Here is a 122,669-nt window from a genome sequence, read left to right on the forward strand (position 1 = left end):
GAATGCTGGCGTGGTCGTCCCAGAAAAAATTCTGGGATGCTACCGATCGTCGAGGAAAAAGAATTTTTCCCTTTTTTTGCCATTTTTCGTTATTTCGACAAATAAACGTGTGCTATGAAGAAAAAAGTGTGCCTAGCTTATCTGAGTATTGAACACTAGACCTTCGGCTTCTTAAGCCGATGCTCTACCATTGAGCTATTTCACATGTTTATATTCTACTAATACTAATAGTGAATTTAGGAATACGGTTTGAACTTGGAAAAAAAAAACAAGCCTCCTTTTTGTTTCATGACCATTCACTGGCTCAAAATATCGAAGCCAAGACCTAGGCCACTTACCTTTCCGAATTCCAATACCTAAGATACCCGATTACCCATTTTTTCTCTGATGGAGGTTTTTCTGTCACACCATCAGTTGTACCCAGGTGTTCGTTTGACAGAACCGACTTCGTTTTTTTTTCCTTTTCGTTTTTTTCTGCCTGCCAATTGTCTGTGGTGGCAATGACGGATTTAGCGTTCAAATAAACAATTGCCGCACCACAAAACAGAGTTCAAACAACGTTGTGTATTTGTTTTTACGTAAAGAACAAAACAAACATGGAAAAATCCACCATTTTTATCTAAATCGAAAAGCGTGCATCACAACATACACAGCCACTTTGCACGACAACAGAACTATAAAACTTGTTTTTTTTTCTTTGTTTTGTTTTTGATTTTGTTTTTTGTTTTTGTTTTTGCTTTTTTCTTTCCCCATAGAAAATAAAAGAAAAATGAGAAATTCTCCTTACCGCTGCTGATGTTGCTGGAAGGGAATCAATGGCTGACTGTCATCATAGGATGGAGAAGATTCGTAGCTGATGTCACTGTTCTTCCGACGACGATCTTCGCGTTGATCAAGCTGAAGAACGTGAAATTAATTGATAAGGAAAACGTGAAATTGGAATACGGATTAGAGTGAATTTAGCAATACGTGTTGGACTAAGAAAAAAACATACAACGATACCATGAAAAACAGGCGATGACGTGGCAACCACGAGGCGACGGGCGAGGCGATGATGGCGCGATGGGCGAAGAGAAGACGGGGCGACGGGCGAGACGAAGACGGGGCGACAGGCCCGTGCCAGGGTGCTGCAAAAATATTGTTTGTTAACCATTGACATCACTATATAGAGGAACAGACTTCTTCTACCAGATTGAGACTGATGAGATGATGAGTTTGCAAAGAGTCAAAGAATGACGTGAGGTATCCAATCCATTGATTTTGCATTGTTGGTTATCTTTTTTTTTGCAAACAGCATCCTTTTGAGTTTTAGATCCTCGAGCTAGAAATAAAAGCATAACCATGACAATGGGATACAGATTGACAAAATCTAAGTCAAATACCATACTCCACAACACAAAATCCTGCCCTTTAATGGGCTATGTAGAAATGATTTGAAACACTACATATAGTGCACTTTTCACACATAACTGAATGACATGATGAACGAAGAGTAGCAGAATGATGTAATTGGCATGGTGGTATCCCAACTCATATGGCTTGTGCCATTTCTAATTTTTCTTCGTGGTCAGTATCCTTAGTTATTAACGTTTCACCAACTACATCTGAAAACCAGAATCACAGCTATTGGATTCTGAATGGTAATTCATTTTTAATACCTCTCAATGCAGTGCAACTGAATAGCATGATCCATTGTAAATATAGTAGGTTGCAAATAGCTTTTGGATTTCATAGCTGGCCTAGCTAATTGCAAGTTTACGCGTTGCACAAAAATACTCCACTTTATGTTTCTCACTTCAGTAACACAGAAAATAATAAAAAACTTGCAATACCTAATGTCCACACCATTCAATTTGACCAAACTTATCAATGGGAAATTTGCATCACGAATTTTCGGATATGGGTTTCACCTGTAACACGTTGTTTTCCCACATAACAGAAGCAACAGTAGCGCCATCTGTTATCCTAATTTACAAGCAACAAGAGACACATGCCACCAGAAATTTTTTTGCGAACCATATAAAACACTGTTAAAAAACGATGGAAACAGTACATGCACACATATAACAATAAAGCACAATCGTTGCTGTTTGTTAACGCCGTTTACTGCAATGGTCTCACCAGTTTCTGCCAGTGTTGATTTGCCCGGTCCATTCTCTACTTCCGCAACTGTCTCACCCTTTCTTCTGTTAAGAGATTTAGTTCAACAAAAACGTGATAAGACTTAAATTAATACAAAACATACCTTGCGTACAAAAGTGAAGCAGCCTCGTTACTGGCACTGATGGCGTGCTTTACTTTGACACATCACATTTGCTGCGGTTACCCGTTAGCTAACAAGAAATTCAGTTACAAAAATGTGGGGTATTTTGAGGAAGACTCATTTAACTTTTGCTTTCTTACTTTTCCGTGTCTGTCTCGTTTTTTTTGCTTTCATTCCTACGTTTTCCAGTTTTTCTGTTAGTATTTGGAAGTGGAGCTAGTAACCATTTGCCTGCATTTATGTTGAACAGTTTTGTTATGAGAACATCAAAGCAATATAGATATACACTTAATGGACACATAAAATTTTAGATGAAGCGGCATTCATCTTCGGTAGTTTCTGTACATTACGTTACCATATGCTACGGTGATGTAAAAGACAGCCGACAAGAAATCACAAACGCTGTGTACCATCTTTCCACGAGCGTCGTAAAAAGCGTGCTGAAAGAACACCGGTAAGCCTTGAGCAATTCGTTCAACTCGTATCCGTCAACGGTGCGATGCTCGTAAGCAAATTCGAAGAAGGCTGCCTCGTATTAGACAACATTTTGCTGCAACTGAACATTGTATAAGTTAATGATGGAAGCCACTTGAATCACGTCGATTTCATTTGAGACGGCAACATATCCACCTTCCTAATGTCGTTATAAAAAAGCAGAAAATGGTTATTATGTCAATACTATATGAATGCGCCGACTTGTCTACCACGAAAACAGACCCAAAATACGATTGTTTGTTGAGTTTTTAATTAAAACAATGGACACCCATGCACCTTCTAGTCACTAACACGGACGTGTCCGAGCTTTTCGCATTACCCCGGGACCAGTTGACCGTGTTCTGGCCTGACGGACGGTAGGGCAACGTAAACGACGAGGCGCGGCACGCTCTCTTCTGACAAAGTGTCCATCTTATTATCGATCCTACGATAACGATAACGGGGTTCCTCATACTGATAGAACTAGATATGGTGGACGGGTATCCGATTTCCTCCTTGCATCGCGGAACACGCAAAACAATGCGAAAACGCATGATGAAAGAACCAAATAAAGAAATGTTATACTGTAAATTACCAAACATGCAAGTTCAAGTAGCCGACGAGATGGTACATAATTTCCGTACACACTAGCAACAACTATGTCAGACGTTGCACCCATATTGTCAATGCCTGATATCGTTTTCTTCAGCAGCAAGTTTACAAGTCTTGGACGTAAAATTAACCATTAAGGGTTTTAAAGCTCCATACCGAAGATGGTTGCAAAAACAAATAAAACCCTTTCCTGAAAAAAAACAAAACAAACGCTTATTCGAATTTGATTCATGAACAAATCAAAATGAAGGATAATTCACGAGGGAGTGCGACAATTACAACTTCTGTCTTTTGAACCATGATATGTGACGCACCAACAACACCTTGTTCTAACAATATGTTCATAACCAGTACCAAGTACGCCGCCTACATGAAAAATGTAAAATTTTAGATGACTTAATCAACGAATAACGAAGGGTTTGTTGAGTATCTTAGACGCAATTGGACGTAATTGTAGTCGTAATCACCGGCGTGCCCACGCAAAATTACTTTTACTTCAACTTACCCAGTTCCTATCGGCCCCTTCAAATCAAGCCAGTACGAGGGCTTCAAGGTTTCAAAATTATACAGCGTTAATTAATTGGATTACCGTTTTGCCGGAGCCCGTAACGGCACAAGCAATTAAATCTCTTTTGGCAAGAATACCTGCAACTGAAGCTTTCTGAACAGGTGTTGGTTTTATGTAGCCAGAATTCTTAATGTTTTTAAGTAGTAGTTGGCGCAGGCCAAGGCTTCTTCAAATAATGTTATGTATTGAGGTACATCTTTTCCTGTAACCTAAAGCAAACCCAATAGATATTTTTAAATCGTAAAATACATTTTTGACAAATGGCTTACCTGAAGAACAACTATATCAAAATTGTTAAAGTGTTTCCCACAGACAATGCTCTTAAAGAGTTCCTTTTCATCGCATGTCACAGCTTGCGGAATGCATTGCTCATGTGGCTTTACATCTCCCATCAATTCACTGAATAGATTCGGACAGCCTTTCGAGGTGTAACCAGCTTCATGACATTAGTGGGAAAACACTGAACACTGGAACATAAAATATTTTTGTGAAGACACAATTCCTGTTTACATTGTAACACTTGCTGCCACCATTGCATCCTCCTTAAGGAAAATCCCTTGCTACATGGCCCTCTTCTTCGTTAGAAATGAACACTAAAAATGTTTTTTTTTTTTTTTTTTTTGCCTCATGGCAGGTACGACTTCCACCACCGCCACGGCCCCTTTGTGGACAATCCTTCGAGAAACGTCTCCTTCCCCACACTATAAAAAGCACCAAAAGTTAAGTTCGCACATCTTTTTCGATATTTTACCTTACTTTGTGACTCCAGGGAAAGAGGCTTTTTCTCGGTAGATGGCTGCCCGAAAACGAATACAAGCAGATGATTTGGCTTAGAACAAATGGACAGACATTGTTAGTCATATAATAGGAGGGTTTTTAAAAAACATAAAAATTCTTCTATTATTAAATGGCTATGCTGTTCGTGTGAACTACTCACGTTGCCAATTTGCTGAATCTGTTTCGATATACAGCCTTTTTCAGTCTATTGTAGGTGTTTTTAATTTTTTTTTTCTGTTTTGGTTTTTTTTTGTGGTTTGCTAAATTGCAACGCAGCTGGCAAGAAGAAATTTGATTGTCCGCGAGATTGCCCAGTTTGCCGTTCATACTGTTTTCACGTGCAATTTTCTTTCATTTGACTAGTGGAATTGGTTAACGCTCGCAGTTAGCTCTATCAAGAAAAGCGGTTACTTATTTGCCTTTTAGATGACGTCGAAAACAAAGCTTTTTATTCATTGTTCGAGATATTTTTTTTTTACTCGGTCTTTTTACTGCCATGATTGTTTTCCTGTATCACTTTCATTCGAGTTCTGCTAAACGCGTAAAATGAAATAAAATACTTTTCCAAAGAGAAGCTTGTTGAACCGATATTGAATCACTTGACGGGTTTTTTATGCTTCGATATTTAATTTACTTTTAAAGTCGTTTGCCCACATAGAATTTTTAAATCGTCGAATGAGTTGCAATCAATTTGTCTAAAGGAATAAGAAATTGATCAACACTCAAAGGCGATGCAGGAATTTTTATTTCTGAAAGTGAAATCAGTGCATCCTAAGCAAAACAGGCAAGAAAGGGGGTAATTCTAGTTTTCAAGGGGTTAACGGCAAAAGAATCCAAAGTATGCAACAGGCGCCATATTCAAATTTTCCGTCGTCACAGGGCATTGCATCGCCTAGAAACGAGTTACGGTTCAAACAGGAACTGCTTCGTCGAGTAGTTTTAGGATTTCGTCCTTGTTCGTAACCCCCTCATTAGCGAGTAAAAAGGTTCGAGCATTGTATTCACCTTTGACCTTTGCATTCACATCAATTCCTTGTTGGATTAAGAGTTGTATGGCGCCAATTAAATTTGGGTTTGAATTACATGCACAAAAAGCGTGGAGCGCATTTTGTTCATAATTGTCCTTTGCATTCACATCAATTCCCGATTGGATTAAGAGTTGAATGGCGTCAATTAAATTTGGGATTGAATTCCTTTCACGCAAATAGAGGAGCGCATTCTCTCCACGATAGTCCTTTGCATTCACATCAATTCCCAGTTGGATTAAGAGTTGAATGGCGTCAATTAAATTTCGGCTAGAATTTGATTGACACAAAAAATGGAGCGCAGTCCTATCTGGTATGTCTCTTGCATTCACATCAATTCCCGATTGAATTAAAAGTTGAATGGCGTCAATTAACTTTGGGCTTGAATTTGATCCACACAAATAATGGAGCGCATTCAGTCCAGACCTCTCCTTACGATTCACATCAATTCCATGTTTGATTAAGAGATGAATGGCGTCTACTAAATTTGGGCTTGAATTCCGTGCACACAAAAGGTGGAGCGCATTCTGTCCATGATTGTCCTGTGCGTTCACATCAATTCCCGATTGGATTAAGGGTTGAATGGTGTCAATTAAATCTGGGCCTGATTCTAATTGACACAAATAATGGAGCCCATTCTTTCCATCTTTGTCCTTTGCATTGACATCAATTCCCAATTGGATTACGAGTTGAATGTCGTCAATTAAATCTGGGTATGATTTTAATTGACATAAATAATGGAGCACACTCTCTCCATTTTTGTCCTTTGCATTGACATCAATTCCCAATTGGATTAAGAGTTGAATGGCGTCATTTAAATTGGGGTTTGAATTCCGTACAAACAAATAATGGAGCGCATTCCTTCCACCAAAGTCCTTTGCATTCACATTGATTCCTAGGCGAATGAAGTCGTTGATTTTTCCAACTAGATCGGGCGAAGAGTCACGGGCACAATGTTCAAGAAAGTCTTTTTCTTTTTCATTTTCCTTCAGCTATATTGGAGAAATTTGAAAAGGCGATGTTGATACTTGTTAACTTAAAAAAAACCCCATAATATTACTTTATTCTTAATGGATTCCAGTTGTTCGACGACTTCTGCCGAACTCATTCTTTTTTCCGGATCGTGTTCCAACATTTTCTTTAGTAAATCATCCTCATAAAATTCGCGCAATTCGCCACGAATTTCTAGAATTAAGCAACCAAGTGTTCATAAATAGAAGACAAAAATAGTATGGAATAAAATTGGAATTACTCGTCATATTCACCGGTTTTTTTCTAATTATGTTAGCGTCAATTTCATTTTCATATGAACCGAATAGATGTTCTCCCTCCAGGAAAATATAACCGAAGACGAGGCCGAGGACAAACACATCGTTCTTGTTGCTGCCCAAAATCTCTTCGTTTTGCGCTATTTCTTCGTTGATGAGCCTTTTCAGCACTTCGGGTGCGAACCAATGACTGGTTCTATTCACTCGAGACCGCGAGTGATTTCCCTTTAAGTTTACGGATTTGGCCAAGTCAAAACCAGACCATTTCATTGTTATCTCTTCATCTTCTCCAGCCCTCCGCATAATGAGGATGTTGTCCGGTTTGATGTCGCGATGAATTAATTTCATCGAGTGGATGTATGCCAGGCCTGTAGCTAATTGATGGAAGATTTCAATTTGACGTGGCATACGTCCGCTGTATTTTTCGGTCAGATCCACATACATGAAAAGTTGATTTAAGGAAGCGACACATAATTCCAACGCGTAGTACCTTTAACACGAAAACAAAAAACAAATCAATTTTGAAATCATATTGCTATTTTAAACCGGAAAAAATGTCTTACTTAAAGTCTATGTCCTTTTCACAATAAAGAAGTTGGACGATATTTGGATGATCTAACTTCAGCAAAGCTTCTTCTTCTATTTTCTTGACATGACGTATTTCAACTCTTTTTACTGCCACTTCACGACGTTCGTAATTCCCTTTAAATACCGTACCAAAGCGACCTTCCCCTATTATAGCATCGCGCTCGATCCAAATTTTCAATCCCTTCTTCTCTTTATTACACAAATAATCGGATACATTCATTCCATATTTGTCCTTTGCCTGCGCATCAACTCCTGATGCTACCAAAATCTTAACTGCTTCGGCTAAATTTGGGCTTGAATTGTCTCGACATAAATAATGGAGCGCATTTGTTCCATCGTTGGTTGTTGCCTTTGCGTCGATTCCGGATTGATTCAAAATTTGAATTGCGTCGATTAATTTTTGGCTTGAATGGTATTGACATAAATAATGCATGGCATTCATTCCATTGTTGTCCCTTGCATTCACGTCCATTCCGCTTTTAGTTAAAAGTTGAATTGCGTCGGGTAATTTTGGGTTTGAATAGTTCCGACACAAAAGGTGGAGCGCATTCCTTCCGTCTTTGTCCTTTGCGTTAAGGTTAATTCCCAACTGAATCAAGTCTTGGATTTTTTCCGTTAGATCCAATCGCGAATCACGCTCACACAATTCAAGTAATTCTTTTTCTTTTCCAGTGAGCTAAATTGAAATAATTGGCATGTGCATATGAATGATCGACTTGCTTTAAATTCATTATACCTTATCCTTGATCGAGTGCAATTGTATGAGAACTTCTTTCAATGTTATTCTTTCATTGGGATCGTTTCTCAACATTTTTTCGAACAGGTCATTCTCGTAACAGTCGCGTAATTTGCCATCCATTTCTAGGTAAAGCAATCAATTATTTTAATCAGAAAATAATATCGTTATAGTATATCAGGTATTACTTTGCATGTTGATGGGATTTCCTTTAATTATGTTATCGGCAATTTCATTTTCGGTGGAACCGTAGAGATGTTCACCGTTCAAGAGTAGACTACCAAAAACAAGTCCCAGTGCAAAAAAGTCGCTCTTGACGCCATCTTGATAACTGGTTTCATCTACTTTTTCCAAACCCATATTATATAAAAGCAACTCGGGGTCTAACCTTTCTATCCATGACCCATTTTTTCTGACAGGACTGTTTTGCCTTGCTTCACTGACACTTCTCATCAGTCGAAAATTTGTCCATTTGAGGGTAACCTCATGTTGGCCAGCCTCCACAATTAGGATATTTTCTGGTATGATGTCTCCATGAACTAAATTTTTTGAATGCATGTGTTCCAGACCAGAAGCTAATTGCAGCAAGCCATCAATATGATGTGGCATACATCCCTTGTATTTTCTGGCATCATCCGACTTCAAAAACAGCTGATCTAAAGTGGCCAAACAAGGTTTCAATTTATAGTACCTGGAACACGATAACCAAAGAAAATAAAATCATTGTTGATATTGTAATATTATTTAACATAATAAGAAATATCCTACGAATAGTCATCGTCATATCCGCAGGGAAAAAGTTGGACGATATTTGGATGATCTAACTTTAGCAAAACTGCTTCTTCTTTATTTTTGAAGATACGATTCATTCGAATTGTTTTCGCTTCAACATCACGAACTCTTAACTTTCCTCCAAAATCTAGACTAAACCAAAACTGCATATTTTCGATACTAACCGAATACAAAAAATAACAATTTGGCGAAGTTGCCAATTTGCTATATAATGAACACAACAGCGCATCCAAACTGGGGGGAGGGGGATCAAAAATCCATGATGGCCTCTGCTTAGTCAGAGTCATAGAAACCTGGTTGCTCTACGCTGTGTGTAGATGCTACAAGGGTTTGTGGTGACTTGTGGTCCCGATTTCACCGATTTTGTGGGCGGAGCTGGCAGCGACAAAGAACCATCTGTTGACTAGAATTAGAGATATCCTAACATCTTAAGGGAAAACCATAAGAAAACGACATACAAATCACCAGTTGAAAGGCCTAGTGGATAGCACCTCCGATTGCAGTGCGGGAGACCCAAGTTCAAATCTAGCCGTTGCATTTTCTTTTTTCCATTTCCTAACGTATGCTGGCCACGCGCTGCGCTAGGTTCCACTTTCTACTGTTTTTCCACTCATTGCAATTCTGTATTAAAATTTTATATTACGTAATTTTATATTAGTATTATATCTATTAAGCCTCTAACAATTAACTTATTTGCGCAAGAAGTATTGCGCGCTGACAGGCCGTTATTACAGTAGGCCATGCTTGAATGACACGCTTGACTTAGCCATCCGACTACTCTAAGTACAAACCGCTGGAGTAAAGTACTAAGTACTTCCCCCTCGTTTGGCGGGTCTGCTATGATTGGCTGTCAAAATTTTGGCAGGACATAGCTCATTGGTTGGGTACCTTGTAGTACTCCACCAAAACCGCTAGGTTCGCTATTTAACTGCCAGAAAAGGACCACAAGTCACCACAAACCCTTGTAGCATTTACACACAGCGTAGAGCAACCAGGTTTCTATGACTCTGGCTTAGTGTTTAGTATGCCTTTCTTTCTATCCCTTTTTTTATTTTTCTCATCGCCGTTGCGAAGGAAAATGAAAATCGTAAGAGTTACATTAGCTAATGAGTCGAAACATTTCCGTTTTTGTACATATATCATTATACTTATATTATTATACTAATTACGACTTAGATAAACCACAATGTCTTTTCATGAAATGCTACAAAGGCAGTAGACGACCTCAAATCTCGACAATCGATCATGTTTTTATGTTCAACCTGGTTCAACTGACAATTGACAAGTGACAATTGGTAGTCTTCTATTCGATTCCAGGTATTATTGTGAACGGCAACGTTGCACACAAACTTTCAATTTCCAATGCTAGGCATTTTTGTGTAAACTATTTTCCTTCCTACGTATAATCAAGTTTGCTTTGCTTTTTGAGTTGAAACTATTTTTAAGGTAATTCTTTCCTTCTCTTATTATTAAAATTATTATTATATATATATATATATATATATATTACTATTATTATTATTAAAAAATCATCAGCTTCAAAACCTGAATTCTTAATCACTCGAAATTCTTAAATTCAAATTCAATTCCCAATAGGAAATTCAGTCCAACATTCCATAATTCCATCGCCATCTTTTCCCGATTAATTGTTTTATTTGGTTCATAGCGTGTGGTGGCAATGCTGTCGAGAAACTGGGGTTGGGGTAAAAAAAGCGCCAAATTGCGCTGACCAACTGATCAGTTTCATCAATGCCATTTTAACTGACATCCACAAAGCATTTGCTACGTGACGCTCTCTATTCGTCTCACTCTCTGTTTCTGTATTGTAAGGGTTTCAGTGTTGAAGACAAAAGTTATGAGGCACAATTTCGGCTGACAAACAATCTAGTGTTGAAATCAGATGATGTATCAAGTGTAAAGAAGAACGGCGATGGCAAGTCGGTCAGCTGATTGTGAATTATTTGGCGCCCTCGACGGGAATGCAGCAACCACGACCCAATCGCCCTGTGAAAACCAGATAGTTCATCGATAGCTGTGCTGCGGTTGAATGCAATTCGTAATGGAGGAAGTTCGCTGCTCCATTTCCAGGTTAGTTATTTGATATTTGTTGTTCTTTCGTTTTGCATGTATCATCACACAATGAGATCTCAGAAGGGCCTAAAATCACTATCCCCCCTCCTCTCCCAGTTATTTGGCTGGGATTTTTTTTTCAAATTGCATCCGTTTATTTTTTTTTCTTTTATTGATTTGCGAGAGCTCCTTGAAAACGGTGCAGTGTAAGAATGCACTGATTCCGTCTTTTTTCGCCCTTGGTCGGCCTTGCCTTCCTGTCCTTTTTTTCTGGCCACATTTCGCCATTTTGGCGCCATTTCTGCTTCGATGGCGCCATAGAGTGAGGGGTATGGTTGACATTGTATTGCTCAAACTGACTAACAATGCAAGTGGCCTGTATTTTTGTTACAAGTGGCGAAACATAATCTGTTTTCTCAATCAGCTTGCTTGGCAGAATCGCTTGTAAATCTTTCGCTTTCTTGACGACATCATTTGGTTGATTTTTCGCTTTTTGTTTCCCCAAATTTTTGAAGCTAGGAATAGTTGCAATATTTCTCGGTAGATGTCTGCTCATTAAAAAAATCATGAAATCAACTGTATACAAACAGATGATTTGGCTGAAATCAAATGGTCAGACATTGCCAGTGATAAAATAGAAGGGTTTTTAAAAATTATTTAATTACTAGTATTATTCAATTGCTGTGCTGCTCATGTGACGACACACTTTGTCAATTTGCTAAATCTGTATCGGTAAACAACCTTTTTCCTTTCATTTCACCAGTGGAATTGTTAAACGCTCACCGTTAGCTCTATCAAGAAAAACGGTTTCTTTTTTGTCCCTTAAGATGGCGAAGAAAAATGGGGGTTTTTATTCATTATTCGAAATATTTTTTTTATTCATGAGAAAAGCGGCTTATTGAACCGGTATATTGAATACCGGTATACCAATACCATTACTCAACGGCCATTCAGACATTTTGTATTTTTGAGAGTGAAGTTAGTCAGCCTGTGCAATACAGCCAAGAAAGCGGGAAATTTGAATTTTACTGAGGTAAAAGATGAAGGAATTCAGGGTATGCGACAGGTGCCTCATTTTAATTCTCCGTCGTCAGAGCGCATTGCATCGGCTAGAAACGAGTTATGATTCAAACAAAAAGTGGTTGACTTGAGTTTGAGTTTAACAATGGTAACTTTAAATTTTTGAAGTTACTCGGGGATGAAGATTTGAGGTGTTCTATGCTATTTTTTTATTTTCAAGTTGCCGTTCTTTCGTGTGAAGCTGCATTGTGCTACCTGGTGGTTGCTGCTTGGGATGTTGGCATGGAGGTAGTTATACATCTTCACTACATCATTTTGCCATTCTTTTTAGGATGATAGCTTATTATGATGCATCCGTTATACGCGACGGCTCTGCAGCAAAAGCATGAAATCTCTTGCCCTCACTGAACTTACTTTTAGGAATTTTATTAACCAGTGTTTAGTGCATGTTTCATGCATGTGCACCAGTGTCATTGTTTTCTTTTTTGCAGGCTTAGCTGAGTTCTGTTTGGCTGTTTGTCCATTTTCGTTGATTCCGTTTCGAACAGTGTGTGCATGGCGCCATATTATTCAGGTAAATATGTTTGTTTTATTTGCTTTTTTCCCAATCGCCACGCCTTTCTCCATATTCAATGGGAAAAATGGTGCCATAGTCTTGAAAGGGATAAATTACATTGCCACGTAGGAAGCAACCGGGGTTATTTCTGCCTTAAGGTTGTGCCGTAAACGGGGGCGACAATTTTCCACTGTCTTTCTAATTATCCAGTTAATGTTCTGGTGCTTTCTTTTACAGGGTGGGATTTCTAGTGCACTCGGATTGCATTCCGCGTTCCGTTGCAGGGTTTGGTGTTCGCGTATCGTTGTTGTAGCCATCCTGGTAATTATTCTCCCTGGCTTCTTGTTTTGTTGTTCGAATGATTATTTCTATTACCGCCCCAGGCTGAAGGACAATGTTGATTGGTTGTATTCAATGACGTCGATTGCCTTTTTTCGCTAAATTATATTTTTTCTCAACTAATGATTCCCTGTATTGTTTATGTTCAGAATTTCCTGTGGCAATTTCATATCGGTTTTTCGTTTTCAACCTCGGTCTGATGCTTCCGTCGCACTGTTTGGTTTCACACCTCAGGTATTATTTTTTTTTCTTTTTGGTGCTGATCTGTTCCAAATGATGGTACATTTTTCGGGTATGACATTTTTATGATTATCCCTTATTTCACTGATGGAACAGTTAGGCGTCGTTTCTCTTTATTATTCTATAATTTAATGTCTTTACTCAGATCCTTGTTTTGGTGCATCAGTCCTGCATCATGTTGTAGGATGGCGCTTATTCCGTTGTGTTGGGCTGTTGATGCTTAGCAGCTCTTCCTGGAACCATTCTTTTCTGGTAATTACGGTTTTCCACTTTTTATTGATATTCTACTGATAGTTACACTGCTTCCCCTGTGGGGTGGCATGTGCCACCATGTAGCAGTCTTTAACCTGTTTGGGTTTTGACGACATTTGTTACTACCGTGATGAGTTGCTTATTGGTCCGTGTTTATGATTGAATGATTTTAATTAATCAGTAAGCTCTGATGAAGTTTGTTGTTTGTATCGAAGACTTGTGCAGAGCGTAGAACTAAAATTTCTTTTCTATTGGCAGGATCTTTGTTTCGTGGCTGCAATATCCGTTCAGCGTGCGGCACTCTTCAGGTATGTCGTTTCCACTACACTACATTTACTTAATATGCGAAGGATGAAAAATATAAACATCAGAGCATTGGGATATGAATTACAGTGATTATTGTTATTTCTGACTTTGTTACAATTGCTGCTTCTGTTTGTTTCTTAAGGCAATTACTAATTGTTCATAAAATTTAGGTTTTTGGTGTAGGCTTCCTGCCAGATTGTGGTCCAGACCCTTGGCGACATTAACCTTAGGGTACCGACATCGGCCGGCATCCTCTGGATGAATTATCGAAAGCAGCAATTACCTGGTCATGTTAACTGCGCATTTTTGAATCTGATTCGCTTAATGGCTGTCGATGTCAATACAAAGCTAAAGTGAATTCTCAAATTCTATTCCTAAAGTGAAATTAAGATACATTTCATATTGCCATCACCGTGTTTTCCAGGGTAATTTTTGTACATTATTCATAGTGAGTTGGTAATGTTGTCGAGGGCCTGGGGTGCGGGGGAAAGCGGTAAATTGCGGTCATTAGTTTCATCATTATCAATTTAACTGACATCCATGAGGGATGTGTTACGTTTCGCTTCCTACTCGTTTCAATTTCTGTCTGCATTTTGTTATCAGCCACATTTGGCTGCAACTATTAAGTGTTTATATCAAATGTGTAAGTACGTTTGTTATCTTCAAAAGTCATCAGCCGCATAATCTGATCTCAAATTTTAAAATTCAATTCAAATTCCATTCACAATATGAAATTCAATCTAACATTTCATATTTCGATTGCCATTTTTTAAGAATAACTTTTATTTTGTTTATAGTATGAGTTGGCAATGCTGTCCAGTAGCTAGGGTGGGGGTAAAAAAAAAGCGCTAAATTGTGCTCACCAACACAATTTTTAACAGACGTCCACAGAGTTACACGTCGGCTCCACTCACGTTTGTGTGGCGAGTAAGGCGGTTCAGCCCCATTCGGCTGGAACAATGAAGTGTTCAAATCAGATGTTGTATCAAGTGTAAATTGAGGCAGCGGACCACCTGGATACATTGCTGTTAAACAATCTGTAGACTGGAACTTATTCATGTAGTGCTTCATTTAGTGCATGACCGACTAGAGTGCAAAATGAAAAACGGTGATGGCAAGACGGTCAGCTGATGGAGAATCATTTGGCGCCCTCGACGAGAAGACTGCAACCACGACATTAGTCAGGGGAAACAAGACAGTTTTTCGATGGATGTGCTGCGTTTGAATCCAATTCATAGCGGAAGAACTTCTCTGTTCCATTTTCAGGTTAGTTTTTAGTTATTTTTTTGCTTTCATTTTGCATGTATCATCGCACAATGACATCTCAGAAGGGCCTAGAATCTCGACCCTTCCCTCTCCCAATTATTTGGCTGTGATTTTTTTTTTTTAATTACAACTGTTTATTTTTTTGTTTTTCTTTTATTGATTTACGAGAGATCCTCGAAAATGATGCAGTGTACGGATGCACTGATTGCGTCTGTTATAGCCCATTCATGGTCGGCCATGCCTTCCAGTCCTTTTTTTTTCTGGCCACATTTCGCCATTTTGGCGCCATTTCTGCTTCGATGGCGCCATAGAGTGAGGCTTGACATTGTATTACTCGAATTGACCCTGCGTTTCAGTTAGAAATGGGCTAGACATGATGGCTTGGCAGAATCGTTTGAAGGATTGTTTCTCTTTTTCGCCAACTTCACTTGATTGATTTTTCGTTTCCGCAAATTTATGAAGGTGAAAAGTGGCGTTTGCTCGGTATACGTCTGCTCGTCTGACAATCATGAAATCAACTTTATGTAAGCAAATGATTTGAGCATATAATCTGAAGGTTTTCAAAAATCAATAAAATATTGAATTACTAAATGGCTGTGATTTAAAATTTTATAAAATTAAATTTTAAATTGGCTAAATCCGTATAGTTATACAGCCTTTTTCAATCTTTTGTTGTTGTAAATTTTATTATTTGTTTTTTGAGGTTTGCAAATTTCAACATAGCTGGCAAAAACAGATTGGATTGTCCGCGAAATTGCCAAGTGTGATGGTCGTACTGTTTTCATGTGTAATTTTTTTTAAATTTTAGTAGTGTAATTGTTAAACGCTCGCAATTAGCTCTACCAAAAAAAGCGGTTTCTTATTTGGCCTTTAGATGACGAAAAAAATGGGGGTTTTTATTCATCATTCGACATATTGTTTTTTGCTTTATTATTATTTTTCTGCGTTTACTCAAGTTTTTTACAGTGCTGATTGTTCTCCTGTATCAGTTCCATTACAGTTTTGCTAAACGCTTGAAGTGAAATGAAATACTTTTCTTTAGAGAAAAGAAGCTTGTCAATCCGATATTGAATCACCAGTTGGTTTTTAGGCTTTTTGTTAAATGATTCGCAACCAACTTGGCTAAAGGAATAATAAATTGGCAAGACTCTACAGCCATGCAGACATTTTTGTATTTCCGAAAGTGAAATTAGGTATCCTTAGTAAAACAGCCAAGAATGCGGGAAATTTGAGTTTTCTAGGGGTAAAAGATGAAAGAATTCAAAATATGCGACAGTTGCCATATTTTAATTTTTCATCGTCAAAGTGCATTGCATCGCCTAGAGACGATTTAAACAACAGGTGCTGAGTCGAGTAGTTTTAGGATTTCGTCCTTGTTCCTAATCCATTGGTTATTGCGTAAAAAAGTTCGAGCATTCCTTCCAAAATTGTCCTTTGCATTCACGTCGATTCCCAGTCGGATTAAAAGTCGAATGGCGTCAATTAAATTTGGGCTTGAACTCCATGCACACAAATGATGGAGCGCATTCTTTCCATCATCGTCCGTTGCATTCACATCAATTCCCAGTTGGTTAAAGAGTTGAATGGCGTCAATTAAATTTGGGCTTGAATTGAATTGGCACAAATAATGGAGCGCATTCTCTCCCCAAATGTCCTTTGCATTCACATCAATTCCCAGTTGGATTAAGAGCTGAATGGCGTCAATTAAATTTGGGCTTGAATTGAATTGGCACAAAAAATGGAGCGCATTCCATCCATCATCGTCCTTTGCATTCACATCAATTCCCAGTTGGATTAAGAGTTGAATAGCGTCAATTAAATGTGGGCTTGACTTTAATAAACACAAATAATGAAGCGCATTCTGTCCATTATCGTCCTTTGCATTCACATCAATTCCCAGTTGGATTAAGAGTTGAATGGCGTCAATTAAATTTGGGCTTGAATCTGACCAACACAAATGATGGAGCGCATTCCATCCATCATTGTCCTTTGCGTTCACATCAATTCCCAGTTGGATTAAGAGTTGAATAGCGTCAATTAAATTTGGGCTTGAATTTGATTTACACAAATAATGGAGCGCATTCTGTCCCCTTTCGCCCTTTGCATTGACGTCAATTCCAAGGCGAATAAAGTCGTTGATTCTTCCAACTAGATCTGGTGAAGAGTCAGTAGCACAAAGCTGGTGAAATTCTTTTTCTTTTCCAGTCAGCTGAATTGGAAAAATTTATGATTATCTAGATTGCTTCTTCCTAACATGCAAGAAAATAATATTACTTTATTCTTAATATATTCCAGTCGTAGGGCGATTTCTGTCGAATTTATTCTTATCTCCGGATCGTATTCCAACATTGGCGTTAGTAAGTTATTCTCATAATATTTGCGCAATTCGCCATCAATATCTAGTATTAAGCAACCAAATGTTTATCAATAGAAGAGTAAAATAGTATGGAAGTGAATTGGCATTACTCGTCATATTCACCGGATCGTTTCGAATTATGTTCTTGTGAATTTCTTTTTCATTTGAACCGAATAGATGTTCTCCCTCCAACAAAATATAACCGAAAACGAGGCCGAGGACAAATACGTCGCTATTGACGGTGCCCCAAAACTCTTTGTTTTTCGCCTTTTCTTCCTTGATGAGTTTTTTCAGCACTTCGGGTGCGTACCAAGTTCGCGTTCCTCTCACTCCAGTCCACGAATGTTTTCCTTTTTCGTTTACGGATTTGGCCAGTCCAAAATCAGACCATTTAAATATTATCTCTTTATCTTCTCCAGGCTTTCGCATAATGAGGATGTTGTGGGGTTTAATGTCTCGATGAATTAATTTCTCTGAATGGATGTATGCCAGGCCTGTAGCTAATTGACGAAATATTTTGATTGGAGGTGGCATAGGTCCGTTGTATTTTTTGGCATCATCCTTTTTCAGGAAAACTTGATCTAAAGAAGCGTCGCATAATTCCAGTGCGTAGTACCTTTAACACGGTAACAAAAACGAACCAATTTGAAATCATATTGTTATTTAAAACCAGAAAAAAATGACATACATGAAGTCTTTGTCCTTTTCACAGTGAAAAAGTTTGACGATGTTTGGATGATCTAACTTTAGCATTGCTTCTTCTTCTATATTTTTGGCAAATCGTTTTTCAACTCGTTTTACTGCCACTTCACGGCCTCTGAATATCCCTCTAAATATCCTACCATAACTATTCCATAACTTCCCTTTGCATACCATACCAAAGCCACCTTCCCCTAATAGTTTTTCGCGGTCGATCCAAATTTTCATTCTTTGTTATCGTTTGAAACAATTAATGTAACGCATTCAATTCCAGCATTCAATTCTTGGGTCAATTCCATTCAATTCCACGTCCAGTTTCTTCTTCTCTATTTTTGTGATGACGATGGACTCAAACTATTTTCGTTTCAACATCACCAACTCCGAACTTTCCTTCAAACACTTGACTTAAGCCATTCACCATATTTTCGATACTCCCCAACTACAGGATAACTGAATAATTCCGCAATGTACAATTTTCGAATGAAATTGTTGTTTTACACTACGCAAATGACCAACGCCTTGAGTTGATAACGTTTTATCTTGAACAGCATAATAATGTAATCTACTGTGTCATCTGTGTATAATCTACTGGCCAGGTTTATCAGTTGTGAAATGCGTCACTTGCACAACTATTCGAGAACAACAGAAAATAATGCTGAACTTTTTTATCCTGAAAATAGGCATGGCTTTGCGTTTACCACCATCGAATCTATATTATAAATTTAAAAGTCTCAATCATCCTTTCCTTGTCTTTATTATTTTATGCATTTCTAATTTTGGGTGATTTTTGGATATGAAATGTTTCCATTTTTGGTTATAGATGTATTCATTAACTTTGTATAACCATGGTAAAAAAATGCGCTTATCTTTATGCAGTTATCACCGAAACAGCGCTACTATCCGTATCCGTATCGGTGACCAAGTGCCTCCCCCAACCTCCTTTACGCCTTTATTTGTTTGGCTCTTTTGTTTTGTTTTTGCTTCTCCCCTTAGCAGAAGACGTTTCCCTATTTTAATTCACGATATAACCCAACTGACTTCGTTAATTGCGTTTTCACAAATGCATTGCATTAACCGGTTAATTATATTTTATCACATTGTTTTTTATATTATGGTTCTTTTCTAAACATTTTAACTATTCTTCAAAGAATTCTACAACCAGTCAATCGATTTTCAACCTGTTAAGGTCAGTGCTATATCTGTGGCAGCTGACTGAGTGCAATTAAAAAAATTTCAACTTATCATCCGGAATTTTCATGTTAGCCAAAAGAAATTCATTTGCATATTGACTAGTTTCTTCAATTAATTTATTGTTTTTGCACTCCTTGTAAAGCTTGTTTGGCACATACCAACAAAATTTCTCAATTAAAATCTCTGTGTTCTTTCCATTTTTCATTCTATTGTGCAGATGAGACCTCTTGCCCAGTACACACATACATTTGAACAGTGGAAGGAAGATGAATCTTGTGTGGAATCAGCTTAAAAACAAATTGAGTAAATATGGTTGCTTTCTTTCCAGCAAATTCCATGTGATTGACAAAGTTTGTAGCTCATTCATTTCTATTGCCAGCATTTACAGTTGTCTGTGACGTTGATTGGGAATAAGCCATTTGATGTACAAGATCGACCATTGTGTTGAAGAAAGCCAAACCAACAGAATTATGCATGGGTAAATACCTAAAGAAATAGTATGTATCTATTTTCTATTTTTTTTTTCAAAAATAAGAGGAAATCAAAGAGCTTTATAAATTCTTTAAAAGAAGTATTTTTAAGTTAACTTTCCGTTTTTTTGGTAAGGTTTGAAGCAATTAGGCAACGTGTTATTTGTACGAAAAAAAGAAGGGGTAACAAAAGAAAAGTATATGAAGCCGTCTGACCACTAGTTTTAAACATGGTGAATGTCGATGGTGTCTGTCTGAAAGACGTGTATCGTTTGGTGCTGGCTCTGATTACAGGTTCAAACAGTTTTATAATGGTTTCGTTTTCAAGTTAGAAATAACAATTTCTAAATTCTGTGTAAAGTGTTAATATATGTAATCAATTGTAGATGTAATGGAGTTTCAGATTGTGGACGAGCTCGTGAACCAAACTTCATGAGTGGTAAAGCCAATCTTTTCTATTTCAAATATGTGGCCGTTAGCTTAATTTCATACTTGGTTTTTATTAGGCTTATGTATGCTTACATATGGTTTTGTGTGGAATCCTTGGGTGTTCCGTAGTTGCTGAATCAGGAAATTTAGGTGTGGCAGTTATGTTAGCTGCTTCCATGCTACATCTTTGGGTGATTTATTTCTATGATGCACCCATTCTACGGTTGTGCTGTGGAACTGGTATAAATTGCCCTCATTGGTGTTTGTTTCTTAACTGTGCGAGCTGTTTCTTCTAGTTTGTGTAATTGTTTTATTTTTTTTATAGGACAGGCATTGGTTGATGGTGCTTTCTGTTTACCTGCTTCCATTCTTAAGGCTCCATTCAGGGCATGGCTCAGGTAATCGGTGGCATAAATATATTTGAGCTGTGATGTTTTAAGCATATGACTGGCAGCCCATGAGGCTATGATGTCAATCAGGATACTGAGCTCTATTTAATGCCATGTTTTTTTTTTTTGCTATTTTAATGAATAGTCGTTGTATATTCCCCGTGTCGTTTCAGGTTTTTTTAACGGGTGGTTGCGTGGACATTTCATGGCACTGTTCATACCAAATTGGCCGCGGTGTTGCATCGAACAGCCTTGATGGATTTGTCCGAATAACTTTGTATGTCGAAGCTTCTCGAATTTCTGCCTGGTAAAAATGGTGATGTAACACAATAGTAATTCAGTTTTATTTATGTAAGAAATCAATTGATATGTTTACGTTTTAAACCTTTAACTCCAGAGCCTCTAATCGTTTGTCTCTTGTTTTCCAGTTGCAATATTTTACTCTCCAAAAGTGAAAGCATTTCAGTCTTGGCAGAATAATGAAGAAAATGTTTTGTGTTTTTGTATTCTAGGTGAAATGGAAAGAACAGACTTTCTTACATAATTGCCAGTTAATTGTTGCAGCTGTTTGTTCGAGGAAAATCCATTTGTTGAAGAAATTTTAGAAACGCACAATAAGATAACGGACGTCAAGTGCAAGTAACCAGCCAATTGCATCACCCAAGATGTATACTGATATAACCCCAGCGACTGCATCACCGATTTATGGCACAACTTGAAAGTGCTGGTAAACTTTTCATTTCTAGGTTAGGTGAGAGAAGAAAGTGGATCCTACGTGTTTGGTGTAGGTGTGTGCTGTAGGTGTGTGGCTGAACTGAAGTTAAAGGCAGGAACTGAAGTAGAAGAAGGGCCACCCATTAGAATCTGCCCGTCGACGATATCGATGATCCCAGGCCACAACAGCCCATAATTTTCACGATCTTGAGAGTTTCCAAAAAGCTCAGCTGCTCAATAAGGTAATGGTGGTCTTCAGTTCTCATCGACTAGATTTTAATTAAATATGTTAGCTACGACAGACATGGATAGCTGAAAAGAATTCAGCAACTAATGGTGAAGAACGCGAGCCACCAGCTCAGACGAGACGAAGATGTGAGTTTGTTTTGAACAACAAATTCCCGTTGTGGAACGAACACAGTCAAGTTTATCAGTTGGACTTTGGAGGGAGAGTGACCCAAGACTCTGCGAAAAATTTTCAGATTGAATTCAAAGGAAAACAGGTTGTTTATTATCAGCTGAAGATTTATACTAAGGTGTATTGATGATGTTCTAATTGAGATGGTTGACAGGTTATGCAGTTTAGCAGAATCGATGGGAATGCCTACACGTTAGATTTTCAGTATCCTTTCTCAGCTGTCCAGGCTTTTGCTGTGGCATTGGTGATTCAACGATTGAAATAAAAATGGAATTTGGATAAATCTGTCCAGAGATGGTCAATGTGACATTAAACATTCGTAACTGTGAGAATTTATTCCACGTGTCATTCCTTTGTTTAATATGAAAGTTTCCAATACACGTTAATGAGGGAAATTCGCCGGACATTACATTTCCTGCAAGATGAAACAGACAGGTATCGAACACATTGCCGTTGAATTGTGAGTACAAATCATGTAAATTGTGTGGCACCAGGTTTTATGAAATAAAAATAGGAAAGTTGTAGTTTTAAATAACGAGACTGTTTTTTAGAGATAGTCTTATTTTTTATGATTATGGGGTACGTTACCCGTGGCGTTCGTAGCGGGAATTTTTGGAACTATGCGAAAAACAGATAAACGGGCTTGTTTTTCACAGTTATGGGCCACGTTACCCGTGGCGTTCGTAGCGGGAGTTTTGGGACTACAGAAAACGCATTATATAAACGTTAGGCAGTAGTCATAACGTAGGTTACGTTAGAAAGGTGTATTTGAGTGTCCACCATCTCAACAGTGTTTTTTTTGGTTTTTTAATTGTGGCTTTTACCTCTACGCAAAGCATTGTGTTATGACAACCACTTCGAATTTGGATAACTCCAAAACTATAACTTCCAGGTAAACCCAAATTGAATTTTCGGCACCACCGTTGAATTGCGAGTTTGAATCATGTATTTGTGTGGCAAACATGATCTGCCATGTCGAACATAAATCACTGATTATGAGAAAAATATTGTTACAAGATGTGCTATTCGCTATCAATATTCTGCAAGAATTGGACCTCCAATTTACTTTCTTCTGGTGATAACCATATCTGTTCCACTATCACCTTAGTTCGGATGGCTGCCAAATTAAGGTGATGGTTGTGAAACATTAGCTTCAATTGTTATATGTGCGGTAGTCCTTTGAAGTGGTATGTAGGCCGCACCTGAAAACTGAACTTCAAGAACTTTGAAAGCTCCTATTATTTTAATTCTCTATAGCTTACGCTTGAAACTATGCAGATCTTGTGTACCTTGTAATGGAGAACATAGTTCATTTTTTAAATTTCCGAAATTTCAACTTTCGGTTTAAGATCCGGTTTTTAAATGCTTAATAACTCACTATCTGTTTGTCTGAACAAAAAAAGACCGATATTTTCGTGATCCTCGTGAAATTTGGGATCGAATCCATGTGTCAGTAGAAAATACCCGAAAATCGTCAAAAATCGCATAGTTCAGGGAAAATCACGATTTTGGCCAAAATGGACTTTTCGCCAAACACGGATCAAAATAGGTCAGACACACCTTAAATTTCATGAGGATCCCGAAAATCATATTCGTTTTAATGTGGGCCCAGTATTTCTGGAGATATAGGCTACTTCTGGTCACTTCCGGTAAATATTTTTTTTCAACTTTGCAAAAAGTAAAAAATGAACATTAATATTCCAAACATTTTAAGCATTTTGATCATAAGTGTAGCTTCCATTATCTAAACAGCGTTTTGTTTTTTATTCTTAATTGTGGTTTTTACCTCTACTTAAAGGGGTTTTATAACAACCACGTCGACTTTGAATAACTCTTAAACTATAACTTTCAGGTAAAAACAAACTGAAGTTTCGACATCAGCGTTGAATTGCGAGTTCAAATCATGTATTGTTATGGCAATATCTAGGTTTCAAACATTAAATTAAAAATACGAAAAGTCGGGCTTAATTTTTTTGTCGGGCTTATTTTTAAATCTGACGAAATTGAATTTCCGCTAGATGGCAATGCAAGTTCATCAGCCGTAGTGTCAGAAATCAAACTAATTTGTGCTCGTAGAAGTTCAATCAAATCAAATGGTGTGTCAAAAAGTGTTTTCCTTTTTTGTGTTGATCAAGTGAAGCTTATCAATGGATTATTCTTTGTGTAACAGGGTAATAGGTGTGGTGAACTATCATCATACTTATTACTTAATTTTATCAGCAACTATCCATCATAGTTTTCTCATGCTCGTGAAGAGGTACTAGACATATATTTTCCAATAGAATCCTATTGCAATTATTCTGCTGTTGAGAAGTAGCTCGTCAAACCAATATTGCAAAGGATGCTGGCATGCAGTCTTCTTGTCATTTCGACTGAGCATTTCACGTAGTGTGATTTTGAGTTGAAGAGCGAGGTATTAGACTCATATTTTGGCATTCAGTGTTACAATTGCCATAATTCTGCTTTTATTGTTAGCCCGCAACTAAAATTGCAAAGAATGCTGGCCAAAGAGATCATTCTTCGCAAGCTCATCATTGTACGTAAGTTTGAATGTGATGGGAAGTGCAGCATATGCCTCAAAACTGTGTTGAAAACAATTGGAAACCTCAAATTCAGCAGTCTTCTCAGTATCTCTACTTTGCCAGTCACCACACTTTGACGTGAACCTCAACACCACTACACCTCAGTATTTTAAGTTTCTTTTTTCTTTAGTATTACTTTTTTTAAGATTAATATCTTATTATAGGACTACCAAGCCTGCCTCATCATCTGGAAAATTGCTGGCCCTGCAAACTCCCCAGTCTACGGACAGCAAGCCTAAGTAAAAAAAGGCCCTTCTTCACCTCGCCCGTCATCGTTTCGCCGTCGCCCTGTCATCGCTTCGCCCATCGTCCCGTCATCGCTTCGCCCGTCATCGCTTCGCCCGTCATCGCTTTGCCCGTCATCGCTTCGCCCGTCATCACTTCGCCCGTCGTCCCGTCATCGCTTCGCCCGTCATCACTTCGCCCGTCATCACTTCGCCCGTCATCCCGTCATCGCTTCGCCCGTCATCCCGTCATCGCTTCGCCCGTCGCCGCCTAGTGGTCGCCTCGTGGTCTTCGTGGTATCGTTGTTATTTTATGTAATGTATAGTGTGCTAATTAACAGGTTGGCTGCCACGCCCCTTTTTGTTCCCCTTTTTTTTTTAGCTTGATAGGGACGGGCCGCGCTGCTCTACTCCATGGTCTATGTGCCGTGGGGTGGAGCTGTCGCCACTGCCCAAGATTCGCCGTAAGGCGCCAGGCAATGCACCATAGGGCCTCTCTTTGCACGATGCGATGCTTGGTTGCCAGGGGTGTGCATTCCCGTAATGGCTTCCAACATCGTGTCAACCCGGACCATAGTGTCCCCCTCTGTCGCCATCATTCAGATGGCGATGTAGCTACTGTAGGAGTAGGGGCGTGGCAGCCAACCTGTTAGTTGTATTGTGTATTGTATTTATATTGTATTGTGATATGTAATGTAAAGTGGTGGAATAGTGGGTGGAAGGAGGGACAATAAAAGAATTTAAAATTAATATCACGTTGTATTTATTTATGTAGCTGATAGCTGAGTTGGGGTTCGAACCCAAGACTACTGTCATGCTACTCCGGTACTTTACCATTAAGCTACAAATTACGTTCTTTTAAAAGTAGATAGTACTAAATAACCTTGTCTGCTGTGCATACGTATATAGGCATTCAAATTCCAATTTTTGTTAGTAAGGATCGTCATGGGTGAACGGAACGCCGCTGGTCTAGCGTACCAATTGTATGAGGTTCGATTCCTCAAGAAGCCTGAAATACACTAGTATGTAAATGGATACACACTTATTAGATGTTACTGTCGACTATGTGAATATAAGTACAACTTGAAAAAGTGTGAATAGGCAAACACCCGGTCAATAATAAATACAACTTTTCCAAAAAATGTTGTTTAAAAACTTCTTATTGACAATTCTGTGCACTTTAGAATTATTTTTGCAACTTAAAAAGGGCACAATAGCCCTTTCATAGTTGCCGTCAACCCAGGCAGGGGGAGACACTGCCTTGTTGACCCACCGGGGAGATTACCCGGTGATTGGCTAAGAGAAGCCGGAAGAAGAGCCGAAGATTTGGAACATTTTTACAGGAGCGATTAACCTTTAGTTCGGATTTGTGGGCAGCCACGTCGCCCTCCGTGAACACATCATCGGACTACGCGGCACCCCACGTCCCCTTTCCGGCCAGAGCCCTCCAAACCGTGGTATAAGTTGTTTTTAAATATACCTACAGTAGGGGCATGACCCCCTACGGGCTTATTATGAGTCAAGGGGAAACGGGGCTACGGAAAGGAAGGGAGCCCAGATATGCACTTCAATTTTTTAAATATTAAATACCGTTTTTAAATGAGAATGTGAATAAAGTATGGAAATTCCATGTATGGTATCCAATCATAATACTTCATTCAGTACCTTGCCCCAAACAAGGAACCTTTTCAGATCAAAATTTATGATTAATCTATAATAAGACAATAAAACTCCATTAAGCATAAAAACTCTTGTTTCATATATATCTTTCATACCTTATATGATTCGTGAATTGATTGCTTAGCATATTCTTCTGGGAGAAGCTTCGGAAGAGACAACTGGAAATGATAACATACTTGATATATACACGTACAACGAACGACAAGTCCCATTGGAGCTTGCATTGTTGATAGACATGTTCCCAGAATGAACAAAATCCTTTCCTATTGAACAGGAAAGAGTTACGTAGATAATGCACAATTATATAAAAGCTTCATTTTTACTTACAAGTAAATTTTAAGAAGAAGAAATTGGTCCTTGAAATGTTAGTGAATAAGAATATAATCCGTTAATGTAACACCTGCAACATCAGACCTGAATCTCATTCAAAAACTAAAATTCCAATTAGACAACCAAATAGCAAACTCAGAACAAATAAGGATAATATAGGCTGTGTCATGTACGTGAAAATGTTACGTTTAAAGTAAACTTGCAGACAAGTTGTCATTTGTAATTAGGCAATCATTTCACTCATCCTCAAGTCAAGATAAATTTAATAAGAAACACACCCTACCTGAAGTTGGAATGTGATTGACGAATCATGAAAATTTACACCTTTGCTGCCAACATTTCTTACATCTGGGATGGCTGGCCGCAATGAGAATCCTTTTCAAATTCACTACAACTGTTCAGCTATGAAAAGACAGAAAATGTGTCACACTGGGCAAGTTTGTTGAGCCCACTGTAAAACAATTGATCAGGAGTTTGATTCGTTCACGCTCGAAGCCGATAACAATCCCAGTGGATTGAATGACTAAAGAACAAATAATTGTTTGTTAAAATTATACACTTGTTTTGAATTCTTACTTACAAAGTTTAAGTACCTGACCAGAACAGCTGACAGAACAGTTGTGAAGGCCATGAAAATGAATTGTTATTCCTCCGCTAGATATCTCGAAAATAATCAGAACATTTATTACCGTGCAGAACACTTTTGGACAGATGTAAAAAAATTACCTTGAATTTACTTGCAAACGCATTACGTAAAAAATGTGACTCATGCTTTCCCTTCTTGAGGTTTGAACATAAGACGTTCGAAAAACTAAACGGAACCTGTACCACATAACCTGTTTCTTGTGATTGTAGTGGAATCGATTTTAGTATCACGTTATGACTAATGCGTAAGGCTGCGTTTAGGATGGTTCCAAAAAATCCCGCTACGAACGCCACGGGTAACGTAGCTCATAATCATGAAAAAAAAAATAAGCCCGCATCTCAAAAATATGTCTATTATATTTTCAACTTATAATTGTATTTCATGCTTGAGTTCATATTTTCCGTCCACGACAAATTTGATATGGAGTAATATAATTTTTTTTTCAAAGAAGAAGAAATGTACAATGTAGAAACAAGCACAACACCTGTAATAAAAAATGGCTGATGAAGCCTGCCAGCAAGCCTGTAAATAATAATAAAATCAAAAGACATGCAATTTATATCAACTATAATGCTTAGATCAAAAATTTATTAATTTGTTTTTTTCCAATCTATTAGCTGTCAATACCAAGTTATTGTTGAACTTGCATTGCGAGCTTGTTGCAATCAATCAAAAGCTTTCATAAAACAATATAGTGTTAAATTATTTTAAAATCCTTTCACTTTCTACTTTTAAAAATTTCTGTTTCAACTCTTGTTTAACAAATAATTAAGTAAATGGCAAGCTATGTGGAAATATGTCGTAAACTGTTAGAAAAAACAAACAACAAATTTCCAGAATAATCATTCAATTCACCTACGGGCAATTTATGCAACAAAACATTTACAAAATGAGCAGCTCAGTACCTATCAAATCAAAGAACACCAGCATAGTTAGTAACAAGTACGCTAATTAGAAGCTCAACTGCTGACAGGCATCCGACAAAGATGAATTTCACGACGTTAAGCTTCAACAGACCTGCTAGGACGGCTGTTGAAAGAAAATAGACGTATGTGCAGGGTCCAAATACAAGACCTGGTATAAGCTCGTTGTCTCCTCGTAGCACGGTACAACCCCGGGAGAGCATTCTCACTACAATCCAACAACCAAACAACTCATGTATTTTGCGTCTGCCACTTGAACAATACTAGTCTTCATATCTCAATATTTTACATCAAATTTAATACACTTCCTGCACACAGACAATTATACTTAAAAATTTAGAACGGATACTGTGGAACGGAAATTCTAGTGTAAAAAGCTACTGTGTTATCTTTCCCACATCACTTTTATATACTTTTGTTTTAGAAAGATGATATGAAAATGGAACACGAAATGTTACCTTTTCATCCATTTGTTAAACACCACCCGTTTGGTCATAGCAACAACAACACTTGCACATTTCTTCCATGTTAAACCTTCAAAATGGGACATAATGTTAACATAAGCATAATCTGAATTAGAAGTATAAGGTTAACCTGTGTGAGTATTCAATCATCATAATTAGATCCTGATTTTCGCCAGGAAATCAGGAAAGTTAGGTAGGGGAGACTGGGGTGTGTTGGGACACCTTTTGTTTTTGTTCCATAACTCCTTCACAAATTGCTTGATTTGATTTTTGACTGGATTTATATTTTACCTTTACCTTTCTGTACCTCCATGTTTTTTTTCTGATTTTTATAATAAATAATTTACGTTTTACAGATTTTTAAAGTTTTGAAAAATTTGAGGGAGGGGCCTGTGGTGTTGGGTGAATTGGGACACCAGGGTGGGTGATGTGGGACAGCCTCAGTTTATAAATATAATATTAAAAAAAAAATTTTTTTTTTTATTACTGAGATCGCACTACATAATTTCTGTATTTTAGAAAAGTTTTTTTTTAGATTCAAGTGTAAATGAAGAAATTTTCTTATAACATAAAAAATTCCTTATCGACAGATAATGAAACAATAAAAGGGGGCGGGTTTAGTGAATCGATTACTGAAATCGATTAGTTGCTGGTAAGGAACTGTGACAACAACACATCATTAACGTGAATAAAGCTTGAAGAAGGTGAAGAAATTTTCTTTTCTGCAATAAAGACAATAACAGGTAACTAGTTTTTATTATTTAGGTACTAGTAACTTTGGGCCCGCCCAGGGCCGGGGGATAGGTGGCGCTAGCATATTTTTAAGCTATGTTTAAGAAAATCGATCAACGCTATTTTTTTGCTCTTAACTTTTAATACCTTTTCAAATCAAGAGTTCCCTTTCTTGCCTGACGATCCACTCAACGTTTCTGCCCGTCCATCTTCTCACTTTCTCTGCCCGCCAAGAAATCTGCTAAGGTTTCCCGTTGACCCAATCTCTGCCCGTTAAACTGCTTCAAACGCCCGTCAACCCATTCTCTGCTCATTAGCTCAATCTCTGCCCGCCAAAATGCCTGCTAGAGGCCCATCTACATTTTTTTCCATTTGCCCGTCCTTTTGTCCAGTCGCGCTCGTCAAATGCCCGCTATAACTGCCCGTCCACCCACGTTTTGCCGCTGCCCGTCAACCCACTTTGCCCACCAAGAAACTCGCTGTTGTTGCCCGTCGACCCTCTCTCTGCCCGCCGGCCCCCTCTCTGCCCGTCGGCTCCCTCTCCAGCCAACTCTCGGTCCGTCGGCCCTCTCTCGACCCGTCGGCCCACTCGCTGCCAGTCGGCCCATTCGCTGCCCGTCGTACCACTCTCTGCCCGCCAAAACGCCTGCCGTAGTGGCCAATAAAAATAATAAATAAAACTAATAAAATAAAATAAAATAAATTAGAATTTAAATAGAAAAATAATAATAAAACGCCCTACCTGTCAGCTTACGCTTTTTAAAATTAATTAAAATATAATAATAATAAAACGCCCTGCACGTCAGCTTACGTGCCGTTTACGCAACGCCCGTAGACTGGCCTAAATCTGCAATTCCACCCGCAGTTTAGTTTTCCAAATCCCCATCCCACCAATTAGCAGACGACGGTTGTGGCGCCAGCCAATCACAGCATCCCAAAAATTCACTACAGCCGGCGGCGGTTTCCAGCCAATCACAACAAATGCACAGCGTGACAGGCTCCTCCCCCAATTCCCTTGTTTTTTTATAGAGTATAGATTAGTGCATATATTTATTTATACTATTAAGTTAGATTACAACACATTACCCTACATGTAGTTGCTTTTGTTACCAAAATGTGCAAAGCTCTTTAGATTTGGTTACATGATTTAACATTCGTAATTGTGTATAGGAGAAATTATCTTTAGGTTATTTGAAGAATCTGCTAGGATATTTGCTGACAGTTACACTGCAGAAATTTGTATGCTATCATGAAAAGTGACTGCGCTAGCCTATTAACATCCAACTTTACTCGTCAACCTTAAGGTAAACATATTGTGATTCATTTCAAATACCTCAAACAAAGTAACGAATGATTTTAAAATAGATGGCCCGTACTTATATTAGAAAGAGGAATTACCAACCCCCACGTGAAGAAATATTAAAAATGGCATTGAGTGATGTTCTTCGTGGTACTCTTTCAATAAGACAGGCTGCAAACAAATATGGATTAAGCAAATCTACTGTTGGAAGATATGCAAAAAAACATCATGGTTGTGGTAGGGGAGACTGGGGTGAGCCGGGACAGTGGGTGAAGTGGGACAGCTAGAAGAAAAATAGAAGTAATTGATTTAAAATTTCAAAAAAAATATATGTTATTAGTATTTGTGTTTCCTATTTAGGGTAAAAGTTTTAAACGAATATGTGAAAAAATACAAAAGTTATGTAGAAAATTTAAAAAACGGTATTTTTTTCCTTAAATTTTTCGCCGCCATTTAGTGTTTTTCTTCACAATACTACAAGTAGTTAATATTTTATACATACGAACAGGTAGTCTATTCATTTCTCTATCGTTTGCAAAAAAAAATTTAATTTTAGGACCATTATTTTGGGGAGAAATTATATTTTTACCAAAAGACTTTTTTTGGGGCTAGTTGGGACAGCAAATGTGCCTGAAATTGAACAGTAGTGGGTGGAGTTAAAGGCGGAGCTACAAAAACAGCGTTGCATTAATTAGTAAAAAAGTTACATTTCTAACTAACTTACTTTTCTAAAAAAAAGAGTATATTTAGTAGTATCCTACTGATTTATTACAATTTTTTAAATGTATTTTATGAGTATAAACTTAGGGTGTCCCACATCACCCACCCTGGTGTCCCAATTCACCCAACACCACAGGCTCCTCCCTCAAATTTTTCAAAACTTTAAAAATCTGTAAAACGTAAATTATTTATTATAAAAATCGAAAAAAAAACACGGAGGTAAAGAAAGGTACAGCAAAAATATAAATCCAGTCAAAAATAAAATCAAGCAATTTGTGAAGGAGTTATGGAACAAAAACAAAAGGTGTCCCAAATCACCCCAGTCTCCCCTATGTTACCACCACTAAAAGTGAAATCAGATGATTTTTTAAGAACCATATTACCAGCCAATATGGAAATAGAATTGGAGTCATATCTCAAAAGCTGCGCGTTACTAAATCACGGCCTCACAACCACAAACACTCGACAGCTTGCCTTTTCGTTTGCGACTGCCAACTCCATATCAGTTCCTTTTAATTGGAAGCAGAAGGAAAAGGCTTCAAACGATTGGTTGTATTCCTTCATGAAACGTCACAACACTCTTTCAATTCGAAAACCTGAGCCAACTAGCCAGGCAAGAGCAGCTGCATTCAACAAGCCAGTAGTTATGGCGTTTTACGACAAACTGTTGCACGTTAAATCAAGATACAACTTCAAACCAAATCAAATCTATAATTTAGACGAAACAAGTATCTCTACAGTTCAACCACCGCCCAAAATAATTGCCCAAAAAGGGACGAAGCAGGTAAAATATTTTTTTTATATATATATTAAACATAATTAACTTTTCTAAACCTTATTATTTGAGGTACAGCAAACGGTTTCAGGGGAAAGGGGGGATAATGTTACCATGTTGGCCTTCATCTGTGCTGACGGATCATCGATTCCACCTACATTCATCTTTCCTCGGAAAAGGATGAGCCCCGAATTTTACGAGAAGGGACCAGTTGGGTGCTTAGGCTTCGGAAGTGACACAGGTAGGCCCTACAACTTTTTATTTTAGGAACTGTATTGTTATTGAACAGAATTTTATTTTAGGATGGATGACTGGGGAAAATTTTCTTAAGTCGCTGCAACACTTTTATTGTTTTGTGAAACCTACAGTTGATTCTCCTGTTCTTATTACCATGGATAATCACATAACGCACCTAGAATACCCAGCCGTTAAATTTGCAAAGGATAATGGCATAATCCTACTAACATTTCCGCCGCATTGTTCTCACGCAATACAGCCACTTGATGTAAGCGTTTATGCGCCATTCAAGAGAGCTCTTGCTGTAAGCCACAACGAGTGGCTGCAACTACATCCAGGGAAGAGGATTAGTGTAAAAGAAGTTGCTGAGCTCACAAAACAACCTTATATTTCCGCTTTTACTCCCTCAAATATATTATCGGGTTTTCAAGTCACAGGAATTGAGCCCTTCAATCGATTTGCCATATCACATGATAGGTTTGCCCCATCATTTGTGACGGATCGCGAACACATAGGTAATTGAAATTATATTAATGTTACAAAAATTTTAATATGTGTATTATTTTTTATTTTCCTGATCAGGTGCGGATGAAGAGCACATATCGGTTTCTGCAAATGAACCTAATAGTATACCATTGCCTGATTTTCCAGCCGTAGATTTCAGTATTACTCCATTAGCAAACCATGAGAGGCGTATGACAAATCAAGAAAAAGAAGGAAATCGTTCAATTGGTACGGTATTTTTAGCATTTCATATTGTAACTAATATGCGTATTGCATCTATTCTATGTATCCTTTAGGTACGGATGTGTTGCAAGGCATCTCTGACTCTAATGATCTTAATACTTCAACTTCTGTGACAATTGTCGACGTAAGACCATTTCCAAAAGCGCATATGCCAGCTCCAGTTCGTCGTTGTAAAACCAGGGTTGCAAAGTCACGTATCCTCACAGATACGCCAGAAAAGAATGATATCGAAGACTCATTCAATCGGCGTAAGGAAAAAGAAATACTGAAGAACTCTACAAAAGCCAAGCGTGTTTTGTTACCCCACAAGGAGAAGGCGGGCAAAGTACGGAAGAATAGTAACCTGGATTGCCAAGAAAATAGGACGGTTGAGCATAAAAAGAAGACACCGAAATCAAAAACAAGGAATTACTCATCAAATAAAGAGAACGAGCCATCAGAGGCTACCTTAAACATCAGTCGAAACATTGTTAATACTAGTCCCAACAAAAAATTATGTACTCGATCTGGTAGAGTGATTACTCGAAATGTAACATTTGATTTCTCGTACGATTAGGGTGTTTTCATTACCAACGAACGTAGAATTTTCACATGTGATGGAATATAACACGGATTTTTTTTTCACCAGTTTTTGGCTGTAAAATTGCGGTAGGTCCAAAAAATGAGTCAAGGCTATGATTGTTTATGTTTCATTAAAAAATTGTTTTACAAAGAAATGAAATAAATTTTGATCTCAATTTCCGCTTTTTCAATTTCTAATTTCTTCTTTAACATACCTGATGACATATCAATCTATGAAGACTAGAGTAACTAACACTTCAAAAAAACTTATAAATTTAAAGTGTTACATTTGTAAATCTACGTTTTCCCGCTTTTATAAGCTCCGCCCTAAGCACCACCCACTGCTGTCCCATTTTACCCACATCTGCTGTCCCAACCAACCCCAAAAAAAGGCTTTTTGGAAAAATACCATTTTCTCCTAAAGTATAGGTAGTAAAAAAATTTTTTTTTGGGAAAATGATAGAGGAATGAATATACAAAAGGTTTCTATGTGTAACTTGTTAATTACTTGCATGATTGAGAAGAAAAATCCTAAATAGCGGCGAAAAATTTAACAAAAAAAAGTCCGGTTTTTTTATTTTTTAAATATCTTCTGTATTTCTTAATATATTCGTTCACAATTTTTACATTACTTAGGAAACATGCATACAAATGTTCTGTAATTTATTTAAAATTTTTAAGCAACGTTTACTATTTTTACTAAAGCTGTCCCACTTCACCCACTGTCCCGGCTCACCCCAGTCTCCCCTATTTCCCTATAGAAATTGACAACTTGACCAATTTCACCCCACAGCAAATAACATCCATATTCGAACTGTAGTTAGATATGTCCTTTCTTCTTCTAAGGAATTGCCATACCTAAAATTAAAACAAAGCTTGAAAAAAGTGAAGACAACCAGAAACACATGCAGTACAAGACACTCGCTGATCATTACATCAATTCAATACCTTTCTCATTTCCCCTTGTTTCTGCTTAATTAAGATAGCTTTAGGATAACAGTTATCAAATCCAACTAGAATTCTTACTTTCTTTTAACTTATAGAAGTATGTTCTCTTTCTTGTACAGATGGGTACCACAATAAAAATCACTTTTTCTAGTCATCTGAAGCAAAGTGTGTTTGGATTTGTTACCTTGCAGTTCAGAATGACTCCATCTTCTCCACAAAGTAGTCGAATAACTTATTACTTTAGATCAGTAATCAATTTCCAGGATTCCGATAAAAGGTATGTCAGTTCTGTGCAGAGCACGCAAGTTGCTACCGCACCTTTTCAAACAAAATGGCCACTGAAATTAGCGACCTTAATCCCCCCCTCTTTACCCAGCCTGTTCCGTTCTGTTGTAGCACCCATAGAAAATCTTCTACAACTGTCCAAGTGTTAATTTCCAGACCAAAGAACGTCAAAGAACTGTTACCAACATGGATTTCCGTTTAACCTCGTAAACCTACACAGGAAAAGGCAAATTAAAATAATTATTTACAGCAGACAAGCCACAAAAATTCATTTTTTTACCATCCAGTTGATCCAAGTTTTTACATTTACTGTAAAATGTTTAAAAGAAAAATAAACTCAATATAGGTGGTCTGCTTACCTTCCAGTTACTGCAACACTTCAAAACTATGTTGACTTTACGAAGGTAACAGGCAGTCTTTTCGTTAACGACCTATCCACCCGTTGAATGATTGAATTAAGATACCCCCTTCAGTGAACAATACTAATTACTAAAATATATAATTGTGGTTATAATTATACATATTCTAATATATATAATTGCAAATGAACCAATCCATCCAAAGATAAATTAGACCTTACTATGAATAAATAAGAAAAAATTGAAATTAATAACATCAAAACACGATTGCTTATGTTGGGCATCTTCAATAATCTGCTGGGCCGGCCTTGCCCAGTTGACAAGCCTAGGAACGAACACATGCCTTCATATCTGAACACTAAAAACAATATTGGAAATTAATATCTTTGAAAAGAGAAACACAGCAACAGTTCAAATGAAATATAACATTACTGAAACACAAGGGTGGTAGAAGATCTCAATCCACCATTCCAGCCAACGACAATGATGATTCATAGGGAGATGGACCTGAACCTACAGAAATAATAACACTTGCATGAAGAACTTTGCAACCATTCACTTACGACCTTTATTGAACGTTGACCATGCTTTGCAGAGAAACCATTTTACGTTCAGGCAGTTATAGGCGGGAAATTCACAGATAAGAAGTGCTTTTCGCCCAACACATTTAGAAAGTTAACAAAATTAACTATTGGCTTTAAATTTATAAATGATATTGCACTTAACGGAAAGCTAAAACCGTTAATATAACAAATTACCGAATAATTTTCCTAATTCCAAAGTGGGGAAGCCGAAAGTCGCTCTTGCAGGACCAGGACAATGTCCAGAACGCGTGTCAACCATTGGAGAGTGATGGTTCTTCACTGAAAGATGAATGCCCTCCCTAGCTAAGGAACTAACCTTGCCGGATGTCGCCATTTTTGGACTATTTAGAAGGAACGGGAAAATGTTGCCAGATGTCAGCGAATATTTGTTTCATTTTTATTCACATTTACAAAATATCTTCAATACGTATACATTGATATATATCTAGATTATAGAAGTTTTGTAAATCCAACGCCATAAAAATAATTGTAATTGAAGTTCGCTGCTCCATTTCCAGGTTAGTTATTAGATATTTGTTGTTCTTTCGTTTTGCATGTATCATCGCAGATCGCACAGTGAGATCTCAGAAGGGCCTAAGATCTCTACACCTCCCCTCTCCCAGTTATTTGGCTGTGTTTATTTTTCAAATTGCAACCGTTTATTTTTTTGTTTTCCTTTATTGATTTGCGAGAGATCCTTGAAAATGATGCAGTGTAAGAATGCACTGATTCCGTCTTTTTTCGTCCATTCATGGTCAGCCTTGCCCTCCAGTCCTTTTTTTTCTGGCCACATTTCGCCATTTTGGCGCCATTTCTGGTTCGATGGCGCCATAGAGTGAGGGTATCGTTGACATTGTATTGCTCGAACTGACGAACAATTCAAGTGGCCTGTGTTTTGGTTAGAAATGGGGAAACAGATGGCTTGGCAGTATCGTTTGAAGAACAATCACTCTTTCTTGCCAACTTCATTTGATTTTTCGCATTTTGTTTTCCCAAACTTTAGAAAGTCACACCAGAAAAAGTGGCATTTGCTCGGTATATGTCTGCTCGTTTAAAAAAAATCGTAAAATCAACTGTATACAAGCAGATGATTTGGTTGAAAGAAATGGATAGGATAGTATAATAAATAATAATAAAGAAAATAATTGTATTATTAAATGGCTGTGTTGTTGATGTGAAAGACACACTTTTTCAATTTGTTAAATCTGTATCGGTGTTTACAGCCTTTGTCAATGTTTTTTTTTTGTTTTTACTTGCTTTTACTTTTTTTTGTTTGTTTTTTTTTCTTTTTTGAATGGTTTGCTAAATTGCAACACAGCTGGCAAGAACAGATTTGATTGTCCGCGAGATTGTCAAGTTTGACGGTCGTACTGTTTTCACGTGAAAATTTCTTTCATTTGACTAGCGGAATTGTTAAACGGTCGCAGTTAGTTCTACCGGCAAAAGCGGTTTCTCATTTGCCTTTTAGATGACGAAGAAAATTGGGTTTTCTCAACATTCGAGGTATTATTTTTTTCTTTCTTATTATTTTTTCAGCGTTTACTCAGGCTGTTTACTGCTCCGTTTGTTTTCCTGTATGAGCTCCATTACAGTTTGCTAGAAGCTTGAAATGAAATGAGATACTTATCCAAAGAGAGACGAGGCTTGTTAATGAGAAATTGAATTACCTGCCGGTTTTTATGCTTTGATACTTTCTGTCATTTTAAAGGCGTTTGCACACATAGAATTTTTAAATTGTCGAATGAGTAGGAATCAACATGGCTAAAGGGATAATCAATTGACAAGACGCTTTGGCGATGCAGTCATTTTTTTTATTTTTGAAAGTCCGTCGGCCTGAGCAATACAGCCAAGAAAGCGGAAAATTTGAGTTTTCAAGGGGTAAATGGCAAAATAATTCCGAGTATGCGACAGGCGCTTTATATTCATTCTTCGTCGTCGAAGTGCATTCCATCGCCTAGAAAGGAGTGATTCAAACAACAAGTGCTGCGTCGAGTAGTTTTTGGATTTCATCCTTGTTGCTAATCTTATAGTTATAGCGTAAAAGAGTTCGAGCATTCCGTCCATATATGTCCTTTGCATTGACATCAATTCCCAGTTGGATTAAGAGTTGAATGGCCTCAATTAAATTTGTGATTGAATTTGATCTGCACAAATAATGGAGCGCATTCCTTCCATCATTGTCCTTTGCATTCACATCAATTCCCAGTTGGATTAAGAGTTGAATGGCGTCAATTAAATTTGGGCTTGGATTTGATTCACACAAATAATGGAGCGCATTCTTTTTATCATTGTCCTTTGCATTCACATCAATTCCTAGTTGGATTAAAAGTTGCATTGCGTCAAATAAATTTGGGCTTGAATTTGATTCCCACAAATAATGGAGCGCATTCCTTCCAGTTAAGTCCTTTGCATTCACATCAATTCCCAGTGGGATTAAGAGTTGAATGGCGTCAATTAAAGTTGGACTTGAATTTGATTCACACAAATAATGGAGCGCATTCTTTCCATTAAGTCCTTTGCATTCACATCAATTCCCAGTGGGATTAAGAGTTGAATGGCGTCAATTAAATTTGGGCTTGAATTCCATCCACACAAATAATGGAGCGCATTCCTTCTTTTTTCGTCCTTTGCATTCACATCAATTCCCAGTGGGATTAAGAGTTGAATGGCGTCAATTAAATTGGGGCTTAAATTTGATTCACACAAATAATGGAGCGCATTCTTTCCATCTTTGTCCTTTGCATTCACATAAATTCCCAGTTGGATTAAGAGTTGAATGGCGTCAATTAAATTCGGGCTTGAATTTGATTCACACAAATAATGGAGCGCATTCTTATTATCATTGTCCTTTGCATTCACGTCAATTCCCAGTTGGATTAAAAGTTGCATTGCGTCAAATAAATTTGGGCTTGAATTTGATTTACACAAATAATGGAGCGCATTCCTTCCAGTTAAGTCCTTTTCATTCACATCAATTCCCAGTGGGATTAAGAGTTGAATGGCGTCAATTAAAGTTGGACTTGAATTTGATTTACACAAATAATGGAGCGCATTCTTTCCCCATTCGTTCTTTGCATTCACATCAATTCCCAGTGGGATTAAGAGTTGAATGGCGTCAATTAAAGTTGGACTTGAATTTGATTTACACAAATGATGAAGCGCATTCCTTCCCCAATTGCCCTTTGCATTGACATCAATTCCCAGTCGGATTAAGAGTTGAATGGCGTCAATTAAATTCGGGTTTGAATTTGATCCACACAAATAATGGAGCGCATTCTTTTTATCATTGTCCTTTGCATTCACGTCAATTCCCAGTTGGATTAAAAGTTGAATGGCATTAATTAAATTTGGGCTTGAATTTGATATACACAAATGATGTAGCGCATTCTTTCCCGATTTGTCCTTTGCGTTCACATCAATTCCCTTTTGGATTAAGAGTTGAATGGCGACAATTAACTTTGGGCTTGAATTTGATTGACACAAATAATGGAGCGCATTCCGTCCATCATCGTCCTTTGCACTCAAATTGATTCCAAGGCGAATGAAGTCGTTCATTCTTTCTAATGAATCAGGCGAAGAGTCAGCAGCACAAAGTTGAAGAAATTCTTCTTCTTTCTTTTTCAGCTAAATAGGAGAAATTCACGATTGTTTACGTTGCTACTTCCTAACTTACAGAAAATTATAATAATATTACTTTTTTCTTGATGGATTCCAGTTGTTCCACGACTTCCGCCGAATTCATTCTTTTCCGCGGGACGCCTTCCAACATTTTTCTAAGCAAATCACCCGCATAAAATTTGCGCAATTCGCCATCAATATCTAGAATTTTGCCACCACAAGTTTTTATAAGTAGAAGAGTCAAATAGCATGACATTAAATTGGTATTACTTTTCATATTCACCGGATCTTTTCTAATTATGTTATCGTGGATTTGTCTTTCACGTGAACCGAATAGATGTCCTCCCTCCAAGAAAATAAAACCGAAAACGAGGCCAAGAACGAACACATCGCTCTTGACGGTGCCCCAAAACTCTTCGGTTTTCGCCTTTTCTTCGTCGATGAGTTTTTCCAGCACTTCGGGTGCGTACCAAGTTCTGGTTCCTCTCGCTCCAGTCCACGAGTGATATCCCTTTTCATTTACGGATTTGGCCAGTCCAAAATCAGACCATTTCATTATTATCTCTTCACATTCTCCAGGGTTTCGCATAATTAGAACGTTTTTCGGTTTAATATCGCGATGAGTTAAGTTCTCTGAATGGATGTATTGCAGGCCTGAAGCTAATTGATGGAAAATTTCGATAGGAGGTGGCATACGTCCTTTGTATTTTTTGGGATCATCCGACTGCAGGTAAAGTTGATCTAATGAAGCGACACATAATTCCAATGCGTAGTACCTTTTACACGGAAACAAAAGAGAAATCAATTTTGAAATTATATTGGTATTTTAACCACAAAAAAAATGTCATACATAAAGTCGCTGTCCTTTTCACAGTGCAGTAACTTGACAACGTTCGGATGATTTAACTTAAGCATTGCTTCTTCTTCTCTCTTGTCTACATGACGCATTTCAACTCTTTTTACTGCCACTTCACGACCTCCGAACTTCCCTTTGAATACCATACCAAAGTAACCTTCCCCTAGTGGAGTATTGCGGTCGAACGAAATTTCCATCTTTCTTTTCTTTTTAGCTATTAATCTAATGGATTCGAGACCAGCATTCCAAGTCCACGCCCAGCTTCTTCTTCTTCTCTATTTTTGTGATCACGATGTACTCAAACTTCTTTCGTTTAAACGTCACGAACTCTGAGCTTTCGTTCAAACACTTGACCTACACCATCCGCTATATTTTCGATACTCACGAAATACAGGGTAACTGAATAGCTCCGTAGTGTACAGTTTTCGAATGAAATTATTGTTTTAAACTACACAAATGACTAACGCCTTTAGATGATAACGTTTTATCTTGAACCGTGCAGCACATTGTAATCTACTGGCCAATCAGTTGTGAAATGCGTCACTTGCACAACGATCCTAGAACAACATAAAATAATGATGAACTTTATGATCCTGAATAAGTATAGCATTCCGTTTTACACCATTGACTCCATATTAGAAATTTAAAATCTCGATCATCCTTACCTTTCTTTTCATCGTTTTTCTCATTACAATTTCCCTTGAGGATTTTTGAATGTGAAATGTTTCCAGTTTTGGTTATAGATGTATTCATTATCTTTGTATTACCATGGTAACAATTCGCTTATCTTCATGTAGTCATCACCGAAAATGCGCCACTACCCATATCAATGACCAAGTGCCTGTCCCATCCTGCTTTTTCGCCTTTATTTGCTTGGTTTTTAAACTTTGTCCTTTGCTTGTCCTCTTAGCAGAGAACGTTTCCCGTTTTGAATACGCGATTCAACTAATTCCGATAATCGGGTTCCGGAAATCTGAACTGCATTAACCGGTTAATTATTTCATAACATTTTTTTTTTATATTATTGGAGTTATTTTCTACACGTTTTGACTATTCTGCAAAAAAAAACGATTAAACTGTTTATTTATCATCCTGTTAATGCCAGCCCGATATCTGTGACAGCTGACTGGGAACGATAACAAAGTTTTCTATTTATCAGCCGGGATTTTTCTGTTAGCCAATCCACTTACCTTGACGTGTGTTGACGCATTTTGGCCCCCAACCTTTTAAACAACGGTTTTCAATTATCTGTCAAATAGGGGCTGTTTTTTAAGGCTTCAATGTGGATAGGCTATTTTATTGATAGAAAACTAAAATGGGCAATAATTTTTACCCTATTTTTCCTAGTAATCGATTCTTTTGAATTGTGTCATTGGTTTGGCCAATGCAACGCTGTTTGTTGTTGATATTTTCAAAAGTCATCAGCTGTAAAACGTGATCCACAATTTTTTGATTCAATTCAAATTCAATTCACAACATGAAATTCAATCCAACATTTCATATTTCGATTGCCATTTCTTCAGAATAACTGTTTTATTTTGTTCGTAGGGTGAGTTGGCAATGCTGTCTAGTAGCTGGGGTGGGGGTAAAAAAGCGCGAAATTGTGCTCACCAACACATCAGTTTCATCCATTGTCTTTTTCGCTGACATCCACGTAGGATGTGTGACGTGTCGGTTTCTACTCGTCTCAATTTCTGTTTGCATTTTGTTTTCAGCCACATTCGGCTGCAACAATTAAGTGTTCAAATCAGACGTGTCAAGTGTAATTTGAGGCTATGGACGACGTGGATTGGAATTGCTGCTGAACAATCTGTAGACTTGGTTTTTATTCATGTAGTGCACCACTTAGCTTAAGGCTGACTAGAAAGAAAAAAGAAAAACGGTGATGGCAAGACGGGCGGCTGATCGAAAATCAGCTGGTGTCCTCGACAGGAATGCAGCAATCACGTTCCAATCGTCCAGTGTAAACCAGGATTCATCGATGGCTGTGCTGCGTTTGGATGCAATCCATAGCGGAATGAGTTCTCTGCTCTATTTCCAGGTTAGTTTTTAGCTATTATTTTGCTTTCTTTTCGCACCCTGACGTTTCAGAAGCGCCCGAGATCTCGACCCTCCCCCCGGCTTCTCCCAGTCTTTTTTTTTGCGGCCATGTTTCGCCATTTTTGGCGCCATTTCAGTTCAGTTGGTGTCATAGAATGAAGCTTGCCGCCAAATTGCTTGAACTAACCAACAATGCAAGTTGACTGTGTTTTAGTTAGAAATGGGGAAACATTAGCTGTTTTCCCATTGTGGCTTGGCAGAATCGTTTGAAGAACTGTTTCTCTTATTTGCCGCCAAACGCTGCCAAATGACTGGCCATTTTTCTCTTCCTGTTTAGGCACAGCGCACTGTTGCAATCCTTTCTAGATGACGATCACTGTCGAATTGTCGTTTCTACTCACTGGAACACGTCAATACTGGCAAGCAAAAAAAAAGAAAAGGGGGGAGGGTTAAAAGAAAAAGCGACTTGGAATTTTGGATATCCCCAACAGTCATTCACGTTCCTCCTCCCCCCTTCTGTTTTGGAGAGCTGCACTCCTTTTTGAGGTACAACTCAATTCATCACCTGGTATCGAAAGTTGTCGTAAAACTTTATTGCCGTCTGGGCAAGCTCGGCGCTTGGTCGTTGGATCAATGATGGATGTTTGGAAACGAGTGAACGACACACGTCACGAACGCTTTTGGAGTTACTGTTTTCTGAGGGAAAGGAGGAGGAGTAAAAGACGACGAGCATTATGATGTGGAATTCATTGCGCATTAAGAATCATGCGAATTTCTAGATTTTGAGATCATCGTCGGTGATTTGCGAAATGATGCAGGAGATTACGGTTAGTGTGGGTTTAATTTTGCTAAATTTAATGTTACGTGTACTTGAATGGATTACAGAGAAGCGAGCCGTATTTATAACTTACGTATGTGTGGAGTATACGTTTGAGTTGATTCCGATTTGCGATTCCTCACGAACGATAACAGCGTTTTCAAGGAGTTTATGTTCACTGTGCATTGAGTTTTTGTTTATTTTATTCTTGAAAATTGCATGTAGGTTTCTTTTGGGGGACCGATATTCACGAGACTTTAGTCATGCATATGATACGATATAATCTGGGCTATATCGTATCGAAAGCACCAACTGTTGTATCGTTGATCGGTTGACTAGATCTTGACGACGAATGGATTTGCCAGTAATTTCTGTATCATCGTTTGATTTTCCAGAGCTTTGGCTTTTGCTATGCAGGGCCATCAGATGAGATTTTAGTCTGTTGAATTCTTTGGCGTTACATCTTTCATTGAAATAATGTGTGGTTGCAAAATGTTTTCACACCTGCCAATTCTTAAGTGTTCAAATCAGGTTAATCTATAAAGGGAAGAAGATTTACATTTTCTTGGTCCAGTATCTCCAATTGGACATCCTTTCGCTGCAGAGCTGTCTTCATTTCAATTTCATACATAAACTAAATGAAAAAAGTATTTAATTTAGTTAATTGTAGTTAAGAGTCTTTACTAATTTGTCTCTTATCTGTTTCAGTTACTCCTTTACGATAAAGCCAGCCATCATACAAGATAATCACAAAGCCAAAATAAATGGGATGACGATAATGCATCATCACGTCATGTTGTACCAGCCCACCTTTTATTACGGTGTTATCGAATGATACAAGTTGTCTCACCAAGTTCACGAACCAGTCTATTCTATGTAGGACTCGTACCAATCAATTTTCCAATCATTTATCGATTTGGTAGTTGTTTCCATCCTCTCCACAGAATGTTCTGCACGTGAAGCAAATCGAGGATTTCTGCTGGTATGTGTTTACTAATAGCTTTCGTGTTCAAACATTGGAACAACAGAATGCACACCTACATGTAACATTGTAATATCTAACCTATTTTACTAACCAACAGTAACTTGAACTTTACTAGGATTTTGGACATTCAATGGACTTGGACCACGAAACTTCCAGAAGTCCTAGGGAAAGCCTCTTGAATGAATTCCTGTAAAAAAAAAAAAACAACCAAAGAAGGTTATGAGGCTTAATTAACGATTGAGGTTGGAAAATTTTTCATGCATTAAAATTAATTACTTGGAATCCCAGGAGCTGGTATAACAATGTATTCATATTTATAAAGTTAAAACACTCCTGTAATTTAATTTGCAAATCTTAGAGCAAAAGTCTGTTCAGTTGATTTTTATAATTGTTCCAGCAAAGCTTTCATCTTAAAGGCTTTTTTTATTTTATATTGATTGGCAAATTTCTAAATTCTGTGTTGTACATAATACCTTACTTACATATCACATTACGTTTTATTAACTCCAAGTTAGCAGAGTAATTCGGACAGGTAACTAACACATTGCCGTTGAATTGTGAGTACATATCATGTAAATTGAGTGGCACCATTAAGGTTTTAAGAAATAAAAAATAGGAAAATAGTAGTTTTAAATAAAGAGACTGTTTTTTAGAGATACAGTCTTATTTTTTACGATTATGGGGTACGTTACCCGTGGCGTTCGTAGCGGGATTTTTGGAACTACTGAAAACGCATGATATAAACGTTAGGCAGTAGTCATAACGTAGGTTGCGTTAGGAAGGTGTATTTGAGTTTTCATCATCTCAACAGTGTTTTGTTTTGGTTTTTTAATTGTGGTTTTTACCTCTACGCAAAGGATTGTGTTATAACAACCACTTCGAATTTGGGTAACTCCAAAACTATAACTTCCAGGTAAGCCCAAATTGAATTTTCGGCACCACCGTTGAATTGCGAGTTTGAATCATGTATTTGTGTGGTAAACATGATCTGCCATGTCGAAGATAAATCACTGATTATGACAAAAATATTGTTACAAGATGTGCTATTTGCTATCAATATTTTGCAAGAATTGGACCTCCAATTTACTTTCTTCTGGTTATAACCATGTCTGTTCCACTATCACCTTAGTTCGGATGGCTGCCAAATTAAGGTGATGGTTGTGAAACATTAGCTTCAATTGTTATATGTGCGGTAGTCCTTTGAAGTGGTATGTAGGCCGCACCTGAAAACTGAACTATAAGAACTTTGAAAGCTCCTATTATGTTAATTCTTTATAGTTTACGCTTGAAACTATGCAGATCTTGTGTATCTTGTAATGGAGAACATAGTTCATTTTTTAAATTTCCGAAATTTCAACTTCCGGTTTAAGATCCGGTTTTTAAATGCTTAATAACTCACTATCTGTTTGTCTGAACAAAAAAAGACCGATATTTTCGTGATCCTCGTGAAATTTGGGATCGAATCCATGTGTCAGTAGAAAATACCCGAAAATCGTCAAAAATCGCAAATTTCCCTGAACTATAGTTCAGGGAAAATCACGATTTTGGCCAAAATGGACTTTTCGCCAAAAACGGATCAAAATAGGTCAGACACACCTTAAATTTCATGGGGATCACGAAAATCATATTCGTTTTGTTGTGGGTCCAGTATTTCTGGAGATATAGGCAACTTTCGGTTACTTCCGGTAAAAAAATTTTTTCAACTTTGCAAAAAGTAAAAAATGAACATTAATATTCCAAACATTTAAAGCATTTTGATCATAAGTGTAGCTTCCATTCTCTAAACAGCGCTTTGTTTTTGATTCTTAATTGTGGTTTTTACCTCTACTTAAAGGGGTTTTATAACAATTACGTCGAATTTGAATAACTCTTAAACTATAACTTTCAGGTAAAAACAAACTGAAGTTTCGACATCAACGTTGAATTGCGAGTTCAAATCATGTATTGTTATGGCAATATCTAGGTTTCAAACATTAATTTTAAAAATACAAAAAGTCTGGCTTAATTTTTTTGTCGGGCTTATTTTTAAATCTGACGAAATTGAATTTCCGCTAGATGGCGATGTAAGTTCATCAGCTGTAGTGTCAGAAATCAAACTATTTTGTGCTCGTAGAAGTTCAATCAAAACAAATGGTGTGTCAAAATGTGTTTTCCTTTTTTGTGTTGATCAAGTGAAGCTCATCATTGGATTATTTTTTGTGTAACAGGTAATTGGGTGGTGAACTATCATCATACTTCCTACTGAATTCCATCATCAACTACCCATCATAGTTTTCTCGTGCTCGCGAAGAGGTACTAGACATATATTTTCCAATAAGAATCCCATTGCCATTATTCTGCTATTGAGAAGTAGCTCGTCAAACCAATATTGCAAAGGATGCTGGCACGCAATCATCTTGGCATTTTGACTGATCCTTTCACATAGTGTGATTTTGAGTTGAAGAGAGAGGTATTAGACTCATATTTTGGCATTCAGTGTTTTAAATTGCCATAATTCTGCCATTATTTTTAGCCCGCAACTAAAATTGCAAAGAATGCGGCCAAAGAGATGATTCTTCGCAAGCTCATCATTGTGTGTAAGTTTGAATGTGATGGGTGCAGCATCTTCCTCACAACTGCGTTGAAAACGATTGGAAACCACAAATTCAGCAGTCTTCTCACTATTCCTACCTTGCCAGTCACCACACTTTGACGTGAACATCAACACCACTATGCCTCAGTATCTTAAGTTTCTTTTTTCTTTAGTATTACTTTTTTTAAAAACTTAATATCTTATTACAGGACTACCAAGCCTGCCTCATCATCCGGAAAATTGCTGGCCCTGCAAATTCCCTAGTCTACGAACAGCAAGCCTAAGTAAAAAAAGGCCCTTCTTCACCTCGCCCGTCATCGTTTCGCCCATCACCCCGTCATCGCTTCGCCCGTCGTCCCGTCATCGCTTCGCCCGTCGTCCCGTCATCGCTTCGCCCGTCGTCCCGTCATCGCTTCGCCCGTCATCCCGTCATCGCTTCGCCCGTCGCCGCCTAGTGGTCGCCTCGTGGTCTTCGTGGTATCGTTGTTATTTTATGTAATGTATAGTGTGCTAATTAACAGGTTGGCTGCCACGCCCCTTTTTGTTCCCCTTTTTTTTTAGCTTGATAGGGACGGGCCGCGCTGCTCTACTCCACGGTCTATGTGCCGTGGGGTGGAGCTGTCGCCACTGCCCAAGATTCGCCGTAAGGCGCCAGGCAATGCACCATAGGGCCTCTCTTTGCACGATGCGATGCTTGGTTGCCAGGGGTGTGCATTCCCGTAATGGCTTCCAACATCGTGTCAACCCGGACCATAGTGTCCCCCTCTGTCGCCATCATTCAGATGGCGATGTAGCTACTGTAGGAGTAGGGGCGTGGCAGCCAACCTGTTAGTTGTATTGTGTATTGTATTTATATTGTATTGTGATATGTAATGTAAAGTGGTGGAATAGTGGGTGGAAGGAGGGACAATAAAAGAATTTAAAATTTACATCACGTTGTATTTATTTAAGTAGCTGATAGCTGAGTTGGGGTTCGAACCCAAGACTACTGTCATGCTACTCCGGTACTTTACCATTAAGCTACCATTGACGTTCTTTGAAAAGCAGATAGTACTAAATAACCTTGTCTGCTGTGCATACGTAGATAGGCATTCAAATTCCAATTTTTGTTAGTAAGAACCGTCATGGGTGAACGGAACGCCGCTGGTCTAGCGTACCAATTGTATGAGGTTCGATTCCTCAAGAAGCCTGAAATACACTAGTATGTAAATGGATACACACTTACTAGGTGTTACTGTCGACTATGTGAATTTAGGTACAACTTGAAAAAGTGTGAATAGGCAAACACCCGGTCAATAATAAATACAACTTTTCCAAAAATTTTGTTTAAAAAAATTTTTATTGACAATTCTCTGCACTTTAGAATTATTTTTGCAACTTAAAAAGGGCACAATAGCCCTTTCATAGTTGCCGTCAACCCAGGCAGGGGGAGACACTGCCTTGTTGACCCACCGGGGAGATTACCCGGTGATTGGCTAAGAGAAGCCGGAAGAAGAGCCGAAGATTTGGAACATTTTTACAGGAGCGATTAACCTTTAGTTCGGATTTGTGGGCAGCCACGTCGCCCTCCGTGAACACATCATCGGACTACGCGGCACCCCACGTCCCCTTTCCGGCCAGAGCCCTCCAAACCTCGGTATATGTTATTTTTAAATATACCGTACAGTAGGGGCATGACCCCCTACGGGCTTATTATGAGTCAAGGGGAAACGGGGCTACAGAAAGAAGGGAGCCCAGATATGCACTTCAATTTTTTAAATATTAAATACCGTTTTTAAATGAGAATGTCAATAAAGTATGGAAGTTCCATGCAGTGTATCCAATCATAATACTTCATTCAGTACCTTGCCCCAAACAAGGAACCTTCTCAGATGATTAATCTATAAGACAATAAAACTCCATTAAGCATAAAAACTCTTGTTTCATATATATCTTTCATACCTTATATGATTCGTGAATTGATTGCTTAGCATATTCTTCTGGGAGAAGCTTCGGAAGAGACATCTGGAAATGATAACATACTTGATATATACACATACAACATACGACAAGTCCCATTGGAGCTTGCATTGTTGATAGACATGTTCCCAGAAGGAACAAAATCCTTTCCTATTGAACAGGAAAGAGTTACGTAGATAATGCACAATTATATAAAAGCTTCATTTTTACTTACAAGTAAATTTTAAGAAGAAGAAACTGGTCCTTGAAATGTTAGTGAATAAGAACCTAATCCATTAATGTAACACCTGCAACATCAAACCTGAATCTCATTCAAAAACTAAAATTCCAATTAGACAACCAAATAGCAAACTCAGAACAAATAAGGATAATATAGGCTGTGTCATGTATGTGAAAATGTTACGTTTAAAGTAAACTTGCAGACAAGTTGTCATTTGTAATTAGGCAATCATTTCACTCATCCTCAAGTCAAGATAAATTTAATAAGAAACACACCCTACCTGAAGTTGGAATGTGATTGACGAATCATGAAAATTTACACCTTTGCTACCAACATTTCTTACATCTGGGAGGGCTGGCCGCAATGAGAATCCTTTTCAAATTCACTACAACTGTTCAGCTATGAAAAGACAGAAAATGTGTCACACTGGGCAAGTTTGTTGAGCCCATTGTAAAACAATTGATCAGGAGTTTGATTCCTTCAAGCTCGAAGCCGATAACAATCCCAGTGAACTGAATGACTAAAGAACAAATAATTGTTTGTTAAAATTATACACTTGTTTTCAATTCTTACTTAAAAAGTTTAAGTACCTGATCAGAACAGCTGACAGAACAGTTGTGAAGGCCATGAAAATGAATTGTTATTTCTCCGCTACATGTCTTGAAAATATTCAGAACATTTATTACCGTGCAGAACACTTTTGGGCAGGTGTAAAAAAATTACCTAGAATTTACTAGCAAACGCGTTACGTAAAAAATGTGACTCATACTTTCCCTTCTTGAGGTTTGGACCCAAGACTTTCGAAATACTAAACAAAACTTGTTTCTTGTGATTGTAGTGGAATCGATTTTAGTATAATGTGTATGACTAATGCGTAAGGATGCGTTTAGGATGGTTCCAAAAAATCCCGCTACGAACGCCACGGGTAACGAAGCTCATAACCGTGAAAAAATAACCCCGTAATATCTACACCAGGATGGTTCCAAAAACTCCCGCTACGAACGCCACGGGTAACGTAGTCCATAATCATGAAAAAATAACCTCGTAATATTTGCACCAGGATGGTTCTAAAAAATCCCGGTACGAACGCCACGGGTAATGCATCCCATAATCGTGAAAAAAAAAATAAACCCGCATTTCCAAAATAAGTCTTTTATTTTCAACTTATAATTGTATTTTATGCTAAAGTTCATATTTTCCGTCCACAACAAATTTGATATGAAGTAATATAATTTTTTTTCAAAGAAATGCGAGCAAATTCTCATTATTCATATACTTTGGCATGGGTTATGATACAACAAGCACTACATCTGTAATAAAAAATGGCTGATATAGCCTGCCAACAATCCTGTAAATAATAGTAATATGCAATAAATATAAATTATATTGCTTAGATCAAGAATTCATTAATTTGTTTTTTTTTTAACTGTAAGCTATCAATGCCAAGTTATTGCTGACCTTGCATTGCAAGCTTGCTGCAATAAACATAACAACTACCATAAAACAATATAATGTTCCACTTTCTTAAAATTCTTTCCCTTTCTACTTTTCAAAACTTCTGTTTCAACTCTTGTTTAACAAATATACGAATAACTGCGTAAATGGCAAGCTATGTGGAAATATGTCGTAACCTTGTTAGAAATAACACACAGCAGGTGCTGCCATTTTACATTGACGATGAAAACCCAAGTCTCCGACTAATATACTCTATATATATATATATATATGTTCATGGAAATTTGCAGCGAACAACTGCATCGCCACATTCACTCACTATCCATTACTACCATTACTAGCCTAAATACCACTACGTGCTATATACTTAGTCAACCCACGCACTAGTAGCCTCCATTTACAGGAAGTATGGACGATCGCGTTTGGCAGAAAGCTTCATGTACGTGGTAATTGCACCTATGGGCAATGAATGCAACAAAACATTTTAGAAAGGAGCAGCTCAGTACCTATCAAATCAAAGAACACCAGCATAGTTAGTAACAAATAGCTAATTAAAACAGTCAACTAAACTCAACTGCTGACGGGCATCCGACAAAGATGAATTTCACGACGTTAAGCTTCAACACCGAACCTGCGAGGACGGCCGTTGAAAGAAAATAGACGTACGTTCAGAGTCCAAATACAAGACCTGGTATGAGGTCGTTGTCACCACGTAGCACGGTACAACGCCCGGAGAACTGCAATCTAACAACCAAACAAGTCATCCAACGTTTTGTTTGGTGTCTATCACTTGAACAACAACATGCGACTCTATCTCAATATTGTACATCAAATTTGATACACTTCCTGCACACAGACAATTATATTTAAAAATTTAGTGCAGATAGTGTGCAATGGAAATTCTAGTGTAAAAACCTGCTGTGTTATCTTTCCCACTTCACTTTTATATACTTATGTTCAAATTTATTTTAGAAAGATGTTATGAGAATGGAACAAGAAATGTTACCTTTTTTTTCACCAACCACCTTCAATCCAACAGGTTTACTTAGTCATCTCCATGGCTGTTAAGTCTGCAACATGAATAAGGTTAATATTCTTAAAAAACGAAATGGAGGCTGAATATCAATCTAATCTAAAAACCCTTTACTTGAATATCCTCGTGGCTAATGTGTAACTTACACATCCATTTGTTAAACACCACCCATTTATCCACTGCAACAACAACACTTGCAGTTCTTCCATGTTAAACCTTCAAAATGGGACATAACGTTAACATAAGCATAATCTGAATTAGAAGTACAAGATTTACCTGTGTGTGAGTATCAATCACCATAATTTGATCTTGACTTTTGCTAGCACATAGGGAAAGCTTTAAGAATGTCCCTATAGGAATTGACAACTTGACCCATCTCACCCCACAGCAAATGACATCCATATTCGAACTCGAGTTAGATATCTGTCCTTTCTTCTTCTACAATTTTCTTCACCCTAAACAAATGTAAACACATTTTAGCTACCTACTCTTAAAATCATTACGTATCTTGAATAAAACAAAGTTAAAAGCAGAAATGGCTTGAACACAAAAAAGGAATTACCACTCAAGTTAAACCAAAGCTAGAAAAAAGTGAGGACTCCCAGAAATGCACACAGTACAAGACTATCACTTATCACTTCATCAATTCAATACCTTTCTCAAATACTTTTTCCGCTTGTCTCTACTTAATCAAGATAGCTTTAGGATAACAGTTATTAAATCCAACTAGAATTCTTACTTTCTTTTAACTTATAGAAGTATGTTCTCTTTCTTGTACAGATGGGTACCACAATAAAAATCACTTTTTCTGGTCATCTCAAGCAAAGTGTGTTTAGATTTGTTACCTTGCAGTTCAGAATGACTCCATTTTCTCCACAACGTAGTGGAATAACTTGTTAGCTCTAGATCAGTAATCAATTTCCAGGATCCCATAAAAGGCATGTCAGTTCTGTGCAGAGCACGCAAGTTGTTGCATCCATAGAAAATCTTCTACAACTGTCGAACTGCTGATTTCCGGAGAAAAGAACGTCAAAGGACTGTTACCAACATGGATTTCCGTTTAACCTCGTAAACCTACACAAGAAAAGGCAAATTACAACTATTTACAGCAGACAAACCACAAAAATTCATTTTTTTTCCATCCAGTTAATCCAAGTTTTTATATTCACTGTAAAATATTTAAAAGAAAAATAAACTCAATATAGGTGGTCTGCTTACCTTCCAGCTACTGCAACACATCAAAACTATGTTGACTTTACGAAGCTAACGGGCATTCTTTTCGTTAACGGCCTACTCCCCTATTGAATGATTGAATTAAGATATCCCCTTCAGTAAACAATACTAATAACTAATGTATATAACTGCGGTTATAATTATACATATTCTAATATATATAATTGCAAATGAACCAATCCACCCAAAGATAAATTAGACCTTACTACAAATAAATAAGAAAAAATTGAAATTAATAACAACATCAAAACACGATTGGTGTAGTACCTACTTTCAACACATTCACTGCTACGGTGCTTATGTTGGGCATCTTCAATAATCTGCTGGGCCGGCCTTATCCAGTTGACAGCGGACAAGCCCAGGAACGAACACATGCCTTCATATCTGAACACTAAAAACGATATTGGAAATTAATATCTCAGAAAAGAGAAACACCGCAACAGTTCAAATGAAATATAACATTACTGAAACACAAGGGTGGTAGAAGATCTCAATCCACCATTCCAGCCAACGACAAAAATGATTCATGGAGAGATTGACCTGAACCTACAGAAATAAAAACACTTGTATGAAGAACTTTGCAACCATTCACTTACGACCTTTATATAAACGTTGACCATGCTTTGCAGAGAAACCCTTTTACGTTCAGGCAGTTTAAGGCGGGAAGTTCACATTTAAGGGAAGTGCACTCCGCCCAACACATTTAGAAAGTTATCAACATGATTTACTATTGGCTTAAAATTGATAAATGATATTGCACTTAACGACTAGCTACAACCTTTAATATAACAAATTACCGAATAGTTTTCCTGATTCCAAATTGGGGAAGCCGAAGGTCGCTCTTGCAGGAACAGGACAATGTCCAGAACGAGTGTTAGCCATTAGCGAGTGGTGGTTCTTCACTAAGAGTTCAATGCTCTCCCTAGCTAAGCAAGTAACCGTGCCGGATGTCGCCATTTTTTTACTATTTAGAAGGGAGGGGAAAATGTTGCCAGCTGTAAACGAATATTTGTTTCATTTTTATTCACATTTACAAAATATCTTCAAAACGTATACACTAATATTCATCTAGTTTATAGAAATTTTTAAAATCCAGTGCTATAAAAAAATTTGTTCTTTACGTACGAGAACGTTAAAGCTTAAAAATCTGACAGCGTCGAGTATGACTAGTCTGTGATGTAGGGTGCTAAATTTGTCAACAAATCTTGTGAAGCCGAAAAGTGAAATGAATATTCATCTGAAATTATAGTAGGGATTTTAGCCTAGAAGAACAGTACTTTCCACAGACTGCCCTCAGCATATTATGACTTTGCTGGACACGAAGGTTTCATTTGAACAGTTAAACCTTTGTTGGTCTTTGTAATCGTCACTCAGAGGTAGTAAATAAACAATTAACCGTTAAAGAACAACGGGTTTGCAGAGATTTGTACCACGGACTTTTGACTTTTGAAGCACTTGCTTTACCAGGTAGCAAACTGCGGCATTTTGTAAATGTTATTCCATCGTATCATCGGTCGGGACGTATTTGAAGGACATTCGGGAAACACTTTTTCTTTATTCATTACAATCATTTAAATGTTTCAAGACGTACACTCAATATTTCAAAATATTTTTATTACTACCTGTTTAGATGTATAATTGCTACGTATTTTTACACCCTACTACCTTGTTTGGCTCATGTAGAAACAGATCACCGTAACGTGCATTCAACAGTAACATGAAATTGTAACAAACTTTTTACCCAAGAGCTTAGTAAAAAACAAAAACACTCCTGTAATTTAATTTGATTTGCAAATCCTAGAGCTAAAGTCTGTTCAGTTGATTTTTATAATTGTTTCAGCAAAGCTTTCATCTTAAAGGCTTTTTATTTTACATTGATAAGTAATTTTATAAATTGTTTGTTGTTTTTAAATGAAAACCAAACAAAGTTTCATGATACTTTTTACGCGGTAGCCATGAATCTTATTCTCATTGAATTTAGTAGAAGGTAAACTGTACACTGGAAAATTTGTGCATCGATCACGAAGTTCGTCCGTCAAGAGATACGTGAACCCAAATATCTGGTACGTTTAAAATTTAGTCATGTTATTTGAGTAAACTCAAGTAAATTTCAAAGCAACACGATTAAAATTCGTTTCAAGAAACGTTTGAAAGTCAGTAAGTTTTCCTTGCCACGTATCTCGTATGTTAAAAACAGTTTGGATATCAAAAGCACCGAGTTGTGTGCGCCTTTCGAAAGACAACTGCTACTCGCCAGAATGAACTCAACTCCAAACTTAAATCTAGATAACCTTAAGACATTTGATGAGGCATGTATAAAAATTGCCTTCATCGCGTTGCCCACTGGCAATCTAGCTGATGGTTCTCTGATGCGGACTGGTGAAATAAGACAGAGTCGTGCTTCTAATACGTGTTTTATAAATATGCAATGTCGTTTTACTTTTGATATTTCCTTTATAATGAGTCTGTCAATCGCTTTACTCACAGGTAAACATGGGTTGAAAGAGAATTTTGTACCCACTAAAAAAAAAATATATAATAACAAAAATAAATCAACGCAATAAAAAAACCGTAAGTAATTTTTAGAATGTTTAATTTTATTCTGTAGTTATGCATCACTTTTAATTTTGTCCCTTTACTAAGGTTAAATGAAAAATTACAACGATTTTATACATGCACAAAACGAATGAAAAACATAATGGGTCAGGGGGGTAAGTAATTTTCCTGTTGATCATTTCCAGTTCGCGTTTTTGCGTTTTTTTCTTTTTTCAGGATCGAATAGCATCAGCTAAAATTATGTAGAGAAATGAAGAGGAAAAGACGCGGGAACGACGACCAAGAAACCGAAATGCTGTTGGATTCGTGAAAGATGAGAAAGGAAATGTGAAAGAAGAGAACGAAAGACGCGATTAATTCGAGAAAAAGGGGAACAGAATGCTGATGGTAAGGATCAATGAAGGTCTATCATTCTTGATTTATGGAATAGTTTGACAACGTCCTTGAGACTTGCTTTCGCAATCTGGAAAATACGCTGCAACTAAGAAGAAATGACGTTTGCGCTATGTCTCGTAGATAAGATCAGATAAATGGATTCTTAAGTTACCACTGCAACTGACCTCTTTTTTTAAATGAATGTCGTTTCAAAACACCATCTAGGCATTTTAACCAGTTTATAGTTTGCCCGGTATTTCATTTTAATCCGCTGTGCGAAGGCGAAAGGATGGGACATAATTTATCCGGGACGATTCGATCATTTCTTCTTATTTTGGCGCTGTCTACGTGCTATCTCACGGCTGCTCCACCTGATCTGCATGCAAGAGTTGAACAACTTGAGAAAAACTATGTGAGTCGAAATTTATATCTTTTCTTGCTGCATTGATTCATAATGTTTAACTTACGCGTTCGCGTAAAGGTCGAAATTAAAGAACATTTGGAAGCCAAAATTGTTGATTTGGAGACGAAAGTCGGTCGACTGGAAGCCAAAATTGAAAAACAGGATTCACTTTTGGCCGTTCTCGAAAAAGGACATGACCCTTTGAAAGATAATGTCGCCATCAATCGACCCCGTCGTCAGATCGCAACTTATCGTACTTGCCATGAAATCAAGGACGCAAATCCGTCGCTCTCCGACGGCATGTATTGGATTGATCCAGACGGACAAGGCATCGGTGATCCACCAATCCACGTCGATTGCGAAGAATGGTAGGCGAGGCGGCTGCATATATCTGGTGGTATCTTATATCTGATCAATAGTGGCGGTGGGTGGATACTTTAAGGGGCTCAACATCCATTTTGCATGACAGCGAGTCGTTCATGAACATTGGAAATTGCACAGAACCCGGATGTTACCCGAGGCAAATCAAATATAACGCAAGCGATAGACAAATCCAAGCGTTGATTCAATTGTCTGACGACTGCTTCCAATACATTTGGGTACCGTGACCAAAGCTCAAATTTATTTTAATGATCGTTTGTTCTAAATTTTGTGATTGACGATGCAGTATTATTGCAGAAACTCGCCGTTTAAGTATAACGGGACCGTCTATGCTTGGTGGATCGACAAAGACGAGAAAAGGAACGAGTTTCCCAGTTTGGAGAATTGCGACAACCTCAATGACACTCTAAAGTTTCATTCATGTACGAGAGTTTTATTTATTTGAATTTAAAAAAAAACGCATTGACAATTCAAATCGGGGCTGAAATCTAGATCAGATAGAAGATAAAGATAAGTTGCCTGTCACGCGCGTCCATTTCAGCAACCCGTTTAAGGGCTCCGGCAAACACAAAGTGAGCCGGTTATACTGTTCTGGTAAGGCAAAAACGCAGCCAATGCCGAGATCGTGCGACGATTTGCAACGGATGGGACACACTCTCAACGGAATCTACTCAGTCAGGGGAGCTAAACAAATAGAAACTGTTTTCTGCCAATTTGATAAACGATATGTTGAACAAGGTAGGTGAAAAGTATTCGCGTCTTTGATTTGATTAACTGTCATTTTGGTAGATCTGCAAAAGGAGATATGTCAAAATCAAATTCTTAATTTCAGAATTCCAGGAGAGGATCGGATATCAAGACATAAAAACAAAGCCAACATACTTCTACGTACAGAAAGACAAGAATTTTGCGGAAAGAAACGTTCCACTTCCGTTTGAGATTACCATCGTCAACATTGGAGGGGCCATGGATTTACCAAGCGGCGTATTCACAGCACCCGTCAACGGAACTTACTTCTTTTCCTTTGCTGGACTGGCGCAATTTCCGATGCTTACAGGTCCAGATCCAGTTCCAGTGCAAAGGGAACTAGGCGCCAATCTTTATAAAAATGGTGAAAGAATAGCAATCAGTCAGGTTAATATAGGCTACCTCGTATATCCGGATAATCGAAGTCCAATCACCCTTCAAAGCACTGTATCTTTGGGAGCCAGAGACAAAGTATGGATCCAGTTAAGTATTGGGATCAGTGGGGGGTTTCTATACGACGAGAGGCATTCGGAAGTGGACCAGGGTTCACACTCGCATTTTAACGGGTGGCTTTTGGAAGAAGAAATCTGAGTAATGCAGAGGTTTTCCACAACCCCAATGTGCCAGCAAATACTACGACCACAAACATAAAACATCCTTCAATCCCATTATTAATGTACGTTCATGTCTCTGTAGGGACCTTATAGTCTTGCAAACAGCAATTACCTGACTGTTTTACCAACTGCACATGTGTGAATGTCATTCTATATGATTGCTGAACATGTTTTTGCCATCGCTGTTTCTTTTCAGGATTGAAATGCGTGCTGGAAACTGAGCATGAAGAAATAATATTTTCTTTATTTCTTTTTACTTTTACTTTATATTTCTTAGTAGTCGATTCCTCTCCATACAAAACTCTGTTCAGTAACATTGGTTTGGCCAATGCAACGATGTTTGTTGATACCTTAAAAAATCATCAGTATCAGAAACTGATTTTTTAATTATTCGAAATTCTTAAATTCAATTCACAGTATGAAATTCAGTTCAACATTTCATAATTCCATTGCCATTTTTTCGCGATTAATTATTTTATTTTGTTTCTAGCGTGAGTTGGCAATGCTGTCGAGGAACTGGAGTGGGGAGGGTAAATAAAGCACCAAATTGCGCTCACCAACTGAAAGAGTTTCACCATTGCCATTTTAACTGATATCCACAAAGGATGTGTTACCTGTCGCTTTCTACTCGTCTCATTTTCTGTTTCCGTATTGTAAGGGTTTCAGTGTTGAAGACAAAAGTTTTCAGGGACAATCGACTGACAAACAATTTAGTGTTCAAATCAGATGATGTATCAAGTGTAAAGAAAAACGGCGATGGCAAGTTGGTCAGCTGATTGAGAAGCAATTGATGGCGCCATCGACGGGAATGCAGCAACCACGACCCAAACGCCCAGTGTAAAGCAGATAGTTCATCAATGGCTGTGCTGCGTTTGAATGCAATTCGTAACGGAGGAAGTTCTCTGCTCCATTTCCAGGTTAGTTTTTAGCTAGTTTTTTTTATTTTGTTTTGCATGTGTCATCGTACAATGACATCTCTGAAGGGCCTAAAATCTAGACCCCTCTCCTCTCCCAGTTATTTGGCTGTGATTTTTTTTCAAGTTGTAACCGTTTATTTTTTTGTTTTCCTTTTATTGATTTGCCAGAGATCCTTGAAAATGATGCAGTGTAAGAATGCACTGATTACGTCTTTTTTTTTGCCCATTCATGGTCAGCCTTGCCCTCCAGTCCTTTTTTTTCTGGCCATGTTTCGCCATTTTGGGCTCCATTTCTGCTTCGATGTCGCCATAGAGTGAGGTTTGACATTGCATTGTTCGAACTGACGAACAATGCAAGGGGCCTGCGTTTGCCAGAAATGGGGAAACAGGTGGCTTGGCAGAATCGTTTGAAAAACAATCACTCTTTCTTGCCGACTTGATTTGATTGATTTTTCGCATTTTGTTTTCCCAAACTTTTGAAGGTCACACCAGGAAAAGTGGCATTTGCTCGGTAGATGTCTACTCGTTTAAAAAATCGTAAAATCAATTGTATACAAGCAGATGATTTGGCTAAAAACAAATGGATAGAATAGTATAGCATATAGTATAAGCGGTTTAAAAATTTATTTAAGTAATTGTATTACTAAATGGCTGTGTTGTTGACGTGAACTACACACTTTTTCAATTTAGTAAATCTGTATCGGTGTATACAGCCTTTGTCAATGTTTTTTTTTTTTTTTTACTTGCTTTTAATTTTTTTCGTTTGTTTGTTTTTTCAATGGTTTGCTAAATTGCCACACAGCTGGCAAGAACAGATTTGATTGTCCGCGGGATTGCCAAGTTTGACGGTCGTACTGTTTTCACGTGAAAATTTCTTTCATTTGACTATTGAATTGTTAAACGCTCGCAGTTAGCTCTACCGGCAAAAGCGGTTTCTTATTTGCCTTTTCGATGAAGAAAATTGGGTTTTTTTATTTATCATTCGAGATATTATTTTGTCTTTATTATTATTTTTTCATTGTTTACTTAGGTTCTTTACTGTTCTGATTGTTTTCCTGTATCAGTTCCTTTAGAGTTTGCTAGAAGGTTGAAATGAAATGAACTACTTATCCAATGAGAGACGAGGCTCTTTGAACCGATATTGAATCACTTGACTTATCCTTTAATACTTTCTTTTATTTAAAAGTCGTTTGCCCACATAGAGTTTATAAATTGTCGAATGAGTCGCAATCAACATGGCTAAAGGAGTCATAAATTGATAAGACTGTATGGCGATGTAGTCATTATTTTTATTTTTGTAAGTCCGTCGGCCTGAGCAATACAGCCAAGAAAGCGGGAAATTTGACTTTTCAAGGGGTAAATGGCAAAAGAATTCCGAGTATGCGGCAGGCGCTATATTTTCATTCTGCGTTGTCGAAGTGCATTGTATCGCCTAGAGACGAGTTGTGATTCAAACAACAAGTGCTGCGTCGAGCAGTTGTAGGATTTCGTCCTTGTTGCTAATCTTATCATTATAGCGTAAATAACTTCGAGCATTCCTTCCATCATTGTCCTTTGCATTGACATCAATTCCCAGTTGGATTAAGAGTTGAATGGCGTTGATTAAATTTGGGCTTGAATTGAATTCACACAAATAATGCAGCGCATTCTTTCCCCTGTCGCCCTTTGCGTTCACATCAATTCCCAGTTGGATTAAGAGTTTCATGGCGTCAATTAAATTTGGGCTTGAATTGAATTCACACAAATAATGCAGCGCATTTTTTTCGCTAATGTTCTTTGCATTCACATCAATTCCCAGTTGGATTAAGAGTTGAATGGCGTCAATTAAATTTGGGCTTGAATTGAATTCACACAAATAATGGAGCGCATTCTTTCCCCATTCGCCCTTTGCATTGACATCAATTCCCTTTTGGATTAAGAGTTGAATGGCGTCAATTAAATTTGGGCTTGAATTTGATTTACACAAATGATGAAGCGCATTCATTCCCCTTCTGTCCTTTGCATTGACATGAATTCCCAGTGGGATTAAGAGTTGAACGGCGTCAATTAAATTTGGGTTTGAATTGAATTTACACAAATAATGGAGCGCACTCATTCCATCATTGTCCTTTGCATTCACATCAATTCCCAGTGGGATTAAGAGTTGAATGGCGTCAATTAAATTTAGGCTTGACATAAATTGACACAAATGATGGAGCGCATTCATTTCCATATAGCCCTTTGCATTCACATCAATTCCAATGCGAATGAAGTCGTTGGCTCTTCCTTTTAGATCAGACAAAGAGCCACGAGCACAAAGTAGTAGAAATTCTTCTTCTTTTTCAGCCAGCTAAATTGGAGAGATTTACGATTGTTTACGTTGCTACTTCCCCACTTACAAAAAAATAATATTACCTTTTCCGTGATGGATTCCAGTTGTTCGACGACTTCTTTCGAACTTATTCTTTTTACCGAATCGTGTTGCAACATTTTGTTTAGTAAGTCATCCTCATAATATTTGCGCAATTCGGCATCAATATCTAGAATTAAGCCACCAGTTGTTTAATAAATAGAAGAGTAAAATAATATGGAATTAAATTGGAATTACTCTTCATATTCACCGCACGTCCTCCAATTATGTTATCATGAATTTCATTTTCTTTTTCGCTTGAACCGAACAGATGTTCTCCCTCCAAGAAAAGATATCCGAAAACGAGGCCGAGGACAAACACATCGCTCTTTACTGTGCCTCTTTTCTTTTCTGCCTCTTCATCCTCTTTTTTTTTATTTTTGTTCAAGAATAAGTGTAACACCTCCGGGGCGTACCAGTTTCTGGTTCCTTCCCTTCCAGTCCATGAATATGACCCCCGTTCAGTAACCTTTTTTGCCAGCCCAAAATCAGCCAATTTGATTATTGTCTTTTCATCTTGGCCTGGAGATCGCTTAATTAGAACGTTGTTCGGCTTAATGTCTCGATGAATTAAATTCTTTGAATGGATGTATGCCAGGCCTGTAGCTAATTGGTGGAAAACCTCGATTTGACGTGGCATAGGTCCTTTGTATTTTTTGGGATCATCCGAATTCAGGAAAACTTGATCTAAGGAAGCGTTACATAATTCCAATGCGTAGTACCTGTTACACGACAACGAAAACAAAAAAAACAAATCTACTTTGAAATCATATTGTTGTTTTAAACTAGAGAAAAATGCTATACATAAAATCTTGGTCCTTTTCACAGTGAAGAAGTTTGACGATGTTTGGGTGATCTAACTTAAGCATAGCTTCTTCTTCTATTTTGTCCACGTGTCGCATTTCAACTCTTTTTACTGCTACTTCACGACCTCCGAACTTCCCTTTGCATACCATACCAAAGCTACCTTCCCCTATTGGGTTTTCGCGGTCGAACCAAATTTTCATTACCTTCTTATCATTATTATACAAATAATAGTTCGCATTCCATCCATCTTTGTCTTTTGCCTTCGCATCCACACCGTATTCAGTCAAAATTTCAAATGCGTCGAGTAAATTTGGGTTTGAATTGTCTCGACATAAATAATGGAGCACATTTGATCCATCGTTGCTTTTTGCGTTCGCATCGATTCCCAGTTGAATTAAAATTTGAATTGCGTCGATTAAGTTTTGGCTTGATTGATATTGACACAAGTAATGAATGGCATTCATTCCATCATTGTCCCTTGCATTCACGTCGATTCCACTTTTGACCACGAGTTGAATTGCGTCGGTTAATTTTGGGTTTGAATAGTAACGACATAAAAGATGGAGCGCATTCATTCCGTTGTTGTCCTTTGCGTTCAGGTTAATTCCGAACTGAATTAATTCTTTGATTTTTCCCGTTAGATCCGATCGCGAATCACGCCCACACAATTCAAGCAATTCTTTTTCTTTTCCAGTGAGCTAAATTGAATAAATTGACATTTGCATAATGCGATTAGTCGACTTGCCTTAAATTCATTATACCTCATCCTTGATGGAATGTAATTGAACGTCTCCTTCTTTCGATGGCATTCTTTTATTGGGGTCGTATTCCCACATTTTTTCCAACAGGTCGAGGGAAAATGAGACGAAAAGACTTCAACTTTTAATAACTTGCGTCTGACCACAAATGAACAACTGCAATCTCAATCGAAACTGAACCACTCCTGCCCGCCGCTACCTTCCCTATTCAAAAGATAGATGAAAAGATAACGTGAATAGTTCAATAACAAAGTCAGTTAGCTGTCCGCTAACGGATGGGTTTTGGGCAGAAGACGTTTATCAGAGACGTCCATTCGGTTTACGCGTAATTGTTCAATTTCGGGTTGAGTTACAACCTAATCCTAGCGTTAGTACTCGTCAGTGATTCGAAATCCTCGTGACAATACAGTATTATCTACTAGCCAGGTTTATCAGTAGTGAAAGCGTTTCTTACACAACGATTCGAGATTAACAGAAAATAATTATAAACTTTTCGATTTAGAAAAAGTGTGGGATTCCGTTTGCCATCATTGGCTCTATATTATAAATTTAAGTTTAAGTCTCGATCACCTTTGCATTGTTTTTATTGTTATATGCATTTATCATTTTTCTTTAATGATTTTTGGATGTGAAATGTTTCCATTTTTGGTAATGGATGTATTCATTATCTTTGTTTTACCATGGTAAACAATGTGTTTATCTTCATGTAGTCATCACCGAAAATTGGCCACTACCCGTATCGATAACCAAGTGCCTCCCCCAACCCCCTTTTCGCCTTTGTTTGCTTGGTATTTTTGTTTTTGGTTTTGCTGCTCCTATTAACAGGAGACGTTTCTCTATTTTAAATTCACGATACAACGTTTAACTGTTTCCGTTCATCGCGTTTCGACAAAATGAACTGAATTAACCGGTTAATCCTTTCATCGCATTGTTTTTTACATTGTGGATCTTTTCTACACGTTTTGACTATATCACAAAACGATTGCTAACAGTGTCAATCAGTCAGTCGGTCAGCACAATCAGTCAGCTAATTAGGAACAATAACTCAATTTTTTAACTTATCAGCCGGGAATTTTCTTTTAGCCAATCCATCCATTATCTTGACGTGTGTTGACGCGTTTTGGCCCCCCAAAACAACAACGTTTTATCTTGGTCCGCACAACGCCACAGGCCAGGTTTATCAGTAGAGAAATGCGTCTCTTACACAACGATTCGAGAACAACAAAAAATAATGATGAACTTTTCGATCGTGAATAAAAATGGCATTCCGTTTCCCATCATTGGCTCTATATTATTAAGTGAAAGAATCAATCACCCTTGCCTTGTTTTTATTGTTTTATTCATTTATAACGTTTCCTTTGGTGATTGTTGAATGTGAAATATTTCCATTTTTGGTTGTAGATGTATTCATTATCGTGGTATTACCGTAATAACAATGTGCTTATCTTCATGTAGCCATCACCGAAAATGCGCCATTACCCGTATGAATTACCAAGTGCCTCCCTCATCCTGCCTCCCCTTTATTTGCATGGTTTTTTTCAATTTGTCTTTTGCTTGTCCTCTAAGCAGAGGACGTTCCCCGTTCTAAATTCACGATTCCACTGGTTCCGGTAATCGCGTTCCGGCAAAATGAACTGCATTAACCGGTTAATTATTTCATCACATTTTTTTATATTATTGAGATTCCTTTTAACACATTTTGACTATTCTACAAAGTTTTTATTTATCAGCCGGGAATTTATTGTTAGCCAATCCACTTATGTTTACGTGTTGACGCTTTTTGGCACCCAATCTTTTAAACATTTATTTTATTGATTGAAAAAGGAACATGGATAGCGCTGATTTTCCATCCAACATGGAAGAAATTTGAATGTCCAAAACTGAAAGGATTTCTCTACCAGTTGGCACAAAAATAGCATTTTGTTTCATTTTTTTTCCCCTTGCCTCATATTTTCTTGTTCGAATGATTGTTTGTATTTCCGTCCCAGGCTGAAAGATTGTCTTCAATGACGTCAGTTACTTCCATTCGATAAAAGTTATTTTTTCTTGGAGATTGATTCCCTGTGTTGTTCATATTCAGGATCTGCTGTGGCGATTTTGTCGGCTTTTTCTTTGTCCTTCTGATGTTTATGACATCGTAGACGGACATCGGTCTCTGTGTCCGCCGTAGTGTTCCATTTACGCCTCAGGTATTATTTTTTGTTTGTCGTGCTGGTCTGTTCCACGTGATGGTACGTCCTTCGGGTATGACGTTTATGATTATCCGTTATTTCACTGATGGAACACTTTGCTATTGTTTGTTTATTTTTGTTTAGCTTAATGTTTTGTGGTTTTACGCAGATTCTTAATTGATTTGGTTTCTTTAGTTGTACAGCATGTTTTTAGTATGGCGCTTATTCCGTAGGGCTTGGCCGTTAATGTTTAGCAGCTCCTCCTGGAACCATTCTTTTCTGGTAAGTAAGTTTGTTCCATATTTTCTTAGAATTGAACTGGTGGTTGCACTGCTTCACTCGGTGGGGTAACGTGTCGCCATGTAGCAGTGTTTACCGTATGTCGGGTTTCACAATTTCATTTATTACTTTCATTTTAACACCATATTTTTCAGAATATGTTATATTTCGTTCATAGTGCGAATTGGCAATGCTGCTTAGAAGTCGGGGTGGTGGGGGGGGGGAGAGAAAAAGCGCTAAATTGCGATCATCAGTTTCATCATTGCTATTTTAACTGATGTTCGCAAAGGATGTGTGGCGTGTCAAATAGTCAATGTCAAGTTCAGTTTCAAGCAGTGAACTACGTGGATAAATTGCTGCCGAACAATATGTAAACTGGTATTGATGTAGTGCGTTATTTAGATGACTGACTAGAAAGAGAAAAGAGCGGCCATGGCAAGGATAGTTGATTCAAAGACAATTTGCACCCTGAATACAAATGCAACAACCACGCCTTTTTGTCCAGTGAAAACAAGATAGTTCTTCGGTGGCTGTTCTGCGTTTGAATGCAATTCATAGCGGGGGAAGTTATCTGCACCAATTTTAGGTTTGTAGATATATTTTTTTTGCTTTCGCTTTGCATGTGCATTTCAGAAGACGCTAGTATCTCGACTCTTTCTCAAAGTTGTTTGTCTAATTCTTTTTCAAGGGCCGATCAATGAATTAACTATTCCATTTTAATTTCATTGTCTTTTACCCATAATTTTTACCAATCGAATAAGTTGTTTACATATCGGATCCTATTCGTCTTTTGGGTTCACTTCTGTACCTTTTTGCCCAAGTGAACCTCATTACGTATTCCTATCCATGCGTTGAGGCTCACTTCATTATAATTTTTGTTTTTTAAATTCGTGTCCAATTTTCGTTCTGAGCGACGCCCAAATAATTTTGAAAAAATACGTATTTTGGTACGGTTGGTTAAGTATTTCACAATTGGCACGGATTTGTGTGTGTGTGTGTTACTGATGTTGGTGCACTGCACGAGAGCCGCAACGTGAATTTACCTTTCCCAACAAAACAAAACTTACCATTGTAAACCCGAAAGACAACCAGCCATCTCCTTGTTTTAATGTGGTTTTTGCATAGTGTGTCCCTGCGCAAGAGAAAACAAAATAGTTATGGCGGAAGTTGAATTCGCCGCCCATTTTGAAATAAGTCGCAACGTTGCTTCAGTTTTGTGAGCCGGCTTCAGTCGCCATTTTCTAGTTCTTTGTCGTGTGTGAAGCTGGTGGTGTGCATCTGACTCGCCAAGTATTGGACACATGAGGCAGCCATGGTAAAGTAATACTTTAGTGAATGTTTCGTCAAGAAAACATTGTTAACATTCACCACCACCCGAAACTTTAACTTGAAAATACCTAATGTTTGAAACTCCTTTTCAAATTACAAGATGAATGATACGCTATTAACAAAAAACTATAAGAAGTAATAATTTTCATGCTGAGTCTTTGCCTTTTTTCTAAATTTTAGAGAATTCCACAAGTTGTGAAGCAGAAATTGTGGTGTATCTGCCCTCGTGCTCTCACCTCCATGCCAGATGGCCATTAAGAAGGACCATAAATGTGTGGTAATATTATTTTTCCATATTCTACTGTTGCATTATTCTTTGCCGTTATTTTTATCTCATACCATGAAAGCAAGAAGAGTTTATGTGCTTGCCATTATGGATGGTAATTTGTGTCCTTAAAAGTAAGCATGACAGGCACATTCAGATAATGGTTATTGCTACCTTCATGCATTTTTAAAAAACCATTAAGCCAAACTGCTCAACCATGCAGTCAGGCTTTGTACTTCTTTAAAATTAATGAGATGAACCAAGCTTGTCATTTCAATCATTTCAGGATTGTGCAGGCAAACATTGTGGTTCCTTCGGTTTCCATAGTTAGGCAAGTCGTTTAATAATGCTTGGTGTTACAATTATTTTTAAAATTATTTTTAATAAAATATTTTCCCATTCACAACATTTGCAGCTTCTGAGCATTGAGAAAAGATTGTTGCTGATGTAGAGTTTTGTAACGGTGGACCCCACAGTCCATGACAGAAACAAATAGGACAGAAAATTCCATCTTCATCACTAACAAAAGAAAAGGCATATTTCTAGATTGGCTTAACGCGTGCAGTCTGCTGTCCCGCAAATATTTATTTCATTCTGATCTACCTTTTTTCTGTCTAGCGTCACAAGGTAAATGTCTCCTTGTATTCTCAGAGTGATTACTTTAATATGGTTTTGTTTAACAGTGTGGAGGAGGAGCCAGAGAGTGTCTACGAGCTGGTGGGGGCGGTGGCAGTGGTCCGTTGACATCACAAAGTAAGATAAAATATCGAAAAAGATGTGCGAACTTAACTTTTGGTGCTTTTTATAGTATGGGGAAGGAGACGTTTCTCGAAGGATTGTCCACAAGGGGACCGTGGCGGTGGTGGAAGTCGTACCTGCCATGCGGTAAAAAAAAAACAAGAAAACATTTGTAGTGTTCGTTTTTAACGAAGAAGAGGGCCATGTAGCAAGGGATTTTCCTCAAGGAGGATGCAATGGTGGCATCAAGTGTTATTATGTAAACATGAATTGTATCTTCACAAAAATATTTTGTGTTTCAGGGTTCGTTGTTTTACCCCTAAAGTCATGAAGCTGGTTACACCTCGAAAGGCTGTCCGAATCTATTCAGTGAATTGATGGGAGATGTAGAGCCGCGTAAGCAATACATTCCGGAAGCTGTGACATGCGATGAAAAGGAACTCTTTAAGGGCATCGTCTGTGGGAAACACTTTAACAATTCTGATATAGTTGTTCTTTCAAAAAACAAAAAAAAACTGGTATAAATTGCCCTCATTGGTGTTTCTGTTTCATAACTGTGCGAGCTATTTCTTCTAGTTTGTGTAATTGTTTTATATCTTTTATAGGACTGGCATGGGTTGATGGACCCGAAACCCGCTTTCATTGTTAAGGTTTCATTCAGGGCATAGCTCAGGTAATCTGTGGCTGAAATAATTTTTGAGCTGTGATGTTTTAAGCATATGACTGGCAGCCCATGGGGCTATGATGTCAATCAGGATACTGAGCTCTTATTAATGCCGTGTTTTTGTTGCTATTTTAATGAATAGTCGTTGTATTTTTCACGTGTCGTTTCAGGTTTTAAACAGGTGGTTGCATGGACATTTCATGGCACTGTTCATACCAAATTGGCCGCGATGTTGCATCGAGCAGCCTTCACGGATTTGTCCCAATAACTTTGGATGTCGAAGCTTCTCGAATTTCTGCTTGATAGAAATGGTGATGCAACACAATAGTAATTTAGTTTTATTTATGTAACAAACCAATTGAGATGCTTACATGTTGTTGAACCTTTAACTCCAGGGCATCTAATCGGTTGTCTCTGTTTTCCAGTTGCAATATTTTACTCCAAAAGTGAAAGCATTTCAGTCTTGACAGAATAATGAAGAAAATGTTTTGTGTTTTTGTTTTCTAGGTGAAATGGAAAGAACAGACTTTCTTACATAATTGCCAGTTAATTGTTGCAGCTGTTTGTTCAAGGAAAATCCATTTGTTGAAGAAATTTTAGAAACGCACAATAAGATAACGGACGTCAAGTGCAAGTAACCAGCCATTGCATCACCCAAGACGTATACTGATTTAACCCCGGCGACTGTATCACCGATTTATGGCACAATTTGAAAGTGCTGGTAAACTTTTCATTTCTAGGTTAGGTGAGGGAAGAAAGTGGATCCTACGTTTTTGCTGTAGGTGTGTGCCTGAACTGAAGTTAAAGGCAGGAACTGAAGTAGAAGAAGGGCAACCTATTCGAATCTGCCCGACGACGATATCGATGATCCTCAGGCCACAACAGTCCATAATTTTCACGATCTTGAGTTTCCAAAAAGCTCAGCTGCTCAATAAGGTAACGGTGGTCATCAGTTCTCATCGACTAGATTTTAATTAATATGTTGGCTACGACAGACATGGATAGCTGAAAAGAATTCAGCAACTAATGATGAAGAACGCGAACCACCAGCTCAGACGAGACGAAGATGTGAGTTTGTTTTGAACAACAAAGTCCCGTTGTGGAACGAACACAGTCAAGTTTATCAGTTGGACTTTGGAGGGAGAGTGACCCAAGAATCTGCGAAAAAATTTTCAGATTGAATTCTGAGGAAAACAGGTAGTTTATTATCAGCTGAAGCTCGATGATGTTCTAATTGAGATGATTGACAGGTTATGCAGTTTAGCAGAATCGATGGGAATGCCTACACGTTAGATTTTCAGTATCCTTTCTCAGCTGTCCAGGCTTTTGCTGTGGCATTGGTGACTCAACGATTGAAATAAAAATGGAATTTGGATAAATCTGTCCAGAGATGGTCAATGTGATATGAAACATTCGTATCTGAGAATTTATTCCACGTGTCATTCCTTTATTTATTATGAAAGTTTTAAATACACGTTAATGAATGGGAAGGTGGATAAATGACAGCAGCGCAGAGGGAAATTGGCCGGGACATTACATTTCTTGCAAGATGAAACCGACAGGTATCTAACACATTGCCGTTGAATTGTGAGTACCAATCATATAAATTGTGTGGCACCATTAAGGTTTTATGAAATAGAAAATAGGAAAACAGTAGTTTTAAATAACGAGATTTTTTAGAGATACAGTCTTATTTTTTACGATTATGAGGCACGTTACCCGTGGCGGGAGTTTTTGGAACTATGCGAAACATAAAGAAACGGGCTTATTTTTCACAGTTATGAGCCACGTTACCCGTGGCGTTCGTAGCGGGATTTTTGGAACTATAGAAAACGCATAATATAAGCGTTAGGCAGTAGTCATAACGTAAGTTGCGTTAGAAAAGTGTATTTGAGTTTCCATCATCTCAACAGTGTTTTGTTTTGGTTTTTTAATTGTGGTTTTTACCTCTACGTAAAGGATTGTTTTATAACAACCACTTCGAATTTGGATAACTCCAAAACTACAACTTCCAGGTAAACCCAAATTGAATTTTCGGCACCACCGTTGAATTGCGAGTTTGAATCATGTATTTGTGTGGCAAACATGATCTGCCATCTGCCTGAAAACTGAACTTAAAGAACTTTGAACGCTCCTATGATGTTAATTCTCTATAGCTTACGCTTGAAACTATGCAGATCTTGTGTACCTTGTAATGGAGAACATAGTTCATTTTTTAAGTTTCCGAAATTTCAACTTCCGGTTTAAGATCGGGTTTTTAAATGCTTAATAACTCACTATCTGTTGGTCTGAACAAAAAAAGACCGATATTTTCGTGTTCCTCGTGAAATTTGGGATCGAATCCATGTGTCAGTAGAAAATACCCGAAAATCGTCAAAAATCGCAAATTTCCCTGAACTATATTTCAGGGAAAATCGCGATTTTGGCCAAAATGGACTTTTCGCCAAAAACGGATCAAAATAGGTCAGACACACCTTAAGTTTCATGAGGATCACGAAAATCATGTTCGTTTTGTTGTGGGCCCAGTATTTCTGGAGATATAGGCTACTTCCGGTCACTTCCGGTAAATTTTTTTTTCAACTTTGCAAAAAGTAAAAAATGAACATTAATATTCCAAACATTTTAAGCATTTTGATCATAAGTGTAGCTTCCATTCTATAAACAGCGCTTTGTTTCTGATTCTTTATTGTGGTTTTTACCTCTACTTAAATGGGTTTTATAACAATTACGTCGAATTTGAATAACTCCTAAACTATAAATTTCAGGTAAAAATAGACTGAAGTTTCGGCATCAACGTTGAATTGCGAGTTCAAATCATGTATTGTTATGGCAATATCTAGGTTTCAGACATTAATTTTAAAAATACGAAAAGTCGGGCTTAGTTTTTTTGTCGGGCTTATTTTTAAATCTGACGAAATTGAATTTCCGCTAGATGGCAATGCAAGTTCATCAGCTGTAGTGTCAGAAATCAAACTAATTTGTGCTCGTAGAAGTTCAATCAAATCAAATGGTGTGTCAAAAAGTGTTTTCGTTTTTTGTGTTGATCAAGTGAAGCTTATCAATGGATTATTTTTTGTGTAACAGGGTAACAGGTGTGGTGAACTATCATCATACTTACCACTTAATTTTATCAACAACTATCCATCATACTTTTCTCGTGCTCGTGAAGAGGTACTAGACATATATTTTCCAATAAGAATCCCATTGACATTATTCTGCTGTTGAGAAGTAGCTCATCAAAACAATATTGCAAAGGATGCTGGCACGCAATCATCTTGGCATTTCGACTGATCCTTTCACATAGTGTGATTTTGAGTTGAAGAGAGAGGTATTAGACTCATATTTTGGCATTCAGTGTCTTAAATTGCCATAATTCTGCTTTTATTTTTAGCCCGCAACTAAAATTGCAAAGAATGAGGCCAAAGAGATCATTCTTCGCAAGCTCATCATTGTGTGTAAGTTTGAATGTGATGGGTGCAGCATCTTCCTCACAACTGCGTTGAAAACGATTGGAAACCACAAATTCAGCAGTCTTCTCGCTATCCCTACCTTGCCAGTCACCACACTTTGACGTGAACATCAACACCACTACGCCTCAGTATTTTAAGTTTCTTTTTTCTTTAATATTACTTTTTTAAAAAACTTAATATCTTATTACAGGACTACCAAGCCTGCCTCATCATCCGGAAAATTGCTGGCCTTGCAAATTCCCTAGTCTACGAACAGCAAGCCTAAGTAAAAAAAGGCCCTTCTTCACCTCGCCCGTCATCGTTTCGCCGTCGCCCTGTCATCGCTTCGCCCATCGTCCCGTCATCGCTTCGCCCGTCATCGCTTCGCCCGTCATCCCGTCATCGCTTCGCCCGTCATCCCGTCATCGCTTCGCCCGTCGCCCCGTCATCCCTTCGCCCGTCGCCGCCTAGTGGTCGCCTCGTGGTCTTCGTGGTATCGTTGTTATTTTATGTAATGTATAGTGTGCTAATTAACAGGTTGGCTGCCACGCCTCTTTTTGTTCCCCTTTTTTTTTAGCTTGATAGGGACGGGCCGCGCTGCTCTACTCCATGGTCTATGTGCCGTGGGGTGGAGCTGTCGCCACTGCCCAAGATTCGCCGTAAGGCGCCAGGCAATGCACCATAGGGCCTCTCTTTGCACGATGCGATGCTTGGTTGCCAGGGGTGTGCATTCCCGTAATGGCTTCCAACATCGTGTCAACCCGGACCATTGTGTCCCCCTCTGTCGCCATCCATCAGATGGCGATGTAGTTACTGTAGTGGTAGGGGCGTGGCAGCCAACCTGTTAGTTGTATTGTGTATGGTATGTATTTTGTATATTGTTTTGTCATGTAAAGTGGTGGAATAGTGGGTGGAAGGAGGGACAATAAAATAATTTAAAAGTTATTTCACGTTGTATTTATATATGTAGCTGATAGCTGAGTTGGGGTTTGAACCCAAGACTACTGTCATGCTACTCCGATACTTTACCATTTAGCTACCATTGACGTTGTTTTAAAAGTAGATAGTACTAAATAACCTTGTCTGCTGTGCATACGTAGATAGGCATTCAAATTCCAGTTATTGTTAGTAAGGACCGTCATGGGTGAACGGAACGCCGCTGGTCTAGCGTACCAATTGTATGAGGTTCGATTCCTCAAGAAGCCTGAAATACACTAGTGTGTAAATGGATACACACTTATTAGATGTTACTATCGACTATGTGAATTTAAGTACAACTTGATAAAGTGTGAATAGGTCAATAATAAATACAACTTTTCCAAAAAATGTTGTTTAAAAAAAATTTTATTGACAATTCTCTGCACTTTAGAATTATTTTTGCAACTTAAAAAGGGCACAATAGCCCTTTCATAGTTGCCGTCAACCCAGGCAGGGGGAGACGCTGCCTTGTTGACCCACCGGGGAGATTACCCGGTGATTGGCTAAGAGAAGCCGGAAGAAGAGCCGAAGATTTGGAACATTTTTACAGGAGCGATTAACCTTTAGTTCGGATTTGTGGGCAGCCACGTCGCTCTCCGTGAACACATCATCGGACTACGCGGCACCCCACGTCCCCTTTCCGGCCAGAGCCCTCCAAACCGTGGTATATGTTGTTTTTAAATATACCGACAGTAGGGGCATGACCCCCTACGGGCTTATTAGAAAGTCAAGGGGAAACGGGGCTACAGAAAGAAGGGAGCCCAGATATGCACTTCATTTTTTGAATTTTAAATACCGTTTGGGGAATGTGAATATAGTGTAGAAATTCCATGTAGTGTATCCAATCATAATACTTCATTCAGTACCTTGCCCCAAACAAGGAACCTTCTCAGATGATTAATCTATAAGACAATAAAACTCCATTAAGCATAAAACCTCTTGTTTCATATATATATTTCATACCTTATATGATTCGTGAATTGATTGCTTAGCATATTCTTCTGGGAGAAGCTTCGGAAGAGACAACTGAAAATGATAACATACTTGATATATACACGTACAGCATACAACAAGTCCCATTGGAGCTTGCATTGTTGATAGACACGTTCCCAGAATGAACAAAATCCTTTCCTATTGAACAGGAAAGAGTTACGTAGATAATACACATTTATATAAAAGCTTCATTTTTACTTACAAGTAAATTTTAAGAGGAAGAAATTGGTCCTTGAAATGTTAGTGAATAAGAATATAATCCGTTAATGTAACACCTGCAACATCAGACCTGAATCTCATTCAAAAACTAAAATTCCAATTAGACAACCAAATAGCAAACTCAGAACAAATAAGGATAATGTAGGCTGTGTCATGTATGTGAACATGTTACGTTTGAAGTAAACTTGCAGACAAGTTGTCATTTGTAATTAGGCAATCGTTTCACTCATCCTCAGGTCAAGATAAATTTAATAAGAAAAACACTCTACCTGAAGTTGGAATGTGATTGACGAATCATGAAAATTTACACCTTTGCTGCCAACTTTTCTTACATCTGGGATGGCTGACCGCAATGAGAATCCTTTTCAAATTCACTACAACTGTTCAGCTATGAAAAGACAGAAAATGTGTCACACTGGGCAAGTTTGTTGAGCCCACTGTTAAACAATTGATCAGGAGTTTGATTCCTTCAAGCTCGAAGCCGAGAACAATCAGTGGATTGAATGACTAAAGAACAAATAATTGTTTGTTAAAATTATACACTTGTTTTGAACTCTTACTTAAAAAGTTTAAGTATTGTACCTGACCAGAACAGCTGTGAAGGCAATGAAAATGAATTGTTATTTTCTCCGCTAGATGTCTCGAAAATAATCAGAACATTTATTACCGTGCAGAACACTTTTGGACAAGTGTAAACAAATTACCTTGAATTTACTTGCAAACGCCTTACGCAAAAAATGTGACTTATGCTTTCTCTTCTTGAGGTTTGAACTCAAGACTTTCGAAATACCGAATAGAACCTGTACCACATAACCTGTTTCTTGTAATTGTAGTGTAATCGATTTTAGTATCACGTTATGACTAATGCGTAAGGCTGCGTTTAGGATGGTTCCAAAAAATCCCGCTACGAACGCCACGGGTAACGTAGCCCATAATCGTGAAAAAATAACCTCGTAATATCTGCACCAGGATGGTTCTAAAAAATCTCCCGCTACGAACGCCACAGGTAATGCATCCCATAATCGTGAAAAAAGATTAACTCGCATTTCAAAAATAAGTCTCTTTTATTTTCAACTTATATTTGTATTTTATGCTAAAGTTCATATTTTCCGTCCACGACAAATATGATATGAAGTAATATAATTTTTTTTCAAAGAAATGTGAGCAAATTCTCATAATTCATATACTTTGGCATGGGTTATGATACAACAAGCACAACATCTGTAGTAAAAAATGGCTGATATAGCCTGTCAACAATCCTGTAAATAATAGTAATATGAAATAAATATTAATTGTATTGTTTAGATCAAGAATTCATTAATTTGTTATTTTTTTTTAATCTGTAAGCTGTCAATGCCAAGTTTTGGTTGCCCTTGCATTGCGAGCTTGCTGCAATAAACATAACAGCTACCATAAAACAATATACTGTTCCACTTTCTTAAAATTCTTTCACTTTCTACTTTTCAAAATTTCTGTTTCAACTCTTGTTTAACAAATAACTGCGTAAATGGCAAGCTATGTGGAAATATGTCGTAACCTTGTTAGAAATAACACACAGCAGGTGCTGCCATTTTAAAAAGACGATGAAAACCAAACCATTTAATATACTTTATATACATATATAGATATATATATATATGTTCATGGAAATTTACAGCGAACAACTGCGTCGCCACATTCACTCACCATCCATTACTTTTCTTAAATCATTCGAGCGTTAACCAGAGCAACCCATATTTTTTCAGGACTTGCCTAAATGCCACTACGTGCTATATACTCAGTCAACCCACGCACTAGTAGCCTCCATTTACAGGAAGTATGGACGATCGCGTTTGGCAGAAAGCTTCATGTACGTGGTAATTGCACCTATGGGCAATGAATGCAACAAAACATTTTAAAAAGGAGCAGCTCAGTACCTATCAAATCAAAGAACACCAGCATAGTTATTAACAAATAGCTAATTAAAACAGTCAACTAAACTCAACTGCTGACGGGCATCCGACAAAGATGAATTTCACGACGTTGAACTCAACAACAGACCTGCTAGGACGGCCGTTGAAAGAAAATAGACGTACGTGCTTTTGTTTAATCGTTTTTTTTAGAAGATGGTATGGAAATGGAACAAGACCTTTTTTCTTCACCAACCACCTTCAGTCCAACAGGTTTATTTGAGTTGTCATCTTCATGGCTGTTAAGTCTGCAACATGCATTAGGTTAATATTTAAAAAAATAGAAACATAAAAAAAAAAAAGAAATGGAGGCTGAACAGCAATCTAATCTAAATACCTTTTACATGAATACCATTATGGCTTGTGTAACTTTCACATCCATTTGTTAAACACACCCGTTTGTCCAATGCAACAGCAACATTGACAACATTTCAATTGGCAACATGATCCATCTCACCCCACAGTAAATGACAACCATATACGAGCTAGATTTAGATATCCGTGCTTTCTTCTTCAACAATGTTCTTTACCCTAAAAAAAAACGTAATTCAATATTTTTCTCAAATACCTTTATTAGTTATTAAATTCACCTAGAATTCTTACTTAGTTCTAACTTACACCCGCTGACCACTGAAATGAGCGACTCCAAATCCTTCCTCTAATCAGCCTGCTCTCCTCAAAATTTATTGGTTGACGGCAAGAGTTCGGCCATTTTTCCCTCAAAATGGCGGGGCGAGAAAATAGTTCCAGCAACTTTTCCCCCAAACGTTTTATAACACTAGTTCTACACTTGTGTACCAAAATTTTCTTTTTTCACAATCCTCAACATACCTCTACTATCCCTAGGAAATCTACAACGGTCGAACTGCTGATTTGTCATGTTGTGTGCTGAGAATGTCAAAGGACTGTTACCAACATGGGTTTCCGTTTAACCTCGTAAATCTATACAAGAAAAGAACAAGCTAACGGGCATTCTTTTCGCTAACGGCCCGTCCCCCCATGTAATGGTTGCATCAAGATACTTCCGCAATTATATATATTCTAACATATATGTAATTGTATATTCTAATTATCTATATATTCTAATATATAGAATTGCAAATGAAGCCAATTGACCCAACAATAAATTAGACCCAACTACAAATAAAAAAGAAAAAAAAATGGAAATTAAGAACATTAAAACATGATTGGTGTAGTACCTACTTTCAACACATTCCCTGCTACAGTGCTTATGTTGGGCGTCTTCAATAGTCTGCTGGGCCGGCCTTGTACAGTTGACAGTAACACTAAAAGCAATATTGGAAATAAATATTTAAAAAAAAGAGAACAGCAACAGTTCAAATGAAATATAACATTACTGAAACACAAGGGTGGTAGAAGATCTCAATCCACCATTCCAGCCAATGACAATGATGATTTATGAGGAGATTGACCTGAACCTCAGGAATAATAACTCTTGTATGAAGAACTGAGCAACCATTCACTCATGAGCTTATACATGTACGTTGACCATGCTTTAAAACCCATTTTACGTTCAAGCAGTTTTAGGCGGGAAGTTCACAGATAAAGCAAATGCTTTCCACCTAATACGTTTAGAAAGTTATCAACATAATTAACTATTGGCTTTAAATTTATAAATGATATTGCACTTAACGACTAGCTAAAACCTTTAATATAACCAATTACCGAATAGTTTTCTGATTCCAAAGTGGGGAAGCCGAAGGACGCTCTTGCAGGACCATGACAACGTCCAGAACGCGTGTCAGCCATTGCGGGTGGTGGTTCTTCACTGAGAGTTGGATGCTCTCCCTAGCTAAACAAGTAACCGTGCCGGATGTCGCCATTTTTGGACTATTTAGTAGGAAAGGGAAAGTGTTGCCAGATGCTAGCGAATATTTGTTTCATTTTTATTACTTTTACAAAATATCTTTAATACGTTTAAATTAATATTTATCTAGTTTATAGAAATTTTGTAAATGCAACGTCAAAAAAATATTGTGCTTTACGTACGAGAACGGTAAAACTTAAAAATCTGACAGCGTCGAGTATGACTAGTATGTGATTTACGGTGCCAAATTTGTCAACAAATCTTGTGAATCCGAAAAGTGAAATGAATATTCATCTGAAGTAACAGTAGGGATTTTGCCCTCGAAGAACGGTACTTTCCACAGGCTGGCCTCAGCATATTAGGACTTTGCTGGACACGAAAGCTTCATTTGAGCAGTTTAACCTGTGTTGGTATTTGTAATCGCCATTTCAGAGGGAGTAAATAAACAATTAACCGTTAAAGAACAACGGGTTTGCAGAGATTTGAACCTCTGACTTTTGGCTTTTGAAGCACATGCTTTACCAAGTAGCTAACTGCATAGTTTGGTAACTCAACATTTCAAAATATTCTTATTACTACCTGTTTAGATGTATAATTACTACATATTTTTGCACTCTACAACTTTGTTTGGCTCATGTAGAAACAGATCACCGTAACGTGCATTGAACAGAAACATATTGCCTTGCTGTGCATAATTGCATATTTACTGACTAGTTCAAAACAGTGTGATCAAATGATCATGTCGATGTCAATTAGATAAAAGAATTGTCGATTGATGTAATATTTAAAGTGGAGTGTTATGTGTCGTCTAAATTGTGTTGCGAGCTGAAAGTGGTAGCCATGAATCTTATTCTCATTGAATTTTGTAGAAGGTAAAATGTACACTGGCAAATTTGTGCGTCGATCACCAAGTTCGTCCGTCAACAGATACGTGAATCCAAATATCTGGTACGTTAAAAATTTAGTCATGTTATTTGAGTAAACTCGAGTAAATTTCAAAGCAACACGATTAAATATCGTTTCACGAAACGTTTGAAAGTCAGTAAGTTTTCCTTGCCACGTATCTCGTATGTTAAAAACAGTTTGGATATCAAAAGCACCGAGTTGTGTGTGCCTTTCGAAAGGTAAACAACGACTGCTACTCGCCAGAATGAGTTCAACTCCAAACTTAAATCTAGATAACCTTAAGACATTTGTTGAGGTATGTGTACAAATTGTCTGCCTCGCGTTGCCTCCTGCCAATCTAGCTGATGGTTCTCTGATACGGACTGATGAAAGTCAGAGTTTTTCTAATGCGTGTCTTATCACTACATAATGTCTTTTTTCTTTTGAAATTTCCTTTATAATGAGTCATTCAATCATTTTGCGAACAGTTAAACATAGGATAAAGGAGAATGTGTAACGTACCAACTGGAGAAAAGAAGTATATCAAAAATAAAACAACGCGTCGCAAAAAAAAACGTGAGTTATTTTTGGAATATTTCATTTTATTCTGTATTGATCCATCACTTTTAGTTTTTATTCTTTTGTCAAGGAAAAATGGGTTCGGTTTTTCATGTTTGTTTCATTTTTTAGGATCAACTAGCATCACCTTAAAGTTAAAGAAACGAAGAGGAAAAGACATGAGAAAGATGACCAAGAAACCGAAATGCTGTTCGATTCCCAAAAGAAGAGAAAGGAAGAGGCAAAGTCAACGTGAAAGAAGAGAACCAGAGGCGCGATTAATTCGTGAAAAAGGAGAACAAAAAAGCGATTGCGAGTATCAATGACGGGCTATCGTTCATGGTTTTTGGAACAGTTTAACAGCGTCCTTGAGACTTGCTTTCGCAATCTGGGAAATACGCTGAAACTAGGAAGAAATGACGTTTGCGCTATTTCCTGCAGATAACATCAGATAAATGGATTCTTAAATTACTACTGCAACTGACCTCTTTTTTTGAACGAATATCTTTTCAAAACACCATAAAGGCATTTAAACCAGTTTATACTTTACTCGGCATTTCATTCTAAGCCTCTGTGCGAAGACGAAAGGATGGGACATCAATTCTCCGGGACAATGCGATCATTTCTTCTTATTTTGACGCTGTCCACGTGCTGTCTCATGGCTGCTCCACCTGATCTTCAAGCAAGAATTGAACAACTTGAGAAAAACTATGTGAGTCCACATTCATATCTTTTCTTGTTGCATTGATTCATAATGTTTGTCTTACGTATTCGCTGACAGGTCGAAATTAAAGAACATTTGCAAGCCAAAATTATTGATTTGGAGATGAAAGTCGGTCGACTGGAAGCCAAAATTGAAATACAAGATTCACTTTTGGCTGTTCTAGAAAAAGGACATGACCCTTTGAAAGAGAATGTCGAAATCCGTCGTCAGATCGCAACTCATCGTACTTGCCATGAAATCGTCGCCGCCAATCCGTCGTCCCCGTCCGGTATGTACTGGATTGATCCAGACGGCCATGGCATCGGTGATCCACCAATCCACGTTCATTGCGACATAAAGGCAGCCGAGGCGAATGGTGGTAACTGGAAGTTTGATCCTGTCAAAGGCACAACATCCATTTTGCATGACAGCCAGTCGCAAATGGGCATTGGAAATTGCACAGAACCTGGATGTTACTCGAGGCTAATCAATTATTACGCAAGCGATAGACAAATCGAAGCGTTGAGGCAATTGTCCGAAAACTGCGCACAAATCATCGTGGTATTTCGATTAAAGCTCTGATTTATGGGAAATGTCGTTGTTTTAAAATTCGTCGTTGATGTTGCAGCTCCATTGCAGGAATTTGCCGTTCAACTACAATGGGACCGCCTATTCTTGGTATTACTACAAAAACGGCAAAAGGGAAACGTTTCACCGGAACACTGCCACAAACTCGTTGACAAAAACCATTCTGAGAAGTGTACGTGCGATCTATTTATTTGAATAAAAAAAAACGCGTTGGCAATTCAAATCGGGGCTGGAATTTAGTTTCGATACACGGTCGTGGTCTTCAACCTGTTATGCGCCTCCATTATAGCAATCCGCTTAATGGCTCCTTCCAGTACCAAGTGACGCCGTTCCGATGTCATGGAAAGGCAAAAACGGAGGCGAAAACGGAGGCGAAAACGGAGGCGAAAACGGAGGCAGAAACAGAGGCAATGCCGAGATCGTGCGAAGATTTGCGGCGGATGGGGCACACTCTCAACGGGATCTACTCAGTCAGGGGAGACAAACAAATAGAAACGGTTTTCTGCCAATTTGATAAACTACCTAATGAACCAGGTTGGTGAATAGTAGTCACGTCTTTGATTTAATTAACTGTCATTTTGGTAAATCTGCAAAGGAGGTATGTCAAAATCAAATTCTTGAAAAAATTCTTGTTTTCCAAATTACAGGGAAAAAAAAGGCAAAAAAAGGCAAAGATTTTAAACGTTATCATATTTCAGGTTTCCAGAAGAAGATTGGATATCAAGACATAAAAACAAGGCCAATATACTTCTACGTACAGAAAGACAAACATTTTTCGCAAAGTGACGTTCCACTTCCGTTTGAGCGTAGCTTAGTCAACATTGGAGGAGCCATGGATTTGCCAAGCGGCGTATTCACAGCACCCGTCAACGGAACTTACTTCTTTTCTTTTACTGGACTCGCGCAATTTCCTATGGTTCCAGTTCCAGTGCTAAGGGAACTAGGCGCGAACCTTTATAAAAATGGTGAAAGAATAGCAATCAGTCAAGTTAACAAAGGCCAGCTATATCCGGATAATCTAAATCCAATCACCGTTCAAAGTATTGTACGTTTGCAAGCCGGAGACAAAGTATGGATCCAGATAAGTATTGGGATCAATGGGGGATTTCTATACGACGACAGGCATGCGGAAGTGAACCCGGGTGCACACACGAATTTTAATGGGTGGCTTTTGGAAGAAGAAATTTAAGCAACGCAAACGTTTTCCACAACCCAGTGTGCCAGCAAATACTACGACCACAAACAAAAGGCACCAACGAACATGAAAAGTCCTTCAAATCCCATTATCAATGTACGTTCATGTCTCTGTAGGGACATTGTAGTCTTGCAAACAGCAATTACCTGGCTGTTTTACCAACTGCACATGTGTGAATCTCATTCTATATGATTGCTGAACATGTTTTTGCCATCCCTGTTTATTTTCAGGATTGATTTGCGTGATGGAAACTGAGCATGATGAAATAATGTTTCTTTTTATTTTTACTTTATATTTCCTAGTTGTCGATTCTCTGCAATACAAAACTCTGTTCAGTAACATTGGTTTGGCCAATGCAACGATGTTTGTTGATACCTTAAAAAATCATCAGCATCAGAAACTGATTTCTTAATTATTCGAAATTCTTAAATTCAATTCACAGTATGAAATTCAGTTCAACATTTCATAATTCCATTGCCATTTTTTCGCGATTAATTATTTTATTTTGTTTCTAGCGTGAGTTGGCAATGCTGTCGAGGAACTGGAGTGGGGAGGGTAAATAAAGCGCCAAATCGCGCTCACCAACTGACCAGTTTCACCATTGCCATTTTAACTGACAGCCACAAAGGATGTGTTACGTGTCGCTTTCTACTCGTCTCATTTTCTGTTTCCGTATTGTAAGGGTTTCAGTGTTGAAGACAAAAGTTTTCAGGAACAATCGACTGACAAAAAATTTAGTTTTCAAATCAGATGATGTATCAAACGTAAAGAAAAACGACGATGGCAAGTCGGTCAGCTGATTGAGAAACAATTGGCGCCCTCGACGGGAATGCAGCAACCACGACCCAATCGCCCAGTGTAAAGCAGATCGCTCATCGATGGATGTGCTGCGTTTGAATGCAATTCGTAACGGAGGAAGTTCTCTGCTCCATTTCCAGGTTAGTTGTTAGCTAGTTTTTGTTCTTTCGTTTTGCATGTGTCATCGTACAATGACATCTCTGAAGGGCCTAAAATCTCGACCCCTCTCCTCTCCCAGTTATTTGGCGGTGATTTTTTTTCAAGTTGTAACCGTTTATTTTTTTGTTTTCCTTTTATTGATTTGCCAGAGATCCTTGAAAATGATGCAGTGTAAGAATGCACTGATTACGTCTTTTTTTCTTTTTTTTCTGGCCATGTTTCGCCTTTTTGGGCTCCATTTCTGCTTCGATGTCGCCATAGAGTGAGGTTTGACATTGCATTGTTCGACCTGACGAACAATGCAAGGGGCCTGCGTTTTTGTCAGAAATGGGGAAACAGGTGGCTTGGCAGAATCGTTTGAAAAACAATCACTCTTTCTTGCCGACTTGATTTGATTGAATTTTCGCATTTTGTTTTCCCAAACTTTTGAAGGTCACACCAGGAAAAGTGGCATTTGCTCGGTTTTTGTCTGGTCGTTTAAAAAATTGTAAAATCAATTGTATACAAGCAGATGATTTGGCTAAAAACAAATGGATAGAATAGTATAGCATATAGTATAAGGGGTTTAAAAACTTATTTAAGTAATTGTATTATTAAATGGCTGTGGTGTTGATGTGAGCTACACACTTTTTCAATTTGCTAAATCTGTATCGGTGTATACAGCCTTTGTCAATGTTTTTTTTTTGTTTTTACTTGCTTTTACTTTCTTTTGTTTGTTTGTTTTTTTCAATGGTTTGCTAAATTGCAACACAGCTGGCAGGAACAGATTTGATTGTCCGCGGGATTGCCAAGTTTGACGGTCGTACTGTTTTCACGTGAAAATTTCTTTCATTTGACTAGTGGAATTGTTAAACGTTCGCAGTTAGCTCTTCTAGGAAAAGCGGCTTCTTATTTGCCTTTTTTATGACGAAGAAAATTGGGTGTTTTTATTCATCATCCGAGATATTTTTTTTCTTCATTATTATTTTTTCATTGTTTACTTAGGTTCTTTACTGTTCTAATTGTTTTCCTGTATCAGTTCCTTTAGAGTTTGCTAGAAAGTTGAAATGAAATGAGATACTTATCCAATGAGAGATGAGGCTTGTTGAACCGATATTGAATCACTGGCCTTATGCTTTGATACTTTCTTTTATTTAAAAGTCGTCTGCGCACAAAGAATTTATTAATTGTCGAATGAGTCGCAATCAACATGGCTAAAGGGATAATCAATTGACAAGACGTACGGCGATGCAGTCATTTTTTTTTTATTTTTGAAAGTCCGTCGGCCTGAGCAATACAGCCAAGAAAGCGGGAAATTTGAGTTTTCAAGGGGTAAATGGCAAAATAATTCGGAGTATGCGACAGGTGCTATATTTTCATTCTTCGTCGTCAAAGTGCATTGCATCGCCTAGAAACGAGTTGTGATTCAAACAACAAGTGCTGCGTCGAGCAGTTCTAGGATTTCGTCCTTACTCCTAATCTTACCATTATCGCGTAAATAACTTCGAGCATTCCTTCCCCAAATGTCCTTTGCATTCACATCAATTCCCAGTGGGATTAAGAGTTGAATGGCGTCAATTGAATTTGGGCTTGAATTTGATTCACACAAATAATGGAGCGCATTCCTTTTTAAAAAGTCCTTTGCATTCACATCAATTCCCAGTTGGATTAAGAGTTGAATGGCCTCAATTAAATTTGGGCTTGAATTTGATTCACACAAAATATGGAGCGCATTACATCCATCATCGTCCTTTGCATTCACATCAATTCCCAGTTGGATTAAGAGTTGAATGGCGCCAATTAAATTTGGGCTTGAATTTGATTCACACAAATAATGGAGCGCATTCCGTTGCCAAATAGATTCCTTTGCATTCACATCAATTCCCAGTGGGATTAAGAGTTGAATGGCGTCAATTAAATGTGGGCTTGAACTTGATTTACACAAATTATGGAGCGCATTCCTTCCATTATTGTCCTTTGCATTCATATCGATTCCAATGCGAATGAAGTCGTTGGCTCTTCTTTTTAGATCAGACAAAGAGCCACGAGCACAAAGTTGTCGAAATTCTTTTTCTTTTTCAGCCAGCTAAATTGGAGGATTGGATTTACGATTGTTCACGTTGCTACTTCCCCACTTACAAAAAAATAATATTACTTTATTCTTAATGGATTCCAGTTGTTTGACGACTTCTTTCGAACTTATTCTTTTTACCGAATCGTGTTCCAACATTTTTTTTAGTAAGTCATTTTCATAATATTTGCGCAATTCGGCATCAATATCTAGAATTAAGCCACCAAGTGTTCATGAATAGAAGAGTAAAATAATAGGGAATTAAATTGGGATTACTCTTCATATTCACCGGATCGCTTCTAGTTATATTTAAGTGAATGTCGGTTTCACTTGAGCCGAATAGATGCTCTCCATCCAAGAAAATATAACCAAAGACGAGGCCGAGGACAAACACATCGCTCTTGACGGTGCCCCAAAACTCTTCGTTTTCCGCCTTTTTTTCGTTGATGAGTTTTTCCAGCACTTCGGGTGCGTACCAAGTTCTGGTTCCTTTCACTCCAGACCACGAGTGAAGTCCCTTTTCGTTTACGGATTTGGCCAGTCCAAAATCAGACCATTTCATTATTATCTCTTCAATTTTTCCAGGCTTTCGCATAATGAGGATATTTTCCGGTTTAATGTCTCGATGAATTAAGTTCATGGAATGGATGTATGCCAAGCCTGTAGCTAATTGCCGGAATATTTCGATAGGAGGTGGCATAGGTCCGTTGTATTTTTTGGGATGATCCGACTTCAGGAAAAGTTGATCTAAAGAAGCGACACATAATTCCAATGCGTAGTACCTTTAACGTGAGAACGAAAAAAACAAATCAATTTTGGAATCATATTGTTATTTTAAACCAGAAAAAAAATGTCTTACATAAAGTCGTTGTCCGTTTCATAATGAAGAAGTTTGACGATGTTCGGATGATCCAATTTTAGCATTGCGTCTTTTTCTCTTTTGTCCACATGACGCATTTCAACTCTTTTTACTGCCACTTCACGACCTCCGAACTTCCCTTTGAATACCATACCAAAGCCACCGCCCCCTATTGGTTTTTCGCGGTCGAACCAAATTTTCATCCCTTTGTTAACTTTATTAAGCGAATAATAATATGCATTCCATCCAGCGTTGTCCGGCAGCATCATATCCACTCCGAATTTAGTCAAAATACCAACTGCGTCGACTAAATTTGGGGTTGAATTGTATCGACATAGATAATGGAGCGCATTCGATCCATCGTCGGTTATTGCCTTTGCGTCGATTCCGGATTGATTCAAGACTTCAATTCCGTTAATTAAGGTTTGGCTTGAATGGTACCGACACAAATAATGAATGGCATTCATTCCATAGTTGTCCCTTGCATTCACGTCGATTCCGCTTTCGATTACGAGTTGAATTGCGTCGGTAAATTTTGGGTTTGAATAGTTCCGACACAAAAGATGGAGCACATTCGTTCCGTCTTTGTCCTTTGCGTTCACGTTAATTCCGAACTGAACTAATTCTTTTATTTTTTCCGTGAGATCCTCTCGCGAATCACGCCCACACAGTTCAAGTAATTCTTTTTCTTTTCCAGAGAGCTAAATTGAAAAAAATTGACATGTGCATAACGTGATTGCTCGACTTTAATTTATTATACCGTATTCTTGATCGATTGTAATTGAGCGACTACTTCTTTCGATGTTATTCTTTCATTGGGGTCGTTTCTCAACATTTGTTTCAAAAGGTCATTCACGTAACAGTCGCGTAATTTGCCATCCATTTCTAGGTAAAGCAATCAACTCGTTTAATCAGAAAACACTATCATCATAGTATATCAGGTATTACTTTGCATGTTGATGGGATTGCCGTTAACTATGTTGTCGGTAATTTCATTTTCATTTGCGGTGGGACCGTAGAGATGTTCGCCGTTCAATAACAGACAACCAAAAACAAGTCCCAGTGCAAAAACGTCGCTCCTGACGCTTACTGGATAACTGATTTCATCTACATTTCCTATAAGTCTTGTCAATTGAAGCAACTCGGGTGCTAACCATGCCTTATTTCTTCTGATAGGACTGTTTTGCCTTGCTTCATTGACACTTCTGATCAGTCCAAAATTTGTCCATTTGAGGATTATCTCATCTTGGCCAGCAGATCCCTCCACAATGAGGACATTTTCTGGTTTGATGTCTCCATGAACTAAATTCTTTGAATGGATGTATTCCAGACCATTAGCTAATTGTAGCAAACCATCGATATGATGTGGCATACATCCCTTGTATTTTCTGGCATCATTCGACTTCAAGAACAGCTGATCTAAAGTGGCCAAATACCGGTCCCATTCACAGTACCTGGTAACACGGTAAAAAAAAAAATTAAACCATTGTTGATATCGTACTGTTCTAAGTTCTAAAAAATAAGAAATGCCCCACAGGTAGTCATTATCACTTTCACGCTGATGAAGTTTGTCGATGTTTGGATGAATTAACTCTAGCAAAGCTTCTTCTTCTTTTCTTATGAGGCTACGATGTACACGAACTCTTTTCGTTTCAACATCGCGAATTCCGAACTTTCCTTCAAACACTTGACCTGGAGCATCCTCATATTTTCTTCTTACACCATCCTCCATATTTTTGATACTCACTAAATACAGGATAACTCAATAGTTCCGCAATGCACAGTTTTCGAATGACTGTACGTTGTGATGGCTTCCTTCTACATCTACGCAAATGACCAACGCTTTAAGTTGATAACGTTTTATCTTGAGCCGCACAATACAGTGTAATCTACTGACCAGGTTTATGAGTAGTGAAAGCGTTTCTTGCACAACGATTCGAGAACAACGAAAAAATAATGATGGACTTTTCGATCCTGAATAAGCATGGCATTCCCTTCGCTATTATTGTCTCTATAATATTAAATTAGAGTCTCGATCACCCCTTCCTTATTTTATTATTTTATGCGGCTATAATTTTTTGTGGCTTTTGGATGTGAAATATTGCCATTGTTGGTTATAGATGTATTCATTATCGTTGCATGATTGAATGTATGATTATTGTGAAATGATACAAATGCAGTAGGCTACCTAAAATCTCGATAATCGATGTGTTTTCGAATTTCAAGTCTTCGATTCGATAGCTCGATACTACCAGGTATTATTATGAACGGCAACGTTGCACACAAACTTTCAATTTCCAATGCTAGGCATTTTTGTGTAAACTATTTTCCTTCCTACGTATAATCAAGTTTGCTTTGCTTATTAAGTTGGAATTATTTTTAAGGTAATTCATTCCTCATTTATTCATGGAGTATATAAATCTCTTTTACAATCCTTTTTTTATCCATTGGCGCTTATTTATGATTCCAAGTAGTATCTGTTTTGACGCGTGACACGCTTAGTGGGGCGTGGCAAGACAACTGTTGGCTTCAGCTATTTATTTGTCGTGGTGCACTTGTTGATTAAAATTTTTTATTTTTATTTAGTATGAACTATTAATTTAGTTGACTGAAATGTCGTGGGAAAACGGATTATTCAGACCTGGATTTCCCAAAACCGAATCATTTGAAAACCCATACAACACACATAGATTAGTAGGAGATTTCACACCGTTCTACATTACAATTGCTGTCTGCACAATTGTGTTTGCCATCATACTGATCCTGAATATAGCCTGCTGTTGTTCAGAGCGCCACAAGCGCTATTGGCAGGATCCTCATACAGGCAATCGTTGGATTTTCTCAATTTGGGTTACCTCACCGAAATACCAACCACCGCTTGACGTATAATCAGTAGGTACTGCCACCTTGTTTATTTTTAGCTTAAAATCAAATTACCCAGCATTTTTTATAATTTTTTTTAGCAAACAAACAGTAAGCAGCTCCGTGCTTCAGAATGTTTCACATTTATTGGCCAGCGTTGGCAGCATTGGCCTTATTTGTTGTTATCATTATTGTACTGGTTCTCCGTTTCTCTGACAAGTGGTGTGGCGCTAGACACACCACTATACCTTCTGTTCGAGAATATGAATCAACAGAAGACATGGAAATGGTTGCTTATGATCATAGTGTCCACACAGAGAAAGAATTTTCAGTGTAAGGTTAGGTTCTCTCTTCACTAGTAATGTAGCTACATTCCATACTGAATCCGTCCATGATGCCTTTTCATCTTTTGACCTTCCTAAGAGGATCATTTTAAACTTTCTTTTTGCCTGTAACGTCCTATTGACGAATCTCAACAATACAAATTTTGGACATTTATCTTTTTTTTTTTGTAAGTCTATCAACCTTTTTTATTGTTTCAACAACAATCTTTGGTCCAGGAAAAAATGTACAAGTAATCTTTAGTACAAAGTTTACACTTAGATATCGCAAATTTCGCCACCAACACAGAGCGTCTGCATGAAAGAAGCAGCCTCGCAAGTCATCAACGAAAAATTTGAAGATTTTCTGCGTTTTCCTGTCCACGATTTAGAGGCAGACAACGACGCTGGACATCGGAGAGGATGTTTCACCCACAAAAAGGACTGCCACGCAGGTTTTTTGCAAGTTTCGATGGCAGGGGAAGACAGAAAAGATGAAACATCATCATTAAAATCCAACGAGCTAGTTTCAGGTGAATCTTTCGGAAACCAGACTTTTTGCCAAATATCTCGCTCAGTCGGTCCGTGACAACAGTCCAAAGCTCCAGCATCCATAGGGTGGGCTTCGGTATTGAAAATATACGCTCCTGTGTCAAGCATGCAGGATCGCGAAGCCACTCGATGAGGTTTGCCAGACAGCCCGTCGCCATGGATAAAGTTTTCAGGATCAAAAAGCAGGAACAAGTATCTATTGCGAACAAGCATTAAAATTTAAATGTAAATGTGTTATACCCTTAAATTAAATACTTGGTTGTTTCTGCTAGGAAAAAAGATTCCATACGATCTTCTAGACGATGATCACGAGTGTCTTTAACGGTTGCATAACCGCATGGCGTCCGTGTGCTGTGCTGGATGGCTCGAAGAACATCCTCGCCCATGGCCAGCAAATTCTTATCCATCGTTGCACGGTAGAGAAACATGAGTGACTCGATAAATTCAGGTCTGAGAGGGTAACCTTCTCTATGGGCACGGACATCTCGCTGTTGAACATCGTACATCTCTGGAACAAAGCCGATATGTTTAAGCACTTGGTGATAGTTGAGGATAGACTTCATGGCATCTGAATTCTTTCCTATCGTGCTGAGTACTCCCGGCCAGTAGGCTTCTAAATTCTGGAAGACGGGCAAAGAAACGGTGCCTTTGGACATGGTGACCCAAAAGTACCAATCATCCTTGCGCATGTAACGTTCGATGCCATCAAGATGATGCCAAAACATTTCCATCAGCTCTGGCCGGCCAAGGAGTGCTGAGCCTTTGACAAGGTATTCATAATATGAATCAATGGCAGCTCCAATTCCAGCGTCTGTGGCAATCCATTGACCAGTTTCGACATTGATATGATTACCAACCAAATCGATGCCAGACCGGTGTTCCCACAAAGCTTTTAGAGCTCTCATGGCTGCGGCTTCATACTCGGGATTTTGTGTCAACCTCGACAGCACTCCAAATTCAATGATGAAGGTCCCAACACCTGCTGTGCATGTAACTGGTGTTTCATTTGGAGGTACGCCATGCCTATGAATAAGTTGAATTCAGTTCCATGTACAATTGAATAGTAATTTCGTGTTACCTAAGATTGACAGTCCCGTATGGCATTCCCGTAGAAGAATTAAATGCAGGCAAAAGTCTCTTAGCTACATCTTCTGCCAACCTGAGAAGGGGACCATTGCAAGGCCATCCTGGCTCTAAATTAATTCCTGTTTTATGGCTGAGTAAATGAGCACTAAGCAATCCTGAATAGATAAGAAAAATACGTTTACCAAGTTAAACAGAAAATTTGAATAAAACTACCTCCAACAATTCTAATATTTGTTTCAAAAACAGAAACATTGATATCAGAATCAAAACTCAGTTCACTAAGAACATTAACAACACGTCTGAACTCTGTGTGGTTGCCTAAAACGGCAAGCGTGGAGAGGGCATCAATCAACGTCAACGAGTAGCTTCCCCAAGTATCAACACCTCTGCAAGTTAAGGGTTGTAGCTCATCAAGGGGGTAGGCATAGTTTAGGTAACCATTATATGCATGATAAAATAGTTCGCGCACTTCAGCTCTCAAATCCGACAGGTGTTCCTCTGTGTAATAGGTTTCTGGAACAATAGGTCTTTGGCCACTAACGCTACCCAAGTCCCACCAGGCCAGGATGAAACATAATGTGAACCAGTATCTCATTTGATTAAGCAACTAAAGGGAATTGGAATGATTACTGTGGTTATTTATTTCATTTTGTTTATCCACTACCATTCACGTGTTGACAGCTCACTGAGATACGTCGAGCCATCTTGCGGTGGTTATCGTAAATTTGTATTAGAGACGATAGATGGCGTAGCGAGAGTTTTTCGAATTTGGCGCGTTCATCGCAGTAAGAGTTGTGCTTCGCCATTGTTGGTGAAAACGGTGAATTGGTGGCATGATTTACACACACGCGTACACACAAGTTTAAGACCCCGCCGGTTTTTCATAAGATTGTTTACCCATTAAATGCATCGTCGCGTTTGGTGTTTCTTTTGGAATTTGATTTTGCTTGAAGAGTTACGTGTCAGATTAGAAAATCTGGGATATCTTTCAGAGTGTTGAAACAAAAACCTCCGACAACGCCAAGGTGAGTAGATTGAAAACTTGGCGTGTGGCAGTGTGCAATATCAGTCTTTCTTATGTGGTAATGATGTAAACTTGTTGAAGCAGATTAAACTATGGCTGACTTATCAGTTAAGCTTCCGAAGCCAAAATATGGTCAAGTAGTGGTTTTGCAAAAAAATGGTGATGAGCCAAGAGGTAAGCCTTTTAAAATTTTTTTTTGCTTGTCACTTGGCAAACTTTGATGAACCTCTTGTTCCGTCAGGTCATGGTTTTCCCCTTATATCAACTAGCTGTGTGGTTGGTCGGAGTACGGCAGCTGATATACGAATCTCTTCTGCTGACGTCAGCCTCACACATTGCATATTCAAGATTGATGAAGCTTCTGGAGAGGCATCTTTAGAAGTTCATGGAAATGAAACACAAGTTAATGGAACCGTTGTTGACCCTGTCAATACCATCAAACTCAATCACAAAGACGTTATTTTAATTGGTGGAAGGAAATTGCGGTTTGAATATTTACCTCCCGATTACAAACCATTGCCAAGTAATTTTTTTAGAATCAAGTGTTTAAGAAAAATATTACATTTCTTTGTTTGTTAGGTAAACCAATATCAGGAGTTTCGTCTGATTCGTTTAATGCCGAAGTTGTAGATATAGAAGAAAATGGTGATGTTGCTGATTGCAACACAGAAAAAGAAGAAGAAGTTTTGCCAGAAGTGCTTAGTACTCCAGCCACCAAACGTGTATCGTTCGGTCCTTATCTCAGTCCCGAACAGTTTGACAAATCTCTCCCGCCGGCTACTCCCATTAAAAAAGGCTCCACTCCTCGGCGTTCTACTCGTTATTCTGGATTGAAATTTACAAGATCAGTGATTGATCCACTGGTCGAAGAGGTAATATATAAAATGTATTTCTTGCGAGCTTAAAAGTAACTCAAATGTCTTAACAGGATGCCACCATAGAGTCCCCATCAAAAGAAGAGCCAGCCATCCATAATAAAGAATGTATTGATGAAACAATCATTTCGGAAGATGCAGATGTTTCTAGTTTGGCACCATCCAGCGAGACTGCCATTGTGGACAGTAGTCCATCCTTAGGGATAGGTGCTGAATTTCCTGAACTTTCAAACCCTAGCAATTTGGAAATGTCAGTTGATGCCATGTCAACCTTGTCGGACGTATCAAATATTGCCGCCGTTCCATCAGAATGTTGTTCATTCCTTGACGAACCCATTGAAGAAGACGAATTTGGCCCTGAAGTTGTTGAACAAGAGGAAGAATCTCTTACACAAATGGAAGACACTTCATTATTTTCTGAAGACCTCATCGGAGTGGAAATTCCAGTTTCGGCCATGACGACGTCACGTTTAACAAACGGCACTGAATTGCTACGATCATTCACGACATCGTCTTTAACAGAGAACATGGGCGATGAAGAGGAAGGCATTACTCTGTCCCCGGAAGATATGTCATCAGTGAAAAATGGCTCAATCATCGATTCTACTGCTGCATTGGAAGTACAGGAGACGCCAGTTCCTGTGAAAACGAAAGAGGCTCAATCTCCTCAAGTTGATGTTGGAGAAGCCCAGCATCTAGTGGAGACAGAGAAACTCATTCCAGTCACACCTGTCGATGATATTAAATTGCCCGAGGCTGTTGATTTTGAAGATGTAGCGAACATAGTTGAGACATCAGCAGCTGTCGTGGTTGAAAGAGTGGAACAAATCGATATTATTAATATCAATGCCGCTGGAGAAAAAGCGATGGAGACTCCTGAATCTTCTCCGGCTAAGACTCCAATTCAAAGTCCAGTTTCCGACACGCCAAAAGCTGATGATGTCATTTCAAAGGCAGTTGACACGTTAACTGAAAGTCCTAAATTGGAAGGAGTTGCACGTCTTCTCGAAACCCCCAAATCAACACGTACGACCGTCAGTTCTGTTGGTAAAACACCTCAAGCCGACTATACTGATGTACGAGGTGTCAAGAAGCTTCTCCAAACGCCCAAACCTCCACCGAACACACCTAAAGCTGATTACAGGGATGTCAGAGGAGTCAAAAGACTTTTGGCTACACCTAAAGCAGCTCCTAGCACGCCAGTAGCTGACTACACCGATGTGGAAGGTGTCGATCTTCTCATGAAGACCCCCAAAGATGTTGTTCCTCAAACTAGCGAAGAAATTAAGATTTCTGAACCTGAAAAAATGGCCGAAACGGAGGAATCGAAACCCGTTCCAGAAACGACCAAGGAAATTATTGGCGATGAAAAGGATATGGAAGAAACGCCTTCAGAGGACAAAGCTGTTGAGAAATTAGCAAGTGACGTAAAAGAAAGGAATGAAACGATTGAAATCGTGAGCGAAAGTAAATCAGATGAAAAATTGCAAGAGAAAAGTGAAGTAGAAGAGGAATCGGCCACAGCTTCAAAACGAGGTCGCAGAGCTGTGCCAATTAAAACGGACTATGTTAGTGGAGTCAAACGAACTTTGAGGATCCCGAGAGTTCCTGGAACACCTAAAGCAGATTATACGAACGTGGAAGGCATTGATCTTTTGATGAAAACACCGAAACCAAAAGAAATTCCATCTCAAATTATCGAGGAAGAAAAACATGAGACTCTATCTGAACAAGCAGCCGATAATGTCGTCATGGAATCAACATCTGAGACGCCATTAAAGTCTGTCGAATCCATAAAAGAAACCAAAGAAGACGCTTCAGTAAATGAAGAAAAGAACGAAGAAGTTATCCCTAAAATTGATGAGCAAGAAACAAAAGAAACTGAAGTTCCTCTTCCACGTCGAGGACGTCGAGCTGCTGCGGCAAACACGCCCAAAGCGGATTACAGAGATGTCAGTGGAGTCAAACGGCTGTTGAAAACTCCTAAAGCTGCACCTGGTACCCCCAAGGCTGATTATTGCGATGTGGAAGGTGTTGCTCTTTTGATGAAAACACCGAAAGATCCTCTTCCCCAGAAGGATGTTGATGTTGCTGAAGGATTAACAGAGGACGTTGTGGAGGAAGTTCCTCTGCAATCAGGCGAAACAATTGTAGAGACGATTAATGCGGACGTGGTTGATGAAAGTAAAGCCACTACCGATGAACAAGAAAAAGAAGCTCCTCTTCCACGTCGAGGACGTCGAGTTGCTGCTGCTAAAACGCCAAACACACCCAAAGCAGATTACAGAGATGTCAGTGGAGTCAAACGGCTTTTGAAGACTCCTAAAGCGGCACCTGATACTCCTAAAGCTGATTATTCAGATGTGGAAGGTGTTGATCTTCTGATGAAAACACCAAAGATCGTCGATAAAGAAGACAAGGATGTTGATGTTTCTGAAGGATTAACCGAGAAAGATGTTGAGGAATCAACATCAGAAGCTCATCTGGTATCTTAACGAAACAGGTGGGTTGTAGAAATTGATTTTGATATTCAATTGATAATAATTATTATTGATATTGATGTAGAGACCGTCATAATGAAGGAGGACGTGGCTTCGAGTGTTGATGAAAGTAAAACAATTACTGATGAACAAGAAGAAGCTCCTCTTCCACGTCGAGGACGTCGAGCTGCCAAGACTCCAAATACGCCCAAAGCGGATTATAGAGATGTCAGTGGAGTCAAACGACTTTTGAAAACTCCCAAAGCTGCACCTGACACCCCCAAAGCAGATTATTCCGATGTGGAAGGTGTTGATCTTTTGATGAAAACACCGAAAGATCCTGTTTCTCAAACCATCGAAGAAGAAAAACATGAGACCGTGTCCGAATCAACAGCCGAGGCATCGCAGGAATCCGCAGAAACAAAAGAAAAGGTCGTGAACACGATCAGCGAAAGTTCTGAAGAAAGCACAGTCGTTGACCAACAAACTAATCAAGTCGAAGAGACTGAAATTGAGAAAGAAACGACTCCTCCACGTCGAGGTCGTCGTCTTGCTAAAACAAACACTCCCAAAGCGGATTACAGAGATGTTGGTGGAATGAAGCGGCTTTTGAAAACTCCCAAAGCTGCACCGGCTACTCCCAAAGCTGATTATTCTGATGTGGATGGCATTGACCTTCTCATGAAAACACCTAAAGTGAGTGAAGAGTGTGTTGAAGCTGTTACGGAAGAATCAACAACTGAATCTTCAGTGGAAGCCATTGAAACGATTGTCAATAAGGAGGATGTCGTTGCAGCACAAGTTGAAGAACAACAGCCGACCCAAGTTGAAGGAACTGAAGAGGTTGATGCTAAAAAACAAGTGGCTCCTCCACGTCGAGGTCGTAAACCTGCTGCTGCTAAAACAAACACGTCCAAAGCTGATGATAAGGACGCGAAGGAAGTCCAGCAGCCATCGAAGACTCTGACAGCAGCTGACGTGAAAGATGCTGATGTTCTAACATCCGAACAGGAAAAGGTCGAGGAAGTTCCTGTTCCAGAAGGATCACCTGAGGATCCAGTTGAGGAAGCAACACCTGCAGTAGAGGCTAACGAAAAATCGAACGAAGATGAAACTAAAAGAGAGGAAGTTGCTGAACCCCAGTCGAATGTGGAACAAGATCCTGAAGAGGTTGAAAAAGAGGCCACTCCTCCCCGACGAGGTCGTCGAGCTGTTCCGAAAAGCAATACTCCAAAACCGACTGGACGCACGAAACGGAAGCAACCTTCATCAGATTCCGACAGCCAACCGGAATCGAATGGAACTGTTCCATCTGGCAGCGAAAAAGAAGAGCAAGTCGTTGAGGAAAAGGCCAAACCTTTAGCCAAAATCAGCACTCCAAAACGAAGTCGCAGAACCCCATCGATCAAAGTAGAAACTCCAAAGGCAGTTCGATCGATGCGAGGCAAACGGCCATCCGAATCGGACAGTACCCAGTCAGAGGAGGTCGAGAGCCGGCCGTTGCGTTCCAAAAGGAGAATAGAAGAGCAATTGACGTTGTCTCCTGTTGTCCGACTGCAACGCATCGACGTCGATCCAACCACGACGGCCAAAGTGGCCCGCAAAAGGGCCTCTGTGTCAAGCGGGGAAGAGTGGGGCGTACCCGAGGAAGTCAAACCGGTTCGACGTGCCCGAGGACGTCCACCCAAAGTTGCAAAAAGCAAAACGGTGGAAGAATACACTGCGACGCACAAAGCTGATGAATCAATCTCGTCTGAAGATGATGAAGTGACGAAGAAAACAACACGTCGAGGTGCTGTCAAACGTGTTCCAGAAGCGCCGGAAGGCAAAAGACGTCGTGGTGAGGCGAAAGTTAGTAAACCCGTTGCTGCTGGATTGGATGATGTGGAAATGTTACACGAAGGTAAAGGACATGCTGCAGACATTCACGCCAATCACGTGCCGGATGAAGCGGATGGATCGCCAGTTACATCCGTTAAAAGTGGAAGGCCTACTCGGGCAAAGGGCTCACTCAAAGTTCATTTTGACGTGGCCGAAACGGTGAATTCGCCGGTTAGATCCACTCGTTCGGCGAAGAAAGTCTCTGTCCAGCTGGAACGTGACCCTGACATTGAAACGTTGGCCGCTACAGCCAAAGAAGAGGAAGAGAAAGCACCGGCCGCTAAACGTTCAAGACAAAAGAAAGGCCCGGCTGAATCTCCGGCCGTGCCGGCCACGAAACGGACACGTGGTGGCAAGAAAACAACTAGCGAACCTGAACTTGTTAAGGAGGATACCTCACCACCACCACCTCCGCGACGTACTCGACGTACTAGAAACATCTAACAGCAAGACCCATTAATGAATTACTTATTTTATTTTTCTTTTGTTTAACCCATAATTTTTTACCCATTGAAATAATTTGTTCACATATCGGATTCTATCTCTGCTTTTTGGGTTCACTTCTGTACCTCTTTCCCCAAGTTGTTGTACCTCATTACGCGTTCCTATCCATGCGTTTGAGGCTCAACTTGATTATAATTTTTGTGTCCAATTTTTCATTCTGAGCGACGCCCAAATAATTTTGAAGAAATACAGATTTTGGTACGGTTTGGTTAAGTATTTCACAATTGGCACGAATTTATGTGTGTGTGTTAATGATGTTGGTGGACCTATTGCACGAGAGCCGCAACATGAATTTATCTTTCCCAACAATACAAAACTTACCATTGTAAACCCGAAAGACAAACAGCCATCTCAGTAAAAATTTATTTCAGTAAAATTTCAACAACGAAGATTTGATGGCGGTTCAAACCGGTTATGCCCAGTTGCAAACCGAAAACCAAACCGCAGTCAAAATGGCTAAACTGAACCGACGGTTTGCCCCGATCAAAAACGATCGGGGCAGAGCCCTAGTCTTAATTCGCCTCCCATTTTGAAATGTGTTGCAACGCTGCTTGAGTTTTGTGAACCGGCATCAGTCGCCATTTTCTAGTTCTTTGTCGTGTGCGAGACTGGTGGCGTGCAAATGACGCGCGAAATATTGGACACATGAGGCAGCAATGGTAAAGTAATATTTGACTTAATTAGAATTTTAATTTGAGGATACCTAATATTTGAAATTCCTTTTCAAATGACAAAATGAATGGTACGTTATTAAGAAGAAACTATGAGAAGTAATTCTTTTTATGCAGAGTCCTTGTATTTTTTCTTCTAAATTTTAGAGAATATCACAAGTTGTGAACAAGACTTCGTGGTGCCTTGGCCCTCGTTCTCTCATCTCCATGCCAGATGGCCCTTAAGAAGGATCATAGATGTATGGTAATATTATTTTTCCACATTCCACTATTACATTATTCATTGCCAATATTTTTATCTTATACCATGAACACAAGAAGAGTTTATCTGTTTGCTACCATTGACGGTAACTCGTGTCCTGAAAAGTAAGCACGACAGGCACATTGTGATAATGGCAATATTCTTGCTTTTTAAAAAAGGCATCAAGCCAAACTGCTCATTCATGCAGTCAGGTTTTGTCCTTTTTTCAAAATGAGAATTAGTGAAATATACAAAGCTTGTCATTTCATTTCAGGATTGTGGATACAAACATTATGGTTCTAGCGGTTTCCTTAGGTAGGCAAGTCGTTCAGTAATGCTTGGTGTTACAACTGTTTTTTAATCGTTTAACTTGCTTTTGTATCGTTGGACCCCACAGTCCATGGCAGAAACAAATAGGGACAGAAAATTCCATCTTCATCACTTACAGAAGAAAAGGCATATTTTTAGATTGGCTTAATTGATCTACTTTTTTTCTGTTCGGGGTCACAAAGTAAGTGTTTTCTTGCATTTGTAGTGTGATTACTTTAATATGGTTTCACCCCTAGTGTCATGAAGCTGGCCACACCTCGAAAGGCTGCCTAGATCTATTCAGTGAATTGAAAGAAAGTTGGAAAGCAGCATGAGCAATACATTCCGGAAGCTGTGACATGCATGGAAAAGGAACTGTTTAAGGGCATGGTCTTTGGCTATCTTTATATTCATTGATTAAGTCATCTAAAATTTAACATTTTTCATGCAGGTGGCGTACTTGGAACGGTTTTGAACATTGTTAGAACAAGGTGTTGCTGCTGCTTCTCATGCCATGGAGTAAAAGCAAGAAGTTGTAATTGTCGCACCCACTCGTGAATTGGCCATTCAAATTCACCGCGTGGCGTGTAAATTCTCCTACAGTTCGATTTTAAAGTCTGTGCTTATATGTGGAGGAATTGTCACCAGCTATCAGCGATGAAATATTCAAGCTGAGTGTAATATTGTTGTCGCGACCGCGGTGCGATTGATCGATTTCCTTAATCGTGGAGTATTTGTCTTCTCGGGGGTCAGGTTTAAAATTTTGGACGAAGCTGATCTAAATCATTTGGGCATTAAGCATACTTGGTTTTGAACAACACCAGAAAAAGACGATCAGGAAACTCAGGTAATGCCAAAAGCTCTGCTAGCTAGGGCTAAAAGATATATTGCATAGATCAAATGAAAGATGGTTGCTCAAGTACGCAGTGACAGAAAGTTCCGAGATGGCAGTCCTTACTAAATCGCCAATATGTTCCGGTATCTTACAGTTTTGGACCAACAGTTGCTCTACTAAATGTGTTTGCGCTATCAAATACCGGGGCGTAATGGCGGTTTCGTATTGAACAGCGGCTATAGAACTTGACATGCCGAGAAAAAATGCTGTGCAAATCGTTCCCAGTTTGAACGGGAGCGCCAAAAAGTGAGGTAAATTGATACGCGAAGTGGTGACATCTGAAGGTGTGAAAGTGAGGTAGATGGTACGCCACGTAGCGACATCTAGTGGTGGAAATCAAGGTAAATGGTACGCCTTGTAGTGACATCTAAAGGTGGAAAATGAGGTTAATGGTATGCTGTCTAGGTGTCGGTAATACAGCTTGTAATGAAATTTAGTCGCATGACATTGTGACAGAAAACAAAAATAGAATTTCAAATCACGGTAAGAAGCTTTTTTTACACGGTCTGCAAGGAAATGACTTGGAAACTATGTCTTTGTCTATGTTCAGCAACCACTTCTTTAGCAACATTAGATAGGGAAAATTTAATTTGCATTTCGTAATTGTTTTGCCAGGGTTATGCTGAGTGAATTTGCAGTTTTGGTAAAGTTATTCAAGATGACTGCAAATGGGAGCCCCAAAATCAGAAGAATTTTGTCTGACATCTTTACTACGTGAACTTTAAAAGGCCTTGTTATATCAAAAGGCGTCCAATGGAGAAGTTGTGCTTCATCAACGACTCAAGTAGTTGACATTTACAACTAAATAGTTAATGTTTAAATTTGATTGTATTTTCATTTATTCAGACTCATCGATTCCAACAGCCTGTTTGCAAAAGTTCAGCCATTGCAATGAACGTATTTCTAATCCAGTCTTCGACACTCAAATGCCAAGGCACACAGTTGTTTCTACGCTGAGTGGTCAATGATTTGTTTAATTTTTTTTTTTTCACTGGTCGCCACTTCAATTTTTAAATGTTTGATGTAAGTACCAGTGTAGATGTTTTCTTGTTAGAAATAATCATCATGTCCTAAATGTCCTATTCTTTAGTGAAAATGGTATAGTACGAAACTTATCAATTCTTTATTTATTCGGATTTAGCTACCACCTTTCGATACTTAAAAGCGAGGACCGAATGGCTAGCAGCAAAAATTAAACCTTACGTAGGTTGGAATTAATTTGTCTGCTTATTTGTTGTTTGTTATTTTAAAAAACTACTCTCTTTATTCCACAGGTATTCGTTCGTGCTAATTAATCAAACTATGGCGAATATGTACGGGACGCATGAGGGTATGTTGTATCAACTCGTAAATGATGAGGTAGCGGAAAAATGGGTTATGCATTGAATTTCAGCAGATAACTTATGTGCATCATGTTTTTTTATTTGTAAATTCTGTAAGGGTATCGATGGCGTGGCGAACTCTTTCTACTTAACGATGGATCGTGTAGCAATGATGGACTATACCTTCCTGACGAGTGGGGATGGATTTAGCCTTGTTGTGCCATATATCAAGGAATGTGAAGAACACTTTGAGTCCGTCTTCCATTGATTCAGAATCAAACAGCCAACCCAAAGAAGTAAGCAATATTTCGCAGCGAAGAAGTCTTTTTACTTCATTTGTATTTCATATGATCTACGTGATGAACATCATGACGAATCAAGGTGATAAACAAGTTTTTTTTGCCCTTAAGAAATTATGGTTTAATTCTAGGCATTGGTACTGGACTTGCATTCTTTACGTTTTTGGTTAAACAGATTTATTCAAACTACAAGAAGCACAGACATTAAAAGTTAAGTAATTAAAGTTGTCTCAACAAACAATTGTATTTTGGTTCTGTTTTCGTGGCAAACAAGTCGGCGCACTCAAATGGATCATGGTGATATCTGATTGTTGCGTTATATTGTTAAGCGGCTCGCGAAGGATCTTTACTCTAAGCTCAAAAGTAATGGTTTGCTCTCAACTGATAGTATTGGCATATACCCATTTTCTGCTTTTTTATAACGACACTAGGGAGGGGGATATGTTGCCGTCTCAAATGAAATCGAAGCATCATATCAACGTAAATAAACAATTCTGTTTACCCGCGTTGTTTGTAAACTAGGATAACAGATGGCGCAACTGTTGCCTCTGTTTTGTGGAGAAACTACGTGTTACAGGTGAAACCCATATCCGAACATTCTTGATGTAATTTCCCATTGACAAGTTTTACCAAATTTAATGGTGTGCACATTCAGTATTGCAGGTTTTTTATTATTTCCTGTGTTCCTGGAGTGGGAAACATCAAGTGGATTATTTTTGTGCAACGAGTAAACTTGCAATCAGCTTGGCCTGTTACAAAATCCAAAAGCTATTTGCAACCTACTATTTTTACATTCTAATATGTTATTCAGTTGCACTTCGTTGAGAGGTATTAAAAATGAATTAGCATTCAGAATCCAGTAGCTGTGATTCTGTTTTTCATATGTACGTTGGTGAAGTATTAGTAGCAAAGGATACTGACCACGAACAAAAATTAGAAATGACACGAGCCACATGGGTTGGAATACTGTCATGCCCATGACATCATTCTGCTACTCTTTCTTCGTCCATCATGTCATTCAGTTACATGTGAGAAGTGCACTATGTGTGATGTTTCAAATCGTTTCCACGTAGCCCATTAAGTGGCACGATGGTGTGGTGGTGTTGTGTAGTATGGTATTCGACTTAAATTTTGTCAATCGGTATCACATTGGCATGGTATGCTCTTATTTCTAGCTCGTGGATCTAAAACTCAAAAGGATGCTGTCTGCAAATAAAGATTACCAACAAAGCAAAATCAATGGCTTGGATACCTTACATCATTCTTAGACTCTTTGCCCACTCATCATCACAACAGTCTCAATCTAGTAGAAGCAGTCTGTTCCTCTACTAAAAGTATTGTCAACGGTTAAGAAACAATATTTTTGCAGCATCCCTTCTACTTTACAAGTCTAAACACGACTACGCTTTGTCCGTCACCCCGTCTTCGTCTCGCCCGTCGCCCCGTCTTCTCTTCGTCTGGCCCGTCGCCCCGTCTACTATTCGCCCGTCGCGCCATCATCGCCTCGTGGTCGTCACGTCATCGCCTGTTTTTCATGGTATCGTTGTATTTTTTTTTCGAAGTCCAACACGTATTCCTAAATTCACTCCAATCCGTATTCCAGTTTCACGTTTTCCTTATCAATTAATTTCACGTCCTCCAGCTGGATCAACGCGTCGAAGATCGTCGTCGGAAGAGCAGAGACATCAGCTACGAATCTTGGTGGTATCAGCAACATCAGCAGTGGTAAGAAGAATTTCTCATTTTTCTTTCATTTTCTGTGGGGAAAAGAAAAAAACAAAACAACCAAAAACAAAAGCAAAAACAAAACAAAGAAAAAAAAACAAGTTTTATAGTTCTGTTGTCGTGCAACGTGGCTGTGTATGTTGTGATGCACGCTTTTCGATTTAGATAAAAATGGCGGATTTTTCCATGTTTGTTTTTGTTCTTTTGGTAAAAAATTCAAAAATTCCTATTTTCTTTGTCTGTGTTCCACAAATACACAACGTTGTCTGAACTCTATTTTGTGCTGCGGCAATTGTTTATTTTTCAATGCTAAATGCGTCATTGCCACCACGGTCAACTTGCAGGTCGGAAAAACGAAAAAGGAAAAAAAAAACGAAGTCGGTTCTGTGAAAAGAACACCTGGGTACAACTGATGGTTTGATAGAAAAACCTCCGTCAGAGAAAAAATGAGTAATCGGGTATCTTAGGTATTGGAATTCGGAAAGGCAAGTGGCCTAGGTCTTGGCTTCGATATTTTGAGCCAGTGAATGGTCAGGAAACAAAAAGGAGGCTTGTTTTTTTTTTCCAAGTTCAAACCGTATTCCTAAATTCACTATTAGTAATAGTAGTATTTAAATATGTGAAATAGCTCAGTGGTAGAGCATTGGCTTCAGAAGCTGAAGGTCTAGGGTTCAATACTCAGATGAGCCAGGTACGTAATTTTCTTCATAGCACATCGAAATAACGAAAAATGGCAAACAAAGGAAAAATTCTTTTTTCCTCGACGATCGGATGGTGGGTAGCATCGCAGAATTTTTTCTGGGACGCCCACGCCAGCTTTCCAGATGTTTCTGGACGCCTAGCAATATTAACCAAGCTGGGATTCGAACCACAGACCTATCGCACTGTAGGACAGCACGCCACCGATACGCCATAACTGTTCTTACATGGATAGTTATAGATTTTGATAGCTATGTAGTTATACGTTAAATTTAAAAAAAAAAATGGCACACTAAAAATGGAGAAGAATAATTTAAAATATTCCCATTAACTGTTTCCTTAAACAAAATGAATTTGTTCTCTATTCAGGTAAATGGGTTGGCAAAATAACCACGTAATCAAATTTACAAACAGACATTGCAAATTCCAAGGTGTTCTTGGATACGAATTTTGGTTAATTACATTGAGTTAATGCCAACTCGCTTCAACTTCAGTGGGCAAGGCAGCAAATCCAGTTTATCGCCGAACTGCTAATAGATTAAATTAGATCAACAAGTAATAAAAACTATTTAGGTCTTAACTTACTCAGCGCCTATCTCGACTAGCGAAACCCCCTTGAGTCGAAGGGGCGCTAAAGTCGTAACTCAGGCCTGGGACCATCGCTTGCATGAATGACGGTACATCGGCCTTGGGCTAAAAAAAAGGATTATTAATTACGAACACAAGGGCAGAGAAATATAAGTAAATTACCCACTGGAGTAGGTTCTTACCTTAGTAAACAAACACACTCTCCAGCGTTAGGTCCATCTCTCTCTTCGTCATCGACATTTCCCACGCGGCTCGTTCGACCAACACGATGATCATACTCTTCATTCTTCAATATAAGTTGGTAAGTCATAATTTACGACATAGTTGACGCCGGCAATATCTAAGAACAGTACAAACATGAAATGCGTAATAAACGAACGAAGAACCCATAAAGTATTACCTTAACTAATTAAGTATTAGGAATAACTGCAACTGAAGTCGTTCCCCACAGACGATGCCCTTAAACAGTTCCTTTTAATCGCATGTCACAACTTCCGGAATGTATTACTCACTTGGCTTTCCATCTTCCTTCAATTCATTGAATAGATTCGGGCAGCCTTTCGAGGTGTGGCCAGCTTCATGACACTAGGGGGAAGGTTGCTTTTATCGTAATGTGCCTGTCATGCTTAATTTTAAGGACACAAGTTACCGTCAATGATAGCAAGCACATAAACTTTTCTTGCGTTCATGGTATAAGATGAAACTAATGGCAAATAATAATGTAATAATGGAATGTAGAAAAATAATATTACCATACATTTATGATCTTTCTTAATGGCCATCTGGCATGGAGATAAGAGAACGAGGACCAAGGCACCACAATGTCTTGTTCACAACTTGTGATATTCTCTAAAATTTAGAAGAAAAAATACAAGGACTCTGCACAGAAGAATTACTTCTTATAGTTCCTTCTTAATACCGTAGCATTCATTTAGTAATTTGAAAAGGAGTTTCAAATATTAGGTATTCTCAAATTAAAGTTTCTGGTGGTGGTGAATGTTAACAATGTTTTCTTGGGGAAACATTCACTCCGCCGCCTGCATGATAAAATGTTAAATTTTAGATGACTTAATCAATGAATATAAAGATAGCCAAAGACCATGCCCTTAAACAGTTCCTTTTCAATGCATGTCACAGCTTCCGGAATGTATTGCTGATGCTGCTTTCCAACTTTCTGTCAATTCACTGAATAGATTCAGGCAGCCTTTCGAGGTGTGGCCAGCTTCATGACACTACGGGTAAAACTATATTAAAGTAATCACACTACAAATACAAGAAAACACTTACCTTGTGACCCCAGACAGAAAAAAAGTAGATCAATTAAGCCAATCTAAAAATGTGCCTTTTCTTTTGTTAGTGATGCAGATGGAAGTTTTTGTCCTATTTATTTCTGTCTTGGACTGTGGGGTCCAACGATACAAAACTCTACATCAGCAACAATCTTTTCTCAGTGCTCAGAAGCTGCAAATGTCATGAATGAAAAAATTTCAATTAACAATAATTTTAAAAACAGTTGTAACGCCAAGCATTATTAAACATCTCGACTACCTAAGGATAATAGCTGGAATCACAATGTTTGTCTCCACAATCCTGTATCGCAATGTGCCTGTCGTGATTACTTTTAAGGACACGAGTTGCCGTCCAAGATAGCAAACAGATAAACTCTTCTTGCGTTCATGGTATGGGATAAAAATAATAGCAAAGAATTATGTAATAGTGGAATGTGGAAAAATAATATTACCATACATTTATGATCCTTCTTAAAGGCCATCTGGCATGGAGATGAGAGAACGAGGGCCAAGGCACCACGAATTCTTGTTCACAACTTGTGATATTCTTTAAAATTTAGAAGAAAAAATACAAGGACTCTGCATAAAAAGAATTACTTCTTAAAGATTCTTCTTAATAACGTACCATTCATTTAGTCATTTGAAAAGGAGTTTCAAATATTAGTTATTCTCACATTAAATTAAAATTAAAGAGACATTCACTTAAGTATTACTTTACCATTGCTGCCTCATGTGTCCAATATTTCGCGCGTCAGATGCACGCCACCAATCTCACACACGACACAGAACTAGAAAATGGCGACTGATGCCGGTTATCAAAACTCAAGCAGCGTTGCAACACATTTCAAAATGGTCGGTGAATTCAACTCGAGACTAGGGCTCGGCCCCGATCGTCTTTGATCGGGGCAAACCGCGGTTTTTCTTTTTTTTTTTTTTATATTTTTATTGTTGAAATTTTAGTGATTCCCAACAGACTAATTATCACTAATTGTTGTGAGCGTAGAGGCGGTCAACAACTTGTTATAAATCAAATTTCCTTTGTGTCTTAAATTAAAACATAACTTTTTAATTTTCTCTCGCACAGGAAGATACTAAGCAAAAACCAAATGAAAACAGAGAGATGGCTGGTTGTCTTTCGGGTTTACAATGGTTAGTTTTGTATTGTTGGGTTACGTAGGGAATGTTGGTGTAGTTATAACAAACAATCAAAGTTGTTTCGCAGATTGGATGGGAAAATGGAAAAGATGTGTCCCTAGTTAACCCCAGCCACCAGTAGTGTCACGTCACTGCAAATACACAGAAAGAAATTGAAAAGTTATTTAAAATTGAATACACTTTTTACCATCAGCATGACACTGCAACACATAGCTCTAGTAGATTCTACGAAAAATTTATCCCATAGTAGAGTAGATCTTGACTTAAGCGTAACACGAATGCCATCACCTAAAATTACAAAACTTAGATTACATGCCAGCATAACAAAAATGCTGGAAGCTAGATTTGGTAAACCTTGAATTTATACCGCAGACTACCCACCAAACAGTGTAGCCATTTATTGGTAAGGAATCAAGTTTGACTTCACTCAAAAGCTCTCGGTATTCAAGAAGTTAGGCTTAAAAATAAGCCCGACAAATAAGCTAGACAAAATAAGCTTTCTCAACCTACTGTTGACGCGCCAACACGATGAACAATGAATTTATACTGACAGACGACCCATCAAACAGTATAGCCATCTACTGGTAAGGTATCAAGTTATGTTTCACTCAACGGCTCCCGATGTTCAAGAAGTTAAGGCTTGAAAATAAGCCCGACAAAATATATAAGCCCGACACCATGGGGAATGTATTGTTTCTTCTTATATAAAACACCGCAACAAGTGTGACTAGTGAAAATAACATATGGAAATACATAGGATTGATAAGTTTGATGTTTCACGCTAGCGCTGTAGCGTACTGGCGCGCCAGTAGTTTTTAAATTCGGTGTATTTCCAAAACGGTTGATGTTATGAAAAAAATAGCAATTTTCTCGGAATCTTCATTAAATTTTGAGTATATTCTGTCATTTTCAAGCAATTCCCACGATGGTCAATTTTTGACGGTTTTGGAGGCAATTTTCCCACGGTCCTTTTCTTCGTTTTTCTCCATTTTGTTAAGTTAAATGTCAAAACAAAGCCGATATTCGTGATCAGCGTTCCATTTCGAATCGAAATAATGTATTTTAAACTAAATTAAGCAAGGATTACGAAAATTAATATCTTTTACACGTGAACCTTATGGCATTTGAATGATTAAAAGTGATAGTTGCTACAGCCCTTACGATCGCTGAAACCCAATAAAGAAAACTGAATATCGTACCAATAGGTGGCTATAGTGTTTGGGGGACCGTCAGCAGAAGAAATTCCTGATACAAAGTTGTTACTCTTATTTTATTTGACTCTTAATACTGTTAAATACTATTATTTGGTGCTAACATACAATTTAACGTAAAAATGTTGGGGATATGTTTTAGGGCATTTTCCGCTCTTAAAGTTAGCACTTGAAACACTTAAATAATTTGATAAAAACTTAATATGTTTAACAGGAATAAACCCGTTAATAACTTAGTATTGAATAAAAAAAGTCACGAAAATAGTTGTTAAACTATTAGTTAAGATTGACTATACGTTTATTATTGTTGATGGCAACAGATGGGGGAATTCAACACAGATGCTGGAAAAGAAAGGAAAACAACACATTTCTATATATTCATTTTGCAGCAGATAGCGAAATTTTCAAGAAACGAAAATAAGCTTCACTACTATCAAACGCTAATTCTCTCCTATATTCAAGCTTACTTTCAAAATGTAAAAAAAGTTACTAATGGATTATCCACTAATCAAGCTTACCATAAAACTGAAGTATTGTTTTTGTTTTTTTAAATTAACGCCAACTAACTATGTCTGTGCTTCTTGTAGTTTGAATAAATCTGTTCAACCAAAAACGTCAAGAATCCAAGTCCAGTACCAATGCCTAGAATTAAACCATAATTTCTTAAGGGCAAAAAAAACTTGATTATCACCTTGATTCGTCATGATGTTCATCACGTAGATCATATGAAATCCAAATGAAGTAAAAAGACTTCTTTGCTGCGCAATATTGCTTACTTCTTTGGGTTGGCTGTTTGATTGTGAATCAATGGTAGACGGACTCAAAGTGTTCTTCACATTCCTTGATATGTGGCACAACAAGGCTAAATCCATCCCCACATGTCAGGAAAGTATAGTCCATCATTGCTACACGATCCATCGTTAAGTAGAAAGAGTTCGCCACGCCATCGATACCCTTACAGAATTTAAAAATAAAAAAAAACATGATGCACATAAGTTATCTGCTGAAATTCAATGCATAACCCATTTTTCCGCTAACTCATCATTTATGAGTTGATACAACATACCCTCATGCGTCCCGTACATATTGGCAATAGTTTGATTAATTAGCACGAACGAATACCTGTGGAATAAAGAGGGTAGTTTTTAAAAATAACAAACAACAAATAAGCAGACAAATTAATTCCAACCTACGTAAAGTTTAATTTTTGCTGCTAGCCATTCGACCAAATAACGGTCCGATCCAGTCCAAGTGTAGGTGCCATTCGGTCCTCGCTTTTAAGTATCGAAAGGTGGTAGCTAAATCCGAATAAATAAAGAATAATAGATAAGTTTCGTACAATACCATTTTCACTAAAGAATAGGACATTTAGGACATGATTATTTCTAACAAGAATACATCTACACTGGTACTTACATCAAACATTTAAAAATTGAGGTGGCGACCAGTAAAAAAAAAATTGACCATATCACTGTCAGATAAAGCGTCTCAGCGTAGAAACAACTGTGTACCTTGGCATTGAGTGTGTCGAAGACTGGATTAGAAATACATTCCTTGCAACGCATTGGCTGAAAGTTTGCAAACAGGCTGTTGGAATCGATGAGTCTGAATAAATGAAAATACAATCAAATTTAAACATTAACTATTTAGTTGTAAATGTCAACTACTTGATCGTTGAAGAAGCACAATTTCTCCATTGGGCGCCCTTTGATATATCAAGGCCTTTTAAAGTTCACGTAGTAAAGATGTCAGACAAAATTCTTCTGATTCTGGGACTACTATTTGCAATTATCTTGAATAACTTTACCAAAACTGCAAGTTCACTCAGCATAACCCTGGCAAAACAATTACGAAATGCAAATTAAATTTTCCCTACCTACTGGTGCTACACAAATGGTTGTTGAACATAGACAGTGACATAATTTCCATTTCCGAGTCATTTCCTTGCAGACCGTGACAAAAAAAGCTTTATACCGTGATTTAAAATTCTTGTTTTGTTTTCCTGTCACAATATCATGTGACTAAATTATTACAAGCTGTGTTACCGACCCCTAGATAGCGTACCATTCACCTCACTTTTTTACCGCGAGATGCCACTATACGGCGTACCATTCGCCTCACTTTTCCACCGCAAGATGGAACTACAGGTCGTACCATTCGAATCACTTTTTCATCGCTAGATGGCACCGTTTGGCGTTCCATTTACCTTACTTTTTCCACCGCCAGATGGCACTATTTGGCGTACCATATACCTTAAATTTCCACCGCTAGATGTCACTATTTGTCGTACCATTACCTAATATTTCCACAGCTGAATCTCACTTATTGGCGCTCCTGTTCAAACTGCAAACGATTTGCACAGAACTTGATCTCTGCATGTCAAGTTCTATAGCCGCTGTTCAATACGAAACCGCCATTACGCCCCGGTATTTGATAGCGCAAACATATTTAGTAGATGCCAACTTATTAGAGCAATCTGGCGGTCCAAAACTGTCAGATACCGGAACATATTGGCGATTTAGTAAGGAATGCCATCTCGGGAACTTAAAGCGCGTAGCTTAAGTTGTTTGGCATACATTACTGTTCCTGATCTATAATGATAGCTCGTGACAATTCCTCCACATATTATCACAGACTTGAAAACCGAACTGTAGGAGAATTTACACGCCTCGCGGTGAATTAGAATGGCCAGTTCACGAGCGGGTGTTACAACTACTGGCTTTTGCTCCATGGCATGAGACGCATCTGCAACACTTTGTTCTAACAATGTTCAAAACCGTTCCAAGTACGCCACCTGCATGATAAAATGTTAGATGCCTTAATCAACAAATATCACAGCACAAGCAAAAATATTGGCAAGAATACCTGCAACTGAAGCTTTCTGAAAACGTGTTGGTTTTCTGTAGCCAGAATATTTAATGTTTTGAAGTAGTATTTAAAGCAGGCCAGCTTCTTCGAAGGGTGTTTTGTATTGAGGTACATCTTTACCTGTAACCTAAAGCAGACCCAATATATATTTTCAAATCATAAAAAACAGTTTTGAGAAATGGCTTACCTGAAGGATGAATCTATCAAAAGTGTTAAAGCGTTCTCCAAAGACGATGCCCTTAAACAGTTCCTTTTCATAGCAGAATGTATTGCTCGTGCTGCTTTCCAACTTCATGTCAATTCACTGAATAGATTCGTGCAGCCTTTCGAGGTGTGGCCAGCTACATGACACTAGGTGTAAAACCATATTAAAGTAATCACTCTATGAATACAAGAAAACACATACCTTGTGAACCCAGACAGAAAAGTAGATCAATTAAGCCAATTAAAAATATGCCTTTTCTTTTGTTAGTGATGAAGATGGAATTTCCCGTCCTATTAGTTTCTTCCATGGACTGTGGGGTCCAACAAAACAAACACAAGTTAAAATCGATTAAAAAACAGTTGTAACACCAAGCATTGTTAAACGACTTGCCTACCTAAGGAAACCGCTGGAACCACAATGTTTGTCTCCACAATCCTGCAATGATTGAAATGACAAGCTTTGTTGATTTCATTAATTCTCATTTTGAAAAAAGTACAAAGCCTGACTGCTTGGTTAAGCCGTTTGACTTGATACCTTTTATAAAAAAGCAGGAAGGTTGCCATTGTCGCTATGTGCCTGTCGTGCTTACTTTTAAGAACACGAGTTACCTTCAATGATAGCAAGCTGATAAACTCTTCTTGCGTTCATGGTATGAGATAAAAATTATGGCAAAGAATAATGTAATAGTGGAAATATAATATTACCATACATTTATGATCCTTCTTAATGGCCATCTGGCATGGAGATGAGAGAACGAGGGCCTAGGGACCAGGATGTCTTGTTCACAACTTGTGATATTCTCTAAAATTTTTGGCGCGTGCAGACAGCAGACTGCACGCGTTAAGCCAATCTAAAAATGTGCCTGAAAAAAAAAAACTTCCCGATGAGCCATGGTTTAAGGCGCCTCTTGTGGACGCAAAGAGCATTACGAGAAACTTTATCCATCGCAGATTAAATGTTTTAAAACAAATTTAAAGTAATCATCCAAATCAAGGTTTAATAAAACAAAAGGAAAAACGCCTAATACTTGTGGAAGCACACTTATGTTGTGCAGCAGTAAAATGTTGGCGATAGCAGTAAAATAAAATAAAAGAAGTAGTAAAACAAGTTATTGAATAGAAGTGGATTCTATTCTATAACTTCGATCTAAATATCGCACCAATAGATGATTATACCGTTTGGCGGACCTCAAATAGCAGAAAGTCTTGTTTGACAAGCCAATTGTTACCTGTCACTGACGGTGATACCTTGCGTTTAAACTTGTAATGGATTCCATGTGATTTGAAAGTGCCATGACATAGAATCACTCCATTAATTCATGAACTTTTCCGCTACCAAACCTGCCATCCGAAAAAAACAAAAACAATCTCGTTTCATTTAGAATTGAAAAAAAAATCAACATTAAGTTACCCACTGCTAATGACAGCCAGAGGTAGCAATACAGGTGATAGCGTATTGAAGATTTTGTCTTCATTCAAAACCAACTTTGCCCCTTGATCTCTCTTTTTCTACACAGTTCGAAATTGACGCTTATTTGCAGTATTTGTTGTTTCTTGTTGCACGAAACTAACTGCACTTCAACGAAGAATTATTTGATTTACAAATGTCTCAGGAAATTTCAATTACCAAATACTCACCGTTTCTTCACCCAGCTTAAAAAAAAGTAAGATTCATGGGGCCAACACCACCAGTAGCCGCTAGATCTCAATTCTTGAAGCCACGTACACATATATGACAAACCCTAAAGAATAAAAAATGATTGTTGACTAAAGCCCAAATGAAGAATACCTACACAAATACTTTTATTTACGTGAAAAAGTATTCCCAATTAAATCATATCTTCATACCAAAAGAGTATGACCATGACATGCCAGCTTAATATGGTGTTGTTCCAATCTTTCATTGTCCATCCATGGAATGAGAACACACATGTGACTGCACTGCTTCAATGGGGGTCTTTGTCTGAAGTGGGGCATAGCAGAAAAAATTAGCAGGAACTACTAATGAAGCTGCGTTGCCTAGCCGTTATTTATCTAATGGTTTTAACGTGGTGCACAACGAATTTCATTTTCGTGATCCTTGTTAAATTTTGAATGTAAAACATATATATTTAAATACATTTATATCAATAAATTAAGACATTATTAGTTTAAAGTAAAAGTTGTGGACCGGGGCCTAAAATGTCTATTGTACCTACTTTTAGAATTGAAAAAACTCAAAAACCATGAAGTCTACGTAAAAACAAATTTGATATTCGTGATTCTTATTAAATTTACAATGTAAATGATGTATAGTTATCTAGTTTTATTGATTTTAATTGTTTTAGGTAGAAGTCGGCCTTAAATTTCTAGCGTGAAATGAATGGAATGATGGATGATGAATAGAATGGTAGAAATTGAATTTTATGAATCCTATTTCTACTGAAGGCCAACGGGGCAAGCAGTATGTGGTATGTTAAATTTGAGACTCAAAATTGAAACTAGCAAGTATATGACATTAACAGTAAACTTACCACAACTGCAATTTGTTTCACAGTGATGACCCTGCCCGGCACTAATATTTAGATCACCGAAACGACGGATTTAACATCAAGAATGCGAATGGATTCAGTTTCGCACGTCGAAATGGTAACAACCACCACAAAATAAAAAACAAACAAACTAAAACGCACACTTTGTGCATCACTTCCACATATCACACTTTACGTGAGCACGAGTGAAAAAGAGTCTTTCAGATGTTGATGGAAGGATATAGGTAAGCCATACTAGAATGGTATGCTGATAGTCACTCAATTCGAATGTGAGTAGTTTGATTCACACTTGAATTCCACAGGATCCTTCTGGTATCCTAAGTAGTCTACCATCCAACTGTACCAACAATGACGATACCACTTGAAACTTCGAGGTTAATATAAAAGACAAACATTTTAAAAACAAATTATCGATTACATGACACTATTTTACTTTAGATTTGAGTTGCAATGTTTGTTTATATCTTATCTAACGACAAAGTTTTCCTTCCAAGGGACCACATTCTGTTTGAACGGCCACACAAATCAGGTTAATGTATTGATGTAATTGGTGGAAGGGATGTTGAGGCGTATGGGTAGATGACAACAAGAATTCAATCTCGCACACACATACAGAAATAAAAAGTTACTTCAAGACGAAAAAAGAAGGGCAATGACATCTATGGGAAAAGATTGCATTAAAAACATTACAAAAGCTCCAACTTACCTTGAAGAGTACGGAATTCGGCTATGAGGGCAGGTGATGTGGCGTGAGTCGTGCAGAAGAGATCTGTCAAATAGACCCCAACGGCCTCGACACACTGTCCAATCAGAGCTCGACGATCGGCTGTCGGCACGAGAGCTGCCAAGCCTCCATTAGACGTATCCACCAGTCGATTCAACATGTCGGCCAGCACTTGGAGCAAGTGGTTGGGTTTGCCCTCCGCTTGCCAAACGACATCCTTTGCACCGTACAAGCGATTATAAACGGCAAAAACACGCTGGAACGATACTCCAGCCGTCAGCATGATGGAAACGACCCAGCCTAACAATTAAAATACAAAATGAATGATAGAAATAACACGAAAATAATTGAAATTTTACCTGGTGGGCCATTCCAGCGAACTGAATATGTTTCCAATGTTTTAACGAGGAATTCCAACGGGAAAAATTGCTCAGACTGGGCATAAGTTCTACCTAGCGTTTTCATTTTGCTACCCAGAGTGGCCAGTTTAGTTTCAGTATCTGCATTATTCAATTTCTTGACTTCAGCATTGATGACGTTCTGCCAAATGCTGGTCACAAGGGCCGCGTCGTAATGATTGGCACAGTGCAAAATGGCCAATTTGCATTCCCAAAGGCCCTGGGGTTCGGCGAATTGTTCGTAGAGTTGAGTCACGTCCAGCAGGTCGGAATGTAAACGGCTGATGGTGTCGGCATCACGACTGGGCAATCTAGAGACAGCTTCCAGCACTTGCGACTGGACTTTGGCCACGTCCATCTTCTCTTCCATTTCGTAGAGAAACTGGCCCTGGACGGCGTTACCGAATGAGCTCGTCTCAGCTGCTCGTGCACAAACAATGGCCCTCGAAAGATATTCGATTCTCATCGGAAGACTTATGGCCGTGCTGTGGGCATCAGCTAGACGTGAAAGAACACGTGCAGCAGCGATAAACTGCCCACTCTTTTCATAAAATTTCCACAACAGATCGTATTTTGCAACTAAATCCGTCTGCTGCTGTTGATTAACCTAAACATAAATAATTATTCATTTGGGTCCAATTTAATGCACGTTAATTAAATCATACCTGTCCAACTGTTTGCCTCTTGAGGTAATTCTCCAAATGCGGCGATTGAATTTCCAGCAATTTGTCGTCCCATTTGTTGTCCGTCAGCCAATCGAAAATGGCCACGTGACACAATTCGTCATCTGATTGTAAAGCGAGAGAAAGAGTTTCGTCTGCTAGACGTTGGGCTTCCAATGGGCTTAGACCCTCATCGTAACCTTGTGGGGCGGTTTGGGTAATCGGGCCGGGTGATTTTGGAACGCTGGGCGATTGAGGATGGCACGCAGCGGCAGTGTAGAGTTTTTGCAAAACTTGGCACATTTGCTGATAGCAATTTTTACGAGCCAAAAGGGCCTCTACAGCTGCAGGATCTTCTTGTTGGCCGCTGTAGCATTGCTGGGCACGATGTTGAGGGTCCAGCTTCTCAGCTACAACGCAACAGAGTTCCACCACGCCTCCGAAATAATGACATGCAGATAATTGCTGGCAAACATGGGCCAAATTAATGCGGGCTGGAATTTGTTTACACGTCTCCAGTGTTTGTTCCAGCAAACGTTCCTTGTCCATGCGATTCATAGTGGCCGTTCGAGCCTTCAGAAGTTGTTCATTAACTTTAGTGCATAGAGCATCCTTAAAAATCAACGAATTATTTAATTAATTTTTAACTTAAAATTCCAATGTAAACAATTACCTCATTGCGATAAAGAGACGGGCAGACTTGTCGCAATTTGTCGCTGATGGCGTCCGTGCTGGCCGCGTCATCCAAGTAGCGATGGATGAGCGAGTTGATGAGGCCGATGCAAGTGTCTCAACCTGAGAGGATGAGGTCGCGGAATAATGTAGTCTTTAATGACATGCGCATTTCAGATGTCAAAGATTGGCCCAGCAAATGCAATTGATGATCGCACAACACTTTCCAAAGAGCAAGGACTTCGACGGTATGATCCAGCAATTGCTTCATTGCCAACAGCGATTTTCTCTCCTGCATTTGAGCTTCCTGCATTTAATTTATAAAAATTATTTAATTTTTGTTTAAAATGAAAAATGTCATACCTGAAGACGGCCCTTCTCACAAGGCTGATGGCCGTTTTGATGAATATTGGCATGAACGAATCCTTTAAGAGCATTAAGTTGGCCCAGCACAGTTAGCAATTCTTCACTATTAACAACACTGTCCAGCAACGGTTGATGTGGTTTGCCTACATCTCTGGCCAGCGGCATCAGCCAAAGGGGCCTCAATATGCGTCCGAGATAAAGGTAAAGTCCGTTATGCCGGCCAGAGAATTGATAGTCGGTCATGTCTGACCCGCCACTGCCCGTCACGACGGTATTCGAATGGGGCGAGTAAGGTTGCATTTGAGGGGTCGAAATGGCATTGGGGTTGAATGCCCCCACTCCACCAGATTCAGGCGAACTGAAAGTAAAATGCGATGGTTGATGATGGAAATTGCTGGGCGTGCTGTTCAGATGGGCGGGCGAGTTGACAACGAAAGGAGAGGTAGGAGATGAAACGGGGTGAGCCAGATGAGATGGTGAGACTTTGACGTCACCACCAAGAAGGAAGAACGCGCGGGCAGCCCAGTCGGCCAGCTGGGAGTCCTGTACGCTTGTTGAACATGCCAAAATGAGGGCAGTGGCACAGGCTTGATCTTCTCGTAGAACCTGGAAAAAGGCCCGAACGGCCGTACTGTCCGGTCCTGAAGCGTCGAATAATAATTGACGTAGGATATCAACCGGCCTCAGTTGAGTGACGATGTGACAGCATTGCGTCGTTAGGAAAATGAATTTTCGAGGTCCAGCTGCATGTTGAGTCACAATCAGTGGAGGCTCAGGTGCTGGAGGAGCAAAGATTGACGGATCGATTTGCCTTTTGATGGTAACTTCGGCCAACGCCCAAGTCTTGCCGTCCAAGCCCAACGTGTTTTGAGTCTCGGAAAGTTGCTGGGCAGCCGGAAAGAGCGAGTTGGACAATGTCCAGACAACGTCGTTCTCTGAGGCTGTTGTAGTGGCTAAAAATGTTGTTCCATGAGAATACAAGGCCGACTGGACTTGTTGGGGACGTTGAGGAGACGCATTGGCCGCATAGCCGGGCGGTAAGCGGACTTGAACGAGTTGAAGGGCTACTGGCCGGCTAGAAGGCGTGGCTTCGTTAAATGCACGCCATGTCAATGTGCTAAAGTACAGACGTACACCAGATGCAGTAATGGCCACCAAATGCAAGTTTGTCGATTCACTCGATTCAATGGGCGCAATGCAAATCAATGGCCTAAAGCTGGAACGATCCACCGTCCTATTAAATCAAAAATTCATTTAATAATTAACGTTTTGTTAAGGGTAATGTTTAATACCTGGCAATATTAGCGGCAGACTGTACGATGGTATTTGTATTAATGGCCGCCACCCGAGTCATGGCTTGTCCGTTTGTGCCTAAATCATAGACTTGAAGGGTCCCCTTTTCTGAACGTGTGTAAAGAATATGACGGGTTTCATCTTGCACCATTTGCACAATCGGATCTTCTTCACTGAAGGCCGCGTTGATAAATGATGGAACCAAGTAGGATAATGTACTTTTTGAATGGTTGATTTTACGACATTTACGGCTAAAGAATCCCTCCTCAGCCTAAGAATTTATAAAATAATATTTTGGAACAATAAGATTTAAATAAATAAATACCTGATAAAAGAATTCGTAAATGCAACCATCTTTTGCTCCCATGAAGATTCGGCCGTTGGCTGTGCCAGTGATGGTTACAATATAGGATCCATCTGTTGGTACAGCGAACAATGGTTCAGGTAAGAGATGCATTTCTTCGTAATTGGTACTGGATCCGGAGAAACTAACTCCCAACAAAACAATTTCTACAGTTGTGGCAAGGCACAAGAGGTATTGGATGTGTGGTTGAAAGATGCCCGGTTTTGGTCGAACTAGCTCGACAGCAATAATTGGTTCGCTCAGGCCATCGAAATAAGACAGATCACCCCTTGATAAAACAAATAATTAGTTTCCGCTTTAGATGTTCTGTTGGGATGACCTTACCCGTCCTCGTACGTCCAAACATATATATCACTGTCGATGCTCAACCACGCACGTTGAATGAGAGGGAAAAGCCCCATCATGCAGTAGCTTTGCATGTGCCCGAAATGTTCTACTAATTCTGGTGGTAGGGGAATTCGATTGACCAATCCCATCTGCCTGAGGAGCGGCTGTCCGTTTGGGCCAACTTCGAGCATAGGATAATCAACATCTGACAATCCGCTAACTCCGTGGGCTGAAACATTCAGGTTGAAACTATTACTTCCGATACTGAAGAATGTTTGTCGAAAAGTTAATACCTTCACCGATCTTTATCTGATCAGAAAGTGTGGGGAACTGATTATCATTCTTAAGTTGCCATTCAAGAATGCGACCAGCGAGATCAATGCCTTCCAACGACGGAATCAACGTCGATTGGATGGCTGCAAGCGGCGAAATCATTGTTTTCGATACCGGTGATGTTATGATTGCCGTGGAAGACAAGTTGCTGTTTACGTCATTTTTATATGGATTGACACTAGCATCTGCAAACAGCGTAAAGTTGTTGGTCAAATACCGTAGACAATGGAAATATTGATCTCATTTACCTGTATAAATTGAAGAAAATTTGTGACTCGCGCCCGTTACAGACTGCATGACAGCGAAACAGCGAGTATGAATAATGATGAAGTCGGCGTTGCCAGATTAAAATTATGTGCAAATAATTTAGTCAAAATGATTAAATTTAATTAAGTCATGCAATAAAATATTATTGAATATTTCTTAAAAATTAGATTTTCTCAATGCTACTTTGAATATTTTAAGTTTAAAAAAAACAAAACCCGATTTGGCGTTGATTGTTAGAAGCAGACGACGGTGAGGCGTTTGGCGCGAAACTGCCATCATCGGCATTCAATTTGCTAACATCGTCTGGCACTGGTTGTTCCTCAAGTATCTTTAGTTTACATTCAGTAAAACTTTTCAGGAATTTATCTTGTTTTGAAATGGCGCCTATTAAACAAAATGGAATGAGCGATTACGAAATGCAACGGGCTAAAAATATGGAAGAAAATCGTCGAATTTTGGAAAGCATTCGTCAAGAACAGGTCTTTAAATGCACTAATTTCATAACAAAAACTTAAATCTTACTTCTATGATCTTCAAATAGATTTACAAATATGAAGCTTTACAGCCAGTTAAGCAAAAGGAGAGGAAACCTGCTGAACCGAGACCTAAAAAGAAACCTCGAGTTGAAACAGTAGCGGGCCCTGAAGGTGTTGAGGCTGAAACTAACATTAGTGGTATAAGGAAATCTTCGAGAATCTCTGGAAAGGTTAATCCCCACAATCCTTACCTAATTATTCTGCATTTATTAACAATTTCCATTATTTCCCAAAGACTGCCGAATATTCAAGAGGTTTGAAAGATGAAGATTCAGATGACAAAGATTATGAGGAAGAGTATTACGACGATGACTCAGATGAAGAAGACGGTGAAGGCCGAAAAAGAAAACGTGTGAGAGGACCACAACAGAAGATTGTGATACCAAAAAATCGTGTCAACTTTTATGGTGCTGTTCCAGGAGTAGAGATTGGGAGAATTTGGGAAATGAGAATGCAATGCTCTGCTGATGGAGTCATGCGGCCTCCTGTAGCTGGAATTCATGGAGGTACTTGTTCTTCTAATTTATATTTCTTCTATCGCAAATTTTTAAGTTCGAAATAGGTCCCGAAGGAGCTTACTCGATTGCCCTTTCTGGCGGCTACGAAGATGATGTCGATCTTGGTGATTGTTTCACTTACACAGGCGAAGGTGGCCGAGCACTCAGTGGCACCAAAGCTAAACCTAAAAATCTACGAACTGCCCCACAGAGCAAAGACCAAACGTTAACAAAAGGCAATTTGGCCCTCAGTTTAAACATCGAAACAAGGAAACCTGTTCGCGTAATTCGAGGATACAAATCCAATACTGAATTCTCTCCTGAATATGGCTACCGTTATGATGGTAACACATTTACGTTTTTAAAAAATGCCATTAAATCATCCTTATCTGTTAGGTTTGTATTCCGTGGAGAAGTATTGGTTGTGCGTTGGCAAGTCTGGTTTTAAAGTATACAAATTTGCTTTGAGAAGATGCCCAGATCAAGCTCCTCCTCCTTGGGTGACTAATAAGAAAACAAAAGTACAAGAAGAACCAGTGGAAAAGAAAGAAGATGATAAAGAAAATTGTAATAACGATCTTCAATCTAGTCCGTCTCCATCAGAATGAACTCATTCAACTTCAGATCCCTTTTCACCTGTTATGTTCATTTTACTCAAATCGACAAGCATTGATTGCAAAACTCCTGTTTTAATCAAACATGTTGGCGTTAATAAACGGAAAATGTATTTTTAAAGCTAATACCATCAGCAAACGTTTTAGAAGGTAGGTCGTCATCACGCGCCAGCACGCGGACGAGATCGATAAACTTTGTCTCCATGGCACAAGGAGCCCCTTGTCCTCGCCAATGAATGAACACGTCTCTCAGTCCAGTCATGGCTCCTTGACGTACATCTTTAGAGATGTCATTTAAACGACCCATCAGAGCTGTTAAAAATACATTTAATTATGTTAATTTCTTTTCAATAAAGGCAGCATACTTGTCAGTATAGAGTCCAAATTGGCAGGTCGTCCAGCGATTAAGCAACGTTGAATTATTCTGATGGCTGCGAGTCGAGTATTGATGGCTTCGTCTTCCACCAAGTCCACAAACGAATTGGCTATAACGTCGATATTAGATGGAATGATTTCGAGTTTATGATGCTGGACAGCTGCATACGCGCACAATGCAGCAGAAGATCGCAAAACTGATGCAGAACGACCGGGTTTCCATTTGACATTAGCCAATAACATGACTTGGAACTGTGCTGGATCGGTGCATTGAACATGGTCCATAGATCCAGTCAACATGTTGAAGCTCTTCAGTTTGATTTCAGGACATTGGGTAGCTGCGATAGTTTGGCAGAGTAAATCAAAAATGAAATTGTCAATCATTTTCATATCTCTGGCAATGAATTGTAAAATCTTCCACGATGATGATGTTATAGTCCATTTTGATGGATCTGCTTCAGAGAGCAGGGAAGGTAATTTCTGCTGGATCATTGAGTTAATATTCGAGTAAGAAAGACGGGAAGCCACTAGCTGCAGCAAACTCATTTTCCTTGCAAGAAAATCGGGCTGGTCTGATCCTTCGAGAGACAAGGCGACGGACAGTAGTTGATTGATCAAATCGATTGGAATTCCCAAATCTTTTTCGACCAACGTTTCCAGGCATACGAGTAAGGAAATATCCTAATTTTGGAGATTTATCTTAATGAGATGGTGGTTACAATTATGATGTTCGTTTCATACCTTTAAAGAGCTGAATTTGATGGCCAATTGAACGCAAAGCTCTAAGGTACGTGCAGGATAATCGGACTGTACTGCATTGAGGAATCCATGAACAATATGACTGTAAATGGTTAGGCCCGATGTGCCAGTGACATCAATTTCTTCTTGTTTTTGGTCGGAAAGCCATGAAAGAGCTTCTAATGCGCACGTTTCACCAATGAGACGAGCTGATTTGCATGCCTGGCACAAGGTACGATTCAAGAGTTAATGTTGTCAATCTAAAATCGTTTTAGAAATTCCGTATTACCCAATTGCGAACAGAAGCTTGGTCATCGCCCGACTGAAATATTAGGATTTCCATAATAGTAGACAGTTCTAATTTCCTATCTGGTATTTCACGTACGAATTGGTAAATGAGTTGAGCTGACTGAATTCTGAAATCGTTATTCCAATTTTCGGTGTCTGCTAGTAATTTAGAAATCAGTTTGCTGAAACATTTCTTCAATCGAAGATGAAATTCTGTGAAGAAATGGAAAATGCATTATCGTGGAAAATAAATTGATGTTGGTCAGATGAAATACTAACGTGGTTGAATTTTAATTGCCTCCCAAATCCTTTCAGCTTCTTCACTGACTTCGTTAAATTCATTGCACCTCCCCAGAAGAATCAGAGGAAACAAAAGGTGGAAATTTTGATCGTCTGCTTCAATTGCAAGTGAAACTTTGCCAATAGTGTGAACCATGGCAAGTTTTACCACTGGGCTGCTCTCAGACCAGAATATTTCCAGTTGAGGTGCAATGTTTGGAATGGTCAGAGGTGAGTAAATCATCACAGGCTCGAGAGCTTTGACACACATTAATCGTACTTTCATTGGCTGGCTTTTGACGTTTTGCATCAGGGGTTCAACGAAGTAATCAGCTTGCAATCTAAAATACTCGTTTCTCTCAGACAAGGCAACAATGATTTCACAGGCTTCTTTGACAACTTCTCCAAAGCGATCTCTAACCATCAGTTTTACCAACTGCGTCAACTTATCCAAATTTTCAAGGTAAACTGGTTGTACATTTTGGTTGAGTATGGCTGCAAGGTTGATTCTGGCTAATGTCAAGCGAATTTCTTCAGATGGCTCCACTTCAAAACGATCAACTGAAATGTTGACTATGTCGTGAAATTGTGCGCTACTAATGCTTCCATGGGTAGTAGATGCGTGTAAAATTAGGGAAGCAGATTCTCTCAGGCTGTCAACTTTATCACTGGATGTGATTTTGATAAGTGGATCAAACAGATCAGACAGTAATTGTTTGTCGATTTGCCGTTTTTCTGCTCGTTTCTTGAGATCAAGCAAAGCTGCTCGTCTTGTCGATTTGTCTTCACTTTCAAGTTGTTTGAAGACTAAATCCCTTTCAATTTCCATCTTTTCAGCTAGAAATTTAGGCTTGATGATTAGATCAACGGCAAGATTTGGATTGTCTTAAACATTGTCAAGACACAAGAGTTTTCGCACGTGCTTTTCAGTTGGACTGACTTTCAGACGAAAAAACAATGTCGTCGTCGCTAAGCAACCCTGCTATTCCCAACCTTTCTTAAATGGCCGTCAATAAATGGCATTTTGTAACGTAAAAC

General features: G+C 38.6%; 11 protein-coding genes and 13 long non-coding RNA genes across 34 annotated transcripts; 10 read left to right on the forward strand and 14 right to left on the reverse strand.

Moving 5' to 3' along the window:
• Positions 1–16,202: 16,202 nt before the first annotated feature.
• On the reverse strand, positions 16,203–18,686 carry LOC130686402 (death-associated protein kinase 1-like). Its single transcript, XM_057509551.2, has 4 exons — positions 18,197–18,686; positions 17,619–18,124; positions 17,427–17,551; positions 16,203–17,361 (listed from the first exon to the last, which is right to left on the reverse strand). Exons 1-4 carry the CDS (start codon positions 18,433–18,435, stop codon positions 16,483–16,485), a joined length of 1,749 nt encoding a protein of 582 aa, XP_057365534.1. The 5' UTR covers positions 18,436–18,686; the 3' UTR covers positions 16,203–16,482.
• A 1,090-nt stretch (positions 18,687–19,776) lies between these two features.
• Positions 19,777–20,488, forward strand: LOC132088092 (uncharacterized). Its single transcript, XR_009421309.1, has 4 exons — positions 19,777–19,876; positions 20,005–20,162; positions 20,255–20,307; positions 20,375–20,488. It is a non-coding gene; the product is annotated as an uncharacterized LOC132088092 (long non-coding RNA).
• Positions 20,489–21,356: 868 nt separating this feature from the next.
• Positions 21,357–22,132, forward strand: LOC130686810 (uncharacterized). The gene is made up of 3 exons (XR_008999983.2): positions 21,357–21,642; positions 21,694–21,903; positions 21,973–22,132. It is a non-coding gene; the product is annotated as an uncharacterized LOC130686810 (long non-coding RNA).
• Positions 22,133–35,537: 13,405 nt separating this feature from the next.
• On the reverse strand, positions 35,538–36,187 carry LOC130687013 (uncharacterized). Its single transcript, XR_009000018.2, has 3 exons — positions 36,090–36,187; positions 35,764–35,844; positions 35,538–35,689 (listed from the first exon to the last, which is right to left on the reverse strand). It is a non-coding gene; the product is annotated as an uncharacterized LOC130687013 (long non-coding RNA).
• Positions 36,188–37,632: 1,445 nt separating this feature from the next.
• Positions 37,633–39,728, reverse strand: LOC132087723 (putative ankyrin repeat protein RF_0381). Its single transcript, XM_057509497.2, has 2 exons — positions 39,610–39,728; positions 37,633–39,539 (listed from the first exon to the last, which is right to left on the reverse strand). Exons 1-2 carry the CDS (start codon positions 39,682–39,684, stop codon positions 38,370–38,372), a joined length of 1,245 nt encoding a protein of 414 aa, XP_057365480.2. The 5' UTR covers positions 39,685–39,728; the 3' UTR covers positions 37,633–38,369.
• Positions 39,729–44,115: 4,387 nt separating this feature from the next.
• Positions 44,116–44,854, forward strand: LOC130687279 (uncharacterized). The gene is made up of 2 exons (XR_009000106.1): positions 44,116–44,228; positions 44,347–44,854. It is a non-coding gene; the product is annotated as an uncharacterized LOC130687279 (long non-coding RNA).
• Positions 44,855–50,291: 5,437 nt separating this feature from the next.
• On the reverse strand, positions 50,292–53,602 carry LOC130686881 (uncharacterized). The gene is made up of 10 exons (XR_009000001.2): positions 53,501–53,602; positions 53,169–53,249; positions 52,975–53,094; positions 52,689–52,768; positions 52,316–52,544; positions 51,747–51,925; positions 51,585–51,686; positions 51,444–51,507; positions 51,013–51,181; positions 50,292–50,943 (listed from the first exon to the last, which is right to left on the reverse strand). It is a non-coding gene; the product is annotated as an uncharacterized LOC130686881 (long non-coding RNA).
• Positions 53,603–55,843: 2,241 nt separating this feature from the next.
• Positions 55,844–57,997, forward strand: LOC130686489 (uncharacterized). The gene is made up of 5 exons (XM_057509651.2): positions 55,844–56,046; positions 56,116–56,636; positions 56,705–56,840; positions 56,911–57,156; positions 57,251–57,997. Exons 2-5 carry the CDS (start codon positions 56,517–56,519, stop codon positions 57,754–57,756), a joined length of 1,008 nt encoding a protein of 335 aa, XP_057365634.1. The 5' UTR covers positions 55,844–56,046; positions 56,116–56,516; the 3' UTR covers positions 57,757–57,997.
• A 2,007-nt stretch (positions 57,998–60,004) lies between these two features.
• LOC130686106 (calcium-dependent protein kinase 2-like) lies at positions 60,005–62,793 on the reverse strand. The gene is made up of 5 exons (XM_057509491.2): positions 62,654–62,793; positions 61,890–62,590; positions 61,284–61,807; positions 61,091–61,215; positions 60,005–61,025 (listed from the first exon to the last, which is right to left on the reverse strand). Exons 1-5 carry the CDS (start codon positions 62,726–62,728, stop codon positions 60,147–60,149), a joined length of 2,304 nt encoding a protein of 767 aa, XP_057365474.1. The 5' UTR covers positions 62,729–62,793; the 3' UTR covers positions 60,005–60,146.
• Positions 62,794–66,286: 3,493 nt separating this feature from the next.
• LOC130687073 (uncharacterized) lies at positions 66,287–67,025 on the forward strand. Its single transcript, XR_009000045.1, has 3 exons — positions 66,287–66,415; positions 66,610–66,706; positions 66,981–67,025. It is a non-coding gene; the product is annotated as an uncharacterized LOC130687073 (long non-coding RNA).
• Positions 67,026–67,113: 88 nt separating this feature from the next.
• On the forward strand, positions 67,114–69,571 carry LOC130686602 (uncharacterized). Of its 5 annotated transcripts, none has more exons than XR_008999968.1 (10): positions 67,114–67,321; positions 67,378–67,447; positions 67,503–67,671; positions 67,735–67,950; positions 68,038–68,105; positions 68,267–68,423; positions 68,604–68,817; positions 68,879–69,032; positions 69,092–69,293; positions 69,347–69,571. It is a non-coding gene; the product is annotated as an uncharacterized LOC130686602 (long non-coding RNA). The 5 variants fall into 5 exon arrangements; XR_008999956.1 differs by having other exon boundaries at positions 68,604–68,757; positions 68,837–69,032; XR_008999942.1 differs by having other exon boundaries at positions 68,604–69,032.
• Positions 69,572–75,012: 5,441 nt separating this feature from the next.
• On the reverse strand, positions 75,013–77,467 carry LOC130703443 (uncharacterized). 5 transcript variants are annotated; one of them, XR_009004677.2, is made up of 8 exons: positions 77,371–77,467; positions 77,043–77,267; positions 76,888–76,970; positions 76,516–76,626; positions 76,288–76,437; positions 76,022–76,215; positions 75,721–75,932; positions 75,013–75,651 (listed from the first exon to the last, which is right to left on the reverse strand). It is a non-coding gene; the product is annotated as an uncharacterized LOC130703443 (long non-coding RNA). The 5 variants fall into 5 exon arrangements; XR_009004686.2 differs by having other exon boundaries at positions 76,884–76,970; XR_009421166.1 differs by having other exon boundaries at positions 76,288–76,626.
• A 2,038-nt stretch (positions 77,468–79,505) lies between these two features.
• On the forward strand, positions 79,506–81,713 carry LOC130703351 (uncharacterized). Its single transcript, XM_057524870.2, has 5 exons — positions 79,506–79,667; positions 79,737–80,219; positions 80,287–80,418; positions 80,487–80,780; positions 80,945–81,713. The coding sequence occupies exons 1-4, from the start codon at positions 79,545–79,547 to the stop codon at positions 80,568–80,570; spliced, it is 822 nt and encodes a 273-aa protein (XP_057380853.2). The 5' UTR covers positions 79,506–79,544; the 3' UTR covers positions 80,571–80,780; positions 80,945–81,713.
• Positions 81,714–83,202: 1,489 nt separating this feature from the next.
• Positions 83,203–87,107, reverse strand: LOC130692725 (uncharacterized). Its single transcript, XM_057516147.2, has 6 exons — positions 86,256–87,107; positions 86,068–86,192; positions 85,308–86,008; positions 84,725–85,230; positions 84,533–84,657; positions 83,203–84,463 (listed from the first exon to the last, which is right to left on the reverse strand). The coding sequence occupies exons 1-6, from the start codon at positions 87,037–87,039 to the stop codon at positions 83,804–83,806; spliced, it is 2,901 nt and encodes a 966-aa protein (XP_057372130.1). The 5' UTR covers positions 87,040–87,107; the 3' UTR covers positions 83,203–83,803.
• Positions 87,108–88,663: 1,556 nt separating this feature from the next.
• On the reverse strand, positions 88,664–90,816 carry LOC130685685 (ER degradation-enhancing alpha-mannosidase-like protein 2). Its single transcript, XM_057509087.2, has 4 exons — positions 90,341–90,816; positions 90,120–90,282; positions 89,297–90,064; positions 88,664–89,237 (listed from the first exon to the last, which is right to left on the reverse strand). Exons 1-4 carry the CDS (start codon positions 90,720–90,722, stop codon positions 88,769–88,771), a joined length of 1,782 nt encoding a protein of 593 aa, XP_057365070.1. The 5' UTR covers positions 90,723–90,816; the 3' UTR covers positions 88,664–88,768.
• A 109-nt stretch (positions 90,817–90,925) lies between these two features.
• LOC130687435 (proliferation marker protein Ki-67-like) lies at positions 90,926–97,221 on the forward strand. Its single transcript, XM_059495660.1, has 6 exons — positions 90,926–91,152; positions 91,236–91,325; positions 91,393–91,674; positions 91,731–92,023; positions 92,080–94,396; positions 94,814–97,221. Exons 2-6 carry the CDS (start codon positions 91,244–91,246, stop codon positions 96,829–96,831), a joined length of 4,992 nt encoding a protein of 1,663 aa, XP_059351643.1. The 5' UTR covers positions 90,926–91,152; positions 91,236–91,243; the 3' UTR covers positions 96,832–97,221.
• An 852-nt stretch (positions 97,222–98,073) lies between these two features.
• LOC130685972 (uncharacterized) lies at positions 98,074–98,455 on the forward strand. Its single transcript, XR_008999772.2, has 3 exons — positions 98,074–98,118; positions 98,201–98,314; positions 98,370–98,455. It is a non-coding gene; the product is annotated as an uncharacterized LOC130685972 (long non-coding RNA).
• Positions 98,456–103,437: 4,982 nt separating this feature from the next.
• On the reverse strand, positions 103,438–104,488 carry LOC130698681 (uncharacterized). The gene is made up of 7 exons (XR_009003552.2): positions 104,398–104,488; positions 104,290–104,343; positions 104,153–104,225; positions 104,041–104,099; positions 103,823–103,980; positions 103,638–103,745; positions 103,438–103,579 (listed from the first exon to the last, which is right to left on the reverse strand). It is a non-coding gene; the product is annotated as an uncharacterized LOC130698681 (long non-coding RNA).
• A 72-nt stretch (positions 104,489–104,560) lies between these two features.
• LOC132088104 (uncharacterized) lies at positions 104,561–110,830 on the reverse strand. 2 transcript variants are annotated; one of them, XR_009421329.1, is made up of 5 exons: positions 105,387–105,613; positions 105,189–105,304; positions 104,928–105,101; positions 104,740–104,872; positions 104,561–104,677 (listed from the first exon to the last, which is right to left on the reverse strand). It is a non-coding gene; the product is annotated as an uncharacterized LOC132088104 (long non-coding RNA). The 2 variants fall into 2 exon arrangements; XR_009421330.1 differs by lacking the exons at positions 105,189–105,304; positions 105,387–105,613 and adding an exon at positions 110,763–110,830.
• On the reverse strand, positions 106,009–106,575 carry LOC130701187 (uncharacterized). Its single transcript, XR_009004073.1, has 3 exons — positions 106,439–106,575; positions 106,272–106,372; positions 106,009–106,215 (listed from the first exon to the last, which is right to left on the reverse strand). It is a non-coding gene; the product is annotated as an uncharacterized LOC130701187 (long non-coding RNA).
• Positions 107,643–109,472, reverse strand: LOC130697321 (uncharacterized). 2 transcript variants are annotated; one of them, XR_009003108.2, is made up of 6 exons: positions 108,963–109,472; positions 108,807–108,900; positions 108,489–108,593; positions 108,362–108,417; positions 107,987–108,249; positions 107,643–107,893 (listed from the first exon to the last, which is right to left on the reverse strand). It is a non-coding gene; the product is annotated as an uncharacterized LOC130697321 (long non-coding RNA). The 2 variants fall into 2 exon arrangements; XR_009002900.2 differs by having other exon boundaries at positions 107,643–108,249.
• Positions 110,831–113,406: 2,576 nt separating the features above from the next.
• LOC130687346 (nuclear pore complex protein Nup155-like) lies at positions 113,407–118,334 on the reverse strand. The gene is given in 10 exon segments (XM_057510528.2): positions 113,407–113,922; positions 113,982–114,627; positions 114,686–115,294; positions 115,356–115,661; positions 115,718–116,954; positions 117,013–117,284; positions 117,339–117,645; positions 117,702–117,933; positions 117,998–118,222; positions 118,286–118,334. Coding segments are annotated over 10 exon segments (4,221 nt in total). The 3' UTR covers positions 113,407–113,584.
• A 264-nt stretch (positions 118,335–118,598) lies between these two features.
• On the forward strand, positions 118,599–120,041 carry LOC130691788 (uncharacterized). The gene is made up of 5 exons (XM_057515161.2): positions 118,599–118,783; positions 118,846–119,010; positions 119,076–119,346; positions 119,403–119,681; positions 119,734–120,041. Exons 1-5 carry the CDS (start codon positions 118,682–118,684, stop codon positions 119,943–119,945), a joined length of 1,029 nt encoding a protein of 342 aa, XP_057371144.1. The 5' UTR covers positions 118,599–118,681; the 3' UTR covers positions 119,946–120,041.
• Positions 119,887–122,592, reverse strand: LOC130690853 (uncharacterized). Its single transcript, XM_057514081.2, has 6 exons — positions 121,632–122,592; positions 121,354–121,565; positions 121,068–121,286; positions 120,317–121,007; positions 120,081–120,263; positions 119,887–120,021 (listed from the first exon to the last, which is right to left on the reverse strand). The coding sequence occupies exons 1-6, from the start codon at positions 122,458–122,460 to the stop codon at positions 119,948–119,950; spliced, it is 2,208 nt and encodes a 735-aa protein (XP_057370064.1). The 5' UTR covers positions 122,461–122,592; the 3' UTR covers positions 119,887–119,947.
• Positions 122,593–122,669: the final 77 nt, after the last annotated feature.

The sequence above is a fragment of the Daphnia carinata genome, chromosome 6, assembly GCF_022539665.2.
Source record: "Daphnia carinata strain CSIRO-1 chromosome 6, CSIRO_AGI_Dcar_HiC_V3, whole genome shotgun sequence".
NCBI lineage: Eukaryota > Metazoa > Arthropoda > Branchiopoda > Diplostraca > Daphniidae > Daphnia > Daphnia carinata.

What these genes read in the sequence shown, in the direction of transcription:
- LOC130686402 (XM_057509551.2), bottom strand. Translation starts at nt 18,435, where the DNA reads ATGAAAATTTGGATCGACCGCGAAAAACTATTAGGGGAAGGTGGCTTT. An exon ending in GAAAAGGACAAAGACTTCAT is followed by an intron (nt 18,125 to 18,196) that starts GTATGTCATTTT and finishes ACCGTGTTAAAG; the next exon opens with GTACTACGCACTGGAATTAT. An exon ending in CGATCCGGTGAATATGACGA is followed by an intron (nt 17,552 to 17,618) that starts GTAATGCCAATT and finishes GCTTAATACTAG; the next exon opens with ATATTGATGGCGAATTGCGC.
- LOC132087723 (XM_057509497.2), bottom strand. Translation starts at nt 39,684, where the DNA reads ATGTTGGAAGGCGTCCCGCGGAAAAGAATGAATTCGGCGGAAGTCGTG. An exon ending in TGGAATCCATCAAGAAAAAA is followed by an intron (nt 39,540 to 39,609) that starts GTAATATTATTA and finishes TCTCCTATTTAG; the next exon opens with CTGAAAAAGAAAGAAGAAGA.
- LOC130686489 (XM_057509651.2), top strand. Translation starts at nt 56,517, where the DNA reads ATGAACATTGGAAATTGCACAGAACCCGGATGTTACCCGAGGCAAATC. An exon ending in ACTGCTTCCAATACATTTGG is followed by an intron (nt 56,637 to 56,704) that starts GTACCGTGACCA and finishes TTGACGATGCAG; the next exon opens with TATTATTGCAGAAACTCGCC. An exon ending in TAAACGATATGTTGAACAAG is followed by an intron (nt 57,157 to 57,250) that starts GTAGGTGAAAAG and finishes TCTTAATTTCAG; the next exon opens with AATTCCAGGAGAGGATCGGA.
- LOC130686106 (XM_057509491.2), bottom strand. Translation starts at nt 62,728, where the DNA reads ATGTGGGAATACGACCCCAATAAAAGAATGCCATCGAAAGAAGGAGAC. An exon ending in TACATTCCATCAAGGATGAG is followed by an intron (nt 62,591 to 62,653) that starts GTATAATGAATT and finishes TATTCAATTTAG; the next exon opens with CTCACTGGAAAAGAAAAAGA. An exon ending in TGGAATCCATCACGGAAAAG is followed by an intron (nt 61,026 to 61,090) that starts GTAATATTATTT and finishes TCTCCAATTTAG; the next exon opens with CTGGCTGAAAAAGAAGAAGA.
- LOC130703351 (XM_057524870.2), top strand. Translation starts at nt 79,545, where the DNA reads ATGGGACATCAATTCTCCGGGACAATGCGATCATTTCTTCTTATTTTG. An exon ending in AACAACTTGAGAAAAACTAT is followed by an intron (nt 79,668 to 79,736) that starts GTGAGTCCACAT and finishes ATTCGCTGACAG; the next exon opens with GTCGAAATTAAAGAACATTT. An exon ending in CAAAAACCATTCTGAGAAGT is followed by an intron (nt 80,419 to 80,486) that starts GTACGTGCGATC and finishes GCTGGAATTTAG; the next exon opens with TTTCGATACACGGTCGTGGT.
- LOC130692725 (XM_057516147.2), bottom strand. Translation starts at nt 87,039, where the DNA reads ATGGAGGATGGTGTAAGAAGAAAATATGAGGATGCTCCAGGTCAAGTG. An exon ending in TACAATCGATCAAGAATACG is followed by an intron (nt 86,009 to 86,067) that starts GTATAATAAATT and finishes TTTTCAATTTAG; the next exon opens with CTCTCTGGAAAAGAAAAAGA. An exon ending in GAAACGGACAACGACTTTAT is followed by an intron (nt 85,231 to 85,307) that starts GTAAGACATTTT and finishes CTCACGTTAAAG; the next exon opens with GTACTACGCATTGGAATTAT.
- LOC130685685 (XM_057509087.2), bottom strand. Translation starts at nt 90,722, where the DNA reads ATGAGATACTGGTTCACATTATGTTTCATCCTGGCCTGGTGGGACTTG. An exon ending in AAATATTAGAATTGTTGGAG is followed by an intron (nt 90,283 to 90,340) that starts GTAGTTTTATTC and finishes TTATCTATTCAG; the next exon opens with GATTGCTTAGTGCTCATTTA. An exon ending in TACGGGACTGTCAATCTTAG is followed by an intron (nt 90,065 to 90,119) that starts GTAACACGAAAT and finishes ACTTATTCATAG; the next exon opens with GCATGGCGTACCTCCAAATG.
- LOC130687435 (XM_059495660.1), top strand. Translation starts at nt 91,244, where the DNA reads ATGGCTGACTTATCAGTTAAGCTTCCGAAGCCAAAATATGGTCAAGTA. An exon ending in AAATGGTGATGAGCCAAGAG is followed by an intron (nt 91,326 to 91,392) that starts GTAAGCCTTTTA and finishes TTGTTCCGTCAG; the next exon opens with GTCATGGTTTTCCCCTTATA. An exon ending in CGATTACAAACCATTGCCAA is followed by an intron (nt 91,675 to 91,730) that starts GTAATTTTTTTA and finishes TTTGTTTGTTAG; the next exon opens with GTAAACCAATATCAGGAGTT.
- LOC130691788 (XM_057515161.2), top strand. Translation starts at nt 118,682, where the DNA reads ATGGCGCCTATTAAACAAAATGGAATGAGCGATTACGAAATGCAACGG. An exon ending in AAAGCATTCGTCAAGAACAG is followed by an intron (nt 118,784 to 118,845) that starts GTCTTTAAATGC and finishes ATCTTCAAATAG; the next exon opens with ATTTACAAATATGAAGCTTT. An exon ending in CTTCGAGAATCTCTGGAAAG is followed by an intron (nt 119,011 to 119,075) that starts GTTAATCCCCAC and finishes TATTTCCCAAAG; the next exon opens with ACTGCCGAATATTCAAGAGG.
- LOC130690853 (XM_057514081.2), bottom strand. Translation starts at nt 122,460, where the DNA reads ATGGAAATTGAAAGGGATTTAGTCTTCAAACAACTTGAAAGTGAAGAC. An exon ending in GGCAATTAAAATTCAACCAC is followed by an intron (nt 121,566 to 121,631) that starts GTTAGTATTTCA and finishes ATTTCTTCACAG; the next exon opens with AATTTCATCTTCGATTGAAG. An exon ending in TCAAATTCAGCTCTTTAAAG is followed by an intron (nt 121,008 to 121,067) that starts GTATGAAACGAA and finishes CTCCAAAATTAG; the next exon opens with GATATTTCCTTACTCGTATG.